The sequence below is a fragment of the Ruditapes philippinarum genome, unplaced genomic scaffold (assembly GCF_026571515.1).
Source record: "Ruditapes philippinarum isolate M1 unplaced genomic scaffold, ASM2657151v2 ctg4529_1_1_1_1, whole genome shotgun sequence".
Taxonomy (NCBI): Eukaryota; Metazoa; Mollusca; class Bivalvia; order Venerida; family Veneridae; genus Ruditapes; species Ruditapes philippinarum.
Window position 1 is genome coordinate 16,022 of NW_026858058.1, and position 144,179 is coordinate 160,200.

At 32.6% G+C, this 144,179-nt stretch overlaps 3 protein-coding genes across 3 annotated transcripts; 1 reads left to right on the forward strand and 2 right to left on the reverse strand.

Moving 5' to 3' along the window:
* Positions 1-13,749: 13,749 nt before the first annotated feature.
* Positions 13,750-38,283, reverse strand: LOC132751949 (uncharacterized). The gene is made up of 5 exons (XM_060742170.1): positions 38,050-38,283; positions 16,356-16,951; positions 15,274-15,432; positions 14,568-14,955; positions 13,750-14,286 (listed from the first exon to the last, which is right to left on the reverse strand). Exons 2-5 carry the CDS (start codon positions 16,923-16,925, stop codon positions 14,213-14,215), a joined length of 1,191 nt encoding a protein of 396 aa, XP_060598153.1. The 5' UTR covers positions 16,926-16,951; positions 38,050-38,283; the 3' UTR covers positions 13,750-14,212.
* A 3,989-nt stretch (positions 38,284-42,272) lies between these two features.
* LOC132751948 (potassium channel subfamily T member 1-like) lies at positions 42,273-88,811 on the forward strand. The gene is made up of 17 exons (XM_060742169.1): positions 42,273-42,286; positions 44,562-44,800; positions 46,886-47,129; positions 50,649-50,754; positions 51,187-51,359; positions 52,271-52,342; positions 52,667-52,801; positions 53,463-53,574; positions 55,023-55,208; positions 55,873-56,013; positions 67,732-67,791; positions 71,850-71,879; positions 80,714-80,846; positions 84,159-84,243; positions 85,615-85,699; positions 86,239-86,337; positions 88,415-88,811. Exons 1-17 carry the CDS (start codon positions 42,273-42,275, stop codon positions 88,631-88,633), a joined length of 2,133 nt encoding a protein of 710 aa, XP_060598152.1. The 3' UTR covers positions 88,634-88,811.
* A 24,490-nt stretch (positions 88,812-113,301) lies between these two features.
* Positions 113,302-120,772, reverse strand: LOC132751950 (uncharacterized). The gene is made up of 3 exons (XM_060742171.1): positions 118,058-120,772; positions 116,434-116,583; positions 113,302-114,332 (listed from the first exon to the last, which is right to left on the reverse strand). The coding sequence occupies exon 1, from the start codon at positions 120,646-120,648 to the stop codon at positions 118,345-118,347; it is 2,304 nt and encodes a 767-aa protein (XP_060598154.1). The 5' UTR covers positions 120,649-120,772; the 3' UTR covers positions 113,302-114,332; positions 116,434-116,583; positions 118,058-118,344.
* Positions 120,773-144,179: the final 23,407 nt, after the last annotated feature.

The window sequence follows — 144,179 nt, forward strand, 5'->3', positions numbered from 1 at the left end:
CATAGTCGCCTTCTTTTTTTCATAGTGTTTCATAAAACCGCGTAGTGACGTAATCAAGGGCCAAATAAAGCTTGACACTAAATATGTAAGTGTTAATCCGTAGCTGTACTACAGAAATTAGAAACATTCTCCTGTCGCTATCGCTCCCGTCAAAGTTTCTAATTTCTGTAGAACAGCACTGATGAACACTAGCATATACATAGTAACACAATTGCCTGTACAAGTGTCACGTGACCTATTATGAGTTTGCCGCCCGGGACTAAGAACTAGTTAATAGCCCGCAGAACATGTGCACGTGCACAAACTGAAACAATGGCGTCATATTTTACGTCATCAAACAGTTAACTGTAAATGTGATGGTAGGTTATCAGCACGAGTCGCTTGATTTTGCAAACACATTTTTGTTACTTTTGAAATTTGAGGAAATAAAACGACAAATTCATTCCGAAAAAAGAAAAGAAAATAAAACTTCTAGATTCTACTGCTTTGAACACGCAAACAGTAAACATCTCTGTAGGCCTACAGAACAGAAGAAATCTATAAATGAATTAAACGAAAGAACTTCCAAGTATTTGTGTTTTTTATAGAAAAATGCTACTATTAGATCTACAAAGTGTATTAAAGACATTGATACACGTCTTTAAGTAGTTGTGCCAGAAGGTAATAATCGGCCCTGAAATGAATAATGCCCTCGGGTCCATTATCCATTTTGCGAGCCGATTTTCACCTTCCGGCCCTACTCTGCCGTGTATTAATCTCTTAATATAACTTAGTGATAGTTATAAACAAAAGTTTTGCCAAATATCATTACATAAGCATAGTGCATACGTTCGTAACGGATCGCCGTTTCTGGAGGCCGTTTTATCAACGTGTCGTGGTCTACGACATTTTATTGTCGGTGTCGTACGTCTGCGACAACGTCGTACGACCGTTTTATGAAACGTGTCGCTGACGTCATTTTTCTGCGACGTCGTAATCTTTTTCACGCGAGACACAGTCTAGTCAGTGCTCGTCTAGACGTCAAAGCTATCAGAAGTGACAGAAGAAAGCACAAACAACATGGAGAGGCAAATGATAAAAAAATCTTTACGTAGACTAATGGAGGCTGTTTTGAATTTTACATTATTATTATGATACAAATAAATACTTTATTGTTTCAAACAACCGACAATTTTAGTGAAAAACTATAGAGGCTATTCGTTGCCAAAAATCCAGCCTTTGAAACTTGACAATGCATACTTCGGTTCTACTAAACAGATTAGTAAAAATCTAATTGTCGATCCGAGAGTTATATACTGCACTGGTATTAAGCATTTTGATTATCTCGATTTGATAAAATGAAAGCTGTTAACATGCAACTTAGATAAATTGCAAACTGTATTTATAAATGTATAACTTCAAATTTGCGACATGTAGAAATGTAAACGATAGAACGTACACAATACGTTTAATGCTGTGCATCATGATGTTGAGAATGTAACTGCATTAACTTGACACACTCAGGTTTACAACACCACACTTTCCTTTTACATTATGACGCGATTAACATTTGTAAACGATTTTGCAACTTCCATATATGGAATTATCACGGAAATGGACGAAAATTAATAGGCGGAGCCAATTTCCCCGAAAGCAGAATATAAAGAGAGGTAACTCTTGCGGGTACAAAAATATTTCAAATTATATAGAAACTGTTACATCCCTCTTGACTTTGAACATCCTCTGATTTTGTTAAAACGTATTCTAGTACAGGATATTCAAGTTATGCAAAATTGGTTAAGATATAATGTAAAAATGTAACAACGTATATACTGATAATGAGCATAATAATATGCAAAAACTAAAGTTGGTGAAATAACATAAGGAAATGTTTCCCATATATACTGACACACACCACTATTTATTGATATCAATGGTAGGGTTTTGTGAGTCACGGCAATATTCTTAGGCATATTTTTTTTTACCTTCAGCAAATAGTACTAGAATGCGATACATGGAAGGCACTTTTGGCAACACGAATAAAGAGAACTGAACAATAAGCTTGTGCCTTCTTTCTTTAAAGGACTAGTTTGGGTTGTAGAAAAACTCATATTTTTGACCAAGTGTATAACCACGAAACAATGCAAAGTTTACTATCGATAATTCCGTTGTATAACCAAAACTTTTGAATTTGTCCCATTTTAATGTTTAAATAAATATTCAGTGTATCCTGGCAACTCTGTTTACCTCCATTGGGAGGTATTTTGAGTCATGGGATGTGATTTAGTCTTTTATTGTTAAATACATGTAAGCTGGCGTAGGTTAAGGTCTTTTTATGCATTGTGCCGAATCAATAGCACCTCTAAAATATGTGTATACATAACATAACATAACATAACGTAACATAACATAACATAACATAATATTTATTCAGCATTAAATGTTACAACATTTATAGCCATTTCAGTATATAATACAAACATATAAGGGCAAGTACATGGTTAACAGAGAATTATATACAAATGATTTATACAAATTAATGTTAAATTATTATTTTTTAACAGAGTGAACATACATGCTGTCATTAGCTGTTGTCTAAATTTGTTGTCTATATGATCAAAAACAGAGAACTACTTTTATGTACATGAAATACTACACAGAATATTTATTAAGTTTTGTAAGTGATGGCTTTCTAAGAGATAAAATAAACAAGGTATACATAAATTGATAATCAACATACATACATTTGGACTCATTTAAATTTTACTTATTGAAAAACAAAATGGGAAAAATGGGAAAATATATGGTAAAAATAAAAAGTTATGTACGAAAGGGTACATACAACTTTGGTTATAATTTTACTATTGTTAAAAGTTTTTTTTCTTGTCAAGTCATACGCCAGAATTAAGGTTACTAATATAATAGTACTACTAGGAAAGACAACAGCCAAACATTTGGTCTGTATTAGTAATAAGTCGTATCAAAATCTCTATCAGATGTTGACTTGAAAATTTGAAAGTTGTAAGGTAGCAGCTTAACTGTAAATGTTACTCATTCCTATGCAAATTGGAATACCATCAGTAAAATTTGTCGTTGAATATAGTCTTTTCAATACTTTTCACTTCCTTGAAAAATATTAACCTCAGACAATATGTAACCTGGTGATTTTTTTTTTTTTTTTAAGTTTCTTTTTCCAGGAAATGTGGTGTCTACAGCGTTTTAAAACTTATATATGCCTATATTCCTTTAAAATCCGCTGATGTTGACTGTAGGCAATCATGCAAGTGAATTATGTTTAGTAACTAAACACCTAAAAGGTATGGTAAACGGAAACTACGCCGCTTCTTGTCGCCGACGGTAAATACCGAAAATGATCGGATAAATACGTTTATTTACGATGATTTAGTGGGCGGAAAAATGGGCGGAGCTTATTTTATCTCCTATTGAAAAACGTGTAAAGCTGGATTATGCTGATCTGAATCATGATGATTCGACAATGTAAAGCTAAGAATGTAACTTCTGTTTTGAGTATTCGAACACTTGGTATTGCTACTATCAGTTAATGTTTTGTCGTTTAACAAATTGTATTTTGTTGAAATGCATGTTTACAATGTTAAATCGGCAAACGCAATCCAAGTATGCAACATTGGATTTTACATACAAAGAAATACAATTGTATTTTTTCCATTAACAAACTGTTCAACTCAGATCAACAAGGCTGGATTTTTGGCAACGAATAGCCTCCATAAAAAACAGCTACTTTTTCAACACTATATCCACCCCATCCATGCAGAGCAAACACGGGTTTTAGAACGTTTAAATAATGATTTTGTATGCCAGATGCTAATCATCAGAAGATAGAAGTGGTAAATGTGAAATTATTTAAAACAATTGAACAAAGTAGTACAAATCACTTAATAATTATCACCGAATTCATTTCCAAAAATTAACAGATTTAAACGATAGTTAAGGTTAATGATCGTTTAGTAACTATAATTGAAATAATAATAATAAAAACTAAGTATGGTTTTCGAGAAGACTCGAGTACATTTGAGTACATTTATGCTCATTTTGATAGTATTTACGAGGAATACAGGACACACAAGATGATAACAAGCGATTTCTAACTAGGTATATGTTCTTTCTCGTTGTCTGAAGGAAATATATAATATTATAATAAATCTTATAGAGTTACTGTTAATGTATCGAAAAAATTTGTAAGGAACAATACATATCTACTTGCAGCAATGTGCACACGACATCTAATAATCATACAAGCCACAAAGGGGCAATTGTTTACGGTGGCATAGAGGTGACTTTTGTAGTATTTATTTAATCTTTTTCTACTGTTGTATTGCCAGGTGGTTCTGTCATACTTGTCTAAAGTATTTATTTAAGAAATATGAGCTGTTTATGTATACATTTAATGTCGCTGATTCGCCTATGGATTCGATTCCCGTTAGAGGCTCGAACAATGGATTTTGAAGATACATTACGATATGACAATGATTAATGAATAAATTTGACGGCTTTTTTAAACTCAGTCACTTTCTTTTTATCAAAATTGACAGATACATGCTGCGCAAAATACATGGAACGCGAAACGTCAGCATTGCATATCTTCCTTTTTTAATTGTCAAACTCTGGGAAAGACATTTTTCAAGACTTGCTTAGTTTACAAATGCAATCAAGAACAGACGTGAAACATAGAATAATTGACTTTATTATATACCTATACATTTTCTCCTTAAAATACACGCAAATATTGAAGCGCAAATACGCTTCAGCGGATAGAATTTTCCGTATTATGTTAGTGACAAATACGATACCATATATGGAAGTGCCGGACTATTTTTGACGTTGGTTCCGATCTTAGCTTTGTATAACGTTGAATTTGGAAACGGGAACCAAAATTATTAAAGGCGTGGCCAGTTTGCAAGAATTACGTATTCATCCGTCAGTCATGAATTTATTTCTTGACAAGTACATTTCATTTTCTGAATAAAACGAAATGGTATATAATAAAAGGAAAATTATGTTGTAGTAGCTTTCTGAAATTATGTATTTTTCTACTCGCAACGTTGGAAAATTGATATCTCGCTCGACCTTCGGTCTCGCAAGATATCAATTTTCCACCGCTGCTCGTAGCAAAATACAACGCCTCAGAAAGCTACTACAACATAATATTCCGTATGTATCAAATCAAACAAGATGAAATTAAACGCCAGATGACAACTACGGGAACCGGGTGCTGTTACATCTATGATAACTTCAAATGACGCAGACCACAAAGATCAATCAAGCCAAGACAACGTGTTCGAGTCGGAATGGATTTCAGATCAAACATTATATATATCCAAAGATAACTCTTCCGGACGGAACAAAACTAAAATTACAGATTACGTTGTGGTAGTCCAGCTTCATGTCACCATCGAACACTACGTCGGTAGATCAGTTCATCAAGGTCAACCACTAGTGGTCACGGATCCAAATATTCATTCATTGATACAACACAAAACTCGTAGCAGGTCCAAAATAGCTTATAACTTATCAGCTGTTTAATCAAATTAACACTATGTTGAAACCTAAGACATACAGGGATCAGTGAAATATCAATGTTTTAAAATATTGGTACTTTAAATGTTTGTGGCATTAAAGGAAGAGTGAAATATTCAGAATTTGTTGATCTTGTAAAGCAATTTGATGTTTTTTTGATGACGGTCACTAATTTATATCTGTAATTAAATGGTCGCATAAGCCTAGATCAATGTACTGTAAACACTCTACGTTAAAAATCATGTCGGTAATCGACTATTCTATTCGTCTACTGAACCATCCTTTTCAATTTCAAAACAGGCGACAATTAAATGACAACTGACACGTGTTCAAATGTATTGTTTTATTTTTCCTACCTCTTGTAGGTGGACGGTGCCCATGTTGACAATTAATAAACGACACGTCATATCAAAGTGTGATTTAACTACATTTGAAATAACCCCAAACGAATTAACCAATATCTGGTTTCTTTCGTTTTTAGATATACAACCTGCATGGCAAAGCTAGTTTCGCTGTCATTTTAATTAGCACTATGGTGCAATTTTCGTTTTGTTTATTATAGACTCACCACAATACATGCACATTATATACAACACATTACAAAGCAAACTTTAAACTATACTGTCAATTTGAACAACTTTACAAGAGACTGTATTATACATATATAATAAAATTTACAAGAAAAATACTATATTATACCTTAATATTAAAAAATGTCATCAATAATATGTACCCTACATAGTGAAGCTGAAGACCAACTGCAAATTAAAGTAGATACAATGGTGACATTTCGACATTACAATGGTTACGGCTCGACAGTACGACGGAGATAAACATCGTAACGCCGTGCTTCTCCATCGCATTGTGACCATCATACTGTCATATTTTCAACATCGTACTGTCGTACTTCGCCTAACGTACTGTTTAGTTTGGCGCTTTTTACGAAATACCGTAGTAAAAGTAATTTGGCTTGTCCAATAAGATCGCGTATTACAACCAAGGTATCAGACTGCAAAATGGCTACGACAAATCAAAAAATACTGTGAAACGGGAAAAGATCGGAATGATACTGATATAATTTGGACTTGAATTAGGTAAGCTGTGGAATTCTAGTTCTTTTTATTGATGTAAATGAATGGTGCAGCGATATTCCGCCGGGATACGCCTGAGTCGCCGAAACGAAGATTTCCCGCGTTCCACATTGTTTGGCAAATGATTATATAGTAGGCATTTCACCTTTCTATAAATATAATTTTAATAGTTTTTTTTCATAATTTTATCGGTGGTTTTATATTTAGTACCTTATAGTAAGCCTTAGAGTGTGAAATATTTTTTTCAGGGTTGTGGTAGTGGTCCAGGGGCAGAAAGGGGTGGGGTGTTCAAACACTCATACTGTCACCTGTGTTCAAAATCCGCCATGAGATACATTGAAATGACTATTTTTAAAATGTCTTCCTATTCTCTTAGCAATGCCCGGTTATTACATACAGATCAGCTTACGGATTGCATATCCAATGTGTTGGTTTACGCATATCTCATTGATATTAAACACATTTAAGTCTTAGGCTTTTTATGAAGTAGGAGGCGTTGATTATAATAATAAACAAAATTAAAAAAAAAAAAACAAGAACTTTTGAACATAAGACCTTCACTGTGAAATTATGAAAAAATACATACACTTTTTACTATACGTGACATTATATTTTAGTCTATTCTACCCTTTCCAGTGCCTTTTATCCAATTATCATCGAAAGATTTTCAAATTTTTATTTCACTTATCGGTATATTCTACAGCCGCTTTTGGCCTTAAGTCACACGTTTACACCTGTTCAGTAAAATCTAATCGTCCGTTTTGGTATTAGCCGCTTTTAGTCTATAGCCACACGTTACCACCATCGCTTCAAATTTTAAGCTAATATCCTCTTACATGCATTGGCTTAAATCTACAAACCCATATGTCATTTTTGTCATTTTAAGAAAATCGTATTTGAAATTTTGAACTGCAATAACTTTTGTATAACAAGTATAAATTGAGAAGCTCCGCGCAAACAAGAAATGCGCTCATTACAGATCCCTTACCAAATCATTCATACACACAGGTCTTTTCTATTTAGATTTAGTCAGGGCTGGGAATCAAAACTGCGTCGTATCCTTCAAAATGTAAACAAACGCCGCCATCTTGGAACGAAAAACGTATGTTTTTGATTATAACTTTTTTTGTTGAAAATGACTGCGTCGTATCATATTTTATTTTAAACTGCGTCGTATCATTTCGTAAAAATTATTATTTTCTTAGAAAATAAACATCTCTTCCGAATGAAATTTTAGTAAATGATGCAAAATTATATTTCGAAGTTAATAGTAAACTCTGAGATGAGTCTATAATTTATTTGAAGGAAAAAACGATGGATAAAGCAATATGAACTGCGTCGTATCCACACATCTTCACAAAAATTCAGCTCCGCTTCGAGTTGCAAGTTCGCTATAACTTTTGTTTTACAAAATAGTTGTGCAAGCAACATATACCGAACGAAGCGGAAAATAGTGTAGCGTGTTAATACATATATCTTGTTTTCAGTCATTTCCAACAAAAAGAGTTATAAACAAAAACATACGTTTTTCGTTCCAAAATGGCGGCGTTTGTTTAATTTTGTAGGATACGATCGACGCAGTTTTGATTCCCAGCCCTGTTAGTACTACTGTGCATTATTTCGGATGCTTTGAAAATCATCTAAAATGTGCATAATTATCGTATACACTGTCAATGAGAGAAGGGCCAGATATTAAATTTTAATAAATGTGCTTTTACAGATGCCTAGCTGGTAAGGAAAGTAATTCCAATACAAAAAGACTTACGTATTGTTATGTGACATGGCAATAGTACAACATTGTTCTGCTTGTGTCACTACTGTAGTCAGTAATATTAGATGATAAAAAATATCAAAGTATGTACATTTTCTTTGAATAAATTTCTGTTGCATTTATGTAAGAAATTCAAATGCTATTGTTTTAAGGGTTTTAAACATCAATGGAGTCCCTTTAAAGGAACGTAACCATAAGAAACTCTGACGCGAGAACAAATTTATATGGTGGCTGATTTGGAACACTTTCGTGTGTCGGGTCGTGGCTATCGACATCAAGATAAAATGACAAATTGCGCATTTTCGGACATTAGTGTTGTCGTCCTGTTGCTAACGATGCACGCCGGCATGCCCGTTGTTGTGCTGCATGTTGTCGTGATGTCACATTGTCCTCGGCTCAAATCGAAGGTTTGGCTATTTGTATACATATATAAGCCAAACGACAGGTCGACATCGCGACAACGCGCCGCACGACAACGCGCCGTTTGGCGTGCTTCGCTAGCGACAGGACGACAAGACGACAGTGCGACAGTGCGCCACTTTACTGTTTCGCCAATGAAGAGATGACATGACAAAAAAGCGATAACGATATAGATTGTGTTGTCGATATCGACAATTCAACGCACAAAGTGTACCAAATCAGCCACCATAAATTTATCCACCAACAATATAGCCCAACTATATTTTTCATGGGGTTTTAGAACGTAAATATACTGATCTTGATTTTGATTTTGAGTGATCTGTATGATACATATTGCACGGTATATCATAATGTATCACTCAGGCCTACGGTCTTCGGGATTATATTACTGATCATCTGAATCCATACCGCGTCATATTATAACACAGATCACTCAAAATCAAGATACATTTCGTAATTTAAGTTTATTTTCTCACCTTACTTCATACAAGATACTTATCATAAGAGTTTGAACAAGTTATTTACCAAAAAAACATAAAGGCCTTCGTACGTACGATACGAATTTTCCATAGAAACGTATGTTGTTTTTCGTGCACGCCCATTTTGCGTAGGACAAAAGGCAATGAATGTAATATATTATATCGGTATTTAACAACTTCATAAACAACTTTATGTTATGTAAAAGATAAGTCATTGGTTAAAAATGGATTATTCTGATAAGTTACCGTTAGAGGTGTACGGAGGTTTGCTAATGCATTTTTAAAGCACTGCACTCCTAAATCAGAGGTCGCGATTACGAAATTTATATTCTATTTTCATTTTCCACAATGATATTCAAACTTGCTTTCAGAGGTAAGACTCGTAAATGTCAAGTAATGATACTCCAAAAAAGTCACATGTTAACAAAAGTCACATTTGTTAGGACCACGTTGCCGATTACGTCCTCTATGCTGTCTGGAGAAGAGTTCGCCATATTATCGGCATCCATTTATTTTCTATATGAGATATAAATTTGACTATAAAAAGTTATCTTTTTAATCAGGACAGAGTGTTACATAAATGAGTTAACAAATCATAAAAATATTGACTTCAAACCTTTTTGAGGAGGATGTACAATAAATAACATAATATATTGATTTTTTGATAGTGTACGCAGTATCATAATGTGTATTTTCTAAAAAAAATGCGTTTTAAGAAATTTTCATAAACAGGGAAAAGAACAAAAGTTTAAAATATGTTTTTGAAATAGATTCTACAATAAACTAGCTTCCACTCGTCTGAAACTTTAAGTTTAATCGACAATTTTTCAATCAAGAATCAAAATCCCAAGCAACGCGAAATACTGACAAGAAAGGGAAAAGTTGTGTAAAGGCATTCGAAATACAAAAACTAAAGTAAAGTTTCAACGTAACTCAAATGAGAAAAAAATATAATTTTAACATTTTAACCATATTTCAAAAAAAGAAAATCATGCCTAGAGATATTGACGTCAGGGTTAACATGACATTAATCTTAATAAAAAGAATGAAATATCCAAAATTGGTTGGACAAACTAAAATAAACACTTACCGACAGTATATATCTTAAAGGTATTTGTTAATGATACAATTCAATGAAAAAGTCTAATTTTAAAGTTTAAAGTTATTTATGAACGAATAAGATACCTGAGTTATGAACCTAGTTGTTGATGATAAAGGAACATAATATAATTAAAGTTTGAAAAAAAATCCCTTTAGAAACAAAGTTGATGTAGTAAATTTTAACGATTTTAAAGTTATGATCAAAGGGAAGATATTTATGGAAATATGGATGTGAGCTAAATATTTGTAAGCACATATGATACTGCTAATGATAATAGCATTCCATATTCTTTGTATGTAGAATTAAGCCGACGACTGTGTACGTGATATGATACAGACCGACATAAATAGGGAGGAGTGAAACCGGTTATATTTCACAGATTAGAATTAAATACAAGTTAAGTGCAACGATCGCTAACACTCCTTTAAACGTGTTTTGTATGTAATTCTAATATATGAATTATAACCTATACATATAAACAAAGTTGCCTTTGATTTCAACTACTGTTAATCACTTTATATTCGCGTGATCTTTATTTCGCGGAAACCCCACCCCCCGGATTATTTCGCGTATTCATTAATTCACGATGGCAGGTTCAGAACTTATATTCGCGGTTCTTTGAATTTTATTTCCAAAAAATGGTGATAATAAGAGACAATTTTTATTTATTTATTTTAAATACAAAATGTACCTACATACATGTAATTGACTTATTATGAACAGTTTTCTAATCATTTGTCAAATTTGTTTGCAAATGCCGTATTTGATAAAACGTTAAATGTTTGTATTAAGGTGTTAAATACTTGTTTATAACACTTAATCTACCGTATAAAAATTGTCCGTTGATCACTGTTTTACCGTAAATATTTTTTCTTATATGCCCAAAATTTAGAGAACTACGTAGAAAATATCTAAAACGTTATTATTATACCTGGGCTAACTTACAAAAATTCAAAAACTTGTTAAGTGAAACTAACCGAAAAATTATTCCGAATCTATGTAAATTTATATATTATGCTAATGTAATGAGAAACTAACAAACATTCTTTAATGCTATAAGCTCTTGAGAAAACTTTTGTCAATAATTTTTGTATAAACATAAGTAAAACCTATACATTTTCATTGTATTTCATGTATTGTTTGCTATAAATATGTTACATGTTTTATGCAATAAATATATTGAATTGAAATATATCTAAACAATATGGGTTCACATTTGTCTGTAAAGTGCAAAATTAGTGGATATTTTCTCTTTTTGTGTTTTACATGCATGTATTCGTGAGGAAAAAGAAATGGGAAAAATCTTTAACCTTCATATCTTTATTATGATGTAAAATAAAACATTGCACATATCAATTATTTGCATTCAGTTACTGTATACATTATAAAACTTAATCACAATTCGAAAAAAATCGTCATCAGATTTATTTTTTTATAATGTATGTTATGTTATAAAATTTACGCGGCATCATGAATTCGCGACGAGGCCGATTCGCGAATAATAGCGGATTTACAGTCATCATCAGTGTCATGTGTTTGCGGTCCGAGAACAGAATCTTGTAATCATAATTAGCTCTTGATGACGAGCACCTGTTAAAACTGAAACAGTGTCGTCAAAATTTACTTCATCAAAACAGCCAGCTGTAAAGTGAAAGTAAGTTTTAAGCACTGAGTGCTTTACTTTTGGGTTATTGTAAAAACATAGTTTTATGTACAGTAACTTTTGAAATAACAACATAATTATATTTTCCGAAAAAAATTATTCTAGTTGACTTTCAATATTAAGCCAACAACATTGTATATGCTACTGTACAGAACAGATTCAGGTATTTAAAGGAGAGTATATAAAACTATCAAAGCAATTGAAAATAGTGCTACTACATTTATTTGATCTATCGAGAGTATTAAAGATATTTATACATTGACAAGTGATAATTGGCCTTGAAATAAATTAGGCCCGGATACCGGACGTCAAGCGTTCAAAATTTTGATACAATCTATTTCCATGTATTGGGGTCACCTGTAACTTTCTGTCCATACTGCATTTGTCAATAAATTGTGTAAATTTGTTTTTAGCATATGTAATATTTAAGACACAAAACAGGCATAAAGCTACGAGTCATAAGAATATGCTTAAGAAATAAGAGGTGTTAATCGCATCATAACTATAAACCAGTGTTAAAGGTCTGATACAATGTAAATACCGCTCAGACCGATAGTGACATAATAAGGGAGACCACTAACGTTTTTTGAAGCGGAGAATATTTCCGCAGCTCATTGACCTGTATTATTTCGCATCTTTCTGACGCTGATGTATAGTATTCATTGAACAAAAAACGAAATCATAAGAAAAGATGTTTCACTCATTTTTCATGAATTATTTTATTAATGTTTCAACAGTTAAACTTGATTGCATTGTGTCGATTAATCAATCTTCATCCTCCAAAATTGACTGTTTAGAATCACAGGCACGAGTATCGGACCTGGGAAGAAAAAATATGACCAGATTGATAAAAAAAAACCTGTGTTCATCTTAAAAGTGTCAAAAAAAAATAAAAAAATTTAAATAATGACCCCCTTTAAAAATATACTATAAGTTAAGAGAAGGCCGGGAACTCCAGATTCGAGCCTACGAGCAAAGGAATTATTTCCCGGACCGTTGTGAAAACATTTGGCCAACAAATTAAATAAAACTTTTATCACTATTTCACGTTTATATTAAGCTTCAAAATGAGACCAACCCCAAGTCTCTAGCCCATCCCGTTCATGAAATATCTATCAGGAAACGAGCGAATTCGTGCTAAAAATCCTTGGTAGACAGAATTGCGGCACAACAATTCGGTACGTAAACATAGACTAATACATGTATGTCAGCTGAGTACGAGTCAAAATCACTTGAATTTACTAAATTATATTACTAAATACATTAAGTTGTATTAGTCTATGTTTACGTACCGAATTGTTGTGCCGCAATTCTGTCTACCAAGGATTTTTAGCACGAATTCGCTCGTTTCCTGATAGATATGATAGATATTTCATGAAAGGGAAGGGCTAGAGACTTGGGGTTGGTCTCATTTTGAAGCTTAATATAAACGTGAAATAGTGATAAAAGTTTTATTTAATTCTCTGGCCAATTGTTTTCACAACGGCCCGGGAAATGAATCCCTTGCTCGTAGGCTCGAATCTGGAGTTTCCGGCCTTCTCTTAACTTATAGAATATTTTTAAAGGGGGTCATTATTTAATTTTTTTTTTGACACTTTTAAGATGAACACAGGTTTTTTTTATCAATCTGGTCATATTTTTCTTCCCAGGTCCGATACTCTTGCCTGTGTTTAGAATTACGTCAGTCAAACGCCTTCATGAATGAGATCCATAAATAGAAGGACGTCATTACGCTGCTTACAAGTTCTCTAAGATGTCACTAATATAAATTATATCATCTTTCATGGATATAATTTGTGATATTAGTGTATGTTAGATGTCAATTTTGCATGACGTAAAAATAAAACATTATAAGAACGATCAGTATCAACAGTATAATGCGTTATTTTAAAGCTTCTGTCAACCCTGTTATGGGAGGGAGAGCATGTGTAAAAAAAGAACAGCTGCATAAACATGTAGTCGCTAACCAATATTTTATTGGCAATACAAGACCGGTTTTTACTTCAATATTTGTATATAACAACAAAATAACGAGACATGTAAGAATATACAACATGCAAAATATTCATAGGCAAGGTAAAATGTCAATCTTAGGATATTAACAAGAAGGGAGAAAAAAAGCAATTTATTGAAACGTTTTAATAATAATTATTATATTTCATTACCTTCTTTTCGTTTCTGATATGTTTCCTCCGACATTTTAGCATCAGCATCAGTATCCCTGACTGAAAATAAAAGTGTCATAAGTATTGTATATTTATAGGAATATGAGAATTCTTGGAATATAAATAATACACACCACATGGCTATTGTAAATGCCCTCGAAAATAATAAATATCGGATGCTTTTTCATCATTTGTTTTTTCTACAGAAGTAACTGATTGAAATATGTCTATAGATAGAAGAAATCTGAAACAAAGTGTGATCAAACACTTGTTTGACATTCTTAAAATGGCATATAACATTGTGTACGCAAATTATGTTAATAATCTATAAGATATCTTACGTTTTTCCGCAGCTGTTTGTATTTCTTTTATTACATTTGCTCCCTCTTTCTTAATTTTTTTAACTCCCTCATTAGCAACAATTTTTATCTTTCTTTTCCCCTTTGTTTTTTGCTTCCTTATCTCTTGAATAGATTCTTGTACTTTAGCCTCAAAAGCATCAATTGACGATGTGAATGCATCATTTAACTTGGAAAGTGAACAATTTTCCTTATCGTCAATATCTTTTACTTTTAAATTTATTATCTCAATAAGCTCTAATTTTTGTTTCTCAGTCTTTTGTTTGTACTCATCCATCTCGTTTCTTATTTGTTCCTGGATAGCATTGCCAACATCTTCCAAAACTGCGCGAACAACATCTTTACCAATGATCAGCTCATCCTTTTGAAGCTGAAATTGTATAGGATTGCTGATTTCAGTAAGTCAATCTTGTTTTCTGTGTACATACAATATGCTGTTTTGACACAAAGTGTTTTGACATAATTTTAATGACGGGTTGAGGGCCAATGTCATTGAATATAAATTGCCAACATGCCCAAGACCTTTTAACAGTTTGAGCAATTCGGTGGAGACAATTTAACTAAAGAATTTATTAGATCGTCAATAAGGAAAACAATCAGTTCTTGTCCAAACTTTGCAGCATAAAGATAAGTTACATTATTAATACTGTGTTAAGAAAATAGAAGAAAAAAAAACAATTAACCGTACCTTTGCTAATTTCTGAATTGCGTTGTTTGGTGTTTTATTTAAAGCTATGAATCCAGGATCAGTCAATATATCATTTAGAATTGTAAAATACTGTTTAAGATCTGCATCCTCGACCTCTAGTTTTGGAGAATGTCTGACATCTTTACCAACGTTTCTACCCTAAAAAATGTTAAAATGACAATGTCAAATTGAAACAAAACTTATTAGCTAGTTTTTATGGTGGCCGATTTGTGCCATTCGTGTTTTTCCAAGCGAACCCATCATGCGAAATGTCAGAAATAAACAAGTTTAAATGGCGGTGGCGCGTAGTGCGGATATACTATTTAGTGGAAGTGCGATTTAATAAATAAAACGTCATCCCGAGAGAGCGCGGAGCTATATTCAATAAATAAAAACGGCGGGGTTACGTAGCACAAACACGCAAATTAGCGGAGGCGCTGGGCGAAGTTTAATAACTAATGGCCCCATCTTTTAAACATGTACAAATTCGACTTTTGACAAGGCGGGTCGCAGGGTAAAATCACACGTCAATAAAAGTAACTATCAATAAGTTTTGTTATTAAACTTCGCCCCTCGCCCCGCTAATAAGCATCTTCTTGCGCCCTGCCTTCGCCACTTGAACTTGTTAATTCTCGAATTTTCGCTTGCAGGATTCGCAGGGCGAAAAAATCCTATTTAGTGTGGGGGCGCATAATTTTATTTATTAAACTTAGCCCCGCCTCCTCCTTCATTTGCATGTTTTCGATCCACTTCCCCGCCATTTCAACTTGATAATTCTCAAATATATGGTTTGCAGGAACGCAGGCGAAATCACGTTATTAAATGGTGTTGCGAATTTCTTTTATTAAACTTCACCCCGTGCACCCGCTTATAAGCGTGTTTTTGCTCCGCGCAAAGCCTTTAACTTGTTAATTCTTGAATTTTCGATCGGCGGGACCGCGGGGAGAAGACGCGAATGGCACGAATCAGCCACCATAAGTTTACCTATGTATTCCTGTTTCTATACAAATACTCATCTAAATATAGGTGTCTATTAAAAATAACATATTAAAAAAGTTAAACAAACATGTTTAAATTTGTACCTTGTCAAATATGTTATTCTTTTTGGAGAGATCATCGTTAATTTTTGTCTCAAATCCTTTGAAGTTAACAATAACACTGATTATACCATTAAAATCGGTATCTACTGCTCTCATTACATCCTTGTAACCATCGGGGGGCATAAAACATTTCGCAATTTCCCACGGACTACTACACCACTTAGTTGCATCGGTGTTTTTAAAAGATGGACCATGAAAACGATGAGCTTTTTGAATCTCAGATCTCATATTATGGCAAATTTTGTTCGGGCAACCAGATTGGTGAAACTTTGTTGAAAAGTTCCTATGGTAACCGCATTTTCCTCGATTGACGTTACATATCCTATTTGTTGGACAAACAACAATATTTTCCGTCTTACAGTTTGAACAGGTGCTCCCCGCTGATAATCCGTTTGATATAGAAATATCCTGAAGACACTTTTGTTGGAACTGTACAATTTCATCACAAACAACAGGCTCTATTTCTTCTTTTGTGAAAAGAATAGCCAACGCAGCCTTAATCCAGTTCAGAAATTTGGGTTTTGACAAAGTGGGGTCCGGTACTGAAGCCATTTTATTTGTCTGCAAGCCACAAATATCTAAAATTGAAAAGAAACGTTGTGTAACATGACTGTTAAGATAATTGCGTGTATTCCAAATGAAAAAGAAAAAGAAAGAATTATGTTTACTGAAAATTGGTTATAATAAATGTACATTTGTATTTATACTTTAACACAAAATACCAAATCTCTGTAACTGTACTTAATGCCAAAACAAATAGAAAAGCAAACTATGGGTCGGCTATATGGACACTGATTTCGTTTTAAAAAACTGTTACAGGATACAAAAAAAATGACAAAAGAATAAATCAACACTTTTTTGAGCAAAAAAGACCTTTAAAAAGTCCTATTTTAATAAAATTGCATTACAAAAGTTACAAAAAATGAACGATGAATATGAACGTTTCCGTCTGAACAAAAAATAAAGCTAATATAAAATCGTTCATAAACGTCACTTCCAATTTCTGTAAACAAGACTTCGACTGGCGTGATTAATATAGCCCTTGATGACAATTGTTTCAAATTGATACTTTAAAATGTTTCAAGTTAATGCATCATGCACACTTCATGCAATGCTCTGAACAAAAACGAGGGACACAGTACTACGAAGGAAAGTTACAAAATAAAGGTATATGTTAGTTATCATTTTAGAAAATTAGTCTATTTTTTTATTTAAATTTGCATTTTGTTATGCTCATAAACACCAGAAAGGTAAAATGTAACTAAATCATATAAAGGAAGGTCAAAAATTCGATGAATAGTAAAAGTTATTGCAAGGACTTGAAGACAATGTCCAACTTAAGGTAGTACACCCCTATCTCCACTTTGAAGAGTATTCAAATAGGCTACAATTAAAGTTTTGCGTGCAAGTTGGCATCTCTAAAACTTCTGAAGAAAATTTTTTGAAAACTCAGATTATATTTATCTGTGGTTATCTAACATTGTTAGTATAGATCCAATAAGCGTGTGTTACCTTTCTACAAATCTATGCCTTTTTTACTATCAGGCACTGAAAATAGCTAAGTTCCCTGTCTTAAAGGTCTTGTTAAGAAAAGTTTGAAATTTCAATGACATTTCTTCTACTAAATAAAAAATGTAAAGCAAACATAGAAAATCGAAAGAAATTCGAAACCAATGTTTGGAGGATTGGAAGATAAAGTTATTCCAGTGATGAAGGAAGGTGTCTGCCCAAACGTTTATAAAGTATGATGTACATTGATTTCGACGATATATCTATTTATAGATTTCCAAACAAGTGAATACGTATATGTGCAAATGTCATATTTCTGTAGTAATACCCTGTAAATATTATGGTTATTCACTTCAAGTGATAATATAATATTAACAGCAGTGAAATATAGGTGCCTTTCGTTAAGTTGTTTAAAGGGAGACGCAGGCAAAATTTTCATTTCTTAGTTTTGTGTTTTTCAGTCAATATTCTGTAAATGCCCTCAAAATGAATATATTAGACAGTGAAAGGAACAAAACTTTTCACCATATAAAGAATAAAATGGTGGTTTCCTAACTTGACCCGCGTGGGTCAGGTAAGAGCGCTAGGATTTCACAATAGTTGTCACAGTGAACTCTGGAAACGTTAAAGAACATGTCAAATGAATGCCTTAGACTTGTTTCAATCATACAATATCCATAATATCTGTTTTTTAATTTGGGGTTTTTTCAATTAATTTATGATTTTTTTAAAACTTTTTGGCGATTCTTTGGGGGTGTGATTTTTTAATATAAAAGAATATTTACGCTTAATCCAAAATATTTAGAATTTAAACAAAAGTTAATGCAGAAACTTCAAGAAATGTCATTTTAGCGTGATTTAAGTACATAAGATCATTTTCATATTTTGTCATTATTTCGCCTGAATATCCCATTATTATCATTTATTATTATATTTGTTAAATTTCGGTTACAAATCGATTTCCACTGTTCAGGCATTTGCTGTTTATCATACTCTATTTAAAGATATCACACATCAGTGCAGATATCCTATTTCTGCTTTGCTTCGCTACAAATAGTTTTTTTTTCAAGTTGATTATTCAATTTGAGCCAATTAGACGATATAATCTTTAAATATAAAATATATATAGTTTAAAATAGTATGTAGCTGTAAACTAGTTTGCAATTTTTCTTTTCTTACATGAATGTCTAATCATAAAGACGTCGTGGTGATTTTATCTTTTAAATTGACGGTCATGAAGTATCTTTTTGTTCATTTTTACCCAACTTAGAGAGCCATTGTTATTCAATACATTATGGTCTGTTGACATGAATGATATCTATAGAAATCAATCTTTATTCAATGTGCATGCCTGAAAAACATATTATCATATTATATGACGGATCATGAGATTTAAAGCGTGAACAACAATTGGTAAAAGAATGTTCATAACATGTATTTAATAGGTTAAATGGATTTAATCTGTGTTTTTCGTATTTCCTTATCACATTACCTTATAATTTTAATATAAATTCTTTTAATCAAATTTGTCAAAGAACATTTGAACTTTATATTTGAAACTATTATAACACACATCGGGCATCATTGATTAAGAAATTGAACACAATTGATATACAATAAACGTTTTCAAATGCAAATATATATTTACAAGATAAGACCGCAAGTATGAGAGACTGGCTTCATTACGGCCAAGTTACTAGGTGATTGTTCATCTTATTGGTTAATACGCCATACAAGTACAACGCCATAATTGTACCAGCTTGCATATGTTGTTTCACTGAAATCAATAAATCAAGGGAAATATAATTTGATAATGCTGGCATGATATTGAATTACTTTCACGTTTATAGATTTATAAGTTATAAATATAAGTTTAAAAGATTACAGATATTACTTTCATCATGCCTATATATAATAATAACCTACGGAATAATTATCAATTGAATTTTAACAACTCTTTTATAATAGCAAATTTTTGGGTAGTTCAAGAACCATGTTAAAGTACAAACCAGACATAATATACAATATCAAATGTGATTAAAATAATTAACGTTGTATATCATTCATAAGATGATGACATAATGAAATCACCAGTCTGTCATTTTTTTATGATTGTTGATAATCACTTCATGTACACAATTATAATGGTAGCATTCATTGATTGATTGCCTTTTTTTCTTATTCGGTTCTAACAGTTCTTCAGCTGTATTTGTTTCGATAAAAAATTATGCAGTTGACTAATTCTATTTTGTAATGGTATTCAAGAATATTTAGATATGAAACACGTGATTCCATTTGTCATTATAATTAACGCATATTTATTTGCCAATAAAATATCATACATGTACTTTGGAATCATAAATTAAAGAATGATGATATTAGTTCTTGTTGCCTTTTTCTGGCCGTGTAGCACCGATGCTACTTTTGCTGCTATTTACTTTAAAATTGCATGATTATAACATTTTACTCAATTTAAACCTGTCACAGCTATGGAAATATGATTGACTTAGCTGGACACTCAGAAATTGTTCTTAAGAGAATATCCCAGATTTGTTGTTTATCGCCATTCCTGGACGGCGATGTATGCAATTAACAAGATTTGAGCGGTTCTTCCTGTACACCGCCTGCTTTTTGTCAATCAAGCGGATAATTTAATATCACATAATAACAAAATGGACATCAAAAAACTTCAATGAGGGATGCTTAAATGAACTTGCCCAACCGCCATGTTTTTTGGGTTACTTATTCTTACAACTGCAAAATACATTTATTAACTTACGAACTAAGTACAAGTATTAAGGCCTTTGTAGGATACACGTAGCAAATTGCAATATTTTTTGCTACATTTCTGATTAGAGAATGTAGTCTATATAATTCTTTCAAACACTTGAACTTGAAGAAAAAAAACTTAATAATCTTCCGGGCCAATTAAATACTATGAGGTTTTTATTGCATTATACCTATAATAGTGCAGGTCAGTTATATTCCGTTTCAGAAAAATAACTTCGCAAAGCAGTCGACGGAGTATAGAACGTAAATTTAATTTACTTTACAGAAATGTTCACAGACATCAATTTTAATAAGTAGCAGGTAACTGTTGTTAATTACGCAAGAAGCTAGTTATTTTTCCGATTGATAAACTCATTAAGTAGCGTATGTAGTCTAACTAATTGTACTAGGAGTTACGTTATTGTGATATTTTTCTTATGGGCAATATTGAGTATCTCCTACATTCTGACCTAGAACAAAAATATGTCAGAGTCTAACTGAGCGCGTCAAAATATCTTGATTAGAACGGAATGATAGAGTATATCAAGTTTTTTTGGTGGCTTTATATGTTGACAAATAAAATTAAGGTATTAGGCAAGAAATGAAATGTTATTTCTATATTCATGGCTGGACGCCGATTCCAATATATATAACCACAGTTTGTGTTATCTCTTTTATGATACATATTACTTTGATCAATGATTCAAAAAATATATATAATTATGGTCACTTATCCTATATCACTTTGTAATTAAGAAGCACGCCTATGGTGTCTTAAAAAGCGATTATGTACAAGAAAACAAATTAAACAAACTAGTGTGCCTTCACAATTGTGTAATTTAGTCATTTGGCCGAAAATGACATAGCAAAGACGAAAATTGTACGTTATTATCTTAAGTTTGATATTACTATCGTTGAATACAAGATATGATACTAGTTCCTATTTTTAAACATTCTTTTACAATTTTTTCCGCCAGCTGCTTGCTTGTTAAGGACAAGTACACTTACTTTTATCAAGAGTTTATTTCGATTTTGATGAAATGACATAACAGTCTCATATTTAAGTGTATAACATTACCGTCAAATATTGAGTATAGCCAGTGAAATTCATTATTTGCTGGAAGATCTAAACATTTTTATATGCCCGAAGGGCATATTATGTTATACCCCCTGGCGTCCGTCCGTCCGTCCGTCCGTCTGTTAGCAATTTGGTTTCCGGAGCATAACTTAAGTTCCATTTGACCCACAATGTTCAAACTTCATAGAATGATTTTCCATATTGGGTAGAAGATCCCTATTGATTTTGGGGTCAAAAGGTCAAAGGTCAAGGTCACTATTACCTTGATACTGAAAACAGTTTCTGTCCGTTAGCAATTTGTCCGTTAGCAATTTGGTTTCCGGAGCATAACTTAAGTTCCATTTGGCCCACAATGTTCAAACTTCATAGGATGATTGTCCATATTGGGTAGAAGACCCCTATTGATTTTGATGTCAAAAGGTCAAAGGTCAAGGTCACTATTACCTTAAAATTGAAAACAGTTTCCGCAGCATAACTTAAGTTCCAGTTGACCCACAATGTTCAAACTTCATAGGATGATTGTTCATATTGGGTAGAAGACCCCTATTGATTTTAGGGTCAAAAGGTCAAAGGTCAAGGTCACTATAACCTTGATACTGAAAACAGTTTCCGTCCGTTAGCAATTTGGTTTCCGGAGCATAACTTAAGTTCCATTTGGCCCACAATGTTCAAACTTCATAGGATGATTGTCCATATTGGGTAGAAGACCCCTATTGATTTTGGGGTCAAAGGTCAAGGTCACTATTACCTTGATACTGAAAACAGTTGCCGTCCGTTAGCAATTTGTCCGTTAGCAATTTGGTTTCCGGAGCATAACTTAAGTTCCATTTGGCCCACAATGTTCAAACTTCATAGGATGATTGTCCATATTGGGTAGAAGAACCCTATTGATTTTAGGGTCAAAAGGTCAAAGGTCAAGGTCACTATTACCTTAAAACTGAAAACAGTTTCCGGATGATAGCTTAAGTTCCATTTGACCCACAATGTTCAAACTTCATAGGATGATTGTCCATATTGGGTAGAAGACCCCTATTGATTTTGGGGTCAAAAGGTCAAAGGTCAAGGTCACTATTACCTTGATACTGAAAACAGTTGCTGTCCGTTAGCAATTTGTCCGTTAGCAATTTGGTTTCCGGAGCATAACTTAAGTTCCATTTGGCCCACAATGTTCAAACTTCATAGGATGATTGTCCATATTGGGTAGAAGACCCCTATTGATTTTAGGGTCAAAAGGTCAAAGGTCAAGGTCACTATTACCTTAAAACGGAAAACAGTTTCCGGATGATAGCTTAAGTTCCATTTGACCCACAATGTTCAAACTTCATAGGATGATTGTCCATATTGGGTAGAAGACCCCTATTGATTTTGGGGTCAAAAGGTCAAAGGTCAAGGTCACTATTACCTTGATACTGAAAACAGTTTCCGTCCGTTAGCAATTTGTCCGTTAGCAATTTGGTTTCCGGAGCATAACTTAAGTTCCATTTGGCCCACAATGTTCAAACTTCATAGCATGATTGTCCATATTGGGTAGAAGACCCCTATTGATTTTGGGGTCAAAAGGTCAAAGGTCAAGGTCACTATTACCTTGATACTGAAAACAGTTTCTGGAGCATAACTTAAGTTCCATTTGACCGACAATGTTCAAACTTCATAGGATGATTGTCCATATTGGGTAGAAGACCCCTATTGATTTTGGGGTCAAAAGGTCAAAGGTCAAGGTCACTATCACCTTAAAATTGAAAAACAGATTCCGGAGCATAACTTAAGTTCCATTTGGCCAACAATATTCAAACATCTTAGGATGATTTGTCCATATAAGGTAGAAGACCCCTATTGATTTTAGGGTCACAAGGTCAAAGGTTAAGGTCATTATTAATAACTTAAGTATTAATCAACCTACATCTGTAAAATTTTATAGGATGAACAGCTAATTCCCATGTCTTACAAATGCTTCATCCTTACTAAAAAAAACACACTTTCGGGCATATTATGCTCCGCCTAGCGGTGCTCTTGTTTGTCGATGTTAAGTGGTGAAAAATATTAAAGATAGCAAACACATTTTTACCTTGGATGTAATGACAATTATATACGTTTGTCTTTTTTAACTTGGATGTAATGAAAATTATATATTTTGTTGTCTTTAACTTGGATGTAATGAAAATTGTACCGTTATTGAAGGGAGAAAAACAGTATGACTAATGAAAAATTACAAATGCTGCAGGCTCAGTTTGATTGAGCCTGTTCATAAATATTACTGGTCAGTGCAAGCTTCCGCCCAGTAGTTCCCTTGCACCGGCTTAAGGTGGATTTTTTTTTCAGTTAAAAGAAACCATCTCAGATATGTTGATATACCATCCATTTTCACACACTCCGTGATGTTATGAAGACAAAGGCGTCTGAATATTAAACATATATCTTCTAACCAGCTTCTGGCAGTTCTTGGGAAAGTGGTGCATTTAGGAGGAAGCAACTATAGTAAGTCTATAGAATAAAACATGGATGTTTTGAAGTTTTTTTTTGTTGGTTTTTTTGTTGTTGTTGTTGTTTGTGTTTCTTTTTGTCATTTCATTGAAATATTTTGGAGCCGTGTCATTGAATTGTAATTATAACGTTGTGACTGGTAGCATTGGTAAACACTTATAATTATCTTTGTAGGTGATTTAGCTTTCCATACATCTTGAAAAACATATAAATATTAGCTGTTAAAATCGATGAGTTTTTGACTCTCAAATAATAGTTACTTGTTTTGACGTATATTTTATTATTTAATTATTTTGCACCTGTGGTAAAGTATCAACTAAACAGTTTTTTTTGTCGTGACTTGCAACTTTTGAAAAGTCTCTCCAAAATCATTAATATTAATAACACATTAATGTGGGATGTGTAATCTACCTTTAGAAAGACCGATTACCATTTACACTTTACGAAGCCCAAAATGAATCAGATGTTGTCCTTTTTCCTTTGTACAAACAACAGCTCTTTTATCCATTGAAATGATATCGCTATACAAATACGGTTTGACCTAACATGCTCTGTGAAACCAATGTATTAAATATGTTACATACATTTATTTAATTATTCTTTCATTAAAATTAATATTTAACAGTCTGCACCCGTTAAGACCTCCCTGATCATTATATTAAAGGGATAAAAACCTCTATGATTGTTTTCACGCGTTATGATTTCTGATATTGTTTTAGAATGTTTGCTTTCAAATTGGCTTTTTGTAAATGTGTTTTATACCAGGGTGCATCGATAAATTCGAAAACTAATTCAATAGCGGGGAAATTATTTAAGTAAAGTACCTAAAATGATTACTCCTACTCAAAGTAACGTCCCATGCACGACTTGCACTGGTCCCATCTCTCGACCAATGACTCGAACGCGTGTTGTAGCCCGTCATGTGTCATCTCAAGCAGCTGTCTGTCCACGGCAGACTTCAATTACCTCCCCGCTGACATGGAAATAATCGCTTTTGTAAAGGGAGGCGAGGAAGGATGCTTCCAGACAGAAGTCTGACGTTTGCTTTCCGGTTCAAAAAATGTAAATCAACGTTTCATCACATCTTATCATTCGATTTAGAAAAAAAATCCACTTCTTCACGATACATCCTGTCGTACTACTGACACATTTTCACACTTACCCCCATCTGCCCCGACGTCTACAAACGAGGCACTCATCTTGCTGAAACGCGGCGTATTCCCAACCTATCAGTCATAATGCCCTGAGCTGTACCATATGAAATAGCGAACTTATCTGCTACGTGTTCCACATTTACTCGTCTATCTAGAGGTATGTACTCCTGAATGACAGCCACTGTTTTTTCATCTGTTACAGTCACTGGTCTTTCAGCACCACTGTCGTTTTCAGTTGTCTTTCTGCCGTCTTTAAACCACTTTAAAATGACAACTTTTGACAGATCAGTCTCTCCATAAACTTTATGCAAATCTACAGGAATATTTGAAAAAGACTTTCCTAGTTTTGTGTTGCGCTGTTCGTTGACGATGTGTGACGCCATAAGTGATGACGTCAAAGGTGTGCACATAGTACGATTCAATTTGAAATAATCTGTTTTCAAAGCATTTGACGTTTCATTTTAAACAGACCAGTAGTTTTGACGCTATTAAATTAGTTTACGAATTTATTGATCCACCCTCTATCGTTTGCTACTTGTATTGATTAAAATATTTATACATAAAAACAGTAGGTTCATTACAAAATAAAGAAAGGACCCTAATCTCTATAGGTAAAGAAAATGTGTACTAAGTTTCGGTAACAAATTCAGCGGTATTCATGTCTTTAATATTCGTTTGTAAAATACAATATATTTACATTATTGCATTTCATCGCTATGTTTGAACTGAACCAAAGTTGTTTTACCCATGCATGACTTGATCTACTGTTTAACTTCGGCATCCGACCGAAGTATTCAAGATCCTCCATTAAATTGGTATGGGCATAATATTTTCACATCAACGCTTGCTTCATGTCATTGACATTGAACCGAAAATTCTGTGCTTCGATAAGTCTAAATTTTGAAAATCTGGAAACAAAGTGATCCCTCGGAACCAATAATCACAACAAAATTACATAAAAATTGCAGACTCGGTTTGATTGAGTCTGTACATGAGGGATAATGAATAAGTGCAACATCCCTCACGCCCCCTAGCACCGGCTTGAGCGGTACTCAACTCTCAACACTCAATAGTGCTGGCATCAAACCGAAATTGCCAAGAAAAAGGATTTGAATATTCTAATGACATATGTTTGAAAAGAAAACCAAACATAAAACAGACACCTGTTGTTCCATGAAAACGATGTTGACTGCTTTAAAAGGTGAAACTTCAGTACAAATTAAAATATCAAATCATTTAACTGATACAGAAACATTAATTATAGACGTTTTGAAATGTATAACTTACGGTGGAGTATCCTCTTTAATCCAATTATATTGTTTTGAATCAAGTCTTATCTAGATTCTGCCCCAGGTTCATCTTTTAATTGTGTTTAAATGAAATCACAGTCACTTTTGTACATAAGATCACATGAAACTTATCACAATATTCTTCTAAAGAATTTAGTTCAATATATTGCCTCCTTTGCTTGAACTTAAACAGCTTGAATTATAAGTTTCAACGCTTTTGTATTATCGCTACGGTGGATGCACTCGCTTGCCTGTTAGCCAATGAAAATTCAAAACTCATACCTTAAGGCAAAACAATATCAAATGGTTTATATATAGATATAACGTGGTGATAAGTTAAAAAAGAAGTTATTGAAAGATAGTTATCATGTTTCTGTTATATATAATTTTTCATTTGTTCAAATGTATCAATCATGTAGATCTTTTTATGTTTGAATTGCTTTGTTACAATCTTATACATGCATTTAAAGCACACATTATGCAGACATTATCGCTTTGTTAATAGTTCAGTTAAAGTGAACCAAAGAAATGTTTAAGCTAAATCGCATATCTATTTTTTCTATTTATAGATTTCTGCCAAATGAATGGATTTAAATAGAAAGATAACGAACTTGATTCTTAACTATGATAGCTTTACAATAAATATAACGACATATAGGTCCAACTCCCATTTGTTTGCTTAATGGTTAACATAATTTGCAGCTTTAGCGACATTATCAAAACAGTAAGTTACATATCAAAATATCGCAATATTACCGTCATTAAAATTATTGACTTGCGTTTGGTCTATTATTCCTATTTGCTGTAATTTATTTCATACATATAAGCTAATAATTTAATTAACACCTGTGTGTACAATAATTGAAATAGTCTAGAATAAACGTTTTCCCCTTGTTAAATAAGCATGAGTACTTAACTGTTTTCTATCGAAGACTGCTATGTTTTCTATTATGTAGCTCTCGACATAGTTTTAGAGCTTTATACAAGCTCTTATTCGTTAATTAAATGCATAGCTAAATAATTTAATAAAAAATTAATTAAATAATAAGTTGTTCATATTTCGATTTGAGTAAGTCTGTCTAGTCACATACGTTGTTTTGTCCAAGCTGAAATCCTTTCCCTAAATAAATGAATTAAGTTAAGAAAATAAAATCGAGATTCAAAAATTTGATGGGCAAAGACATTTTAATGTCAATGCCATATCTAAATTATTTTAGGTCTATTTAGTCACAAGTGTTTTTTTTTTGCCTCGTTTAAATCAAATTCGTACATAAATAACAAAATTAAGGCAACTCAACCAAAATTCTATTTTTGAAGCTAAAAGTAAGGTCAGGTCAGTTCAACCCTTTATTATGTCTTGTTCAAAAAGTTGTCTTGACCAAGTAAGAAAACAGTCCATGCAAGTGATAGCCAATTATAGCGTGAACAGAGAAAATTAAATAATTTGACCTTCAATGTCAAGGTCATACATTATTCAAGGACAATTTGAGTTTGATATACATGAAGGTCTGACCTAGAAATAATGTGTCTAAAATGAAATTAATCCATTTATAATTAACAAGTAAAAGCAAGTTACATAAACAACAAGAGGATTTCATTAATATAACATTGACACTCAAGGTCAATTTAAAGTCAATGTCACATATTATGATTCATTTTTTTCTGTTTGAAAGCAATTCTTGTCTTGTCCAAGTATAAAACGAATCCGTATAACAATAACTAAATTATTGCAATTTTACCAATTTGATATTCAATTATTTGACCTAGACATTCAAGGTCATTAAAGCTCAAAATCAAGGTCAGTTCAATCTTTCGAGATCTTGGCCAAAATGTAGTTTTATCAAAGTATAATTGATTATCAAGTTACACTCAATTAAAGTAATAATCACTTAAATTTCCATAATTTGACATTCAAGGTAAATAATAAAAAAATTCATATGTCATTTGAGTTTCATATAAAAGTCTCATCTTAAAAAGTCATTCATCAATGTTCACTTTGTTCTCCGTTCCTTTTCAATTGCAAGTGTCCATTTAATCAGAATTTTTAGTTTTCGATACTAACGCAAATAGCACGGACGGTACAAATATTTGTATAATAAGTTAGTTGAATGCTTGACAGTTTTACATGTAGACATGTTCAAGTGTTCGAAAACTGATATATATATATATATTATCTCTTTTTCTTTTTTTTTTAAAGCTTAACGTCAAATCGTCAGCTGTGCTATAATCAAATATGTCTTAGTTGTTCTCCATTATCACATTGTGATTACTTTGCCTTTATGGACAGTTCCCTATTAGAAGGAAAAACTCACTTTTAGATGTGTTACATAAGCGGTGTCAAAACAAGTTCATAAATAAGTTGATTACTTGGACGGATTCAAATAGATAGTAACACAGCAGAAACGATTTAAACTATTATATTTAGTCATCTTAAACATAAAACATTCTTTTAAATCAACTGGTTTTGTTCACCATAATTTGCTTTTTTGTAATGTTTAACATTAACTTACTAGTAATCTCTGATAATAGAATTAATCCATGACCTGTGTTTGGTTATGGTTATTGAGTCGTTTGACATGTATTTTATCTGTACTGACATCCGATATCATAGACTGATACATTACCTGTTCATCCATTGTTATATTTTCTTTCAGTATTCAAAAATCTGTATCGAATCCTTTTTGTAAAAGGACAAAAGAAGTTCGATATAGATATGACATCTGTATACTTGGCTTTAAGAATTATGTATTGTACTTAATATATCTAAAAATGTCATAATGCATGTCGTCTGTTATCATTATTATCATGTCCAAATTTATCCTAGACATGTCAAAGTAATACTCGTAGTTAGAAAATGAACGTTTACAAACGTAAGAACTACATTATCTATCGTAATGGTACAATAAACAAAATCTCGTTTTAATTTTTATCAAAATGTATGTTGTTTCATAAATTCACGTTGTCAAGATTTAGGCCTTTTTTTCGGTCAACAAAGTTTTAGTATGGGTACTCATGAATCCACGTCACCATTGTATTCAAAATCGAAACTATTGCTGCAAAAGTATTTGTGACATCGGGCTAGCATTATCATTATTCGCGAAGAAATAAATTTGCGAATACCAATGAAAATTTATTTTACGCCAGTAAAACCAGTTTTACATTATTTCATTGTAATAACCCCCATTTAATATCATAGTTTATAACATGATACGTAATTTCAAGTCATGTCTTAAGCATTTTACAGACATGTACAAATACAAGTTTGAAGGTGCTGATGCATTTGCTTCATATAAGTAAAAGGTGTCAATATAAAGACTATGCGATAGCGTTAAAGGTAAGTTGCAAAGATGTGCAGTCTGACTTTAGTCTTACTTGTGGGGAAAAGTAAATCCTTTCCGGTTGCAGCAGGAAAAGTGTTTTGTAAAAGAGTAAATATTAAGTATTCCTTACAATAACGTTAATATCATGTAATTACTTTTTTGAGGACCTCTCTGGCTAGTCAACAAACTCCCAACCAAGGCCCAGTACTGTGTACAACTATAGTCCATCGCTACCACTGATGTCATGTATGTCGGAACTCGCAAAAGAATTGTTAACTTGTTTAAAATAGATTGCAACCTATAGAGTTAATCTTTTGGAATCGGTGCATTTAATGCAAAGTACTAAAGTGCATACTTATTGTCGAAACTGTTTGTGGATTGGTATGTAAGAAATATGCATAAAGTAATCAAATTGCTTTTAACTTCGAGTTGGGTTCAATGAACTTTATGAAGCATAATTAAGGGCTCCAGGATACATAATATGATGAAGAAAAAGTGTTTGAAAACATATACAACATGTAATGAAAGATAATACAATGATTCCTATATAGTAAGCCCTTATACGAAAATTGTAATTGTTGGAGAATGCATTATTTGCATGCTGGAAAAATATCATCTTGCGACAAGGTATGGAATCAGCAAACCAACTTGTTTCAGCATATAAACTTAAAGAACTAAATTTACAAAATGGTTACATTCAAATGATTGACCTTAAAGGTAATTGTAATTAATGAGTCAACATATTTTTCCCTACAATAAATGCACGACAAGCTTTCTTTCATTTTCTCCTTGCGAATTTCATTAAAAACGAATGAGCGATACCGGTCAGTTTTAAGAAAATCTTATGATTTTACTATGACATTTAACGCATTTAATTTGTTAATAATTTTAAACTAAATTTTAATGAATTTTATCGCATATTGACGCTTGATAAAAATATTTATTTAAAGTAATAACTTAACATTTTATCCATGCTATTTAAAATAGTATTTTGTCAATTGTTTATTTATTAGGACAATCGTGTGTCGAATGAAATAATTAGAAACGCTCGACTCATACAAAATATATGTTTTCAGTGATCAGCATAGCAAATTGCAATACAATCAAGTTAAAAGTGAACAACCAACCAAATAACCTTATTATTGTATGAAAAGATATGTTCGCTTACATAACAATAAACTATTCAAATAGACCCCGTGTTACTTTTCATTTTTCCTGGATAAAAATATTAAAGACGTTAGACCGGTTTTAAATTATACCGAAAGTACCAATTTTTACTATCCTTTGCCTGTTACATAGGTAAGAAGAAACAACACAAAATATAATATGTGCAGCAAGTAGTTGTTACTATATCCTAAAAAAGCGGACACTTGTTTTAACTTTTTCTTATAAAAATCACCAGGCGTCGACGATGTTAAACATAATCTTAAATGTTTCCGTTCGTTCACATTTCAAAGAAACAAATAGCTGAAAAAACAAAACAAAATACTCGTTGTAAAAGGTCTCTTTGTTTTTTATGTTAATAAATTTGACACACAATGAATTGGCACTATGAAAATTAAAACAAAGGCTTTTCAAAACGATCACGCACTCGAATTCCTTCTCTTTATTAAGTATTTGCCAGGTAGCTAATAAATCATTTGTTAGCTTGTGGCAGATTTTAGAAGATAGTCATTGTAATCAATGGACCCTTAAACTCGTACGTTTTTTAAAGAAGCTCCAATCTATAATCAGCCCGTAATTATCTTATTATATATCAGTGGTTTTAAATATCTATAATGACTTTAAAATATCTTTAATCAGTACAGATAGAGCTGTGCCAACACCCTTCTTTTAACAATCATTGTAAACTATAGTCTTATCGTTTATTTTTCAAGTTTGGATAGCTCTCAAAATGGATTCCCAAAATAAGATATCATTTAATTGAATGCAATGTAATAACTTGAGGATTTGACGTCAATCGTATCTGAATACAAAAATGTTTCTACAAATTGATCTGATTAGAGAAGACACATGACACAACAGCTTTAGAAGGTACATAAGAAAACTGAAACAATTAATGATTTATTGTACGTCTGGCACCCCGTATTCTGATTTGACTTATTTGTTTTAAGATATTTTAAATTTGTTTTAAATTAAATAAATATATATAAATGAGATAAGAACGCACCTAAAATGTCAAATGAAAGTGACGGCGTGCCCGAGTGGTTAACGAGTCGGATTAGTAATCTAAGGATTGCTCACCGCTTGGGTTCAAACCCCAGGGGTAAGCCGTTGTTACCTTCAGCAAGAAACTTTACATTCATTGCTTAGTACTGGTTGGTTCCAGGAATGGATTCGAGATTGTTTCAATAAGCTTATAGCTTCCAACACAATCGAACTAAAATGAATTTGTATAAACTAAATACCTAAAATGTCAGAATAATGCAAGTGTAATGAATTCAAATTTTACGAATACTATTAAACAGTGTTACACCCCAGAATGTTTATAAAATTATAATTATTTCAACAGAAAACTGATTTTCAAACCTCCTTCTTGTAGGACAAAAATCAAAAGAGTTTATTGTAATAATACAAACATTGTTCTATAAATCAAAATAGCAAAGCGAAGTTTTAAAATCATTGAATTCTAAACATGAAATTAAAATAACTAGCATGTGTTTATTTGTGTGTGATTTTTTTATATAAGCATTAATCGTGCATGATAACAACGAGGTACCCAGTAAAGCAGTATGTTCTGACCACGCAAAATCAATCACAAGCTTAGAGGCAATTGCTTAAAATCAATGATATGTGAAAGAAGTATTACTGACAGTTTCAAATTGACGCAGTATACTGGGTGTTATTACTACTTTTTGCCAAACTATTTATAGCCACATATAGCCATAAAGAAATACATAAAGACGCATAATGCTATAATAATATATCTTAAGACACAACAGGTCATAAAATATATTACGGCTCGTAAACTGACTAAGAAATAAATAGATTACTAGAATATAGATTGTTCTTTTACATAATAAACAAACCTTATACATATTATTAATGATGTCATTCATGATACTTAATACCGGCTCGCCACGGCGAGCCGGTATTACGTTAGGATTTTCCTGAGAAACAACCTAAAACTCCGAATCCATCCAAAAATTCAATCGAAGCTTGGCTTCCAGCTTTCTACAAAATTTATCTATCAGGGCTAGGATCAAAAAATTTAGCCAATCAAATTTAATCTTACATAGCGTCAAAAAACCTTCAATTTTCACGCCATCTTTAAAAAGCAGCAAGTATTATTTTGAGCGCAAAGATATACTGATGATTAAAATGTCTGTTTTCATGAATTCTTTTCAATAAATCATATTTACACTGACTTTTGATTTAGCGATCTCACCTGTTCCTTTGTAGTTAGTTTTCGTTTGGTTAATTAACATAATTGTACATCTGGTTCTGTGCATTTTTTTTCTTTTTTCCGGTCATTTTATCTTTTCCGGTATTTAGTGTATATATTTACTGGCCGGGATCCGGGACGCCCGGACTGGCCGGGATCCGGGATCGTATAAGATATAGAGGAAAAACAAATACACTATTTTTGTGTTGATTATTGTCGTAATGAAAGGCCATTAAACATTAAGTTTTTTTTTATTGTATGTAATGAACGTTAAATTAATTAAACTTAGGAAATAAATATATTTAGAGCTATTTATTAACAAACTTAAAATACGGAAATCACAATACTTATAATTATATGCCGAATTAATTGGAAAAATCAAAGACTACGTTCTTAAATTGGTCAAATGCCGGGATCCCTTTATGTTTTAAAGCGATCCCAGCTTTTCTGAAAACTATATTCTTGAACTGGCCAATTCCTGGGATCTCTTTATATTTTGATACGATCCCGGCTTTTCTGAGAACTATATTCTCTAACTGGTCGATTCCCGGGATCCCTATATGTTTTAATAGGATCACGGCTTATCTGAAAAACATCTTAGACTGGTCAATTTCCGGGATCCCTATATTTTTAATAAGATCCCGGCTTTTCTGGCTGAATTGATTGACAACTTGTGTTTACTTTAGGACTTGTGTCTGTCACTCATTCCAATACTAAATAACATATTACAACTTAACTTCGTATAAAGAGACATCTAAAGTTATGAATTCTACCTATCTAACATTTATTTGGTCAAGGTCCACAGGCTATACAGTAAATGTGCATAGACATAGGGACTGACTTCATTTTATCTGTTTACATGCATCTTCATATATACTCATATTCCTCTTTGTTAAACTGAGAGAACTGGCTTCCATCACTTTTATTTTGATGTTCGCTCAAGTCTCTTCAGCTAACAGAACTGTCATTTTTACATTTAAACGCACCCTTGGAAAAAAATTACGAAGCGAGTCGCTACTAGCTTTTTTAAAAGCTAACCTTGTAACACACTTAAAATTGAAGCCTCTATATCAAATGGTTTGAAATTTATACGTGGAATATGGCGTTTTCCACGCTAAGCAATACTTCGAATAAATAAAACAATAACCTGACACAAGAGAATCAGATGACACTAAATTGATAATGATATTCATTTGAGTATAATAGAGTACAAACAGAAGCCATTGATAATTGCGAAGATGTTTCGAAAATTTATGTATTCATGAGACAACAAACACGTTGATTCTGCGCTTCAGATTTTATTTTTTCTTGTAAAACACGAACATTGTTCGAGTTAGATATGTCGCTGAGCATATGTAGTGATTACTTCCCCCTAAACCTTTCACATTTCCCTAAATAATCACAAAAATTATCACAAGCCGAATTAAGATACATTTGTATCAATTCTCACCAATTAGCAGCATGATTTCTATTCGTCTTCTCTTTTGTCTGATAATTGTCTAAATTATGATGGTCCTATTTATGTATGCATACTTCTGTTGTTCTCGTAAACTATTGAAATTTGGGAATCTATTTCTTAATCAAGGGACCAATTTTATGTGACCTACAGAATAACCGCTATTTTTTAAGTGTTTCAGACAACTTACATTTGTTATAGACTTAATTATTTGATGCATCTTTTGTTTTGTGTTTGTACTATCTCGAAAAATTTAAAAGTTGGATTCAGGGATCCTTGTGCATGTAAGTCAATTCATTACGTCAGCTTACGCCAGTAAAATAAAAATAGAACATATTTCAAAGGGAGATCCCTTTAAAGCAGAAATGTGAACTGGAGTATAGATTAATACGAGAGGTTATAGTAAGTTGAAGCAAGGGCAGTACAGCTGATTCATAGACATGCATGTCACTTTTAAGTTACATTGGAACTCGAAAGGTAATCCTATGACTTTCCAACTTAAGTTGCGGAGGACAACCACAGTTGGGCCTTATTATTTCAGTCCCATGCAGGAGCCTGAGTAGAACCATCAATCAACCACTAGATAGCTGTTCAATTTCTTAACAATTTCTAACGGGATTCGAACCAAAAGCTTTTGGGGGTGGGGGTGGCGGGGGCAAGTTGTCTAAAGTCAAGAACCTTAGCATCAATGCCCATTATCACCACTACCTAATGTATTTGAATCAAATATTCACAAACGATAATAAAATAACTTGTTATCTAGTGTTCGTAGCCCTTCAAATGGTATAAATGGCATGATTTACATTTATACCTGTGCATATTGTTAAAATACCGGAAGAAAGGAAGGAGATATCACGAACAGTCAGTATGCTTTACTGAATGGAGACATTTTGTTTTGTTAAATAAGCCAATTTTGCTAGTTTTATATCAAAAGGTACAAGTGTTTCGTAAAATTTTAAAGTCCAATTTAGACGTATCCATACTTTGCACACTGAGTTTTCATCTATTTGAAGTAGTCATATTTGTCTTTATTCATTCAAAGCTTAAGATTATTCTCTGTGCTTGTTTGAAATTTCTTTCTCTTCCTTTGTAAAAACTTGCACTATCCCGCACATTGGTAAACTGTTTTTTTTTTCTTTTCCTTTCATTGATAATATGATGCAAATAAGTACAGAAAAAAGAGTGTCGTGAAAATTATCTTAAAAACATATACAGCATAGAATATGCTAAAAAAATATACAAACACAGAATGTGCTAAAAGCAAGATTGAAATGTTTTCAATCAGCTGTTCATATATACATGTTGACTTCATAATTTCATATCCTTTTTACTTTTTCTAGTGAACAGTTTATGTTACGTAAGAACTCACTAAGTCTATAAACACAAGGTCTGAGTTTAAAATTGTGTCTAAAATAACGAAAACAATATCAGAACTTATCAGGTAACCTTAGTTTATAATGTTAAATAAGTGTCTTATATATTGTATGATTTTTGCTGTGTTCAAATGATGTGTCCAATTTGTAATTTTCATACACTTTTACAAATCAATCATGTATTTATAGAAATAATTTCCTACCAACTGCGTAGATTTTTATGTTAGAAATTGAGTGTGTGTACCGAAATACGACAAATTTCTAAATTTCTAAATTCAAATTTCTTAATGTTGGATTCTGCTTAAGCCGATGCTGTAAGTGGGGGGGGGTTGGGGGCGTGGACGGTAGCTTGCCCTTTTCAGTACCGTCAAGAACAGGTTCAATCAAACTAAGCCTGCAACATTTTCAATTTTAGAGTGTTGGGCTTTCTTTAAGGATTCTATTTTTCCCTATCTTATGTTCGTTTAGAAAAACACTGAATTCGGGTAAATGTGGAAGGAAAGATAAAAAAAAGACCAGTGAGATTTTGTATTATAAGTTTGCATTTTAGTGATAAACATGTTTGGATAAAAATATCGCATTGAGTTTGATAACTAAAAGAAAAAAGAATATCGTTGTATGGAAATATGAATTTTGCATGTTGACATATGTCATTTTACTGCGAGTATTATTACGATCAATATATTTGATGTGATGTAGGCATTAATTACAAAATATATGCTTTTACTTATAGCCAAATTGTAAGAAGATCCACACAATCATATTTTATATTTACAAAGTGAACGATATGTAGACCAATATCTTTTTTATAAATTGATAATTCTACACATGTGTTTTCTGTTGTCAGCGTAATTTGATAATAGAGATATTTTTTTAATTTCCAGTAACAAACTATTGTTTTTTAACAATGTTAATGATATAAAGATATATAGATAGATATCCATCGATGTGATAAGATAAATTTGTTCAGTGTTTGGAATTAAAGGTAGTGACACATGTCATAAAGAGCAAGATAAATTAATATTTATCAGTTTCAAAAGTTATCTCATTGTTGACAAAGCCAGCAACTTGTATGCAAGTATTCGAGTAAGTTATTAGTTATTAAAGATTATTGACACGTTATAATGTACTGGATAAACGGTTGTTATTACCTGTCAGATATATTAATAACGAATTTATAACTCTGCAAACTTTGTTTTTTAAGAGAAACAAGGGATATTTCTAGAAAGTTTGACAGCCGCCGTGCATAAATGTTACGATTATCCAATGAAAAGCGACGTTACATACGTGCAGTATTATAAGAGTGAAAGTAGTTCATGCATGTACCTGAGGTATTTTATCATGTTCAAAGTGAATTTGTTTCTAACGGAAGAGTCTTAATGCAATCATTATGAAAAATTATGTTAATAGTATATAGCATTAGACATAACAAAAAACAATAAATAATTATACATGACAATTGTTTGCCAGTGTAGGATATTTATTAGTCGATACTACATATACTTTTAAAGCAGTTAATAAAGTCTTGTAGAACAAAACATAATCATTCATCATATAAATGTTCATTCGAAGTCACAAAGCATTTAAAACGTGTTGTTTATCAGGCAATTTCTTTGATAAGAATACCCATGTCATAATTTTTCTTATTGTTTTATCAATATTACCATACTCATCAACAATATTCCCACTGTAGACCTATCCACTTTAAGGTTTAAGCTTCGGAAATTTAATTGTTGAGAACATTTCTTTACATAAAAAATGTCTCAGTGCAATATTGATATGTAATAAAGCATTGTTATAGATTTTTATAGTTTAAACTTTTTTCACGATAAGAAAAATAAATTAAGAAATAAAAAAATTACCGTATAAGGTTCTTCTTTAATCCATTGTCAGTGTTTTAGAAACGAATACTTCTGAATCATGTTAAAATAGTTCCATTTCAAATGTACAAATCACATAAAATCATCAACATTTACACAGAGGACTCAGTCTTATCTACGACAACCTTAGTTCAATTTATTCCTATATAGATGCTGAATATTATATATTTTAAAACATAAATGCTGTCTCTATCATATTTGCTTCACGGTTTAAAAAGCCGCTTGCTTGTCAACCAATGAAAATTTATAAACTACTATAAAAACAAAAAGAAAAATATAATGTGTGCACTCCATTTATCGAGGATAGCCGTCGTCTTTTTTTAGATTGAAGTGATAAATCTGTTAAAGTAGATTTTGATATAAATCAGACACGTTACTGTTAAAGCTAGCTTCTCTGCCTTTTGTCCTCCTTAATTTAAAGATCTTTATTACTCACTTAGGCCCCAACATATTTTTTTTTTATTTTTTCAAATGTTTATTTCTTACTTTAAGTCGTCAATAACTGATTGATTAATATCTTTTTTTCCTTTTTTTTTGTTTTTGGTAAAGTTAAAATGATATTCAAGGTCATTGCAAATTTTTTTTATCTAGAATTTAATGACAAAATACCATTTTCTTTTTGTTTTACTTTATGTGTGACAATTTGTTTGTTTTTTGATACAATATAATCATATAACATGTTCTTGATAAATTATCAAAATAGTATTGATTATCATACTTGTTAAGAGGGTGCATTTTTTTAATGCATTTGAGGTTTAAAAGAGATGCAACTATACCATTTTAATACATGTATCTTTCAGTGCCATAAAAGTGAGTATCTTATATTTGCCGAATGATTAATTACTAACAATGCATACTCTCATTCGTGTGCATGAACTGTAAGATTCGTAATCAATGTTTTTGCTTTTCAAACAAATAATTCATCGTTTTTTCAGAGTAATGCGAGTTAAAATTCTGTTTACATGTACTATTGGATTTAAAGCGATAATAATATTTTATTTTCTGTTGGAAAAAAAAACCGGAACAATTCGGTGTGTGTTGAAACTTAATATTTCAGCAAAATTTATTATATCTTGGATAAGTGCATCATATCACTGTTAAGTCTTCTTTTAAACAGCGTACTTAGAACTATTTATAACGTGTCAGTAACGTTTGGTTTTTAAATAGAGATCGCACCGGTATATTAGAGGTATCCATAGATTTCCATATTGCTTATGTTTTTTTATCATCGGCAAATTTCAATTTCCACCGTAGTTGTTTTGATTTGACAATTTTGAAAATGATTAATATAAAATTAGCATATTTGATCTTAAAGTTAAAAAAAAAACTAAATTCATATATGAGATGATATAAAAATCTCAACATTCGTCCCCATGCGTTGATGGGTTATAATATCACATATGAATAATATATTAACTTTAAATTCAAAATTTGCACATATCAAAGAACGTTCTCAGTAAAAAAAACACATGAAACTGATATATATAATTTTTATATTTTAAACTGAAAATATTTTGCGTGTATTTGCCTTGTGTATAACAAATTGAAGCTTTATAAATCATACACATCTAAATTGGTTCTGCTCAGCGTTCTGTATAGACTTGTATAGAACAACACATTAAAATCGAGTTTTGAACTGCAATGAGAAGGTATTTAATGTTCGATGTGTTGTTTATTCTAGCAGACCACTTACAAATTTATTATAGAACATGCAACTTTTGTGAAAACAGGCACAGGAAATTAAGAGTAATTGCTGACTTTCGAGTTGTAAAAGTGTGATATATTGTAATTTCTATCGATACTTAAATGGCCACTAATGCATTCTGGTAAACTCTTTAACATATTTGTATCACACCCGTCTTGGTCTTCTTTGAAATAGTTTCTTATGTCATTACTAAAGCTATACAAAAATTGTAATAATTATATAATGTCCTTCATATACAGTATTTGAAATCAATTATTATGCTCCTTTAATTGGCCAATTCCTTAATATTTGATTTCTTAACAAAACGAGAATTTTTTGATGTGTTAATATCGTCAACATTCTAAGACAACTGATCATAAAATTATAAATTTGAATGAAAATGTATTGTACGATAGCTTCCAAGTTTATATTATCTTTGCTTTATTATCATTATTATTTCTAATTTCATGCACTTAATACATGAAACAATGCATTGATTTTAATATGATCTCAGATGTTAAAATTTTGCCAACCAAGTAGAGTAATAAACTTTATTCAATGGCTGAAAGTAAAGTTAGACATTGAAAGAAAAGTTAAATACCGCTTAAAGGGACGTAATGCAACTATGATTAAATTTTTCTTTGAAGAGTTATCTATTCATGTAACTGTTAATTTGTCAATGAACGATATGATGTTTGTCTCTTAAATATTATCGCTCAATAGCAAACAATGTAAATAAATGTAATAAACATAAGTACAGTAGTTACTGTTACAAAATTAAAAATCAATGATATATCTTTATCGATGTTCAATTATGATAAAATACTTTGAAAAAAAAATGGCTAATTTTATAGATATACCTTAATAAAGAAATAAATGCGTGACTACCGATAATTAAGAATATCAAGTTACTGTTCCGCTTTATCAAATTGTAAAATATCTGCTTTACAAAATTTTGACAGTAGAATCAGTCGTGGGAAGACACAGTATAGGTTAATACGAAATTATTTTAATGTTCGATATATCCATTCGACACATGTCATCTTGATCAGATAATCTAAATTGTACCTTTTGTATTTTATCGCTTTAACCGAATCGTTAAACTTGATTCTGTTTCTTTTAATTATGATTAAATGGTTTTGTTGTAAATCTTTATCACATAATCTTCTCGCTTGTCATATGTTCTTTGTATTTTGTAAAGTTGTAATAATGATGTAAACAAAGCCACATTATCAACACATTATTGGAGTATTGTCTTCATCTCAAAATAATATTGATTTAGTTTTGTTCATTCTTATTATATTTTAAGATCGTCTGTAAACGGTCGTGAGTTCTATTTTGCAACGTGAATATAAAAAGCCGATGGGATGTATGTTATGTCCCTTAATGGGAAATGACAGCAATTATTTTTGAAATATCATAATTTAATCATTATATTTTATGAATGTTTGTTGTATTCATATGTTAATACTTAAGACACATGTTTGAATTCAGTAAAATTACGGCAGCAGAAGTATCTTAATATATTTTTATTTTAGCACGTATAATGCATTAATTTTACATTTTATTCCTTTCTATCGAAAAACAATTAATTTGTAAAAGAGATATCTGTACACGGATTTTGTTTTATGATATTTTTATAATTTCATGTAGTTACGATTATGATTATGTGTTATGTATATATTGTTATTTACATGTTTTGACATTTATCTATCTATCTATCTATCTATCTATCTATCTATCTATCTATCTATCTATCTATCTATCTATCTATCTATCTATCTATCTATCTATCTATCTATCTATCTATCTATCTATCTATCTATCTATCTATCTATCTATCTATCTATCTATCTATCTATCTATCTATCTATCTATCTATCTATCTATCTATCTATCTATCTATCTATCTATCTATCTATCTATCTATCTATCTATCTATCTATCTATCTATCTATCTATCTATCGATTCATCCATCCATCCATCCATCCATCCATCCATCCATCCATCCATCCATCCATCCATCCATCCATCCATCCATCCATCCATCCATCCATCCATCCATCCATCCATCCATCCATCCATCTATCCATCCATCCATCCATCCATCCATCCATCCATCCATCCATCCATCCATCCATCCATCCATCCATCCATCCATCCATCCATCCATCCATCCATCCATCCATCCATCCATCCATCCATCCATCCATCCATCTATCTATCTATCTATCTATCTATCTATCTATCTATCTATCTATCTATCTATCTATCTATCTAATTTACCCATAAAAATTGTGTATGACACCTTAATCCTAGTTAGCTGATGACGTATATATTTTATAATTTTAATTGTCTTTAAGAAAAAGCTTTACAATAATTTTATTTCATTTCATAAAGTCTATCAGATAACTAATCATGATTTTTGCAATTATTAGCTCTGTAGTACAGAAGCATTTGCAAAATGATGTTTATGAATTAAAATATCTGGTTTAGCTATAAAAAATAATTGTTAATACTATGGTAGCACGCAGGTGGGTTCTGTATGTTTTATTATATTTATCTCATGTAAACGAGATACTTTCTCGTTTGTACGAGTTAATAAGTCGTGTACACCAATTAATATGTCATAAGCACGAGTTACTATATCTTAAGCACAAGCTAGTATGTGTAGTGAAACAATTATTAAGTTATGTGCACCAAGTAATAAAGTCGTAGACACGAGATAATTAAGTCTGGCAACGAGTTACTAGTTCGTGAGCACCAGTTACTATGTCGTGTTCACGAGATAATTTAGTCATGCGCACAAGCAAGTTACTTAGTTGTGCTTTAAAGACAATTAAGTCGTGTCCTTCAAAGCACGAGTAACAACGTCATGATCACGAGTTACTCTGTCATATAAGATATGTATATTAATTCAAGTAAATACCTTTAATTGTTTTGAAGACTAGCAGACTGCTCGAAATCATTAGGTTTATCTACTCCCCGTGAGAAATATTCCTACCAAGGAACATAAACAATGGCTTTTTTATTCTCGAATTATTGATATGACACTAATTTTACACTATGTGTCTCTGTGGCCTTGATCTTTAACCTTATCACAATTAATACGGATTTTCTTCTTGCCACTTATGGAGTAAGAAGAATGTCCCTATCAAGAAATCAAGAAACACAACGCATTGCTTGTTCCTTCTTAAGTTTTTGATCGGACAAGGATATTACAATAAGCATGGTTTTAACCTTGATTTTGACCAATTAATTCAAAATCATTAAGTGTCATCTACTGATCACGTCATAGTCAAAAGTTGGTGATATCAACTATCAAGTTTTCTATCTGACAAGGATTTTACAAGACGTGTTATCACATGATGCGCTCCCTTTTTAAGTTGGGCATAAAAAGGGCAATAACTTAGTTAAAACAAATATCTAATTTATGGGCTTTGGAAAATTACCTCCTAAAATGATTTTAAATACATGCATCAAGTTTCAAGTGAATACCTCCGATTATATATACATATAGATATTACATGTATAGCTTTACCCAGAAATTTTACGTGCAACCTCAGTCTTTTTGTCTTCAAAAAAATGAAAGTTTTCACTTTAATTCTAAACCATGTCTTAAACAACAAAGTTACTCGTGGTCACGACATAATAACTCGTGCGAACGACTAAGGTATCACATGTGCATTAAGTAACTTGTGCATACGGCAAAATAACTCCTGCGCACAACTTATTTATCTCGTACAGTCGACATAGTAACTCGAGCGTACGACCTAGTACTTGTTCTCACAACTTAATTATCTCGCGCGCACGACTGAATAACTCGTGCTCACAACAAAGTACTTCGTGCGCACGACATAGTAATTTGTGTGCATCGCATAGTATCTTATTTTCATGCGTTAAACTAAGACATACACACGTCGCATCTGTGTAAACATAGCTTTGTGTGTTTAGAAATGTTTTAAGTGTAGAAACGTTGAAATTCTCAAGGAATTTATAATCGTTTGCAAACAACATCTTTCCCGTTAGAAAATATCATCATCCTAAAATGTTTTCACCCTATCTCTATCTTGGTTAGAATCGATTACTGTTGAAAATTATCTATGCTCCATACCTCTAAACAAAACACAATGCTCATTTTTTAATTGGAGTTGCCGAAAATTTGAATCATAAGAGCTTAGTGTCGTTATAGTCGTAATCAACACGCATAATCAGTAAAGTTTTTTTTTAACATCCAGGACGACAACGTATCAATACTTTAGAAAATAGTTTCGTACTGATTAAAGGGACGCAATACAATTATTGTACTGAATATCGTTAAAAGAGTTGACATTTAATTTAAACAGTTAAACGTAATAGTATACTTAAAAAGATTGATTGCCATTTAAGTCTCTCTGGCATCATAACTTAAGGTTGAATTCAAATGCCTTATTGTTTTCAAGTTAATACATTTATGTCATAGTACTGGTAAATTTATAGTGATTCATATTAGGAACAGTGAGTTTGATAAATAGCTATATTATAAAGATCTAATGATAATCTAATAGTTAGAGAATAACATGCTAGTAGCTACTGTCTTCTGATATCAATTTTATCAGGCGATGCTGATATGGGCTAGAAAGGGGCGAGGCTCGCCGAGCCTGACACATGTTTTTCTATTATCAAACTTAAAACGTGCACTGTTTTCCAGTAGGTACCAGTATTGTAAGAGATTTTAAGTCTGACAAAATGAATGAACATCAACTAATAATACGCTGTATCAAATGATGTGTCTGAATGTAGTTTTTTTACACCATCTCTTCTATACAGATATGGTGTAAGTCTTGTTGGTGTACAGCAGAACAGTGGTGTATCTACAATACAGCTCAACCCTGGGCCACGTCACATCATAAAGGAGTCGGGCATTTGTTTCTATATGAACATTACCAAGGAAGAGAACTCTGCCTTAATTTTAGTTCATCCGAACCTGGAGGACTCGAAACCGGACAGGAAATTGATGCAGCGCGGGGAACATACGTCAAAAGTCGCCAGTGTGATAGCAAGTGTTGGTATGTTAACGTATTGATGTCTATAAAAAAATAGAAATTAATATTGATATACTACATTATATATAACATACATATGGGGCATTACATGAGTGGTCATTTATATCTAAAAGTTACTCATGTAATCATGCTACGTAAGAGACAGTTGTAAATATAATCAACTGGGGCAATCTTGAGGGTCTTCCTCTACAGAAAATTATCAAGGCTGCAATTTTAACGTGAACAATCTGTAAATCTGCTTCCTTTTACTAAACAATTTTTATCTCATATATATACGGCTTTAGCCACTGTGAAAATGGTATTGTAAGGTCATGTATATATTTTGATTTGACATCATAGCGTAAACATAGTGTAAAGACTCGCTTAATTTTAGCGCCACATTATAATCATGTCAATGAAAGAGTTATCCTTTTGACTGCAAACAGTTATTATTTTGAATATGTGTTAAAGAGAATATAATATTCCTGTAGTTTCATTACTACAAAAATTATTGAACTCCCCACAAGCTTGCATACTATAGATTTATTCAACTTATTCAATAAATTAAGGATTAAACCTAATAGACACTGTTTCAATATCCTCTATACATTTCAGTTTTCTGAGAACTGTGTGTATCTAAATATTTTTTTGCACCTCAACATTTCATTCTGCCACTTACAAAATGGCTGAATTGTTTCCCTTTATGAAATATCTGAATTGTTTCCCTTGATGAATTATCTGAATTGTCTCCCTTTATTGATTGTCTGAATAGTACTATTCCTTTAAGTTTATATAATACCTGAAATTTCTCTTATTATTTTATATCTGAATTGTCTCCCTTTATTCAATAACTGAATTGTTTCCGTTAATTTAATGTCTGAATTTATCTCTCTTTTTCCCATAATTAAAAATCTGAAATGACTCTGTTTACCTAATAACTTATTGTTCCCTTTAATTATTCCCAGCAAATGAGAATATATTGGAAATGTGAGTCCCTAAACCTGAGTGTGAACCTAAACTTGATTCAAAAAAATGTTTTTTACTGTGTTTAGATGATGTCCTTAATTTTCACCGAATCACCAGAAAAATACACTCCTTTCACCATCTTATGACTTTTCTGTGGCCCATAATTTGTTTAGAACCGTAACTTAATGTTTCACCTGGTTATTTTTTTATTAAATTTGTATTGTCTGTACTTTTGAATTTTGAGTTTGTAGATGGAAAAATAAAATTGGAGAATGTACACAGCACAATTTTCACTTTTAGCTCACTGTTGTTGTTCCGTAATTGAAGAATATTTCCGCCAGGAAAGCATTAGATTAGTAGTTCTAGGGTCATCCGTTTGATCCCTGCACAAGGGGAAATTTCCTTGTGACAACTGATTCAGGATATTGAGTTCAATAATAAGTAGTCACTATGTGGTGAAAGAAGTCAGTATGTGGTGAAAATATTCAGTATGTGGTATTAGTAGTCTGTATGTGGGATAAGTAGTGTTAGTCAGTATGTGGTAGTAGTAGTGGTAGTCAGTATGTGGTATTTGTAGTCAGTATGTGGTATTTGCAATCAGTATGTGGGATTAGTAGTCTGTATGTGAAATTAGTAGTGGTAGTCGGTATGTGGGATTTGTAGTGGTAGTCGGTATGTGGGATTAGTAGTGGTAGTCAGTATGTGGGATTTGTAGTGGTAGTCGGTATGTGGGATTTGTAGTGGTAGTCGGTATGTGGGATTTGTAGTGGTAGTCGATATGTGGGATTTGTAGTGGTAGTCGGTATGTGGGATTTGTAGTGATAGTCGGTATGTGGGATTAGTAGTGGTAGTCAGTATTTGGGATTTGTAGTGGTAGTCGGTATGTGGGATTTGTAGTGATACTCGGTATGTGGGATTAGTAGTGGTAGTCAGTATTTGGGATTAGTAGTGGTAGTCAGTATGTGGGATTTGTAGTGGTAGTCGGTATGTGGGATTAGCAATTGATATGTGGAAAATAATAATGTAAAGAGTATCAGTTCATGTAGATATCAACATCAAATTGAATGTGGTATATCTTTGAAGATGTCAACATGATAGTTATTTTTTAATTGGTTTATTAAATAAAAGAATGTTTATTTAAAGGGACGATGGCTTTAGAGTTACAACACACTCGTCTTATCAACGCTCCTCCAGAGATTAAAAGATCCGGTAGTCGGCGGACAAAGTTACAGATTCCTTCAGGGCTTACAGCTGCGAACCTACAGAAAAGGCCTAGTATTGCACCTGTACCTGCCTTCCTTGAGGCTTCGGATATAACAATACAAGTTGAGGAGGAGACCATGTCAGAGGACAGGTTTCCTTACGCTGATGAGGAGGATAATCCTGAGTAAGTGTCAAACAGTTTCTGATTGGCTAATACAGAGAACAGTATGTAAAACTGGTTGACAGGGACCACGGCAGATACGTAAATATAACCAACATATAGATATAAGCTTTACTATCAGTGAATGTTTATTCCATATCTCAATTTTTCAAAGCATGGTGAAGTTTGTTATAAGGTTAATTTTTATATTGTTTGTTTACAGGTCTGTGATCACTGCAGTTATAAAAATGCTAAGGAGTACCAATGGCCGAATCCTGCTATCATCGTGGCGGCCGACTATGCCAGTAACGGTCTCTACAACTTCATTGTTCCATTACGGTCACATGCAAGACCTAGCAATACATTAAATCTCATTGTCTTACTACTAGAAAAAAGGTATGCTTTTCATTATTTTAGGGAATTTTAAGACTTTAAAACACCAAATTCGATAGAAATTGTATTAAAGCAGCATGCCTCCAGATTTATGTTAATTTTCATGAAAATTTTGGAAATGTATTTAAAAGTAAAATATTGTGTGGTGGACCAATAAAAATATTTACATATTGCGCTTACAATCCAAGAAAATTACCAAAAAGTGGTCAAAATATGCAAAAACAGCCCTTACTGTGTTAGTAACGCAGTAGAAATATGGTGATAAGATACTGCAAAATCAGTCTTAAACCACCCATAACATGTAAAATATAACTAGGATCTTGAATATTTATACCTTTCATAAAAATTTAGTACATTTTTCTCAATATTGATTTTCTTGAAATATTTTGGTTCTTCTTGAGGCATGCAGCTTTAAGCACAAAATAGGATAAAAAATATGTTAGGCACAAACTTTGTATAAAATAATAATGTTGAACATACAATTAGGATAAATCATGAAAGAATAATGTTTAATAAAAATTGGGATAAAATAATGTTTCAAGTACATAATAAGAAGTAAGGATTGTTATTTAACCCTTTCCCCCATGAGCATATTGTGAAAAATGGCCGTTTTCACTGAAAAGCCTCCCGTTACAAGTTCAAACTGCTATGAAACTATGAAAAATGCTTCAATACTTATCAAACTTGGCACAAATGTTGACTGGACCATTGCCTTTGTAACGACATGCTGATTTGTAGTGGTAGTCGGTATGTGGGATTAGCAATTGATATGTGGAAAATAATAATGTTAGTTGTTCAGGAAAGTTAGAAAGGTGAATCAGCTATATGAATATGTCCAAATATTTTGCTTAATAGACGTTAAAAATCAATCTGTAATTTAAGATTGAAGACAAGTACTTGACAGTTTAAAATAATAGAAGATAATTTACATAGGAAAGTCGATCTGAATGTTTAAAACCAATCAGATTTTTTTAGATCTTGAGTCTATTAATAGTTCTATTTTACCACATTATTTATCTCCCCTGGAATAATTGGAATCCCTCTTTGTAGGCTTAGTACTTTGTATATGTCATTAGAGACGATAACTATTAAATTCAACAAAAGACGATTTATTGACAGTTGTTGGTTGTAAGATTATGAAATAAAACAACAATGAATTTTAGAAAATATTGTTTTAAAATCCCTTACAGTGCATTTATTTTTCTATACAAGAATTGATTAATTAATTTCATTTGAATTATATTCTAAAGAATCTTACATATCATTGTACAGTGAAAATTCTAAAAACCAGAACCTGCTCAGACTTTTTTTTCAAAAGATTCCAGTTTTCAGAAGTTTAAGAATTATTGATTGATCATTCTACATGGACCTTGTTTAAATCCTTTTATAGTTATAGTTCAGACCTCCTAACTTAGTCATTCTTTCATTTCTTTTTGGAATAAAGGTTAAACAAATTTTGTTTTGCCAAAAGAATGCTGAATTGAAGTGTAAGATTCTAATACTCTAAGAGTATCAGTTCATGTAGATATCAGCATCAAATTGAATGTGGTATATCTTTGAAGATGTCAACATGATAGTTATTTTTTAATTGGTTTATTAAATAAAATAATGTTTATTTAAAGGGACGATGGCTTTAGAGTTACAACACACCCGTCTAATCAACGCTCCTCCAGAGATTAAAAGATCCGGTAGTCGGCGGACAAAGTTAGAGATTCCTTCAGGGCTTACAGCCGCAAACTTGCAGAAGAGGCCAAGTATTGCTCCTGTACCTGCCTTTCTTGAGGCTTCAGATATAACAATACAAGTTGAGGAGGAGACCATGTCAGAGGACAGTTTTCCTTATGCTGATGAGGAGGATAATCCTGAGTAAGTGTTAAACAGTTTCTGATTGGCTAATATAGAGCACAGAATGTAAAACTGTTTCTGATCGGCAATAGTTCAAGATTGGCTAATACAGAGCACATAGTGTGAAACTGTTTCTGATCGACAATAGTTTAAGATTGGCTAATACAGTGCACATAGTGTGAAACTGTTTCTGATCGACAATAGTTTAAGATTGGCTAATATAGAGCACAGAATGTAAAACTGTTTCTGATCGGCAATAGTTTAAGATTGGCTAATACAGAGCACATAGTGTGAAACTGTTTCTGATCGACAATAGTTTAAGATTAGCCAATACAGAGCACATAGTGTGAAACTGTTTCTGATCGACAATAGTTTAAGATTGGCTAATACAGAGCACATAGTGTGAAACTGTTTCTGATCGACAATAGTTTAAGATTGGCTAATTATAGAGCACAGAATGTAAAACTGTTTCTGATCGACAATAGTTTAAGATTGGCTAATTCAGAGCACATAGTGTGAAACTGTTTCTGATCGACAATAGTTTAAGATTGGCTAATATAGAGCACAGAATGTAAAACTGTTTCTGATCGACAATAGTTTAAGATTGGCTAATACAGAGCACATAGTGTGAAACTGTTTCTGATCCGGCAACAGTTTATGATTAGCCAATACAGAGCACAGAATGTAAAACTATTTCTGATTGGCAACAGTTTATGATTGGCTAATACAGAGCACAGAATGTAAAACTCTTTCTGATTGGCAACATTTTATGATTGGCTAATACAGAGCACAGTATGTAAAACTCTTTTGATAGGCAGCAGTTTATGATTATGACTGATTAATGCAGAGCACAAATTGTAAAACAGTTTCTGATTTGCTAATATCCTTATTGTAAAACAGTTTTTGATTGATAGATTCATGGCAAATAATTGATACTCTGAGCTTAAAGTGTAAAGCTGTTTCTGATTGACAGATACAAACCAACACAGTAAAAGAGTTGTTGATTTGTAATCAGTATATGAAAGTTAGGATTAATTTGTGTTTTAAACTTTACCACACTGAATATCTTAATGTGCAGCGTTATGACAAAACCAACATGCTGTTCGCTTACAAACCCTATAACAAGTAGAGAAACTGATAGCGAACAACATGGATCCTGATCAGACTGCGCGGATGCGCAGGCTGGTCTGGATCCATGCTGGTCGCAAACCCATTATGTTTGTTTTGTCGTGACGCAGCTCAAATGTATATAAAGTGTTATTGTCTGATTCTATGATATAGACTGATTCTCTGATTTTGTTGCAGATTTGTGCGAGGATTTCCACCTGTAACACCTTACATTGGAACCAGTCCAACATTATGTCACCTAATGAGAGAAAAACGCCCACTTTGTTGTCTTCAACTTGTTCAGGTACGAAACTTAACCATTTCTTAACCCCAACCCCACCCCACCCCTTTTATCATTATATACAAAACGTGTGCTAATATTTATCATGTATCATATTTAAATGTTTTTGCTGATCCAGTCAACTTGATTTGGTATGATCAAGATAAACAAATACAAAAAAAATCTTGATTAGAGTACAGGCAAAAAACAATGTCAGGAATGTTTGTAAGTAACAAATGCTTGTATCCGAAATATCAATACATGTCATATTGATATATCCAGAGCAGTTTACATAAGATTTTAATGGAAGTTGGCAGTGACCAAGACAGATACCTAAATATAATCAACATATAAATACATGCAGTACTGTCTCAAGTGATGTTTATTCCATGTCTCAATTTTTCACAGCTTGTTGAAGTTTATTATGAGGTCAATTTGCATATCGTTTGTTTATAGGTCTGTGATCACTGCAGTTATAAAAATGCTAAGGAGTATCAATGGCCGAATCCGGCAATCATCGTAGCAGCTGACTATGCCAGTAACGGTCTCTACAACTTCATCGTTCCATTACGGTCACATGCAAGACCTAGCAATACATTAAATCCCATCGTCTTACTACTAGAAAAAAGGTATGCTTTTCATTATTTTAGGGAATTTTAACAGTTTAAAACACCAAATTCAATAGAAATTGTATTAAAGCAGCACGCCTCCAGATTTATGTTGATTTTCATGAAAATTTTGGAAATGTATTTACAAGTAAAATATAGTGTGGTGGACCAAAAAAATATTTACATATTGCAATTGGTACTTACAATCCAAGAAAATTACCAAAAAGTGGTCAAAATATGCAAGAACAGCCCTTATTGTGTTGGTAATGCAGTAGAAATATGGTGATAAGATACTGCAAAATCTGTCTTAAACCATCCATAACATGTAAAATATAACTAGGATCATGAATATTTATACCTTTCTTTAAAATTTAGTACATTGATTTTCTGGAAATATTTTGGTTCTTCTTGAGGCATGCAGCTTTAAGCACAAAATAGGATAAAAATATGTTAGGCACAAACTTTGTATAAAAGAATAATGTTGAACATACAATTAGGATAAAACATGAAAGAATAATGTTTAATGAAAATTGGGATAAAATAATGTTTCAAGTACATAATAAGAAGTAAGGATTGTTATTTAATAGCACAAATTGGGATAATGTAATTTTGTAAAGCACAATATTGGTTTAAAAAAATAATGTTAACACATATAATTATATTGGTTATGCGAACAAATATGTGTGAGTGATAACATTTATAATGTGAATCTCTTATTATTGAATTATCTCTAAAAAAAGATGAGATATAACTCATCAATCACAGATAATTTCTCAACATGGGCATAACAATGAATAACCTAAAATTGATACACTAGTAATTTTTGTCTTTAACCATGTCAAGAAAATATAAGGCTGTAAGAGATTTGAGACCTTATTTTGTGTGTATATGAAATAAAACATAACTTTACTACAACATTTATGTATTTCCAGACCAGACACTACATTCCTGGAAACAATATGTCATTTTCCTATGGTATATTGGATGCTTGGCTCAATTGATGTGTAAGTGTTACCTCATATTGAAATTTACCCAATTTCCATTTCTAACATGGACATTTTACCAATTTCAATTTCCAATATGGAAATTTACCCAATTTCAATTTCAAACATGGCAATTTACCCAATTTCAGTTTCCCACATAGAAATTTACCCAATTTCAATTTCCCACATTAAAATTTACCCAATTTACCCAATTTTAGTTTTCCTTATGGTAATTTACCCAATTTTACTGTCTCCATTTGGTAATTCATTCAAAATTGTTTATCATGAAGGGTAGATAATTCTACCATGCAATTTGGCAATTAATTAATTAATTTATGATTACAGAATAGATGATTTACTTCGGGCAGGTGTAAACCTGGCGGACAATGTAGTGATAGTAAACAAGGAGAGTTCTAATTCCCAGGAGGAGGAGACCTTAGCTGATTGTAACACCATCGTAGCTGTACAAAGTATATTTAGGTATGTACCGTATTTGTCCTTCAATTGTAACACCATCGTAGCTGTACAAAGTATATTTAGGTATGTACTGTATTTGTCCTTCAATTGTAACAGCATTGTAGCTGTTCAAAGTATATATAGGTTTGTACCGTATTTGTCCTTCAATTGTAACACCATCGTAGCTGTACAAAGTATATTTAGGTTTGTAACGTATTGTCCTTTAATTGTAACGCCATCGTAGCTGTACAAAGTATATTTAGGTTTGTAAAGTATTGTCCTTCGATTGTAACACCATTGTAACTGTGCAAAGTATATTTAGGTTTGTACAGTATTTGTCCTTCAATTGTAACACTTTCGTAGCTGTACAAAGAATATTTATGTTTGTACAGTATTGTCCTTTGATTTTAACACCATTGTAACTGTGCAAAGTATATTTAGGTTTGTACAGTATTGTCCTTTGATTGTAACACCATCATAGCTGTGCAAAGTATATTAGGGTATGTACCGTATTTGTCCTTCAATTGTAACACCATCGTAGCTGTTCAAAGTATATTTAGATTTTTTGTACTGTACTGTCTGTCTGACTGTCTCAGAACAGTAAAAAAAAAAAGAAAAACACACTGAGTTTGATTTCTGACTGTGTATTTCACATTTTGATATTGTTTCAATGTTCTTTTTCTAGATTATTTCCAAGTGCCAATATTATAACAGAGTTAACCCAGTCATCTAACATGAGGTTTATGCAGTTTCAAGCCAATGATTCCTACTCATATGAGTTGTCAAAACAAGAGAAGGTAACTCTTTTTACTTAGTTATCTTCCCCTACTCTTAACCCTTTCCCCCATGAGCATATTGTGAAAAATGGCCGTTTTCACTGAAAAGCCTCCTGTTACAAGTTCAAACTGCTATGAAACTATGAAAAATGCTTCAATACTAATCAAACTTGGCACAAATGTTGACTGGACCATTGCCTTTGTAACGACATGCTCAGTCCTAAATTTCCTGTTACCTTGGCAACATCTCAAAATTGCCAAAATTCACTATTTTGCCTCGATTTCTTCCATCAAAATTTATTTCAAAGTGCTGCAACTTCTCAAGGGATTGAGATAGAGTCAAAGGCTTTTCAGCGTTGGTTACACGTTACATTATGATCGACCTGGGGTCATTTTTAGCCTCTCACAAGTCCAAAATTTTCTTGGCGATGAGGGGGACTCTGCCCCCTTCAAATCCCCCTAACAGAAGGGGGCACATCCCCCTTCTGGCAACCCCCTGATGTATCTTTTGGATGGGGGGCGACCCAAAAAAGTGCTCATCTTTTTTAGCAACATTTCTCAAACGAAAAATGTGTTTGGGGGCCCAAATAGGACATTTTTTCACTCTTTGGGGCCTAAAAAAAGTGGGGGTGAGCGATAGTTGTTTCGCGTATATATATGAGGTAAAGGGTTAATGAAGAACAAGAGAAGGTAACTGTTTTTCTTAGCTATCTTCCCTTACTATTAATACATAACATAACAAAAAGGGTTACTCTCCTTTTATTGAAAGTAATCTTTTTTTGTTCTTAATTCAAAAGAAGGGAAGGTAACTCTTCCTTTTTAAAAGTTATCTTTTCTTGACCTTAGTACATGTACAGAACAAGATAAGGTACTAACTTGTCCTTTATATTAAGTTATCATGCTTAGTTCTTGTTACAGAAAGAAAGAATGTAACTTTTCTTTTATTTATAGTTATTTTGCCTAGTTCTTAGTACTGAACAAGAGAAGGTAACTTCTATAATTCAAAGTTGTCTTTCCTTGCTCAAAGTACAGAACAAGAGAGGGTAACTCATTGCTGATTTTATGTTCTCTTGCTGTAAGTAATGTGGTAACTCTTCTGTGACATAAGGTTATCTTTACATGATAACTTGCAGGATAAGACCCCTTTAACATTGCTTTGTTTGTACAGTAAATGACTGAAATTATCTTACTAAGTTAGAAGAGAGAGGAGAGAGAGATATGCTATACTGATGGATTGTATCTTAAGTTGTATATACCCTTCTTAAAAACGTGTAAAGACAAACTGAACCAAAGCAAAGGATAAGTTTTTCATTAGGATAAAGGTGATGAATTTAACGTCAGTGCACATTCATGAAGTTATAACTGCATCAAAATGAAGTGTGCAATACAGAAAAATGATGTGATTGTATTTCTTTAGTTGAAGATGAAGTTACTTTAATCAGAGAATTTATGCCTTTTCTTCTTTACAGAAAGAGAAAGAGCGAGGGTCACATATTTCATATATGTTCCGTCTGCCGTTTGCTGCGGGTAATGTATTCAGTGCCAGCATGTTGGATACTTTGTTATACCAGGCATTTGTGAAGGACTATCTCATTACCTTTGTACGTCTGTTACTCGGTATCGACCAAGCTGTCGGATCTGGACATTTATCATGTGTAAGTCTGTCTTTTTATGAATATAATGAATACTTAAGGCCATTATATTGATTTTATTGTTCCTCCAAATGTTTCAATGAAGCATAACATTGTTGATCATTCTTCCTTTTGTCGCACTTGTCTTACTTATTGTTCAGCAAAGCACATTCACTGATTGATATTTTAGATATTTGTTGTGTTGATACATTAAATAAATCTTTATCTATGGCTGATGTCTCAGGTAATAGGGTCAAGGTCACTGATGCTTAAATACATTTTTGTATATTTTGCCTTTGTAAGCTTTTACAAAAGTCATTTGCCCCTTACATTTGTGGGTTCAAATCCCTAAGCTATCAAGTTTAAGCTTACAGAACATCAGTGGTTCTACTCAGATGCCCTTTTGTGCCTGAAATAATACACCAAGGGGCAACAGAGGTCTTCCTTCACCAGTAAAGCAACATATGACCTGCTTTGTGTTGGTGTAAACCAAAACAACCAAAGAGACATTGGGGAGTAACAATGTTGTTTTTTTTTACCTACTTGTATATTGTATTTTGTTTTCCTAGTTAGACTTATTATCAAGGCCTTTGTAATTAATTTGTTTGGATATTTCATTGTTAAAAGTTACATGAATAAGGATTTATTACAAAGTAAGGGATCTGAAGGGGATTTTTACTTATTTCAGATGAAAATAACCAAGGATGATCTCTGGATTAGAACATATGGTAGACTCTACCAAAAATTGTGCTCCACAACATGTGAAATTCCCATCGGAATTTTCCGAACTCAAATCAAATCATGCCGTTCCCCACCTGCCAATACCTCTGTAAGTTTTTCCTTTATAAACTTGTTGTTAATCAGCTCGTTAGTAGACATAGGCTGGCATATGTATGTAAATTGTAAACATATTTAATGTCATATGGTACTGTTTACCGTTGAATAAATGCCTTGAGAATTCTCATTTCTATTGCTTAAATTGTAAATTGCAAACTATGCTATAATATTAAAGTGTCCTTGAATATGTTAAACATAGAAATTTTATTCTATTAAGTAAGTAAATAAGCCTGTTTAGTAAATAAGCCTATTAAGTAGTCTTCAAACACTGATTGTAAGGCAAAACTTATTTAGTCGACAAAAATATTTTATATAAATATGGACAAAAAAATGGGATTGAAAGAGGAAATATTTAGCCAAGATGTACAAAAATTATTTTTAACTAGTAATTATATCTTTAGAAAAAAACAAAGTCCGAAGTGGCTGTTATACAAAGGTAAACAGTAGATATGTCGATGTCATGATATCTGTGTAAAATATGCATACAAAATGTTAGAAGCTTTTTGATTGGCTGATGTTATGATATCTGTGTAAAATATGCAAACAGAAATGTTAGAAGCTTTTTGATTGGCTGTTGACATGATATAAATTTAAAATGGGCATACAAAAATGTTAGAAGCTTTTTGATTGGCTAGTGCTTGATTATGACATAAACTATGTAATGACTGTATTGGTTTATAATTTCAGTATATGTGTATATATTGTGTATTGCATTGAATAATGAAAAGTAGAATTGTTGACATAGAAATTTATTAAATCAAATGTAGTCCAAAATTAAGTCAATGATAAATAAAATATTATTGGCCTGTACAACATACTCATTATGTATTACATGTACACTAGTTACAATAATTCCTGGTACTTTTGAAGTTATCATATTTAGTCTTAAAGATCAAAGAATTAAGTCATTTGTCTTTATGAATGAAGTTGTGAATTCATAAGCAAAAAGTGGTAAATGAACATATAAGTTTTCGCAATTTCGTTTTGAAATATCCATAATTTGTAATATACAAGAAAAAGGATCAAACACTGGCTGTTGTCACAGACAGGAATATCTTTCTCTCGGGCAGAGCCTCGTTACCCCTTAAACCCTGGAGCTAGGTATTAGGGTCTGTACCTGTAGCCAGTGTAAGATTCTTATAATATCAAAATTCTGAAATTGAGAAGATATGTGAACTTATGTGTACATTGTCATCATGGGAGTGTAATAAATGCCATAATGGTGGGAGTATTCTATCATCATGGGAGTGTAATAAATGCCATAATGGTGGGAGTATTCTATCATCATGGGAGTGTAATAAATGCCATAATGGTGGGACTATACTATCATCATGGGAGTGTAATAAATGCCATCATCATGGTACTATACTGTCATCATGGGAGTGTAATAAATTCCATCATGGTCAGGGACTACACTGTCATCATGGGAGTGTAATAAATTCCATCATCATGGTCAGGGACTACACTGTCATCATGGGAGTGTAATAATTGCCACCATAGTGGGACTACACTGTCATCATGGGAGTGTAATAAATGCCATCATCATGGTACTATACTGTCATCATGGGAGTGTAATAATTCCATCATGGTCAGGGACTACACTGTCATCATGGGAGTGTAATAATTGCCACCATAGTGGGACTACACTGTCATCATGGGAGTGTAATAATTGCCACCATAGTGGGACTACACTGTCATCATAGGAGTGTAATAAATTCCATCATGGTCAGGGACTACACTGTCATCATGGGAGTGTAATAAATGCCATCATCATGGTACTATACTGTCATCATGGGAGTGTAATAAATTCCATCATGGTCAGGGACTACACTGTCATCATGGGAGTGTAATAAATGCCATCATAGTGGGACTATACTGTCATCATGGGAGTGTAATAAATGCCATAATTGTGGGACAATACAGTCACCATGGGAGTGTAGTAAATGCCACGATGGTATTCAACTATTCAAATATGCAATAGACAAGATAACAATTTATAGAGAATATATTTTTGATGAGTTGTATAATAGAATTGTCTATTTCATTCAGGCACTGGAGTATTTTATATCAAAAAATGGAAATAGAGTAATTTTTTTCTCGAACTTTCACTTGAAGATTATTTTACTTGTCACATGCATTAAATGTAAGGAGTTTTCCATTTTGCAGCACAATTTGAAGACTAATGATTTAAACTTTTATCAAATCTATTATGGTTTTTGAGGGGAAAAACATGATCTTTTTATTGTATCATATCTTATGCTATTGTTATCAAATAGTACCATCAAGAATGAAAAAGCACAAAAACAAACAAAAAACATACAAAAAAGATCAAATTTGTCAAAATCTTGATAAAAAAATTTTTTTTGTTAGGCACAATCTAAAAAAATTGTGTTAATGGCATTCATACAAACTAAGATTTTTTATTGCCTGATATTGATTAAAGATAATTATTCATGCCAAAAGCTGCAGAATGGAAAATGATATATGTTTGCTTGACATCACATGATCCTTATATCTATTTCAATACTTCAACATGTCATACTCACAAATAAAAGTAATTCTTACTCTAATCTTGTCAATAAAAACATCAGCATTATTAATTTTTTATTATAATTCTGCACAGTGAGCACCTTGCTTCTATGTAACTATCTTAATTAAATTTTTTTAGTCCCCTACCGGTTTACCGGAGGGGACTTTAGGTTTACCCTCCGTCCGTCTGTCCGTCTGTCCGTCCGTCCGTCTGTCTGTCAGTCCGTCAGTCCGTCCGTCCACAAAACTGGATCCCGCGATAACTTGAAAAGTACTGAAAATATTTTTATGAAACTTGATATATGGATAGATGGCAGTATGGAGATTATGCACGTCTTTTTCTTTTCTTCCTATGTTGAAAATTCTGGTTGCTATGGCAACAAATAGGCTGAAAATATGGCAAATTTTACACATAAACTGGATCCAGTGATAACGCAAAAAGTACTGGAAATATTTTTATGAAACTTGATATATGGATAGATGGCAGTATGGAGATTATGCACGTCTTTTTCTTTTCTTCCTATGTTGAAATTCTGGTTGCTATGGCAACAAATAGACTGAAAATATGGCAATTTTTATACATAAACTGGATCCAGTGTTAATCTAAAAGTAATAGAAATATTTTTATGAAACTTGTAATATGTGTAGATGGCAGTCTGGAGATTATACACGTCTTTTTCTTTTCTTCCTATGTTGAAAATTCTGGTTGCTATGGCAACACATAGACTGAAAATATGGCAAATTTTACACATAAACTGAATCAAGTGATAACTCAAAAAGTACTGGAAATATTTTTATGAAACTTGACATATGGGTAGATGGCAGTCTTGAGATTATGCATGTCTTATCTGTTCTTCCTATTTTGAAAAAATATTGGTTGCCTTGGCAACAAATATGCTTAAAACATGGCAAATATTACAATATTTGTGATTAGTCAAAAAGAGCTGAAACTTTTTATGAAATTGCATCTTTAATTCCAGAGTTATCTCCTCTTTAAGAATTTTGCTATTTAAAATGTTATATTTTGGTAACAGGGATGTTTCAAATATTAACTTTAGAGTGTCCTTCAGTTCATCTGTCTGTCTGTTTAAAAAAACTTTTTCCTGTGATCACTTTTAAAGAACATTTCCCACAAATTTACTTAAAATAGAGAAAAATTTACACATTAGTGAATGGCCAATGGCCCTTCAGAATGCTGATGGGGTTCTATCCGGTAGGGGACTTATGGATTGCTTGCAATACTATGATAATTGCTTGTTCACTATTCAAATAATGTTTGGTGCTCTAGACCTACTTTCCTGTGTGTCAAAATAATTATAAGTTATAACTAGTTTGACACCATGGCCAGTAGGTCTACAGCATATTTATTTTTACCGGGACATAAATCAAGTCTGGGACGCCTCCGGGACAGATACCTTATTTCCGGGACAATCCCGGATGTCCGGGACATTATGGCATGTATTTGATAACATTTGGGGATCAAGGTGTTGCACTGAACATCATCTCTAATAAACCTCTAAATATGTTCACTTGATACTTCACTTGTAACTTCAGGAATTAAAACATCAGGCACTGTCCAGGAACTTGAACTCTTGCATTTTTGATGACTGAATTATTCCCCTTTATAAATGTAAAAAGAAAATTACGCATTACCTAGGCTCATATTTAATTGTCATTTACTTAAGAATAATCAAGTATTCTGGTTGTCATGGTTGCTATCATCTAATCCATAATATGCTAGATTTCTTAAATGATTTTGCCCTGTTTAAATTTGGAATAGTCCATACAAATTATAAGGGATTTCAAGTATTGATGTACACAAATTTGAGCTACCACCAGTATTAAATTAAGCATGGTAGTACTGTAAAGAAGTGCAGGCTTTGGCCAGGCTTTATGCTTGTGGCAATGGTTTATCAATTTAGGTACCAGCTTGTTAAGGGTAAAAAAACACATCAAATTTCAATCATATTCATGTTAGAAATATCATCTGTTTTTTCATAAACAAACTAAACAGACTTTTGAATGCATTCTTATTTTATAACTTAAATTTTTATGATTATCTTAAATATTTTACATCGTTATCTATGTTTGATTCAGCTACATTTTTGTTTGCATTTTATTTTTGAGATTTGTTTTGTTATGTATTTTTTATTTGCCTTGTCATATTATTATCTCAAAATGACCAGTTAACCAGTAAAATCATGAATGATAAGGTAACCCCCAACAAAATCAAATATATGAAAAAGTAGAGATTTGCATTTAGCTAAATGCTTGCCACTTAAGTGCTGAATATTTAAGCCTTAAGTGCTGAATGCTTGTCATTTAGGTATTGAACATTCTAGACTTAAGGGGGCTGAATATTGGAGAATTAGAGTTTTTGCTTTGAGTATAATTATAAGTAGGGTGTTCTGTATATTCAAGACTTATATGCTGAATATTTGTGACTTATTCTAGAGTTAAATGCTGAATTATGAAGACTTAAATGCGGAATATTCTAGTCTTAAGTGCTTTTATATGACATAAAAGTGCTGAATATCTTAGGCCTTATAGCGTAGAATATTCAGGTTTTTTTCTTCAATATAATAAAAATTTGTTTTGATTTTTCCCAAGAGACACGACCAAATATATAATTGAGTTAAAGTAGGCATAAAAATCAGGAAAGCAATTTAAAAACCAGACAAGAATACCAAGCTTCGTAAAACAGTAAGGTGCAACCTTTGCTAAATGGCTCTGGTATAGCAGTACCTTTTTACAACACTCATACCTTCCCAAAGTTACAATTTCTACTTTTCTTTCAGTCACAACCAAATGTTTGTCTATCAAAGGGCGTTTTTTGTGGATCTTGGGTTGTATTGCACTTTAATAAAAGGACTTTCCAAGTTTGATAGATATATATGTTCTGGGGTCAGACAGACAAAAACAGGTCATGGAATAGAACATTTATTAAAATTTGAGAGAAATTACCTGTATAAAATTTTCTTTGAAGAATTTAAATACATATTTGTATATAAGCTTTTCTTTCAAAAAACATTACTTTAAAACTTAAGTGCCCATATTGATTCAATTTTAAAACTTAAGTGCCCATATTGATTCAATTTTAAAACTTAAGTGCCCATATTGATTCAATTTTAAAACTTAAGTGTCCATATTGATTCAATTTTAAAACTTAAGTGCCCATATTGATTCAATTTTAAAACTTAAGTGTCCATATTGATCCAATTTTAAAACTTAAGTGTCCATATTGATTCAATTTTAAAACTTAAGTGCCCATATTGATTCAATTTTAAAACTTAAGTGCCCATATTGATTCAATTTTAAAACTAAAGTGACCATATTGATTCAATTTTAAAACTAAAGTGACCATATTGATCCAATTTTAAAACTTAAGTGACCATATTGATCCAATTTTAAAACTTAAGTGCCCATATTGATTCAATTTTAAAACTTAAGTGCCCATATTGATTCAATTTTAAAACTTAAGTGCCCATATTGATTCAATTTTAAAACTTAAGTGTCTATATTGATTCAATTTTAAAACTTAAGTGCCCATATTGATTCAATTTAAAACTTAAGTGCCCATATTGATCCAATTTTAAAACTTAAGTGCTCATATTGATCCAATTTTAAAACTTAAGTGTCCATATTGATCCAATTTAAAACTTAAGTGTCCATATTGATCCAATTTTAAAACTTAAGTGCCCATATTGATCCAATTTTAAAACTTAAGTGACCATATTGATCCAATTTTAAAACTTAAGTGCCCATATTGATTCAATTTTAAAACTTAAGTGACCATATTGATTCAATTTTATAACTTAAGTGCCCATATTGATTCAATTTTAAAACTTTAGTGCCCATATTGATTCAACTTTAAAACTTAAGTGATCATATTGATTCAATTTTTTAACTTAAGTGACCATATTGATTCAATTTTATAACTTAAGTGCCCATATTGATTCAATTTTAAAACTTTAGTGCCCATATTGAATTTTGGCATGTATGTTATAATACTGGGGGGGGGGGGGGGTCAAGGTGTTGCACTGAACATCATCTCTAATAAACCTCTAAATATGTTCACTAGATACTAGGAACTAAATCATCTGGCACTGTCCAGGAACTTAAACTCTCGCATTTTTGATGACTGAATTATTCCCCTTTATAAATGAAAAAAGAAAAATTCCCCTTTATAACTGTAAAAAGAAAATTCTGCATTACCTAGGCTCTTATTTTATTGTCATTCACTTAAAAATTATCAAGTATTCTGGTTGTCAAGCAGCATTTGCTATCATCTAATTTACCTACTAAATTTCTTTAATGTATTTGCACTGTTTAAATTTGGAACAGTCCATACAAATTATAAGTGATTTTAAATATTGATATAGAAAATTTGAGCTGCCACCAGTAAAGAGCCTGGTAGATATGTGTAGTATGCTTGTGGCAATGGTGTATCAATTTAGGTACCAGCTTGTTAAGGGTAAAAAAAAACACATCAAATTTCAATCATATTCATGTTAGAAATATCATATTTTTTCATAAAGAAACTAAACATTTTTCATAAAGAAACTAAACAGACTTTTGAATGCATTCTTATTTTATAACTTTAATTTTTTATGATTATCTTAAATATTTACATCGTTATCTATGTTTGATTCAGCTACATTTTTGTTTGAATTTTATTTTTGAGATTTGTTTTGTTATGCATTGTTTATTTGCAATTTCATATTATTATCTCAAAATGACCAGTTAACCAGTAAAATCATGAATGATAAGGTAACCCCCAACAAAATCAAATATATGAAAAAGTAGAGATTTGCATTTAGCTAAATGCTTGCCACTTAAGTGCTGAATATTCAAGCCTTAAGTGCTGAATGCTTGTCATTTAGGTATTGAACATTTTAGACTTAAGTGCAGAAAATTTTAGACTTTAGGGGGCTGAATATTTGAGAATTCAAGTTTTTGCTTTTAGTTTAATAGTAACGTGTTCTGTATATTCAAGACTTACATGCTGAATATTTGTGACTTTTTCTAGAGTTAAATGCTGAATTATGAAGACTTAAATGTGGAATATTCTAGTCTTAAGTGCTTTAGTATGACATAAAAGTGCTGAATATCTTAAGGCCTTAAAGCATAGAATATTCAAGTTTTTTTCTTCAATATAATAAAAATTTGTTTTAATTTTTCCCAAGAGACACGACCAAATACATGTATATAATTGTGTTAAAGTGGGCATTAAAATCAGGAAAGCAATTTAAAAACCAGACAAGAATACCAAGCTTCGTAAAACAGTAAGGTGCAACCTTTGCTAAATGGCTCTGGTATAGCAGTACCTTTTTACAACACTCATACATTCCCAAAGTTACAATTTCTACTTTTTTTCAGTCACAACCAAATGTTTGTCTATCAAATGGCGTTTTTTGTGGATTTTGGATTGTATTAATGCACTTAAATAAAAAGACTTTCCAAGTTTTGATAGATATAAATGTTCTGGGGTCAGACAGACAAAAAACAGGTCATGGAATGGAACATTTATTAAAATTTGAGAGAAATTACCTCTATAACATTTTCTTTGAAGAATTTTAATACATATTTGTATATAAGCTTTTCTTTCAAAAAACATAACTTTAAAACTTAAGTGCCCATATTGATTCAATTTTAAAACTTAAGTGCCCATATTGATTCAATTTTAAAACTTAAGTGACCATATTGATTCAATTTTAAAACTTACGTGTCCATATTGATTCAATTTTAAAACTAAAGTGACCATATTGATCCAATTTTAAAACTTAAGTGACCATATTGATCAAATTTTAAAACTTAAGTGACCATATTGATCCAATTTTAAAACTTAAGTGCCCATATTGATCCAATTTTAAAACTTAAGTGCCCATATTGATCCAATTTTAAAACTTAAGTGCCCATATTGATTCAATTTTAAAACTAAAGTGACCATATTGATTCAATTTTAAAACTAAAGTGACCATATTGATCCAATTTTAAAACTTAAGTGACCATATTGATCCAATTTTAAAACTTAAGTGACCATATTGATCCAATTTTAAAACTTAAGTGCCCATATTGATCCAATTTTAAAACTTAAGTGCCCATATTGATTCAATTTTAAAACTTTAGTGACCATATTGATTCAATTTTAAAACTTAAGTGACCATATTGATCCAATTTTAAAACTTAAGTGACCATATTGATCCAATTTTAAAACTTAAGTGCTCATATTGATCCAATTTTAAAACTTAAGTGCCCATATTGATTCAACTTTAAAACTTAAGTGTCCATATTGATTCAATTTTAAATTTTAAGTGCCCATATTGATTCCAATTTTAAAACTTAAGTGACCATATTGATCCAATTTTAAAACTTAAGTGCCCATATTGATTCAATTTTAAAACTTAAGTGACCATATTGATTCAATTTAATAACTTAAGTGCCCATATTGATTCAATTTTAAAACTTTAGTGCCCATATTGATTCAACTTTAAAACTTAAGTGATCATATTGATTCAATTTTAAAACTTAAGTGACCATATTTGATTCAATTTTTATAACTTAAGTGCCCATATTGATTCAATTTTAAAACTTTAAGTGCCCATATTGATTCAACTTTAAAACTTAAGTGATCATATTGATTCAATTTTAAAACTTAAGTGCCCATATTGATTCAATTTTAAAACTTAAGTGTCCATATTGATTCAATTTTAAAACTTAAGTGCCCATATTGATTCAATTTTAAAACTTAAGTGCCCATATTGATTCAATTTTAAAACTTAAGTGCCCATATTGATTCAATTTTAAAACTTAAGTGCCCATATTGATTCAATTTTAAAACTTAAGTGCCCATATTGATTCAATTTTAAAACTTAAGTGCCCATATTGATTCAATTTTAAAACTTAAGTGTCCATATTGGTTCAACTTTAAAACTTTAGTGCCCATATTGATTCAATTTTAAACTTAAGTGTCCATATTGATTAAATTTTAAAACTTAAGTGACCATATTGATTCATCTTTAAAACTTAAGTGCCCATATTGTTTCAATTTTAAAACTTAAGTGCCCATATTGATTCAATTTTAAAACTTTAGTGCCCATATTGATTCAATTTTAAAACTTAACTGTCCATATTGATTCAATTTTAAAACTTAAGTGATCATATTGATTCAATTTTAAAACTTAAGTGCCCATATTGATTCAATTTTAAAACTTAAGTGTCCATATTGATTCAATTTTAAAACTTAAGTGATCATATTGATTCAATTTTAAAACTTAAGTGCCCATATTGATTCAATTTTAAAACTTAAGTGCCCATATTGATTCAATTTTAAAACTTAAGTGCCCATATTGATTCAATTTTAAAACTTAAGTGCCCATATTGATTCAATTTTAAAACTTAAGTGCCCATATTGGTTTAATTTTAAAACTTAAGTGACCATTGTGATTCATTTTAAAGGTGTAAACATTAGACTAAATGAAAAAAAATAACAAAAAAAATTAATAAAAATTTATTGAGTTAGCCATCAGATGTATTATGTAAATTTCTACAATTTAGTTCCACCATAATCGTATCACAGTCAGTGAAAAAGGTGATGAGTAAATTTAGCACTTAAAAGGATTAGTTTAAATGATCAAAGATTATAATTCATGAATATGTCTTCTGATAACAGGATATTATTCTCATATGAGTCTTATTTTTATGCCACCGCAGCATCTGCGATGCGGTGGCATATAGCGATTCACCTGTGTGTGTGTGTGTTAGTGTGTGTGTTTGTGTGTGTGTTATATAGATTATATAGTGAACTTAAAAAATCTTCTTGTGAAAAACCACTAGTCCAATTTCAACCAAACTTGGCAGGATTGTTCCTTGGGTGAAGGGCTTCCAAAGTTGTTCAAAGAATTTCATTCCATGCAGAAATCTGGTTGCCATGGCAACCAAAAGGAATTATAAGAATAAATTTAAAAAATCTTCTTGTAAAGACCCAAAAGGCCTAGAGCTTAGATATTTTGCATATGGCATTGTCTGGTAGACCTCTAACAAGATTGTTCAAATTATAGCCCTGGGGTCAAAAATGGCCCCGCCCCGGGGGTCATTGATTTTCACTATGTACATATAGTAAAAACTTAAAATACCTTCTTGTAAAAACCCAAAAGGCCTAGAGCTTAGATATTTTGCATAAGGCATCATCTGGTAGACCCTTACCAAGATTGTTCAAATTATAGCCCTTGGGTCAAAATCGGCCCCGCCCCGGGGTCATTGATTTTCACTATATGTACATATAGTAAAAACTTAAAACACCTTCTTGTAAAGACCCAAAAGGCCTAGAGCTTATATATTTTGCATAAGGCATTGTCTGATAGACCTCTACCCAGATTGTTCAAATTATAGCCCTGGGGTCAAAATCGGCCCCGCCCCCGGTGGCCATAGGTTTTCCTTATATGTATATAGTAAAAACTTAAAAAATCATCTTCTCTAAATTTACAAAGGCTAGAGTTAAGATATTTTGCATGAAACATTGTGTAGTGAACCTCTTGCAAGATTGTTCAAATTATAGCCCTGGGGTCAAAATTGGTTCCGCCCCGGGGGTCATTGATTTTCATTATGTACATATAGTGAAAAAATAAAAAATATTTTTGTCTGAAGGTACAAGGCATAGAGCTTTGGTGTTTGATATATAATATCATTAATAGGTCCTCTACCAAAGTTGTTCAAAATTTTCCCCTGGTGTCAAAATTGGCCCTGCCCGGGGGCAGTGATTCTCATTATGTACACATAGTAAAAACAGAAAATAAAACAAATGTTTTATGAATGGGAGAAAGCTATAGCTTATATATTTGACTTGAAATGTTATTTGGTGGACCTGTATCAAAATTGTTTTGAATTAAACCCTTGGGCCCAAGTGGACAGTGACCTACTTTCTTGTCCTTTGATGTTCAGCAATGACATTTTGACCATGTGCACAGTTTTAGTTGTAAAATTGAACTTTGATATCAGGTGACCTAGATTTTGATGATGTGACCTACTTTCTTGTCCTTTGATGTACAGCTATGAAATTTGAACCATGCGGTGGCATAGCATTTTTCTCAAATGCAATCTTGTTTTTACTTGTTTCTATATTTAGAATTTGTTGCTATATTTAGAATTTGATGCTATATTTTGAATTTGATGCTATATTTAGAATGCCTCATTCATGTCGAGAGACCAATCAGCACTTAATTTAGCATTTAGAAATTCTGTAGTAAGTATATATTTACTGTAACCCTTTATTTTCTTTGTGTTTATTTTTTCTTTCTTTTTAATGTACTATTTCTATCTTAACTCACTTCTCATCTAACTCACTTCTAATCCTAAAATGTTTGCTATACAATAACTCTTAACTGAGTTCATCTTTTTATAGTTTGTACAGTTTTGTATAAGAAAAAAGGAGCATTTGAGACAATAATGTATTCAAAAGGATATTAAAAAATATTTGTAAAATAGCTTATTGCTATTATTAAGCATAATAATTTTTGTGAGCAATGGCCTAAAGGTTTAGGTGAGCAATGTCATATTGGTTTAAGTTGGTTTAAGTGGGTTATGACCTATTGGTGTTACTGAGCAATGGCCTATTACTTTAAGTTAGCAATAGCCAAGTAATTTAAGTGAGAAACAGTCAAGTGATTTAAGTGAGCATTTGCCTTTTGGTTTAAAAGAGCAATGGCAATTTGGTGTAAGTAGGCAATGACCTATTTCTTTGAGTGAGCAATGGACAAGTAATGTATGTGAGCAATGGCCAAGTTATTTAAGTGAGCATTGGCCTATTGGTTTAAAGAGCAATGGGTAATTGTTGTTAGTAAGCAATGGCCTAATGGTTTAAGAGAAATATGACCTATTGGTGTTAGTAAGCAATGAAGTGTTACTTAAAATGAGCAATGGCAAAGTGATTTAAGTGTGGCATTGGCCTAGCAATGACTTATTGTTTTAGTGAGATATGGCCAAGTGGTTGAAGTAAAGCATAGAATTTTCATCTAAATGAAGAACAGCCTATTGGTTTCTGTTGGCAATGGCTTATAATGTAAGTAAACAATGGCCTGTTGTATAAGTGAACAATGGCCTATTTGTGCAAATGAGTGGATGCCTTTGATGTAAATGAACAATAGCCTTTTTGTAAGTGAGCTATGACCTATTGGTGTAAATGATCAGGTGCCTTTTTAGCTCACCTGTCACAAAGTGACAGGGTGAGCTTTTGTGATCGCTTTTCGTCCTACGTCCATCCGTCGTCCGTCCGTCGTCCGTCCGTCCGTCGTCCGTCCGTAAACTTTTGCTTTAAATGACATCTCCTCATAAACCACTGAGCCAATTTCATCCAAACTTCACAGGAATGTTCCTTTGGTGGTCACCTTTAAAAATTGTTCAAAGAATTTAATTCCATGCAGAACTCTGGTTGCCATGGCAACCGAAAGAAAAATCTTTAAATATCTTCTTTTTAAACAACCCTAAGAGCTAGAGCTTAGATATTTGCATGAAACATCTTCTAGTGAGTGTCTACCAAGTTTGTTCAAATAAAAGCCCTGGGTCAAAAATTGGCCCCGCCCCAGGGGGTCATTGATTCTCCCTATATGCATATAGTAAAATCTTAAAAAATCTTCCTTTAAAGAACTCAAAGAGCTAGAGCTAAGATATTTAGCATGAAACATGTTCTAATGGGTGTCTATTAAGTATGTTCAAATAAAAGCCCTGGGGTCAAAACTGGCCCCGCCCGGGGGGGAGGGGGTCATTGATTTTCCTTATATGTGTATAGCAAAAACTTAAAAATCTTCTTTGAAAAAAACCCAAATAGCTAGAGTTTAGATATTAAGCATGAAAGATCTTTAAGTAAATATCTACAAAGTTTGTTCAAATAAAAGCCCGGGGGTAAAAACTGGCCCTGCCCCAGGGGTGTCATTGTTTTTAACTATATGTGTATAGTAAAAACTTTAAAAATCTTCTTTTAAAAAACCCAATGAGCTAGAACTTAGATGTTAAGCATGAAACATCTTCTTATGGGTGTCTACCAAGTCTGTTTAAATAAGCAAATAAAAGCCCTTGGGTAAAAAATTGGCCCGGGGTGGGGGGGGGGCTATATACAGGTGAGCGACCTCAGGGCCATCATGGCCCTCTTGTTGGTAAAGTTAAAAATGTCTTAATGGTAAAAGTCAAAAAATGCTTTAACTGTTTAAGCCAGCAGTGACTTATTGGTATAATTAAGCAGTGGCCTGTTGGTGAAATCAAGCTGTGGTTTATTGGTGTAAGTGAGAAAAAGCCTGTTGGTGTAAGTAAGCCGTGGCCTGTTGGTGTGAGTGCCTATTGGTGTAAGTAAGCAGTGGTCTATTGGTGTAAGTGAGCAGCAGCCTATTGGTGTAAGTAAGTAAACTATGGTCTATTGGTGTAAGTGAGCAGCAGCAGCCTATTGGTGTAAGTAAGCATAAACTATGGTCTATTGGTGTAAGTGAGCAGCAGCAGCCTATTGGTGTAAGTGAGCAGTGGTCTATTGGTGTAAGTGAGCAGCAGCAGCCTATTGGTGTAAGTGAGCAGTGGTTAATTGGTGTAAGTGAGCAGTGGTCTATTGGTGTAAGTGAGCAGCAGCCTATTAGTGTAAGTGAGCAGTGGTTAATTGGTGTAAGTGAGCAGTGGTCTATTGGTGTACTTGAGCAGTGTTCTATTGGTGCAAGTGAGCAGCAGCCTATTGGTGTAAGTGAGCAGCAGCCTATTGGTGTAGTTGAGCAGTGGTTAATTGGTGTAAGTGAGCTGTGGTCTGTTGGTGTACTTGAGCAGTGATCTATTGGTGTAATTGAGCAGCAGCCTATCAGTGAAAGTGAGCAGTGGTTTATTGGTGTAAGTGAGTTATATTCTATCGGTGTAAGTGAGCAATGGCCTTTTGGAATAAGCAATGACCTATGAGTTTTAAGTGAGCATTGGTCTAATGAATTATTGAGTGTCTGCTGTTTTGGTCTAAGGGTCACATGTTTAAGTGCGTGTGGAGTCTCGACTAGTGTTCTGTATGTGACACTAGTACTGGTTAGTTTAAGGAATATTACAATGTTTAAATTAACCATTTTTAGATATTTTTCTTCTCATTGTATAATATTTGTACCATAATAACCCTCTTTCAAATAACCTTGCCTTATCCTAGCTAAACTTCTTGGTGTTATATACATTAATTGAGTGTTGCATGATCTTTTCTTCAGAAACATCCTGAATACAAAAGTATTGCTGTTGCTTTGCAAGATAAAAGCTTTTCTAGATCATTTAAAGCTATTTCATACTCTATTTGTTATAATGTAATGTAGATTTATTTAGAACTATTTGTAACATCTTACAGTCTTTCATTTTTCATAATTTTTCTCACTATGAATTTTTAACATGTTTGAAAAGTTTTGTACTCATTAGAAAAGGTAAATATCAAAGCCTGACTGCAAATCTATGTTAGATGAAAGAAATGTTAAACTCACTTAAAAAACTAAATTAACTGATATTTACTGTGGAGGGGGTGGTGCCAGCTTGGTGGGCTCATAATTCATGGCATTAGATGATTATACAATTATTATCTTCATTGGGCTCAGTGAATAATACCTGAATATATCACACCTTAAAAAAACAGTAAATTTGACATATAATCACAAAAAGACCTTTAATGGAAGATATACTATGCTGGTCTTTGTGTGAAATACTTTCATTGCAGACATTTGAAATCTAGGAGATTCTTTCAAATTATGTCTAATTCTTACAGATTATGTCTAATTTGAATAATAAATATAATGCACAAACTATGGTTGGGAAGCTGTATTCCCTATTACCTACTGGTAATTTGGTCCTTACTTAAAAAAACTGTCTGCAAGTTGGTTTTAATAACATTTTCTATTTATATTAACTGCCTTGTACTGTATTTTCTAATATAATCCTATACTTTGTTGTCTTCCAATGCTTTCAATAAATAAGACTTTTCAAATTTATCTTTCAAGATTTTTTTACCAATTTTTGTCCTAATTACAATTTTATGATTGAATTTCCTTAACTTTCATCTTATTTATGTTTCTCTAAGATTTGTAGTAATAGATGACACCTTCTTAATTATACTACTATAACTATTTATAATCTAATTTATCTAGTAGTAAAATCTTTTATACATCATATGTTCTGAAATCACAAAAATCATGCCTATCATTGTGTAATGTTTGTTGTTGTTGTTGTTGCTGACTGGTTATGTATTAAATTCTTGTGTCAATGTCTATTGAATGTCTTCTTAATGTCTATTGAATGTCTCTTAACTGTTTTCAGAGAGGTCGGACATATAGAAGCCAGAATGGGGTATATACTGAAATTCTTCTTCTTCTTAAACTACTAACCAAATTGTTTATATTATTTTTCTATTCTTAGAACTTATTGTTTGATTTTCTTTAACCTGTCATGATGAAGTGCATATTGAGCATGTTTTGGATATGGTCTTATTTTTAGGTTTCAACGCAATGCTGTCGATTTTTCCGTCTAACTTTAACACTCTTCCAGATTTGTGTAAAATTTTAAGGAAGTTTTGAAAAACACCGATACCACTTACAATTCACAAACATAACTTATATCAAAATAAAGTAAATTTATATTATTATACTCTATAAATGACTGTTTAGAATTATGGTGATTTAAACAGTCTATATTACTGTAATTTTTATAATACATTCAGTTTATCATCAGTCTTTATATAAGAAAAAAAATGTTCTTAATTTTTTAATCGAGCAAGCTGTCAAAAAGGTTGGTTGTATATTGGGGTACATGCTAGTGCCTGAGATGTTTCACAAGGGGAACATGCAAAGTCCCTCCATCAAAGCTGGAACATCCTCATGTGGCCTTCACAAGTTACTTGAAAGCTAACAAATTTAATTAATTTTAGGGTATATATTTTCCTTATCTGGAGGTGTGGCATTGTATTACTTGTGTATTGCGTTGAAATGTTTATTAATCTGTCTTTATTTTGATGGAAATTACTAAGCACAGGCATAAATGGTAGAAAAATACTTCATTTTCATTTCCTTGTTTTACGTTAGTGATATTAATTATTTTACTAACATTTGTTCCCACAATTTATGTAGGTAATAGGCATGTTTCTGTGGTAACAAATCTACAGTACAACCTTTACATACATGTAGCAATACTGTTTGGTATCAAATCTACAGTATAACCTTTTACATAGCAATACCCTTTGGTATCAAATCTACAGTATAACCTTTTACATAGTAATACCCTTTGGTAACAAATCTACAGTACAACATTTTACATAGCAATACCCTTTAGTAACAAATCTACAGTACAACATTTTACATAGCAATACCCTTTGGTAGTAGAACATTTTACATAGCAATACCTTTTAGTAACAAATCTACAGTACAATATTTTACATAGCAATACCTTTTAGAAACAAATCTACAGTATAACCATTTACATAGCAATACCCTTTGGTAACAAATCTACAGTAAAACATTTTACATAGCAATACCCTTTGGTAGTACAACATTTTACATAGCAATACCTTTTAGTAACAAATCTACAGTACAACATTTTACATAGCAATACCCTTTGGTAACAAATATACAGTATAACCTTTTACATAGCAATACCCTTTGGTAACAAATCTACAGTACAACATTTTATATAGTAATAAATACCCTTTAGTAACAAATCTACAGTACAACATTTTATATAGTAATACCCTTTAGTAACAAATCTACAGTACAACATTTTACATAGTAATATGGTTTGGTAACAAATCTACATTATAACCTTTTACATAGCAATACCTTTTAGTAACAAATATACAGTACAACATTTTACAGAGTAATACCTTTTGGTAACAGATCTAAAGTACAACATTTTACAGAGCAATACACTTTGGTAACAAATCTACAGCACAACATTTTACATAGCAATACCCTTTGGTAGTACAACATTTTACATAGCAATACCTTTTAGTAACAAATCTACAGTACAATATTTTGCATAGCAATACCTTATAGTAACAAATCTACAGTACAACATTTTATATAGCAATACCCTTTGGTAACAAATCTACAGTATAACTTTTTACATAGCAATTCCTTTTAGTAACAAATCTACAGTACAATATTTTACATAGTAATACCTTTTAGTAACAAATCTACAGTACACTATTTTATATAGTAATACCCTTTAGTAACAAATCTACAGTACAACATTTTATATAGTAATACCCTTTAGTAACAAATCTACAGTACAACATTTTACATAGCAATACCTTTTAGTAACAAATCCACAGTATAACCTTTTACATAGCAATTCCTTTTAGTAACAAATCTACAGTACAATATTTTACATAGTAATACCCTTTAGTAACAAATCTACAGTACAATATTTTACATAGTAATACCCTTTAGTAACAAATCTACAGTACAACATTTTACATAGTAATACCCTTTAGTAACAAATCTACAGTACAACATTTTACATAGCAATACCTTTTAGTAACAAATCTACAGTACAACATTTTACATAGCAATACCTTTTAGTAACAAATCTACAGTACAATATTTTACATAGTAATACCTTTTAATAACAAATCTACAGTACAATATTTTACATAGTAATACCCTTTAGTTACAAATCTACAGTACAACATTTTATATAGTAATACCCTTTAGTAACAAATCTACAGTACAACATTTTACATAGCAATTCCTTTTAGTAACAAATCTACAGTACAATATTTTACAGAGTAATACCTTTTGGTAACAAATCTACAGTACAATATTTTACATAGCAATACCCTTTGGTAACAAATATACAGTATAACCTTTTACATAGTAATACCCTTTAGTAACAAATCTACAGTACAACATTTTACATAGCAATACCTTTTAATAACAAATTTACAGTACAATATTTTACAGAGTAATACCTTTTAGTAACAAATCAACAGTACAATATTTTACAGAGTAATACCTTTTGGTAACAGATCTACAGTACATAATTTTACATAGCAATACCCTTTGGTAACAAATCTACAGTACAACATTTAACATAGCAATACCTTTTAGAAACAAATCTTCAGGTACAATATTTTACATAGCAATACCTTATAGTAACAAATCTACAGTACAACATTTTACATAGCAATATCTTGTAATAACAAATCTACAGTACAACATTCTACATAGCAATACCTTTGGTAACAAATCTACAGTACAACATTTTACATAGCAATACCTTTTAGAAACAAATCTACAGTACAATATTTTACATAGCAATACCTTTTAGAAACAAATCTACAGTACAACATTTTACATAGCAATACCTTTTAGTAACAAATCTACAGTACAATATTTTACATAGCAATACCTTTAGTAACAAATCTACAGTACAACATTTTACATAGCAATACCCTTTAGTAACAAATCTACAGTACAACATTTTACATAGCAATACCTTTTAGTAACAAATCTACAGTACAACATTTTACATAGCAATACCTTTTGGAAACAGATCTACAGTACAACATTTTACAGAGCAATACACTTTGGTAACAAATCTACAGTACAACATTTTACATAGCAAAACCTTTTAGAAACAAATCTACAGTACAATATTTTACATAGCAATACCTTATAGTAACAAATCTACAGTCAAACATTTTACATAGCAATATCTTGTAATAACATATCTACAGTACAACATTCTACAAAGCAATACCTTTGATAACAAATCTACAGTACAACATTTTACATAGCAATACCTTTTAGTAACAAATCTACAGTACAATATTTTACAGAGCAATACACTTTGGTAACAGATCTACAGTACAACATTCTACATAGCAATACCTTTCAGTAGCAAATCTACAGTACAACATTTTACATAGCAATACCTTTTAGTAACAAATACAATATTTTACAGAGTAACACCTTTTGGTAACAAATCTACAGTACAACATTCTACATAGCAATACCTTTGGTAACAAATCTACAGTACAATATATTACAGAGCAATACCATTTACGAGACATGATTTTTGTTGTTACAGAGAGCTGTAGGTCTGAAATGGTTTAATCTGTTATGATGGTTTAATCTGTTGTGAAGTCCTACAAACTGTTGTTTCAAACCAATTGCCCTTCACTGCTGTGAGTTGGAATCCAGACAGGGACTTTGGATTCCAACATGCGAGGAAGCTATCCAGCTTGCTTACAGAACATCGGTGGTTCTACTCAGGTGTCTATTTGTGCCTGTAATATTATGCATGGAAGTGCACCTGAGGTCTTCCTCCACCAGAATAGCTGGAACAGCTGGAATGTCACCATATGACCTATACTGTGTTGGTGTGACGTAAAACCCAATCAAACAAACACACACTGTTGTTGCAAATAGGTGCTTGTTTAATAGGGGTCCACTCTGTAGAGGTTGTACTGTTATTGCTAACTTTAGAACATTTTTTTAGTCATAACTAACGCATGTAGTGTATTTTCCCTGTAAGTATTAACTGTCTGTTATGGCTGAAGTAAGAATCATATAATGTTACGGGTGAATTAAGAATTATTAAACTTGAGTTAGATACAGAAAACTCAAGTTGATGAAAATCATAAATAATTTGTAAAGCATTAAATAATTTTGTTGTTGTTGTTGCAAAGATATCGCAATGATTTTAATCACCAAACATTGAGATATTAATTGAAACATAAGTAACATAATTTACATTAAAGGAACATAAGTGCTTGTGTTAACAATTAAAGGAACAGACCACTGATGCCCAAATGGTACTTATTAATGTCCAGAAATATTTTTCCAGTCCCATCATATCAAAAAATCTCTTTAACATATTATATTTATCCAAAGTTGATTTTTTTTACATCTCTGATATGGAGACATTATTCTTAGTCTGATAGTATAATTTTATGTAGTAATAAGATAGACAATGTCATTTGTCTGTTTTTGTTATGAAACATATCATTTTTCTGTCATCATTCTATATTGTTTCTTTCTTTCAATGCAAGGCCTTTGGGTTTTTTTTAAAAGTTTTTTTGTATTACTTTTTTTACCATTTTGAATAAGTATTTAATAATTATGCTATTAATTTTGTTTCTTATTACTGTAAATATTAACTTATATTTTGGTTTTGAGACATTGAATAATAATGGATATAACCTTTGGTACCAGATCCTATATGTAAATGTCCAGCCTCACCATTTTATATATGTTGTCATTGCTCCGGAGAACAAATCCTTCTCCAGATTTTCATGCTCTCAGTTTGGTTACCAGGTGCTTTATACTGTGTGGCAGCTTAAACATTTTCCTACTGTCTCTGAACATTGTTTTTTTCTTCTGATTTATAGGGGTCTCTGAACATTGTTTTTTTCTTCTGATTTATTAGGGGCCTTATATTAAAAAAAACCTGATTGTTTTGAAGACTGAACATTGCTGAAACCTGAATGCTGCAGGATTGGGGGTGGGGAGTGCATGCAAGATGTATCTTGAACTATCTCTTCTGAATATTCTTAATTTTAATCAATTGAATCTGCAATTTTCACTTATGTGCATTATGTTTGCTTAATTAAGCAGTATAAGCAATCTCTTCTTTTCCCAATTTGTTTATTTTGCTTTCCATAGGGTTATACTAAGTGTAATAATTTTAAATTGAAAACAAAATATATATGTGTTAAGTTTATTATGAAAGTCTGTTTCTAAACTTCTTTTCTAGACAGTAGTGTTTGCTGCATATAGTCATATTCATTGTTTAAACCTCATTTCTTTTAGTGGTAAAATACTTTACCCTCCATTTTAATGTTTCTGTATTCTATTTGTTTTATAGTGCTAATCTTATTATTATTACTTCAATATTAGTTTCTTTATTAAAGAATTTAAGTTGAAAGTGTACTTTTACTTTTAGAATAAGTATATTTACAATTTTACTCTATAAAGCATACATGCAGCAGTTTAAAGTAATTTAAATTGTTTCCCAGAAATGATAAATCATATCCCATTGGCTTTTTGATGAAATTTGAATTGCAGTGAAAATTTGAAGTATGGAGTATATTTAAATCATACAGTTTTTAACTCTTTAGAAATTTGAAATCATTATAAAATTGAATGTTCCATTTTGATATGAAAACATAATTAATCTTATTGTTACCAGTTTTTCTTATTTAAAAAAGGATAATAGCTTTGCGCTTATAAAATGCTTGTGTATTTTATTTGGGTTAATTGTTTTGTATGGTTATAAATTGCAATTAAACACTATAAAGATTATAGAAGGCAAGTTTTAGTTGTACAAGTGGAGGAAATGCTTCACGTGCCCCTTCCTGTATTTTGTTATGGCACAAGTTGACACCTAAGTAGAACCAACCACCTTTTGTATGCTAGCTGGATTGAGCTTTACATGAAAAAATCCAAATTACCTGACTGGATTTGAACCCAAAGTGGTGAGGGACTGTAATATGAATTCAGCAATTGACATCAGTGTTGGTTAGTCCAGAACCATTGTTGGTTACCCATGGTATATATTCTGTACATACTACATTATCTACAGTGGGTAATTTCACTGGCAAAGCTTTAAACTCCTTCACAATTAACGAGACATTTCATTGGTTACGTTGTTGCAACAGAGCAGAGAATTTGACGAATGAATCAGCGTTTCACATAATATTTAGTTGATTAAACATGACTGCATCCATAAACTTTTGAAACATGGATAGCATAAATATTCCACTCAGCTTGAATCCAGATCGTAGTTAATGATTAAACATTTATTTCCATGTACTTTGGGAAAAGGCGTAAAATTACACAAACAAACAAACATACCATGTACTTTCCTGTAAGACTTTGTGTTTATTATAGCCAATAACCAAGCATTGCACCATGGCATAGCCATTTTGGATACATTAAATGTTATCAGCCATTTTGGATACATTAAATGTTATCAGCCATTTTTGATACAGAAAATGTTATCAGCCATTTTGGATACATTAAATGTTATCAGCCATTTTGGATACAGAAAATTTTATCAGCCATTTTGGATACATTAAATGTTATCACCAATTTTGGATACATTAAATGTTATCAGCCATTTTGGATACATTAAATGTTATCAGCCATTTTGGATACATTAAATGTTATCAGCCATTTTGGATACATTAAATGTTATCAGCCATTTTGGATACATTAAATGTTATCAGCCATTTTGGATACATTAAATGTTATCAGCCATTTTGGATACATTAAATGTTATCAGCCATTTTGGATACATTAAATGTTATCAGCCATTTTGGATACATTAAATGTTATCAGCCATTTTGGATACATTAAATGTTATCAGCCATTTTGGATACATTAAATGTTATCTGTCATTTCATGGGTTATTGGATATCTTACTCAAATATTCATGAATACGAGGTATGTTCAGTGGAATATACCAACCCATGGTAGATCATGTAGTATTACGGTAATATATACCTTGGGTATATATACTATGGGTAACCAATGATGGTCAAGAACATAATGAATGTGCTTAGTGTTTAACATCGCATCTGCTTTTATTGCATTTTATGATTATGAGTTATTATTGAAGCATGATGGACTGAAAATTTGATTTGATTTTTTTTGCACAGGCATTGTCTGCTGTAAGTTTGATTTACCATCACCCTTTTATTTGTTACTCATTTCCTTTGTATTTTTTTCCTACTGTATCTCAGATGTATACTTTTTCCATATTCAAATTTTTTTATCAAACATACATGAATCAGTTTTCAAAAAGAAATTACTAGTAATTTGATGTGACTTTCTTCTGTAAGTGGAAGTTTTTAAGTTGTTTTTTTCTTCATTAATTGATTGAATCCACAAGTTCAAATATTATAAAGTACATGATTTCATTCCAACAAAATTATTTATATTTATGTTTACATAAACTTGTTTAGTTCATGATGTTCTAAGAAAGTCTTTTAACAAATCATTTGTGTTGTGTTTTTTTTTTACCTCATTACCCATCATCTTAACTGAAATATTCATATCTCTTTCTGTCTGTGTTGTTATTGTCATTAAAGTCAGCTGGATTGTGTGCTTCATGCACTGATTATTGAATTTGAGCATTTTTTACTTAGGTTCATGACTTTGCATGATAAATGGACTTATTTGGCTCTGATATGAAATGGGCATACTAAATTAAATTTGCTAGTTTTATTGTTGGTGAAAAAAGCTTGCATAGGTAAATTTTTTAAAAAGATCAGTATTCATGATTGTTAACTTTCTATAATAATATTGTTAACTTTCTATAATAATATCAGTGTCACTTTTTTGCTTTATGTCGTTAATAATGTTTTTACTTGAAATAAAACAAGACTTTTATACACTATTGCAGGAATTTATCCCATGTTGGAATTTGGTCAAATGAGATATTTTCCCCATGGGATCCCCCATTACCCCATTATCTAAAATATTTGAGAAACCTTCCAGTCAAAGGACTTTAGCTACAGTCATTGTTGGTGTGAAGCTTACTGTATAAATTTAAGTATTATGAAAACCAAATAATACAAAATTAGCCAACAGAAAAAAGATGATGTGCCTGTAAGCTTTACTCAAAAATGATTCTTATGGCCAGTGGGGGAAAAAAAGTCCCACAGGAGCAACTTATGAACTTTTATATGTGTGAAGATTAGACATGATTTTTTTCAATTAAATTGTTAATACCTAACAGAAGGTTACTCAGAGGTTGTTATTTAACATAACTGCACACTCACAAACAAATGTTTTATCCTGTTTGTATTGTCTTAAGCTATATACATGTACATTGTATATTTGAATTTTTATGTAATCAAAATTGAATAAGATTTGTGAATATTTAATCTTGAGCACTTGCTCTCAATATACTGTACAGGACAAATGAAATTGATTATAAAAACTTGACTTTGTCATTTTTGTTTCATTTAAATCTTGAAATCTTTTATGGATTCCTATTTTTAAGTTTTTTGCTTGTAAGAAATAGATCTTTGTTATTCTCTTAAATTTAAAGCTCATAATATAATGCATATGAATTCACAAGGAATATATTAGGAATTATCTTGATCTGGAATTTAAGCTATCAGTTTAAGTTTATATAAGTTCTATTATTCTATTTATCTTTTTTCTTTTTTCTTTTAGGTTTCATTGAATATGATGACTGGTTCAGAAAGACAAGAGGATCATTCTGGTCAAGTCAACCCAGAACTGCATGAGATTAGTCAGATGGTCAAGTGTAGAATGCAGAGTATAGGTCAGCCTCTTAGTGACTATGGTAAGTGTTTGAACCCCGGTTGACCAGTAGAATTTGTTGTTGAAATTCAGAATCCGTAGTGGTTAGATGGTATAACAGACTTTCTATAATGGACTTATTCACTTTAATATACTTGAAAGCTAAGTAAGTTGAAGTCAGGTTGACTTTAATAATAATAATATGTCATCAGGGTTGAGCTATTATGAAAATAACAAAAACAAATTGTATTTTCTATAAATTTTTAGAATAATTTTGATAAAAAAATTTTTTTTTATAAATTTTTAGAATGATTTTTATAAAAAATCATTTTATTTCATCTATAATTACATTTTTGTATTTCTAAGGCAGGGGACATAATTATTAGAATTTAAATGTTAGAATATTGTTTTTTACATTTCAAATATATTTTGAAGATTGATTTTCATATGGTTTTGTCAATGTTTACATGTATTTCTCTCATTTCCTGTTCAAAATTGTTTGAGTCTGAATATTGATATTATTTCTGCATGCATTATGATATTATTTTATATATTATTACCAATTGTAACTCATTATATTTTATGTATTATTTTCGCGTTACTCATTATATTGTATGCATTATTATGAGTGACTCATTATATTTTATGAATTATTTCCAAGTTACTCATCATATTTTATGTATTATTTCCAAATTAAAGTCATTATATTTTATGTATTATTTCCAAGTAACTGAAGATCATACTTTATGTATATATTTCCTAGTAACTCATTATATTTTATTAATCATTTGTAAAGTAATTCACAAGATAATAAATCTTTTCAGAAATCTCGGGTAAGGATTGATATTTATGCAATTTTGATTAAAACCTAATGAATTTTCTGCAACACCATATATTACTTAACATCCAGCTACATTCACCCAGTCATGCATGATGATAAAGCATTTAATTCTTCCAGTCATCTGTAAGTCAAGGAAATTAAGCTATTTCACCAAACTTCCTCCAATGTTTGCCATGATTTGTTCCTTTTGAGATCCTGTTACACAAATATTTCCTTAGTTTTGACCTTTTCTTTATCTTGTAGAAATCTTTTACCGCCACAGTTTCAGAGTTTTTGACATGAGCTCATCCTGTTAAATCCTTATCTTCCACAGTTTCTGCACTTTTTACATTGAAAAGTCTTTTTGAATTTCTCAGACTTTGACATATTTAGCTCAATAAGAAGAGCATGGGATTTGTTCAATTTTTGGGCACCCAACAATTGATCTTAGTCATTAATTCTTATCGCTTGTGATTCAGAAATCATGTGGGATTGATAGTCGGTCATTTACAGAGAAATTGGTAATTGCTGGTTAGTTATCAAGGATTTAAGCTGGGTGGGTGGACCAATGCATATGACCAAAATAAGTTAAAAGTCAGTGTTTAATTAATCAAACTAACAAACTTTTGACATAAACTTTCCTTTTCATATCCTATACCAAAACCACTTCTCAGATTTTGACATGAGCTCATCTTTTTCATATCCTTTACCAAAACCACTTCTCAGATTTTGACATGAGCTCATCTTTTTCATATCCTATACCAAAACCACTTCTCAGATTTTGACATGAGCTCATCTTTTTTATATCCTTTACCACAACCACTTCTCAGATTTTGACATGAGCTCATCTTTTTCATATCCTTTACCAAAACCACTTCTCAGATTTTGACATGAGCTCATCTTTTTCATATCCTTTACCAAAACCACTTCTCAGATTTTGACATGAGCTCATCTTTTTCATATCCTTTATCAAAACCACTTCTCAGATTTTGACATGAGCTCATCTTTTTCATTATAATATCCTTTACCAAAACCACTTCTCAGATTTTGACATGAGCTCATCTTTTTCATATCCTTTACCAAAACCACTTCTCAGATTTTGACATGAGCTCATCTTTTTCATTATAATATCCTTTACCAAAACCATTCCTCAGATTTTGACACACACTCACCTTTTTCATATCCTATACCAAAACCACTTCTCAGATTTTGACATGAGCTCATCTTTTTCATATCCTTTACCAAAACCACTTCTCAGATTTTGACATGAGCTCATCTTTTTCATATCCTTTACCAAAACCACTTCTCAGATTTTGACATGAGCTCATCTTTTTTATATCCTTCACCACAACCACTTCTCAGATTTTGACATGAGCTCATCTCTTTTTATATCCAATACCACAACAAGTTCTCAGATTTTGATATGATCTCATCTTTTTCATTATAATATCCTTTACCAAAACCATTCCTCAGATTTTGACACACACTCACCTTTTTCATATCCTATACCAAAACCACTTCTCAGATTTTGACATGAGCTCATCTTTTTCATATCCTTTACCAAAACCACTTCTCAGATTTTGACATGAGCTCATCTTTTTCATATCCTTTACCAAAACCACTTCTCAGATTTTGACATGAGCTCATCTTTTTCATATCCTTTACCACAACCACTTCTCAGATTTTGACATGAGCTCATCTTTTTCATATCCTTTACCAAAACCACTTCTCAGATTTTGACATGAGCTCATCTTTTTTATATCCAATACCACAACAAGTTCTCAGATTTTGATATGATCTCATCATGTGTTCCCAAACTATGACATGCATGTGTATACAGACATGACCTTTAACTTCTGTAAGATGCAGGGGAACGTCGACATCAAGGCAAAGGTCGTCTTTTAATCTTGAAATATTTAAAGCTTCTGTAGATGTTAATGTAACCATTTAAGTTAAGTAGGTAAAATTACTTCATCCATTTTCATTATAATAATATCATATACATGTACATGCTTAACTAAAATAATGTTTGATTTTACTGTAAATGCTAACTTAAATACTATTTGACAGCATAATTTGGCGGTAAACTTTGACAAAGCTAGGTGTCTATCTTGACCATTCAATAGCTGGCTTTTTTTTCTTTTTTTTGATTACTCAAAAAAAATAAAAATGAATCTGGGCATATATTATCCTGTCTTTGCAGTGCTCTTGTTAATATAACAATCATTTGATCTTTATGAAATATTAATAAGTCTGTAAATATGCAACTAAAGGTCATACGGTAATTCTACAATGAGTCATTATTCTTAGACTTTCTTCATAAGTTCTTCTATATGTAATTGATATACCAATGAAATTAATCTACAGCAGTTTTATCAATGAGAAAGGAGAGCCTGTACTTAAAAAATATATGCTTAATACTTAAGAAATATATGCGTAAGTTTTTGGAGCAGTCTTCGGAATGTGAGCATCATGTGACATGATGTGGTGCCTGAAGAAATATAATATTATGTTTTGTTCACATTCACATTTCAGATGACAAGAATGAAAAGAGAGATACTATTTCCTATGTAGTGATCAATCCTGGCTATGATTTACAGCTCAAACTCGGAGATGTTGTGTAAGTTATTTTAATCTCATATTTTGTTTTAAATATTCTTGCATATCAGACAGGATTATCTGCTGTTTACACTGGTGCTAGAAGAACCTGTCTTAATTACACACCCCATGTAAAACAAGTCGGATGTTTTAAACGATGTCATTCCCACGCACCTTTTATGAATGAATTGCGTTCTTTGGATGACATCATTGTGCTGTTATGAATGAAGTTATGAATTTATACGCTACTATAAGAAAAAAAGTGCTAAATAACAATATTAGTTTCGTAATTTCTTTTAATATTTTCATTTATTTGTAATATGCAAGAAAAAGAATCAAACACCGGCTGTTGTCACAGACAGGAATATCTAGCCTTGTTACAGCCGTAAACAGCTACCCTCGAGCTAGATTATTACCAGTCCGTACCATGCAGCCAGTGTAAGATTCTTATATACTTGTTATTATAATTATGATTTATATTAATTTATCTAGTTTTGTTTGTTTTTCTTTCTTCTAATATTTGATATGTAAAACAACTTTAATGTTCAAGGTTCCCATTATACACAGATATAAGTGATATCTTTTTGGAAATTGCAAATGGTGTAAATTATGTAAAGGGAGATAACTTATTGTTAATAATTTTAACCAAATTATGCATTTTAACCAAATTATGCATGGTATTTGTTGTCAGAGTTGCGTTTTGTTATCATTTCAAACATTGTTGCGTTGTGTTGAGCATGTATAATAGGATTCTTATAGGAATACCTTGATCTGGAATTTCTATGTAACTAATGGATTTTACTAGGATAGGATCTCAAGAGTGTTACTTGTTATAATAAAATCCATGAGTGGAAAAAGCGAGTAATGGATCATTATACTCCTATAACTCTTTTATAACATACATGCCAGGGAACTGTCCGTAGCCAAGTGGTTAAAGTTGTTGACTTCAAACCCCTCACCGCTATGGGTTCGAATCCTACATCAACTTTAGATTCTTTCATGTGAGGAAGGTATGCAGCTAGCTGCCAGAACGTCCATGTTCTACTCAGGTGCCTTTTAGTGCCTGAAACAATGCACAGAGGGGCACCTGAGGTCTTCCACAACCAGTAAAGCTTGAACGTACCAATATTACCAATACTGTGTGGGTGTGACATAAAACCCAATCAAAACAAACAAACAAAACATACATTTACCTATTTATATTCAACCTTTACATAATTGGCATAATGCCAGAAACTTGTTTCTGTGTCATATTTTTACATGTGATTCTTGCATTATATGTAGAAGAACATATTATTAAACCAAGCACAAATTATAGTTAAATTTTTTTTGTTACCCCTTAACATATATTATCATTGGACAACTGTACATATTATAATTGATTTACTTTCAGTTATTTGATACGACCGAGTTCTTTATCTCCAAAACCTTCACCATTGATAGATGAGAGGAAACAGATGCAGCATCATATGAATGGGGTAATGTATTGTCTTTCCCACAGTGAGATATATTCTATATCACACACTGTCACAAATGTCTAATTAATGTAATAATATATGATAATAATATAATAAAATATTAGATCTACTAATATTAAAGCAATATGTACAAAACGTATATGATTTTGTGTTTATTTCTTATTATTATTGAAAGGCTGATAGTGCAAATATGTTATGTTTTATTTATAATCTCATAACTTTAAAGTGAATTTTAGGGGTGCTGCAGAAAATATTTACATGATTGAATTTTAAAATATCATAAATTTAAAGCAATCCATTTTCTTTATATGTATTACACTAGTCTACAGTCATGTCCTTGCCTTTATAAGTATTGAAAGATTTATGTTGCTTTAATTAGTTAAATGTTGGGTTTCATAAGTGAAATATATTCTATATCACTGACTCGGTATATGTTTTATCATGAAAATAAATCCAAAGTTTTTTTGATGATGCAAAGAAAATAACAAATATTTCCTATAGATCAGCCTTTAAAATTTTATGTTCTGTTTGTTATTTAGAAAAGAGAGGAACCAACAGGGGCAGATAACTCTGAGATACAAACATCTGACTCGGTTGTTAAGACAAAAGGACGACTTGTTAAAGATGGAAACAATCGGGTAAGATTTGAACAATGATGAAAAATGATTTGTAAATACATTATATATTGTCAATTAAGTAATATTCATGCACATTTTGAAATGAACTGATGAAAGTTAATATAAGAACACATTTTTCTTGCAGACAGGGAATTCTACTGTTTACATAATGGGTATAAAAAACCCTAGTGTGCGACAAGTCATGTGATTTAAATTATATGATTCCACACACCTTTCCTGTATAAATTGCGTGCCTCGGATGAAAACATTAAGCTTTTATGAATTAAGTTGTAAATTCATATGCAATTATGAAATAAGTGCCAAATGAAAATAGTAGGTTTTGCATTTTCTTCCTGAAATAATGTAGTATGCAAGAAAAAGAATCAAACACTGGTTGTCCTTACAGACAGGAAAATCTAGCGCTTGGTTTATAGTGTTAAACAGAAATTCCACAGTCTTGTTACACTACAGTAAACAGCTACATACCCTCGTGCTAGATATTCCTGTCTGTATCAGCAGCTGGTATTGAATTCCTTCAATGCCCATACAAGTAAATATTCATACACAATCATCCATTGATCTGCCAATAATATGCTGTTTCCGTCTTTAGCTTTTAGGTATTGGAAGCCCTCAATATAACATTTAACTTTATTCAAAGCAGGGTGAATCTGTTATGCAAATTTAACTGTACAGGCATTCAGAACAGCTTTTGATTTTGTTTGATTCTTGGTAATGGTAGCTATTACATCAGAAGATTACATTATTTATTTTCAGATCCCAATAATATATATGGATGACATTCTTGGTAATGGCCACTATAACATCAGAAGATGTAATCACATTTTACATTATTTATTTTCAGATCCCAATAATATATATGGATGACATTCTTGGTAATGGCCACTATAGCATCAGAAGATGTAATCACATTTTGCATGATTTATTTTCAGATCCCAATAATATATATGGATGACATTCTTGGTAATGGCCACTATAACATCAGAAGATGTAATCACATTTTGCATTATTTATTTTTCAGATCCCAATAATATATATGGATGACATTCTTGGTAATGGCCACTATAACATCAGAAGATGTAATCACATTTTGCATTATTTATTTTTCAGATCCCAATAATATATATGGATGACATTCTTGGTAATGGCCACTATAGCATCAGAAGATGTAATCAAATTTGGCATGATTTATTTTCAGATCCCAATAATATATATGGATGACATTCTTGGTAATGGCCACTATAACATCAGAAGATGTAATCACATTTTGCATGATTTATTGTCAGATCCCAATAATATATATGGAAGACATTCTTGGTAATGGCCACTATAGCATCAGAAGATGTAATCACATTTTGCATTACTTATTTTTCAGATCCCAATAATATATATTGATGACATTCTTGGTAATGGCCACTATAGCATCAGAAGATGTAATCACATTTTGCATGATTTATTTTCAGATCCCAATAATATATATGGATGACATTCTTGGTAATGGCCACTATAGCATCAGAAGATGTAATCACATTTTGCATTATTTATTTTTCAGATCCCAATAATATATATGAATGACATTCTTGGTTCAGGCCACTATAGCATCAGAAGATGTAATCACATTTTGCATTTTTTATTTTCAGATCCCAATAATATATATGGATGACATTCTTGGTAATGGCCACTATAGCATCAGAAGATGTAATCACATTTTGCATTATTTATTTTCAGATCCCAATAATATATATGGATGACATTCTTGGTAATGGCCACTATAGCATCAGAAGATGTAATCACATTTTTCATTATTTATTTTCAGATCCCAATAATATATATGGATGACATTCTTGGTAATGGCCACTATAGCATCAGAAGATGTAATCAAATGTTGCATTATTTATTTTCAGATCCCAATAATATATATGGATGACATTCTTGGTAATGGCCACTATAACATCAGAAGATGTAATCACATTTTGCATTATTTATTTTCAGATCCCAATAATATATATGGATGACATTCTTGGTAATGGCCACTATAACATCAGAAGATGTAATCACATTTTGCATTATTTATTTTCAGATCCCAATAATATATATGGATGACAGTGACACTGATGAAGAGATGACAGAAAATGATAAAACCACAAGCGAAAATACCGAGAGAAACAAAAACATCCCGACCTTTGACCTCATGACAGATGAAGAGCTAGATCAAGAAACATGTAACCATAGCGACCATATCAGTACGCCGGAGACGCTTGAACCTCCGGTTATAGCTGTTAAAGGAACGGTGGTGTGACACATTGGTGTATTTCTGTCAACTGACTGTGTCCACACACACAAAACCAAAACTATAGTGTACTGGATGCTTATTTACGCGTTTTAATGGCAGTAAACTCTTACTACGTGTACATGTTCAACCTGTGTAAAGTTTAGAGTGTTTAAGCATTTTAAGTCTGGACTTAAATTATTTGGTGTTATTTACATGTATTTATTAATAATTACATTTATTTATTGTCATTTACATGTATTTATTATTCTTTACATGTATATATTAATAAATACATGTATTTATTATCATTTAACTGTTATTATTATTATTACATGTATTTATTAATAATTACATGTATTTATTGTCACTTGCATTTATTTTTTACATGTATTTATTTTTAATTACATGTATTAAATATTATTTACATGTATTTATTATTTTTTACATGTATTTATTATAAATTACATTTATTTATTATTACTTACATGTATTTATTGTTATTAACATGTGTTTATTATTTATACATGTACTTATTATTAATTACATATTAAACTTTATATTATTTTCATCTGATTTTTGGTATACCTATTACGTTATCAGGTAATACATGTTTTAAATTTTATCTTGTAAATCACAATTTCATTTTTTCACTAAAGGAACGTAACTGTGATATTTTCATCATTTATTGTGATTAATTTACCATGTTAAATCATCCATAAGTCTGATCACTTATAAGACGGAGGCCAACATTTGATTCCTCCTCACTATATTGTATAGGAAATGTGTTTTGTTTTATTCATATATTTTCATTGTTTGATCATTAATTATGTCACTTTTAACCATCAAAAGAAAAATCACTTGTATGATTTGTTTTTTGTTAGTTTTGTATTTTAATGTTATAAGATTTTGTTTTCCATCTTTCTTGATGAATTTCTCACTTGGTTTTTCAGTGGTTGTGACACTATGTTTAAAGTTGTTTTTGGTATATCTTTTTATAAAGTTAACATGTATATAATCTGCGTCACGACAAAACCAACATAATGCGTTTGCGACCAGCATGGATCCAGACCAGCCTGCGCATCCCTGCAATCTGATCAGGATCCTTGCTGTTCACTATCAGTTTCTCTACTTGTAATAGGGTTTGTAAGCAAACAGCATGGATCCTGATCAGACTGCCCAGATGCGTAGGCTGGTCTGGATCCATGCTGGTCGCAGACCCATTAAGTTGGTTTTGTCATGACGCGGTTCATACAAATAACACACATTAAGGGAGTAAGTTTGAAAAATACTGGGTGGCTCTAATCTAAAGAACACAAAAAGGTTGTTATTTATAATTATATAGGTAAATTTGGATGGTGATGAGAGGTTCATATCCCATGATGTGGTTAAAATGTCCCATTTACTCTTTTCATGCTCCCCGATAAATTTCGGGGGAGCATATAGTCGGCGCCTTGTCCGTCTGTCCGTCCGGTGTCTTGTCCGGAGCATAACTTGAAAACCCTGGGAGAAAATTTGTTTAAACTTCATACAGTGGTAGAGGGCATTGAGGGAGAGTGCAGTGTCAAAGAACCATAACTCTATTTTGCCCGGTTTTTGAATTATCTCCCCTTATAGAAAAATCTTGTCCGGGACATAACTCTACAACTATAAGAGATATCAATATGAAACTTTGTAGGTGAATAGATCTCGATGGGTAGATGTGCAGTGCATAAGAACAATAACTCTTTAAGTCCTTATTTTGGAGTTATTGCCCTTTGTTAATTTTAACACTTTTAACATTGTCCGGAACATAACTCTAAAACTATAAGAGATATCAAGATGAAACATTGTAGGCAGATATATCTCATTGAGTAGAAGTGCAGTGCAAAAGAACCATAACTCTGTTAAGCCTCATTTTTTAATCATCTCCCCTTTTAGAAAAATCTTGTTCAGGACATAGCTGTAAAACTATAAGAGATATCAACATGAAACTAAGTTGTAGGTAGATATATCTCAATGGGTAGATGTGCAGTGCACAAGAATCATAACTCTGCCTTTCCTAATTCTGGAGTTATTGCCCTTTGTTTATTTTTGCTTTTTGAAGTTGTCCGGGAAATAACTCGGAAACCAATAGAGATTTCAACAAGAAACTTTGTAGGTTGATAGATCACATTGATTAGAAGTGCAGTGCAAAGAACAGTAACTCTGCCTTGCCTAATTTTGGAATTATTGCACTTTGAACTTTTTTCAGGGACATAACTCTGAAACTCAAGAGGTGTTCTTTCCTGTGTCCAAAACCTTTTCGGGGAGGATCACCCGGCTCAAACCGGGTACTTGTTTTTGTTGTTGAGAGAATAATGGTAGCATGTGCTCACTCCACTTCCTGTAAGAATAAATAATTTAGGATGCCATTTTTGAAGATGCCCAGGTGTTTTACCCATTTAACCACTGTTCCATTGAGATTGAATTTTTTTTAAACTTTTTCTTTAACCAATAACAAGGATTTTGTTTATTTGGATGAATATTTTACATGCACACAATTGACGCTGATGTTATTGTTCAAGATATGTTTAAACTACTATATAAGGAGAAACAAAAATGTGATGTTTTAGTTCTTATTTACTAATGATGAAGATTATAACATGATTCACGGCTATAAAGTTTAATGAGTCACCTATTTAAATATATGACTATCATAATTGATAATTTAATGCATAATTCTTGTGATTTATCAATCTCAAAGGTTACTAAGAAGTTGTTTATGAATGCATGATGTTCATATTTTTAACAACCTTTCATGTGCTGAATATATCTCCTGGAGTTTTGAATGTTGAACCATCCTTTCGTAGTTTAAAGATTTCAATATCAAAACACAAAAATTGAGCTACCAACAGCCAGCCTACACAGATGTTCAGATCAGTTCAAACATGTGGCAAATATAATCAGTTTAAACACGTGGCAAATATAATCAGTTTAAACAATTGGCAAATATAATCAGTTCAAACACAAGGCAATTATAATCAGTTTAAACACGCGGCAAATATAATCAGTTTTAAAACATGCGGCAAATATAATCACTTTAACCACGCGGCAAATATAATCACTTTAACCACGCGGCAAATATAATCAGTTTAAACACGCGGCAAATATAATCAGTTTAAACACGCGTCAAATATAATCAGTTTAAACACGCGGCAAATATAATCAGTTTAAACACGCGGCAAATATAATCAGTTTAAATACGTGGCAAATATTATCAGTTCAAACATGTGGCAAATATAATCAGTTTAAACACGTGGCAAATATAATCAGTTTAAACAATTGGCAAATATAATCAGTTTAAACACGTGGCAAATATAATCAGTTTAAACACGTGGCAAATATAATCAGTTTAAACACGCGGCAAATATAATCAGTTTAAACACGCGGCAAATATAATCAGTTTAAACATGTGGCAAATATAATCAGTTTAAACATGTGGCAAATATAATCAGTTTAAACACGCGGCAAATATAATCAGTTTCGGTTTCAGCAGGTTAAGGGTTGGCTAGATATTTGCACCAATTTTACCCATTTTTAAGGGTTGGCTAGATATTTGCACCAATTTTACACATATTATTAAATGTAGCATTTTATCAAGCCATTCCTGCAATGTTCAGTTTGCTCAACTTTAATACAAATTTGTTTTGTACCACATTTTATTTTTTTGTAAGAAACAATTTTATATTTGGATCTAGATTATCATAGTTGTTTTGTACATACTACATACTTAGTACACTTTGCTCATTGATTGTTTGTTAAGCACTTGTAAAAATGATGTGCGAGATTGTTACTAGGTTAAAATTTTTTAATTACTTTTTGTATGCATTTTTATGGCTTTTTTTTACATGAAATCAGAGAAAACAGGAAAAAAGCTGTTTGTATATTTACAAAACTGTAGTGCTTGAAATAGTCTAAATATGTAACTGTGTATTTTGATTAAAAATTGTAAAAGAAAATGTAACAGTACAAGTCAGAGTTGAGTTCCACTTAAACAGATTGGACAACTATGTATGTTATGAAAGAAAATGAAACAGTATAAGTCAGAGTTGAGTTCCACTTAAACAGATTGGACAACTATGTATGTTATGAAAGAAAATGAAACAGTATAAGTCAGAGTTGAGTTACACTTAAACAAATTGGACAACTATGTATGTTATGAAAGAAAATGAAACGGTATAAGTCAGAGTTGAGTTCCATTTAACGGAACGGATAACTATGAATGCACTAGCGTTATATTCCGGGATATTGATACACCAGAAATTGTAATTATGCCATAGCATGTTTATTTATGGGTTGTGTGCAATATTATTCTTTAGAATCTCATACGTAATATTATACATGACATGTATTATATTGAATCTTTAATCTTAAAATATATGAGCTGCGCCATGATAAAACCAACATAGTGCGTTTGCCACCAGCATGGATCCAGACCAGTCGCAAACGCACTATGTTGGTTTTGTCATGGCGCGGTTCAATTATGTACAATCCAATTGTTTTAAGAACATTTAATTTCAAAGACTCTTGAATTTTTCAACAAATTCCTAATGATTCAGGAAAGCTAAATGACTAAGGGGAGTTTCCATAATTATGGCATGCATTTTTTGTTGTTTAATGAATACAGTTATTGATTGATGATTTGTTTACCAGTGATTTTTCTAGGGCTGTCATTGAATATCGCAATATCGATATATCATCAATATTCATCATCCGATACAATATCAATACACAATTTCAAATATCAATACAAGCTAAAATTTATTTATTTCTCTTTATGAATATACCTCTTTTATTTTGCCTAAAAAGAGGTCACTTTTTTCAGTTTTCTTGGCTAACTTGAACTTTAAACTCTGTTTTCAAATATGTCAGTGACAAAAATAACAGAAAAAAAACAACAAAAAAACTTTCTGTTAGTTTGTAGTATTTATAATGTCTTATACAGGCATGCATAACACCATGATCCCAATTTATAACACATATTTAAATGTTTTTCATTGTATCTACTGTCAAAGTTGATATATTGATATATCATCAATTTATTTGTCTCTCGATATATCGATACAAAATTTTACATTAATGACATATCTAGTTTTTTCTGCATCTTTTATTTAAGAAAATAAATTTTATTGGTTGTTTTTACACTGTAATATTGTAAATTGCGATATTTTTATGACATTTTCCATTTAGAGAGAAATATCCGTCAGCTGAAACTTGCATTGTGACATTGTGAAATATGACAATTGCATCCATGTAATGTAGTATCAGTATTGGGTAGAGTGAAATGATAAAATTTAGTTCTTAAAGAAATGATAGTAAAGAGTTGGGTGATATAGTTTGTTTGTGAAATATGACATTATTATGAAAAGAGAGGGATAGTAAAGTATATTTGTGAAATATAACATTATTGGGAAAAGAGAGGGATGGTAAATTATATTTGTGAAATATGACATTATTGGGAAAAGAGAGAGTAATAAAGTATAATTGTCAAATTGAGGAAAGAATTTCAAAGTGATGGTAGAGTTTGTTTGTCCGTAAACTTTTACTTTAAATGACATCTCCTCATAAACCACTAAGCCAATTTCATCAAAACTTCACAGGAATGTTCCTTTGGTGGTCACCTTTAAAAGTTGTTCAAAAAATTTAATTCCATGCAGAACTCTGGTTGCCATGGCAACCTAAAATAAAAACTTTAAATATCTTCTTTTAAAAGACCATAAGAGCTAGAGCTTAGATATTTGGCATGAAACATCTTCTAGTGAGTGTCTACAAAGTGTGTTCAAATAAAAGCCCTGGGGTCAGAATTGGCCCCGCCACGGGGGGTCATTGATTTTCCCTATATGCATATAGTAAAAACTTTTTTTTTTTTTTTAAAGAACCCAAAGAGCTAGAGCTAAGATATTTAGCATGAAACATGTTCTAATGGGTGTCTACCAAGTTTGTTCAAATAAAAGCCCTGGGATCAAAATTGGCCCCGCCCCAGGGGTCATTGATTTTCCCTATATGCATATAGTAAAAACTTAAAAAATCTTCTTTTAAAGAACTCAAAGAGCTATGGCTAAGATATTGAGCATCAAACATGTTCTAATAGGTGTCTACCAAGTTTGTTCAAATAAAAGCCCTGGGGTCAAAATTGGCCCCGCCCCAGGGGGTCATTGATTTTCCCTTTATGCATATAGTAAAAACTTAAAAAATCTTCTTTTAACCCTTTCCCCCATGAGCATATTGTGAAAATGGCCGTTTTCACTGAAAAGCCTCCTGTTACAAGTTCAAACTGCTATGAAACTATGACAAATGCTTCAATACTAATCAAACTTGGCACAAGTGTTGACTGGACCATTGCCTTTGTATTGACATGCTCAGTCTTAAATTTCCTGATACCATGGCAAGGAGGGGACATCTCAAAATTGCCAAAAATCACTATTTTGCCTCGATTTTTTTCATCAAAATTTATTTCAAAGTGCTGCAACTTCTCAATGGATTGAGATAGAGTCAAAGGCTTTTCAGCGTTGGTTAAAAGTTACATTATGATCGACCTGGGGTCATTTTTAGCCTCTCACAAGTCCAAATTTTTCTTGGCGATGAGGGGGACTCCGCCACCCTTCAAACCCCTCTAACAGAAGGGGGCACATCCCCCTTCTGGCAACCCCCTGATGTATCTTTTGGATGGGGACGCCGCCGAAAAAGTGCTCAATTTTTTTAGCAACATTTCTCAAACGAAAACTTATGTTTGGGGCCCAAATAGGACATTTTTTAACTATTTGAGGCCTTAAAAAAGGGGGGGAGGTCGAAAGTGCGTTGTTTCGCGTATATATTTGGTAAAGGGTTAAAGAACCAAAAAAGTTAGAGCTAAGATATTTAGCATGAAACATGTTCTAATAAGTGTCTACCATGTTTGTTCAAATAAAAGCCCTGGGGTCAAAATTGGCCCCGCCCCGGGGGGTCATTGACTTTCCCTATATGCATATAGTAAAAAGTTAAAAAATCTTTTTTTAAAGAACCCAAAAGCTAGAGCTAAGATATTTAGCATGAAACATGTTGTTCTAATGGGTGTCTAACAAGTTTGTTCAAATAAAAGCCCTGGGATCAAAATTGGCCCCGCCCCGGGGGGGTCATTGATTTTCCCTATATGCATATAGTAAAAACTTAAAAAATCTTCTTATAAAGAACTCAAAGAGCTATGGCTAAGATATTTAGCATCAAACATGTTCTCATAGGTGTCTACCAAGTTTGTTCAAATAAAAGCCCTGGGGTCGAAACTGGCCCGGCCCCAGGGGTGTCATTGTTTTTAACTATATGTGTATAGTAAAAACTTTAAAAAAATCTTCTTTTAAAAAGCCCAATGAGCTAGAGCTTAGATGTTTTGCATGAAACATCTTCTTATGGGTGTCTACCAAGTTTGTGCAAATAAAAGCCCTTGGGTTAAATTGGCCCTGCAACGTTGGCGTGGGGGGGGGGGGGGGGCTTTATACAGGTGAGCGACCTCAGGGCCATCATGGCCCTCTTGTTTTTTTTTACAACCATGATAAGTATATAAATAATGTTCTGAATATCTCATAAATTAAGTTAATTGAATTAACTTAATTTATGTGGACTTTTAACTTTATATATTGGGATATATATTAAGTAAACAACTCCTAGCATTAAATTACTATTTGTATACATGTTTAGTTTGTTAGGGTTGGTAAGGATGAAATACTGTATCTGTTTTGTGTAGTTGGAGGTACTTATCTGAAGTTTGACTGAGAGGCGAGAAGTTGCCATTGCATTTAGATGATTGAATTAACTTGTGACAGTATTAAAGAAACAGAGGGATGATAGAGTTATTTGTCAAATTTAACATTATTGGGAAAAGATCGAGATGTTTGAGTTCATTTTTAGATTTTGACATTCAAGGTATGTGCACTATGACTTTTAAAATCATAAAATGTGATATTAATTTTAAATGTTATGTGACATTTTTACCCTTGTAATGTGACATTCACCAGTGTTATGTGACATTCATGTTTTAACCTTCAGGTTGTGTTGATGGTCATTACTGTTTTTGTGTTTAAATGTATCAAAATTATTTTTATTTCAGTGTTTTCTTCTTTTAATTGAGAATAAATTTAACATTTATGTATATAAATGAATTATGCTTGTAATATTTTAAATGATTGTACACCACAACATTACAATGTTGATGATGCTGTTTTTGAGTAATAAAATATGAAAAGTTCAATGTCTATTTTATTGAAGTTAAAAATTGTATTGAAATTGCTTACAACATCTTTCTCCCCCTCTCTCCTTTCTTTTTCTCTCGTTTCAACCTCTACCCCCTCCTTAACTTTCTTTCATCTACCCCCTCCTTAATTCTCTCGTTCCAACCTCTACCCCCTCCTTAATTCTCTTGTTTCAACCTCTACCCCCTCCTTAATTCTCTCGTTTCAACCTCTACCCCCTCCTTAATTCTCTCGTTTCAACCTCTACCCCCTCCTTAATTTCTCTCGTTTCAACCTCTACCCCTCCTTAACTTTCTTTCATCTACCCCCTCCCTAATTCCCTCGTTTCAACCTCTACCCCCTCCTTAATTCCCTTGTTTCAACCTCTACCCCCTCCTTAATTCTCTCGTTCCAACCTCTACCCTCTCCTTAACTGTCTTTCTCTCATTTCAACCTCCATTTTAATTTTAAAGGGACTCCACTGAGGTTTAAAAGAATAAAAAGATAACCATTTGAATTTCTTACATAAATGAACTGGGGCACTTTAAACAGAAATATATGCAAAGATAGTTAAAAAATATACTTTGAAATAATTGAAAATGGTATTGTTATGCTTTTCTTAGCCCGATTTAAGTGAAAAGCTTTTAAACCTTTTTCATTTTGGGTCATTTTTTTACAATTTTGAATAATTATTCTGGAAAAACGAAGTGCGCAATGATCTGAAACTTTGCACAAAGATTAGTGGTCTAAACCTACATCAAATGGTACATTTATCTAGAAAAATATTTTCAGTCCCATCGTGTCAAAAAACCTCGGTGGAGTCCCTTTAATATTGTTTCAACCTCTATCCCCTCCTTAACTCTCTCTATCTCTCTTGAATCAACCTCTCCCCCCTCCTTAACTTTGTCTCGTTACAACCTCTTCCCCCTCCTTAACTTTCTCTCTCTTGTTTCAACCTGTCCCCCCTTGTTAATTTTCTCTCTCATTCTAACCTCTACCCCCTAAACTCTCTAATTTCAACCTCTTCCCCCTCCTCAACTTTCTCTCACTCGCTGTGATTTGAGTGCCAGGCTTAGTGATTGCTACTGAATTGGAAATATAAACATTGCAATGTTTGATTTACCATTTCCTAGAGGAAGGCACGTCCTTTCACAGTTATTTCAATAAATATTATTTCCTCAAACAGTTTGTGTGGTAAACAAAATAATTTTCCTAAGAATCATTCCTTTGAAGTCTATTCAAAATCCACCTTTAGGTTTAGGAGGAGATGTTAAAGAAATTATGGATAATGACGGATGACATACACAATGCCATTTCAAAAACAAGAATGTAATAAATTATAATCATTTATTCATAGGATGTGGTTATTTCTATATACTGAAGTCACTTCAATTTACTCACTTTAACTTCAGGGTAGCTATCTAATTTCCTTGTGGGAATAAGATCAATATCACATGCTTCTTGGTCAAAAGATCTCTTTTGGCAGTGTGTTTTGTGAAAGGGCATGGTAACTTCAGCTTTGTATCGCTCAAGATTATCATCACCAAGTAGTCTGTGAAAATTTGCTCGATAATTTTTAAAATCATCAATCAATCCAGTGCTTAACAACTTGCAATTCAAAACTAACCAGAGAAACATTATGCGTTCGACAAAAATGTTCTTTTTAAACAGGACCAGTGAAGGACATCCAAGAAGAACATCATACTCACAATCATACTTAAAGACCACTAACTTTCCTGTATTGATTCCTATACCAGGAATCAAATAATTTTGTAATTTTCCAAAGTTCTTCTTATGCTGTAAAAAAGAAAAAACAATTGTTTTTGCAACCATCTGTGCACATGAATTATCCGAAACTTTTTCATCTGACTTTACTTCATTTGAGGACACTGAAATATCGTCTTCAGTTGACTCTCTAATAAAGACAGGGAGTTCTTTCTCATCCTCACTTTTGATAAGAATGTCAACTTTTCCATGCCATCCATCCTGCACACCTAAAAATTAAGAATATAAATTAACTACAGTAGAACATCGGTGAGTCGAAGTTGGAGGGACTCAAATGATAGTTCTTACTGTTTACATGGACTTTCAAATACCGCTACGGCCATTAAAATAGTAACGATTGAAGCATTTTTTTTACACATTTAAATGCATACAAAGGCTGTTTGAACACTCGGCTGTGTAATTAATACCTGTCACTAAAGTTGATCAGAAATCGTCTTCGCGGCCAGAACAGGTGTGAAAAATGTCTCGAGATCGAAGGTGTTTGAATAATCGAAGGACTTTGAATGATTTGTGGTATATTGTACTAGATTTATTCTATACGGACCACGAAAAAACTTCGACACATCGAAACATTCGACACATAAAATCTCGATTCATAAATATGTTTTTATAAGGAATATATAAGGGAAAAAATCGGGACTTTCATTTTACTTCGACACATCGAGAAAATGGACTAATCGAAGTTCGACTCATAGAAGTTCTAACAAACTTAGTGACAGTTTCATGTATTACACTCTGATGTTAGGTGTATGTTTCTGTCCTAGAAGTTTTGCATAGGCTAACCTGACATACTAAATTTATCAACTTTTATGAAATTAACTCCCTTAGATACTAATAATTGATTATATTTTAAGTTTTAAGAGATGAGAGAAAAAATAAGGGAAACAAGAGCCATGTCAACATGTCCATCCCCCGCCGAATGTGTTTGCTCATTGGAAGAATGTATATGTAGTAGAGCAGAATAATTCCATTTTAAGAGGTCTTTTGGTAATGAAAACTGATGGCTATAGTGATTACAGATTTGAAACCTATGTGAATACTGATGGCTGAAAATAACAAAGGGCAATAACTTAAAAATAATGCAGGGGAGGTTATCATTCTTGTGTGCTGCATCCCTCCTCAGTAAAATCTATCCACCTATGAAGTTTCAAGTTGATACCTCAAATACTTTTTGAGAAAAAAATTGAATTGAAAAATTAAGTATGAAAAATAATAACAAAGGGCAATAACTCAAAAATTATGCAGGGTAGAGTTATCATTCTTGTGCACTGCACACCTCCTGAGTGAGATCTATGCACCTATGAAGTTTCATAATGATACCTCAAATACTTTTTTGAGATAAGCTCCGGACAAATAGTATGAAAAAGACCAAAGGGCAATAACTCAAAAATTGTACAGGGAAGAGTTATCATTCTTGTGCACAGCATTTCTCCTCAATAAAATCTATCCACCTATGACATTTCATGTTGACATCTCAAACACTTTTGAGTTATGCTCCACTCGGGTGAAAAATTAGGTATGAAAAATAACAAAGGGCAATAACTCAAAAATTATGAAAGGTAGAGATATCATTATTGTGCACTGCACACCTCCTAAGTGAGGTCTATGCACCTATGAAGTTTCATGTTGATATCTCAAAGGCTTTTTGAGTTATGATCTGGACAAAAATAAATTTTGAAAAATAACAAAGTGCAATAACTCAAAAATTAGGCAGGGTAGAGTTATAATTCTTGTGCACTGCACTCCTCCTCAATAAGGTCTATCCACCTATGAAGTTTCAAGTTGATACCTCAAATACTTTTTGAGATATGCTCTGGACAAACATGTCGGATGGAAGGACGGACGAATGAACGGACGGAAGGATAAAAAAACAGAAGGACGGAAGAAGACTATTTCTATATCCCCCGCCACCTTTCGGCGGGGTATAATTAATGTTTAAACAAAGAGGATATCCATTTATAACATTTGTCCAAAACTATATAAACTGTTTTATTTAAACTATAACTGCCACTGTCATGGCGTGAATACCCCCGCATACCACTTTGTCAGAATCAACAGTGGCCATGTAGAGCTCAAGGACAACGTCCCTGTCAAATCTGAGCCAGTGCATTCTAAGTTTTGTATTCTACGTTCAAATGTGAAAATGTCAAAATCAATACACTGTGGACAGGCATTCTTAAGCAATTGATGGGAAAATTTCTTTTAGTTGACCTTTGACCCAGTACCCTCAAAATCAAAAGGGGTAATCATGACTAACCTCCATGCCAAATATGAAGACTGTGGGTCAAAGGAATCTTAAATAATTGGGCGGACAAGCTTTTTATAGTCAAGGCCCCTGTGACCTTGACCTTTGACCCAGGGTCCCAAAAAATCAATAGGGGTCATCCCGGGTGTAGATTTTCCAGGGTAAGCCTGGAAGAGAGGCTGGTAAACCCTGGAAAACTATGGAAAAGCATGGAATTTCACGGAAATTCATGGAAAATTGGTATTTTTTCCAAGCTATGTTGATTTTTTTGTCCAGCCATTTCCAGCATTGCTGGAATAGGCTGGAAATTGGCTGGACATTTGTGGTAAAAGCCTGGAAAACCATGGACTTTACTTCCATGTAGCATGGAAAGTGGAACTTAGATTTTTTTGATGCTGGAAATGTGTTAAAGTATACTGGAAAAAACTTGTAAAAATTACAACAAGAAATCTTACTTTATATATTCAGCACAATATTGTGAATTTACGAAGAAAATATAAAATCATCATTTATTTTAATGCAAGTTACTGTAAATGATTTGAAATTTGACACTTTATACTTTTTATGAATTTGAAAAAGGGTATCTCAGGAAAAAGGTCTATGCTAAAGACATAAATGAATTGATTGTTCAAAATACATATTATTATTTAAATAAATCTACATGAAGTTATGTACAATAAAATAATATCCATTTAATTACAGGCATTAAGTTTAACTATAGATTAATTTAAGTCTGTGATTAAATCATTCAGACACTATAATAATCAAGATGGGATTGCATTGCTTGCCATTTTTAAATTGTAAGAATTCATGTTTTTGGATAACAATAAATAAATAAACAAACAAAACAAAACAGTGCATGAAAGAATATGGAACAGAATTAATGCATTTATTCTATCTTGCTTGATGACATTGGAACTTGCATTATGCTTAATTCCATCTTGCTTGATGACATTGGAACTTGCATTATGCTTGATTCCATCTTGCTTGATGACATTGGAACTTGCATTATGCTTAATTCCATCTTGCTACATGACATTAGAACTTGCATTATGATTGATTCCATCTTGCTTTATGATATTTAAACGTTGCATTATTCTGGATTCCACTTTTCATTATTTCATTCAAACATTTCGTAGTGACCAATGCTTTCATTGAGTGATAACTATTAAACTGGAACGAGCCATTTGGAATACTAAAATGTTAACGTCATATACCGTTATGTATAAGCTACCTTTCTTCATGCTCTATACAAACCATTTACGGTTTAGTTTTTCTTGTATTACTTTTATGTAGAAGTCATTTAAAATTGACTATTTTTTGTTCCCTGATGGATTTTGTTAAAATGTGACTTATTTGATTTACAGCTCGCATGGCGTGATTACTATTAGCTTTCGCTTATAACCATTATTCAGTGTTTATGCTCAATAAAGCTCGGTGTCTGAGGCTTTGTGGATTATGTTTGATCATCTTACATTATGATAAACAATTTAAACAATGTCTAGCGATTTGTGAACTGTTAAGGGGCGAGAACTCTGTTATCGATATCAACGGATTTTTCCATGATTCGCCTATCATCGGAATTTTCCGTACATGTATATATTACGGAATACCGTTTGGGCCATCGTGGTTATACGTTAAAATACAGAGGGCGACAATGCTATAAATACGTACCAAGCGCTTAATTCATAAATTGCAGTGGAAAGAATATAAATACAGGTAGTAAGGATTATGCAATATAATTTTATACATGTATATGTATACAGTCTAATAGAAAAAATATGCTCGTAAACAGTTATTCAATGGGGCAGTTATACGTACAGTGGCGGATTCAGGCCTTGGCTTAAGGGCTGCACCTACCCCCAAAGACACGTTGATGAGCTGTGATGGAATATATACGTGTAAGTTTCATGCAAAAGTGGTCATAGTGTATTCCCTTATCAAAACATATAATGCTGTCATCCAGTTGTTAAGCACCTGCCCAGGTATTGCGATTGCGAAGGTCTTTATCTAATGACTTGGGCATTAAAAGCAAAAGTTATTAATTGGCCTTTTAACTTAATGAATGTCTCAGAGTCACTAATAGTGGCGAATATGTATATAACACATTAAATATACATGTATAATAAGGAAAGAAGGAAGTTGTTTATTTTTGTGACATGTGCATAGTCAATTATAAATGTTGGGCATATGTGTGTCTGATTATAGATCAGACATCCCGCACACACCACCACATTCACATACATTTGTGCTAAAAGATATACTATGCACATCTTTCAGTAATGTATTTTTATCACAGAAATTTATTGAAGTCTATAAAATTCTTACTAAATATGTTTTATTTAAATAAAAACACATGATACACATAATGTATAGGAATCTGCTTTCCTTATTACGGGTCAAGTAAAGTTGTGCCTGTCTTTAAAAGAAACTTGCATATATATTTTTGTAATAACACTATACATGAATATTCATACTGCCCACTTACAGTGTAAAGGATTTAAAGCACAATTTTTGTGTGAAGCCAAATTATATTTCTTTTATTTTACAAAAAAAAAATCAAGTTTGTACTGTACTAAGTCGTGGCCACGAGTTACTAAGTGACATGTGTGTGTTTTTATTTATCTCGTGCGCACGAGATACTGTGTCGTGGCCACGAGTTACTAAGTCGTGGCAACGAGATAGTTAAGTCGTTGGAATGAGATACTATATCGTAGCCACGAAATACTATTTAACGGCCACAAGTTACTTAGTCGTTTAAGTCGTGGGAACTAGATAACTAAGTCGTGCAGACGAGATAATTAAATAAGAGTACACCATGATTTTTTAAACTTAGAAAATTTTTAAAAGATTTACGTGTAACATTAATCTTTGAAAATACTGAAGTGTTCACTTTAAACTTAATACATGTCTTTAGGATCATAAGGCCCATAAATCAGACATTAATTTTGACTAAGTTATATCCCTTTGTTGGGACAATTCTATGATAAAATTGGTCATTTTGTACGTACAAAGGCCTGTTAACATTGTTCATACCATAACTTGAGAGGGACTTAGTCCTGGTTTATTTTATTGGGAAGGGACATTGCCCATGGACAGTATATATCCTATAAGGATGTTTGAGGTCACAGGTCAGATAAACATGACACTTCATGTAAAATCCTTGTCTGATGAATGATTTAGAAAGAATAAGCCGTAGTTTATATAACCTAAAAAGATCAGTAGATGACACCTAATAATTTTTAGGCAATTTGGTCAGAAATCAGGGTCACAATGACGCTAAATCTTTGACCAATCAATAACTTGTATCAATGGCACTTTTACGGGCAGGTGAAGTAGGGGCATCCTTGTTAGGAAAATTCATATAAATAGTGCAATTTGATTGGTTATTTATCTCGTTCGCACGAATTAACTTTCTCGTGGCCACGAATAAACTTTCTCGTGGCCACGACATAGTAACTTGTTCCAACGACTTATTTATCTCGTGGCCACGACTTAGTAACTTGTGGCCACGACTTAGTTATCTCGTTCCCACGACTTAATTATCTCGTGGCCACGACTAAGTAACTCGTGGCCACAACATAGTATCTCGTTCCCATGACTTAACTATCTCGTGGCCACGACTTAGTAACCTGTGGCCACGACACAGTATCTCGTGCGCACGAGATAAATAAAAACACACACATGTCACCTTTGTGCCACCTTAAGTTTGATAAAATTCAATTAAATTTATCGCACACGCTCAAAAAGAAGTGTAAACAATTGTATAAGAGGTGATTTGCCACTTGTAGGATGAGTTATTAGAGACATATATAGCATTTTTTTCCACATGCTGGCGGAATCTTCAAAAACACGCACTTTTCGTCTGTCGCATCGTGTTCTCTTGTTTTTCAGTAAATTTTCATGTCAGTCCCCAACTAACACTGTTCTGTATACGCCCCTATATAAAGTGGACGTAACTTTGTTTACTCCACATGCCAAAATACGGGATCATCCGGAAAATAACGGGATGTACCGACAAAGCGACACCTGCTGTCATAATATGAACACAAATTATTGCAACTTGCATTATGCTTACTGCCAACTGCTTAGTGCGTACTGTCACATGCGACTATAATATCGCTATCGTTGTCATCTTTGTTGTCGATGCGCATTGATCATGTATTGCATTATATTTGTAATCAGTGAATATATTGAAGCATATGAATGCTAAGACACATCAAATTCGCCAATTATTGATCAAAATGAATAGTTTATTTTGACATAATGTCGACAATATAAGTGGCAGATTTATAGCAAATTAAAGATACAACTACCATGTTACATATAGTTATAAAGAATGTTATCTTAAATACCAAACATAATACGTTGTCCTTAAAAAAAAGATGCAATTAAATATATACCATAATAAAATATGTGAGTTTGATGGTTTAGTAGGTTGCAATTACATGAAAGTGCATTCAGTAATCATAAGGCATGATAGAATTCAGCAAAACGCAGGTTTTCATTGTCATAAAGAAGTATAGAAGCAAGCATAATGTAAGTTCCGATATCATAAAGCAAGATGGAATAAATGCATTAATTCTGTTCCATAATACCCACTGCGCTTTAAGGTATCCTTGAAGGTTTCCTATGCATTAAAGGACGCGTACTTTGCCGCAAGACATAGCAATGTTGAGCACATAGTACATTATGAATCCTTCAGCTGCCATAAAGTAGTTCTTGTTTCCGTTTCACAGTTTTTCGATGCAATGTTTCTGTCGGAAATGAAAAAAAAAATGTTATGACGGCGTTGTGCATCTACAAGAGATTGAAAGTTTAACTTTTGATTAATATAATTATACTTGGTTTCATTTATTCTGGAAAACTTAACATTTGTACGGAGAACATAGAGGATTAACTTCGCGGCCCTGTTTCAAAGCTCTGTATGAAAATGCGAAGAGTATCTGTTTGCTCACGTGGGCAATGAAAACTTTAAAGGTGCATGAAGATTGGCGGAAACGCATGAGTGTAAAAACTGGCCAAGCAATCTTGATGTGAAATCCTTGAAAACTTTACAGATGTGTTACAAACTGAAGACTTTAAAGGGATACACAGGCAAAATTATCATTTCTTCGTTTTGAAGTTTTCATTCATTATTCTGCAAATGTCCTCAAAATGAATATACTAGACAGTCACAAGAACAAAACTTTTCTCCTTATAAGGAATAAAATGGTTGGTTCCTTACTTAACCCATCTGGATTTCACAATACATTGTAGTTGTCACGGTAAACGTCAACTCAATGATAATCATACAATATCTATAATATCCGTTATTGTAACTTCTAGGGTTTGTTTTAGTCACATGACTTGTTTTAAAACAACTCGGTGGTTCTGTCGGCGTCTAAGTTTATTTTAACATATACGGATATATTTACGCTTCAAACCTAAAATATATAGAATAAAAACAAACATTCATGCTCGGACTTTAAAAAATGTCATTTTAGCGTGGTTTGAGTACAAATGATCTTTTTTATATTTTGTCATTAATTTGCCATAAAGTCCCTTAAATGTGTTGAACATGAAGAAAATGTGTGTAAAAAAAACGAGGACACAAGTTACAAATAAAGAAATTGTCAGCGATTCTGTTTCCAGGTAATATCGATATAGTATAAATTATATAAAAAAAAGCAGATAACTCTTGCAAACATACTGGCACATTCAATAGATACAACACAAGAACGATAAGTATGTCACAAATAGATGACGTGTTTTAACTCTTAAACTATTCATACTATTCCTTTCTCCTATTACAGTTTAAAGCTTCATATCTCCAGATGAGCAGAACCATTTTCAAGAAAATCAACCTAGTAAAAAATGTACTAAAATTTCCAGAAAAGAAAAACTATTCGCAATTTTAGAAATGATTTACATGTCATATGCAGCTTATGACTTATTTTACTATATTTATCACCATACATCTAATGTGTGTCAACGCATTTATTAGTAACATACTTTTTTGCATGCTGTTTAAGCTATATTTGTATTTGGTTTTAAACAAATCTTATGTGCGGTTTGCATTTTTGTTTGCGTGAAAGTAATTTACTTTTTAAAACATTTCAAAAATTTCCTCTAAAATTAACATGAATCTGGAGGCATGCTGTTTTGTATATTGTAAAATGTGAAATTAAATCCATACACGTAAAAATCTTGCACTGTTGCACGGAAAAATGCTCTGTTACATTGAGGGATCTAATTCTGAATCTTCATAAAAGTTTCTTAAATTTGAGGTAGGACAAATATATCAAATCAAAGCACAGAAGGCGCTGAATTTGTTTGGCTCTCAGAATGTAAGAAAGGTGCAGGTTTTGAGATTATATGTTTAGTGCCACCAATGCTTTCCAGCGTTTTAATTGTAGTAAACTGGCTATTAGACTAATTGCAACACTGATATTCAATCCAATGTTTATTTGACTTTAACAATTTAAAAAAATGAGTAACCTTTACATGGATTTGAACTCCAGACCTCTCGCTTCCTAAGCGAGCCCGAAAACCCTTCAGCCACGGTGAATTTATATGTGAACGGCCTGAAGAAAATCATATTATTCTAAATTAGGGCTTGTAACGATTTTAACTGTTGTTTAACACAGATGTAAATAATCCTGGAGCTTACTATAAGCATGTATATTTATAAAGAATCAAACGGCTGCAAGTTCTGTGGTATTTTCTGATCTTTGCAATCTAAATCGTACTGTATATCTGTATGCATTCTCCTGTATAAGTTTATTTTTATGTATTATAATTCCTTTTGTAAGGCACCAGAGTTTGATACATACGGAATTCTGCATAACTAGAGTTGCATCAAAAAATCATTTATGTTTTTTTTTACGACAGCCACACTTTATCTTTGTATATCATGGCTACTTCCTTAACAAAAACACTTTAAAAAAAGAATTTAACAAAAAAAAAAAGTTTCCTCGACTGGGATTCGAACTCGAGATCTCTCATTCACGAGGCGAGCGCGTAGTCCCACTGTAAAAGTTATACACAGTGTGTCTGAATAATATCAAGTCATTCTAAATTTAGAACTTCCATTGCAGTTCGGGTTTGTAATCCTTATTAATTTCGTGGTATTTTGTTCAGGGTAAACCTGTTGTTTATAATTGAAGTAAATATTTTAGCAAAAATATTTCGCCCAAACGGTCCGGCATGTTGAATCTATATATTCCACTACTCGGTTTGTGTAGTATTCGGTAATCAACATGGCTAAAAATAGTATTTTCATTGATAAAATCATATTCATCCGCGTAATTTGTGATTGTGCATTTATTGACAATTCTATAAGCCAACGCTATTGTTTAACTTTAAATGCGTTGTAATTTGTTGGATACTTGTAACAAAATAAAATATTTCTTTCTTTTAAATCGCTAGTTTTTAGCTGTTTTGAGAACTACTTGTTGTTAGGTTTGTAGTAAACTTCTGTGTCAGAGATTGAATGTCCGCTTTGTATTTACTTATTTTCGATCAGAAAATACAATAAAACAATATTAGAAATCTTCCACCATTCGGGGATTACTTTGCTTGAAAATTGATTGACTACTTTCGGCATTTGCAATTAACAACATTAGACTCTGAAAGTTCGCTACCATTATTTGTTTGGTCTGACGACCCAAACAAATAAAAACCAACACAATTGTAAATATCAACACTTGTTCAGCTTTATTAGCTCTAACAGTTGATAAATAACAAAGGAAATGATGTAAACGTACTAAATAGACTTTTACGTTAATAGTCGCCACATGGCGCGTGAAAGAAACGAAACAACAGGTTTGATATATCCGATGATTCTATGATGTACGGGTCATATGATACCTCTGGTTCAATGATGCCATGGGTTCTATGAAACAACAGGTTTGATATATCCGATGATTCTATGATGTACGGGTTATATGATACCTCTAGTTCAATGATTCCATGGGTTCTATGAAACAACAGGATTGATATATCCGATGGTTCTATGGTACCACGGGTTCTAAATCAACCAAGGGTTCCAAAATACCACTGATTGTAATTAATACCACAAGATATATAGTATCAATTATGGCTCTATGATACCTCGAATTCCATGATATAACGGGTGGTATGACACCACGGGTTCTTTGATACAAAAGTACATACTGTGGGTTCTTTTTAACCACTGTTTTAATGATACAACGCATTCCGTGAAAAACAGGCTCAGTGAGATACTACTAGACCATTTCAATGATACAAAGGGTTATATAATATATTACATTTTAAGAAACCATGTGTTCTATGATAAAATGGGTTTTATAATAACATTGGTTCTATGATATAATGAATTTTATGATACAACGGGCTCTTTGACACCAAGAGTTCTATTTTGTTTAAATGGGTATCATGACACTCAATGGGTTCTATTTTAAAATATTGTTTATGACCCAACGTATTCTATGATAAAACGGGCTAATGATATCGCGGGTTGATTGAAATATCGGGTTTTATGAAATAACGTACCTTATGATATCACGGGTTGTATGAAATATCGGGTTATATGAAAAAACGGACCGTATGATATCGCAAATTGATGAAATATCGGGTTATATGAAAAAACGGACCGTATGAAATCGCGGATTGTATGAAATATCGGGTTCTATGAAATAACGGACCTTATGATATTGCGGGTTGTATGAAATATCGGGTTCTATGAAATAACGGACCGTATGATATCGCGGGTTGTATGAAATATCGGGTTCTATGAAATAACGGACCGTATGATATCGCGGGTTGTATGAAATATCGGGTTCTATAAAATAACGGACAGTATGATATCAAGGGTTGTATGAAATATCGGGTTCTATGAAATAACGGACCGTATGATATCAAGGGTTGTATGAAATATCGAGTTCTATGAAATTACGGACGGTATGATATCAAGGGTTGTATGAAATATCGTGTTCAATGCGAAAATGTCAAAATAGCTCAATGCGAACAAGCGGTAACACAACAATGCCAAAATTCGACAATGCGAAAAGCGAAATTACGACAGATGAAATGCACATAGCCAACAGATTTCTCGTGTCATATTGTCGCCCTTCGTCTTTCATTTCTTCCTTTTTCGCCTCGAAAATCCGATAAAGCGAAAACTCGAAGAGACGACAAATCAACTTTTGTTGTCCATTCGTGTTTTCGCATTTTGGAGGCAAAGAAGTGAAACAAGAAATGGTATAAATCAGCCACCATAACTATCAGTATCCTTAACAGACGATTAGTCAGTGTTGTAGTTTTCTGGAATTTTTTATTCTGTAAAATTACCGAGAAATCGCTAGAATTACAGGGAAGATTGTCTCAATGGTGCTAACTATGAGGAATGTTTGCAAACTGATGACAGAGATATAGAATCCAGGTCATCTAGGGATCTGGTTATAAATATTTGTATTAAATTTTTCTCTGGTTGTTCTCCTGGGAACTCAGTTCAAGGAAACACCCGTGAAGTATCTCTATACTCACAATGGGTCAGATTATGTTACATTTTTAGACGCAGGTATTGCGACATGTTTTCTTTTGCTTAACCTATCTCTATAAGTACTTTCATAATTCAGCCATTTTGACTTGTTTATAATAATACTTTATTGTTTTGCGAGCTTGTTTGTATCTTAGTACTTTTATTAATTGTAAAACCTATATGTAAGTACTTTATGATTTCTTACATCTTGGTACTTTTATTAATGGACCAGCTTTTTTACGAAACCTATTTCTAAATACTTGCATAATTCAGCCAGTCTGTTTGAATGTATCAAAATACTTCATTGTGCGGCGAACTTGTTTGTGTGGTTCTGATATATATTTCGTAGTAAATAATGCCAACATATTGCAGACACATCATAATACTAATATTTCAAATACTTGAAATAAGATATTCAAATATTTTTATAGTATTTTCAATAGCCACTAAATACATAAAAGTAAAAATAAATGTAAGAATACCTTGAAAATATTATTTTATCAACTTCTGTTAATCTTTCAACGTTATCCAGGTAACTTTTATAATAAAATCATTATATCATGAACTTTCTTTAACAAATAGTTTTTATCATAACAAACTAGACACACCCTGTCCTAATGCCTTGTTTACCTTTTGGTCAAAAGGATATAATGAAGTTTTATGTTAATACATCGTATTGACATAAGCTAATACCGGTATTCTAGACAAAAACAAAATATTAAACTATATACAAATGGCGATGAAATAACTACTGCATAAACCTAAATAAAATATATATTCCCAAGACGTATCTTGTAGATACCTTCATCTGCGTACGTGTTGTGGCAAAAAGTAATATATAAAATACAATGTATTATAATTGGCAATGAATTAGATTTATGAAATATAGTGCATTGCAACTTTAACCAATGGCAGCGAACAAAAATTAAACATTACAAATTACAAGGTCTATCATCACAAAAATATGTACAAGTATAAAAGAAAATGGTTTAATACACTATATTTCTTAATTGAGGTTTTTATATCTATGTAGCTTTAAGGTCTTTACTTCTTCAATTTTGTAAATAAAGCACCAGTCAAGCTTCGGACGAAAGTAAATATGAAAAAGAACAAGGCAATTAAACATAATTATGCATATCAAAGTAGTGTGTCTGAAGTACTAATCATTTTTGCGTTCTATTCATCTGTGTAATTTATGCAACTTTTCCCGTTATGTTCCGCATCATCATTTTATTCACTAAGTGCAAAGGCCAGTAACTCCAACATTAGGCAATAGAGAGTTATGTATCTTCAACACAGCACTCTTTCTCAACAAGAAGATATGTTCATTTGTTAATTTTTATGATGTTAAATCCGATGTTTTTTACGTTATGCTTTGGACAAAAACTAAATAAAAAAGTACAATAAGCAATCAGTCTAAAATTTAAAAAAGTTACTGTTCTTGGGCACTGCACATTATCTTTATCAGATTTATATGATAGTCGAAAAAAAGTAAATTTACACGGCTAGCTAGTCGAACGGACAGACAGGATGATTCTAGTATACAGACACATTAAAACTTCACTGAGGCTATAATGACTAATAAAGGTGATTGTATTTTTGAAGAATATTGGGGTGTGTAAAACAAAAATATGTATCTTTGTAAATGATAAAAATTCGTATATTGAACTATATATAAAGAAATGGAAACTCAGAAAAATTAACAAAAAGGACATCGCTGAACTGAAACCCATCGTTATAAGAGCAAAATGAATAGATAACGAAACAATACCTTAAAACAAAATGTGTTAGCTTTAAGCCGTTACCTTTAAAGGACAATATCTTAAAAGATGTTCCCTTAAAGTCTATAAAAATGGAAATAGAAATAAATTCCGACTGCAATGCATGATTTGATCAAAATGCTACAAACACAATATCAAAACAAAATATCAAAAATGGAAGATCTAAATGCAAAGACTATCATAGGAAAAGCTTTTATAATTTGATCAAGTAGTTTCCGAGATGACGCCGTTTGAAATCATTTTAAGCCACGGACGGCTAAAAGCTCACCATGAGTACCCTCAAACTTAGGTGATCTAAAACACAGGACATACAAGTTGTCATTTATAAATGTAATCAAAATGTTTCAATCAAATTTAAACAAAATATATTATGATATAGATGACTAAATCTCTAATAAAATGTATTATTTGCTTAATTAAAAACAAAATACATCATGATTCAGATGTCTAAATCTCTAACAAATGTATTTTTTGCTTAATTAAATAAATAAACCTACATAGTAAAAATAATGGGTGCAATTAATTGAAACACTTTGTATATATATAAACTAAACAGTAGTAGATAATAGGTGCTTAAACTGTTTTACGTCTAACATATCTGTTGCGTATATTCTTAATTAGTGCTATTCTTAAATTAAAACAAAACAGGAAAACAATATATGAAAAAAGTCATTTGTGCACCTTTATATTATTAATTAAACCATTAAAACAACAACATACCAAATAGTGCATTAATTAAAACATATTAATAAACTGATAAAAAGATTAATCACATAGACAAAGGCACATGACTGTAATTTATCCTACTACTGTAACAGTAAATGTCTGTATTATCAGGCCGGATGCAAACATTAGGTCAAATGGTTATCCTATGATGACGTCATATAGTTAAGGGCAATGAAAAATACATGTTGACGGGGGAAAAGTAAAAATGAAACGTTTAAAATGATCTGATGACATGATTGAACATGGTTGTTGTCGGGATGGAGAGGGTTTATCCAGTTTGCTGCAAGAGTAAATCTTGGTTTACTAAAGCTCGCCTAGATAAACTTTCTCACTCACAGTTATACAATAACTTTATATATACATCTATACATCAACTTGAATCGACTTAAGGGCACATTTTGCCTCAGAAATCCATATTTCTTTAACTCTTTGGAAATGTAAAATATGTGTTTAATAATAATGTTTAAATAATGGATAATTGCATTTTAGATGTTTTAAAACTGAAAAAAAATGATACGGAACATGCGGTAATATGTCTTACTAGAAGAAAAATGTAAAAAGTAGTATTTTGACTTCCATACGAATAACTTATTTACTATTGTTTTACCAATTATCAACATATTAAAGATGCAAACAAAAATTCATGTTTACATAAAACAAATGAGTTCGTGTTTCGAAACTGTTATAAATGCCTGTAAAATAAACAGTTTTATTTAGAAATAAAAATAGTAACATTTCTGAAGTTTAATGAGCCTTTAAAAAAACCCATCAAAATGACTAGAACATGGATTTGCAAAAATAAATGAGCACATAATGCCACAGAAATAGAAATTATATAATTATATTTTGTTCATTCTTTAGACAGGTCAAACATTTGTTCAATAATAATTAGAAATGGATTTAGAGTAGAGCTCTAGTCTATGTTAGATGTGAAATGCATGAAATATTTTATCGACCTTTAGTATCTTAATGATCTTTACAATATTTTGTCAATATATTGTTTAACAATTGCGGCATAAATATATGATTGAAACTCTATCGCAGATTGGCTGTCATCTGGACGCCAACATCAGTCGGTAGTTGCTTATCCCTCTATACTTTATGTCCCTTATTTAATAAACCAATACATTTAATTCAATAAGATGTTGTTAAATCAAAAGAGGTTTACAAACGGTATGACAGTAATCCACAAAACATATTTTGAAGGAACTCAGGAATATATTTGACAGCAGCATTGGTGGTAATATCTTTTTACACGTAAATTACCATTTATGGTAAAACAATGCAACAGTTTGCTAGTCTGTTTCGGGTTAATCTATTAATCAGAAATATTATACGAAACTATTTTAGAGCAATTTTCTTTCGTGTATGTTTCTGTAATGCCAGGAACCAGGTGTCAAGTCTTTATATTTTATTCTCGTAGAAGCGTTGTCATCATTGTCACTGTAGTTTTACTGAAGCTTATATTCTGAAAAGAGAAGAAGAAATGATAAATGAGTTAGTCAAAACATTTTGTAACAGTATAGATAGCAGGATTTTATTCTAACACCAGTTTTATATTTTCAAAGTAACACCGACGTTTTATCTTCTGGTTTGCCTATGGTACAGTAGATAAACAGTCACTGGATATCTTGTGTTAAGATTTTGGCAGGAGCGGATTTCTAGAGCAAATAAACATACCTTCTGCGAACTGAAACAAATATTTAGGTACGTGCGGACATTCGAGTAGAACCACGGACCTTCCATAAGCTAACTGAAATTAAACTGATGTGCGAGTAGAACCACGGACTTTCCGTCAGCAAACTAAACTGTGAGCTGTAATCCGGATAAAACACGGACATACCGTTAGCATTATTTAATTGAATAACTGTATTAAAGCACGAGCTGATATCCAGATAGAACCACGGACTTTCTGTCAACAAGATGAAACACATGTAAATGATTTAGATTCGAGTAGACATCCACGTTATTTTAGGTAGAACAACCAATGTTTTGCAAATAATATGACAACGCTGAATTTTATCAACCGATTTTCAAAAATAAATAAATAAATTAATGAAAAAAATAAGTTCTGGCTTCCAAAAATCTTTAGTGTTTGCACAATATAATTGCAGTATTTCAAATGAATCGGAACACTTTTACTTTGGTAAATTGGCAAACTGTTAATCTGTTTAATAAATCAACTGCTTAGGAAAAGAATTTAAAACACTAAGTCGGTTAAAATCTATTAGTACGTATTTACAAAATTAAATAAGACGCACGGCTGCGCCGCACCTGACCAATTTAATTTTGTAAATATGCACTTATAAACTTTAACCTATACAAAAGCCGCTTTTTTATATTTCTGTTTTTCATCTGATGCAGCAGCAGACCCGTTACGAAACAAAATCAGATTAACATACGTTGATTTAACCTTTTCATTTGCAATTGCCCTTGTCCCAATTAATTCTTGTGCATTTTGCGCCAAAACTATTATTTAATATCTTCTTTTAACGTGAAAATTACCATTAAAATTGCCTATTTAACTGTGAATTACCACACTAAATACCGTATTCCGGTATATACCGGACAATGCGATTGAATGCCAAAATCTTGCCGTTTCATGCAAAAGATGAACTTTAAAACGTCTAATTCATCTTTTCATACATTTTTAAGTATGATAATGAATGAAAAATGTAAGAATCGGCGGAAAAAGATATTTGTCTATTTTGTGATCACAATTTCTGCAAGCGTCTAGAGGTACTGCTCCAGTCCTGTATTGAGTTAAACCCTTAGAGTCATTTACTATATTTAGAACATCTTTGTTGACATGAATCAATACTGATACTTAAAGAAAAAGTTTATATTTTTTCTTTTGTTTTAGTATACTTAAATACAATTATATTGAATACAAAAGTCAGTAAATAACATTTTTCATTATCTTTAAAAAAGTAAATTATAAACATGTTAGAAGCACATATTTAAAGCTAAAAAATTCAATCATATTCATTATAATAATTTATAGCTTGCGTAGCTGGACCTATTTCTATCATACTATAGATTTCCATTAAAGGTGCTTGCTACTTTAAACACAATCGCGCTGTTTACGTGAAATTTGTCGGCTTCCCACACTAGTTAGTTTACTATTAAAATTCAATGCAGGCATATAGGAAACGTTCAGCACGTCTTAAATACTGCGATTCAGGCGATTGTTGTTGTTTTTTTTTTTGCAAGAAATACGAACACTTTTAATCACTTTCTTTTACGTGCATTTGCCATAAACTATCTGTCTTAAACAACTAATAACTTTTACTATACTACATTTCAGATGTCCTTAACATACTTTGCTTGCGGGACCCGGATAAAAGTTGAAACGTTCATTCACGAAATAGTCACATTTTGCATACTTTCATGGAGATCATTTCCGATTTTACTCTTTAATCGTTATTTTGTATTTTATTGACCTGTCAATAAAAAAGGTAATTTAAAGTCTTACCTTGACACATGAAACTTCTGTTTCCAAAGAAGTTGTTCAAAACATATCCAATCATCCCAATAAAATTGATCTATCACCACATTTAAAGTCTTACCTTGACACATGAAACTTCTGTTTCCAAAGAAGTTGTTCAAAACATATCCAATCATCCCAATAAAATTGATCTATCACCACACAAGTCATAATGGTAAATGTCACAAGAGGTTCTGCATCATAAATAATTTGAAAATTTGATCCAATGCCGCTGAAATGATAAAAAACGCAAATTATATTATTAATGGGGGATTTATGCAAAACGTTCTTTTACTATTTTATATCTACATATAGTTAAAGTCCATGATTGTTCTTATATCACTCGGTTAATTATGATTATAAAGGCTCATAATGACAAGAACAGTTGATTTATAATGAAAAGCAGAAAAATACAAATCTTAAGCTGATAAGATTACAAAGTTTATTTCTGCATCTGAAATAGTGCACAAATTCAATGGTTGCTTTGGAAGTCACTGCTTTCTAAGTCAAAGTAAATGCTTGCTGTGGAAGTCATAGGTTGCTATGGAAAAACAATGGTTGCTATGAAAAGTCAAAAGGTACCTTGTTGTATACTATTGTTGCTATGCAAAGTGAATGTGTGTTGCTATGAAAATCACTGGTAACTTTACAAGGGATAACTATAGAAAATTACAGGTTGCAAAAGAAATTCACTGACTGGTATGGAAGTCACTAGTTTCTATTGCAAAAATATATGGAAAAACCTATGAGCCATTACCCAATCCCCCATGGAGCCCAGCCTTTTTTTACGCCACGGCAATGCTTTTATTAACTTGATAGGGGTACACTAGATAATGTTTTATACCAAAGTTGCATGCATTATCTCTTGTGTTTTTAAAGAAAAAGTGAATGTATGTTAAACGTTTCTTAATTTTTACTCCGGAAAGATTATTTGTTTATTGTTTTAGTAAGATGTTATTGTTATGTCATATATTTAAGGTACGTATTTGTAATTTTATGATAAAGTCTATTTGAGCCGCGTCACGACAAAACAAACATGACCAGCATGGATCCAGAGCACCCTGCGCATCTGCGCAGTCTTATCAGGATCCATGATGTTCGCTAACAAACTTAATAACAAGTAGAGAAACTGATAGCGAACGGCATGGATCCTGATAAGACTGCGCAGATGCGCAGGGTGCTCTGGATCCATGCTGGTCATGTTTGTTTTGTCGTGACGCGGCTCAAATAGACTTTATCATAAAATTACAAATACGTACCTTAAATATATGACATAACAATAACATCTTACTAAAACAGTAAACAAATAATCTTTCCGGAGTAAAAATTAAGAAACGTTTAACATACATTCACTTTAATCTACATTGATTTATAACTTTATGTACATGTATGCGCTGGTTCAAACTATGTTTAATATAGAGGTTGTGACATGCCATTTAATAAACACGTGCCATGTATAGTGTATCTGTTTAAAGTCTATGTTTGTAAAATGCTTCATTGTTATTACAAAAATAATCTTATTCCAGAATAAAAACAAATCATGTAAAATATTTAATTAATGTTGATTTATTTATATCAAATATTTTATTCGATTAAAAGTAAATATAAGAATCGTGTTCACTGTGAATAATCTATTTCAGTTCTTACATATGCATGTATAATAAAATAATAATTAAAGATTAAACATTCACTATAAAATCTCTTACCTGTGAAATATTTCCATATCCTTGTCCAACTTTTATATCCATTAATATCCGTAAAAACTTGTAAAAAACGTCCATGAATTACTTCTATCAGTTTTTTTTTTATCTATAATCAATTGTCAATTAATGTTTAAATTGGAAACGTATATTACATGCATGTCCTAATTGAAGACTATAATGTAGTTCGAAGAACCGCCATTTTGTTTCTAAATGTCCATATTTAAATTGTTTTGTTTATCTAAAATTATTGAAGTAACTTCTTCAATTTATTTCACAATGTTATTTCTTGTCTATTCTTTGCTTTTGAACTCAAATGGCTGCCACTTATCCTCACTTTCTTCTTGTATCACATGAAAAGTTTGTGATCTCCTAATATTTTCTCTAACACGGTCATATTCTGTTTCCGGTTTAATGGCTTTCATCTCTACTGTAACTGACTGCGGCAGATTTTCTAGCACGGAAATAAAGTTCTGTAAACTTCCTGCAGACATTTCTATATACCCCAACTCCACACGTTCAATATTCACCATGTCACGTGACAGTAATAATGAACTTTCATCTAGATTGATTTTCTGCAACTTAACATAAACTAATGACGGTGTTGATATATTTAATTGTAGCCTCGCAGGTAACTTCTCCAAGTGTAACTCTGATAGAGTTGAATGTTGAGACAAGTCCAAGTTCATCAATCTCTTACAACCTTGGCGGCCATGCTCTCTACAGTCTAAGTTCCTCAATATTAACACTTTCATAGCTTTTTGACCGGAGAAAAAATTGAAAAATGTTTCCAGTATTTTGTGAGATAACGTGAAGTAGCCAATATCTAAATATTGTAAGTTTTGACATCGCGCCAAGTTTTCACTGAGGTTTTGTTCATCATTTTTCCATTCACCACCCAACAAAGTAACGGACTGTAAATTGGGAAACAATATCTGACTTATCTGAGCCTCCTTCTTCATGCCTCCACGATAGAAAAGTTTCTGTATATGACTGAGATCTGTGAGAGAGAATAAATCTATAATTTCACGTAAACTGCTGGAAGTATAGAAGATGTCTATATAAAGTGATTTTATGTTGGTTTTATTTTGTTTTGACAAACGTTGTAACTGCCCAATGTGCACCCTGGTGTCCCGGTCAATGAAGAAATCTTGTAAACATAATTGAATATTTTCACTTTCAGGCATTTCTTGTAAACACGACATGAACATTTCCTGTATGCTATACAATGGACTATTGTACATGCTCTCGTCACCTATCCTAGTTCTATATTCGCGTGTTTTCTCGTCTTCATTTATCACAGACATCAATTCATGTGATATTGCACACATCCGGTCAGCATTCATTTTACTTATAAATTCACAAACCTTTGACATGTCCAGAATGTCTTGAACATTTCTACATTTTTCTACAACAATTTTCTTAGCGTCACTTTGAGAACTTATAAATATTGCGGCGAAGAATTCTTGCACTGTTTTGTGGGAAAACGATACTTTGATAATTTCTTTGATTAAAGTTTTACTTCTACTTTCTGACAGTATTCCTGAGAGAAGACTTAATTTCATGTGGTCTGCTTTGAGATATTTGTCAGCAACTGTTCTATCAAATAGTAGCGTGTTTTCTCTATTTTCGTTAAATAATGTTTGGTAAGCTAGTTCTGCTAATGATGTTATAAGGCTGTAAAACTTTTTACAAAATTCGTGACTTTTGAAGTATTCTGGAATTTCACTGGCAGACGATTCACGAGATGGTTGAACTTCCGGGTGTTTCTTTGACGTTCTCGATAATAGAAATTCAATGATATTGGTGTAAATTTCATGTTTTGAATTTCCTATAGGAATGTTGTTGCACCATAGGCAAACTATATACATGAGGAGGAGTGGAATCACTTGCATGTGCTCTAGGCGACGGTCACGTATCACTTTATTAAAGTCCTGTATTTTACTCTTCAATACTCTATCGTTATGGACACCGGTCATTTTCCTTATAGCATTTTCTTCTAGTTTCTGCGTGGAATCTGCACTTAATTGAATCAATTCTACTTTTTTGTTTATTTGACTTGTTTTGAGATTTGAAACTCCGAGCTTCCACGGTCGAGTTGTCGTTAGGATAACACAATTATCACGTACGTACCGATGTGGGATTTTTTCTGTGACTTCGTCACAACTATTTAAAGGGTGAGTCCATTCATCAAGACCGTCCAATATAATCAAGCATTTTTCTCTACGTAAAACTTCATGGATTGTTGCTGAAGGAGGAAGTTTCCTAGTAATTTGCTGTTCAATCATATCGTCAATGTTACAAACATAGGTACAGTCTCTTAATAAAACCAAAAATAAGAACTTAAAGTCAAATAATGTGTTTAACTCGTCATCATTAAAACTGGCGTATTTTTCATCGTGACAATGAGATTGACACCACGTGATTGCAAGATATTTAGAGAAAGCAGTTTTTCCAAAGCCTGCATCAGCTGATAGATAAATTTCTTGCTGATCTGCACTTCCGGTTGAAAACAGGTCTTTCAAAGACTTCATCGGAGTTCTTTCCTCTTCATGACAGGTTAGGGACTTCTGTTTTACAGCGACTAAATCTGGCATTACATAGAACCCAGCTAGAGGTGTCTCTATTTCTTCAAGAAGCGGTGAGAGAGGTATTGAACTACACCTTTTTCTGTAGAATTTAATCAGGTCGCCTTGAAATTCTGAAAAGAGAGCAGAAAAAAAGTTAATGAGTGACAATCTTTCTATGTAATATATAAAATGCTGAGGATGTTTAAAAACTTTAATTTTGCATGGTTTGGATCAGATAACGAAAACGGCGAATAAGAAGTAGATATGTATGTAACACTATATTGTAACACTATATTCAGATGCTATGTTTAACTTTAACAAATTCAATGCATAACTGTAGCTGAAATCTGTTTTAATAATTGCATAAATTCATATACATAACGATTTTTTCCATCGTTATATTAAATACATTGTATGCTTGAAAAAGAAAACAACATTTTACTTCTCCATTAATGTAATCAATACGTACGAAATATATTTGATAATATAAACGTATAACTTCAAAATGGCAATAAGTATCCATATTATGCACATAACAAAATTCACAAATTCCGTGGAAGAGAGGGGCAGGAAGGACGGGGAAGTTACAGTTTTGGGACTTTAAAGTAAATGTCTCAGCAGTCTGATCTATTTTTTCGGAATGTTGATAATTTAATAGTCAAACCTTATATACAGTTAAAATACTGACTAGTTTATAAAATGTTTGTGAAAAAAAGTTATAAAATGTTTGTGAAAAAAAAACACCTAAAAGAAAACTGATTAAAAATATTTTATATGCAGGTCAAATAAGATAGTATGTGTCTATCACGTATTTGGTAATTTTATTTTTGATACAAAACTATTATTTATTCTGGTCTGGACCCTAAGAGCTTCGGTGGTGGGAGTGGACAAGCTGAGTAAGAAAATATTTTCCTGTAAATAATTGCATGAACAGACACCAAGAACGATGTATGGCTCACATATGTTTTAACCGTTTTAAAATCATAAATTTTTACATTAAAAATATGTAAACAAATCGTTATCAAACGGAGGGGGAAATAAAAAGGGGGCAAATTATTACTTGAAACAGGAAGTAATTTCTCCTGATTTCTCCATCATTATAGTTTAGTCTAGCCGGAATTCCTTCCGCTATTATTTCAAAATAACCTCAGACTGTTTGATTTTATTAACCTGTTGCACACAATATATAGATATTCGATAGATTTTTGGCAACGCTCGTGAGGTGTTCGCTATAAAATAAGTTTAAAATTTATTTGTTTCTGTAAAATATTTAAACTGAGCGTGTTAACGCAATAGGGAGAACTACTAGTTTGTTTGTTCTACATTTTCGCAGACACTTTGCCCAATTTACAATTAAAGAATACCTAACAAAAAAAAAGAAAGAGAAAAAGTTATGAAATCCTCTGACCAACAAATCACTCGTATTTAAAAGGCAATCATTCACCCGGATTGATGGATAACATTTAATTCTTATTAAGCTAGTGTAACTTTTCAAGCCCAATAACTTATTAATTCTTATTAACTACTTCATAAATTAACGGAATTTAACCAAAAGTTGGCATCGAAAATTTCAAATTAGTGTGATGTATTCATTTTGACAACAGGTCAATAAAATCTAACTATAAAATTATATCTACCAATTTGTTTTAGATGTAAAACACATTTTGTACTCTTTGATTGAGTTGTTATTAAAATTGGTTATTGATAAAACACATCATCTATCATTCTTGACGAAACAACAGCTGTTTATTAATATATGTGACAAGAAGAACCCCATTACCGTAAACAAGTAAGATCTGTACGACAATGAACCCCCCGAGGCTGACAGTATGTCAGTAAGCTATAAATTTGGCATACGGAAATTCTAGCTTTTAAAAGTCCTCCGGTTAGCTCAAAAGGTAGAACGTTGAACAATGAACCGGGCGACCCGGATTCGATTCCCGGACGGCGCAGCCATTTTCGTTGTGATTGATCATGAAATGAATCTACGGTCATTCACACTGAACCTCTGCTCTGGCACGTACAGAAATTTCAATTCCTTGCGAAAGTGAATGCAACTAGTACTGGTAAACTGCTTGACAGCCTGCCAAGGAACGATGTGGTGGTTGAATAGTGCTCTTGTGAATTCATTTTGGCTTACTGTCGTGACCCGGAGTGAAAACTACCAATACAACCACCTCTAGCTTTTACAAAGTACAAAGTAACCCCCACCATTCTCGTACTCAAATCACTTTCTTCTACTCATGCAAAAATATTTATTTTCATACCACCCGTTGAAAATAAATCCAGTATTCATAGAAAAAAACTTAAATACCCTCAATAAAATAGCATAAACAAGCTAAATGAATTCAAATGCAGTATATTGAATAATTTACTAAAACAGAAAAAAATGAATTGTCGTCTGCTATCACTTCCGGTTGACAATTAAAGACTGTAAAGACATTTTTGAAAGAACTAAAAGTGAACAATTCAAATTTCAATAAACAAAAATCTTACCGTAGTTACCACTGGTATTAAATTATTTGAATGTAAAGCAGGACAAAGAAACAAAGGGAAAAAAAAATTTAAAATGTTTCCTTCACTGTGAATTTAAAGCAGGCTACTGAAACAAACATACAATCCATAAATAGAAATTGATTTTATCCTTTTTAGTACCAAAAAAAGGAAAAGGGTCCCCTAAATTTTTAAAGGGAATAGGGGGCCCCAGGAAACATGGTAATATAGTTTCATTTTGTGGAAAATGGAAAGGGTCCGTTTTTTTAACACACAAATGGGTTTTATTTGCGTTAGACCAATTTTATTTTACGGGAAAACCCCAAACACACAACCCCAAAACACACACAATGCGCGCAAAGAAAAACACGCCCCCACACAGCAAAAGTCTTATTTTGCTAAGTTTGGATTTTCACGTTTTGGGAAACCCAAAAAAAATTTGGAAAAAAGAGCCGTGGAGGGCCCGGGGGTTTGTGAGGAGGGGGTAGTGAAACCTTCACAAGCTGCAGGATTTTCATCACTTGTAGTCGGTTTCAGTGCATAAATTTACATCTGATGCATTGTTTTATATGCTGCATTCCATCAAAGGGTATATGCACAGCATAAGTTAATATGTACATTGGGCATTGAACAAATACTTTTGTTATATAACATATTTTATTATTATCATTATTTTTATTATATTATTATTATTATTATTATTATTATTATTATTATTATCATTATTATATTATTATTATTATTATTATTTTATTATTATTTTATTATTATTATTATTATTATTTAAAAATGACAAAATACTGGTCCGCAAACATCCAAAAAATAACAATGAGTGTGCATTTATGTGCCTCCATCTTTTCTCTTACTACCTTCTTTCCGGCTGTGTTTTAATTCAATGTCATAGCTTTACTGTTAAAGGAAGGCTTTCCCTAGGTACAAACGCATACCTGAATAGAACCACCCACAGACACGTCCCATTGAATGTTTCCACACATGAAAGAATCCAGTCATTTGCACAATTCGAACCCAAAGCTGTGAGGTTCAAGTGTATGAAAGTCAACGACCTTAAACCAGTTGACCACGTGCAACACGAAATAAAACACATTCACGTCTAAATTCATGCATAGAAATATTCCCGAAATATATATTTTTCCTTCATTCTTTCAACTTAAATAATGTATCAATCTTTCCTATATTTTTGTAATATTGGTCACTATGCGCCTCGTTTGTAAAATAAACAGTTATTTTATTCCGCGTCAACTATCTTATTTAAAAAGTTATTAATTCATCACTCATCCTCTATTGACTACGGTGGCACAAATGTGTTTTTATTAATCTCGAGCTCACTGAGATACTTTGTCGTGGCCACGAGTTACTAAGTCGTGGCCATGAGATAATTAAGTCGTGGGCACGAGATACTATATCGTGGCCACGAGTTACTTAGTCGTGGGAACGAGAAAACTAAGTCGTGCGCACGAGATTATTAACCAATCACAAAACACTAATATGTTTATTACATGTATGAATTTTTATAACTTAACAACTTACTTTAACATGCAACATACATGCAACATACTGAATATATTCACTTTGAACTTGTTTTCAGGATCATATTAGAAAGTCACCTTCCAAGGCCCATCAGACATTAATTTTGACTATAGCCCTTTGTTTGTTGGGACAATTTTGTGATCGAATTGGTCAGTTTGTACGTACTACGGCCTGTTAACCTTGTTTATACGATAACATGAGAAGGAATAAATCCTGGTTTATTTTGTTTGGAAGGGACATTGCCCATGGACAGTAGATAGCCTTTAAGGATTTTTGAGGTCAAGGTAACCATGAAACTTCATGTAAAATCCGTGTCTGATGAATAATTTAGAGGGGTATAACCAAGTTTTATATAACCCTGAAAGATCATTGCACCTGATCAGTAGATGACATCTTATGATTTCATGGTCATTGTGTCAAAAATCAGGGTCACAGTGACGCTAAATGTAAAATTGTTGACCAGTTAACAAGTTGTATAAATAGCACTTTTACAGACTGGTGAAGTAGGGGCATCCTTGTACTATAGCTTATGTCTAGTTAATTAGGGAAATTTATAGAAATGGTGTAATCTGATTGGTTATTTATCTCAACCCTGAAAGATCATTGCATCTGATGATTTCATGGTCACTGTGTCAAAAATCAGGGTTACAGTGACGCTAAATGTAAAATTGTAAACCAGTTAACAAGTTGTATAAATAGCACTTTTACAGACTGGTGAAGTAGGGGCATCCTTGTACTATAGCTTATGTCTAGTTAATTAGGGAAATTCATAGAAATGGTGTAATCTGATTGGTTATTTATCTCGTTGCCAAGACTTAGCTATCTCGTGGCCATGGCAAAGTAACTCGTGGCCACGACTTAGCTATCTCGTCGCTATGACAAAGTAACTCATGGCCACGACATAGTATCTCGTGGCCACGACTTAGCTATCTCGTGGCCACGATTTAGTAACTCGTGGCCACGGCATAGTATATCGATGTCAAGTGAAACTTATATTATCTCTCATTAAAATGTTGTTCAGCTAGCATATAGTTTGTTTGTTCCTGGCCTACGTACGCAAGACCTGTTTGCTAGGAATCCAGGCCTGTAAGGCAAACAATGTCCTTTACAAATTGACATTGTCTTGTCTGAAGTGACAAATAAGTGGTCATGTTTTTTTATGTATGAAAATCAAGATTCATATTAATTACTGTAAATTTATTAAATAATATATTATAGATTCTGATGGCAGTGATGATTTCTAGTTTACTACCAGGTAAGCATCCGACATTTCCAGCTAAACAATTTATATTTCGCTCTCAGATACAAGTTAAGGTAGGCTTTAAAGTAAATTTACATCACATACACAGAGCTCAAAAATATGTCAAACTGACAATAAAAATGCGTTAGGACTACATCATCACTAAATAGAAAAATATCGCTTTCTTGGTCGATTCTAACATTTTTTCATTCATTATGGTATGTGAATAGTTGAAATTGACGTTGTAGCAACGCTATATGTCGCAACGCCGCTATATGTCGCAACTAACGCTAAATGTCGCAACGCTGACGCTATATGTCGCAATCAACGCTATATGTCGCAATCGCCTACCGCTAAATGTCGCAACGTTGCCGCTATATGTCGCACAAAAATCGATCGCCGCTAAATGTCGCAACCCCTTGACGCTAAATGTCGCCTTTGGTAGGAAAGTAACAGATGGAACTGAAACAAAAAGTAAGAGTTAAAACATTTAAAGTTAATACCATTTACACATGAAAACATATCCTAGTAAGCAAAAACAAAAGTTGTATTTCGCGGTCTATAGCAAAAACCTTGTATGGCCATAAAAACGGTTTTTGTATTTTCTGATCGTAAGATCAGTAAATACATAGCTAACATCCACGGTCTAACACAAAATTTCCTCACAGTCCTAACAACGCAAAGTAGTTCTCTCTCAAAACTGCTTAAAACCAGCAATTTAAAAGAAAGAATATTTTTTAATGTAGGCATTTAACGAATTACAGTGCATTAAAAGTTTAAATTAGTCAATAAAAATATGAGGTTACAATCACAAATTTCGCGGATGAATATCTTTTTTACCCAATGAAAAATGTTCGGCTATTTCCGTAAAGCTTCAGATTATCATGAATATCATTTTAATCAATGAAAATGCTATTTTTAGCTATGCCGATTACCGAATACTCCAGAGCGTAGTACACAAATAAATCTGACTGTCGAGTAGTGGAATACATATATACGTGTCGGACTGTTTTGGCGAGAAGATTTTCGATAAATTATTTTCATCAGTGTTAAACAACACGTTTATCGTGAACAAAATACCTCGAAATTAATAAGGATTACAAACACGAAATGGAAATTCTCAATTTAGAATTACATAATGTATTCGTTTTTATTCAAGGTACATATGTATAACTTCGCCGTGGTGCAGAGGTAAGCGGTCTCGTTGAGGGTGTGAGAGGCCTATGGTTCAAATCCTAGTCGAGGCAATTCTATTTTTTTCATGCAAAATTCCATATGTATCAATCTCAAACTGTTATAGAAGAAAATCAAAACGCTGTCGCTGCGTAAGATGAATTATAGTGTATAAAAATAAACTTACACAGGAAAGTACATATAGATAGTCAGTATGATTTAGATTGCAAAGATCAGAAAATACCATAGAGCTGCAGCCCTTTGATTGATGAAGGGGATGAATTTGGTTCTCAACCACGGACCAGGTTTGAGATTAAACTTTCTCTTAGAGGATGTCTTTCTCACAAAATGCATCAACAAAAACATTTGGACATACATTTGTTATATTATTTGACATAACTGAGCAAACCGCTTGTTAATACTAAGGGGGAACTATATCTTAATATATATTTTATATTATACCTGTTTATAATCTGACAAGATAGGCTTTACTACATGTAAGTATTAAATAATACCCAATTGATCTGTTGATCGATAATCGTAACTATGCGGTATATTGATTTAGGTTTATGACAGAATTGTTGTACTTTCATAACTTTTTATATTTATCTCAATATTTCTTTGGGAACATTAATGAATCAATATACTATGGAATTGCCAAGTGTTGACTGCCTACTGCTTACTGTCAATTGCTTACTGTCAACTGCTTACGGCTTACTACTTATTATTCACTGTTTATAGCATTAAAATAAAAATGGACGATCTATTACAACTATATTGGTCAAAAAATTATTCAGTTGCCGAAATAGTTGCCGGTCAAACACAATATAGTGCAGTGGTATATAGGCCACTTCCAGCCTTGCTGTTGGGTAAACCCTTAAGCGATGTAGTTGAGGTGTCCGCCTACGGACCAAGAGGACTGTTGTTCAAAACTCGGTTGGACCCTTGGTATTTTTCTGCCTTCTAATTTACTTTAATGGTGTCAGAAGTGTTTGACGGACTCATGCGGTAAGCAGGGAGTGTCATTCAGGAGAGCTGGCTAGCTCTGAAAAGTAAAGAGGGGAGGAGTGTAGTGGTTGTAGGTATATAGGCCACTTCCATCAGCCTTGCTGTTAGATTAACCCTTTAACGACGTGGTTGAGGTGTCCGTCTACGGACCAAGAGGTTGGACCCTTGGTATTTTCCTGCCTCCTAATTTACTTTAATAGTTTACAGGTATTCTTAGAACAACATTTAAAGGAATTCACTGATAAATTAATAAACGCATGGACTATAACATGGAATTCCAACTATTGACTGCTTACTGTCTACTTCTGACTAACTACTGCCTACTGTCAACTGCCTACTGCTTACAGTCAACTGCTTACTGTCATTTGCCTACTGTCAACTGCTTACGGCTTACTGCTTATTGTTCACTGCTTATAGCATTAAATGTACCAAAACCTAAATAATTATGCGTGTCTGTGCAATAAATCGTTGATAACTCGGTTTGGAATCCTTTGGCTGATATATTGCAAATAAATACGCGCAACATACGGTAGGCAGTAAGCAATAGTGTAAGCAGCGTGCAGTAAGCAGTCAACAGTTGGCTGTCGTTTATGGAATTCCATAATATACTGTATTATAATCAAACATTTCCAATCGATCTTCGTAATGCACAATCACTATACATGAAAAGTTGGACGTAGCTTTGTTTTATCCAAAAATCTTTAAAAGGTCCTTTTGAATATAAATACATGTATATATTTAACTCATTTGAATATGCTAGATATGCTGACATACCAAAGACCCTTAAAGGCACACAGCGGTGTAGGAGCACATTTGTCTCGGAGCACATTTGTCTTACGTAAGACCGATGCGGTCGCATTTGTCCCACATGAGACAAATGCGACCTCAAATGTCTCCCCAAAAAAAACTAATTTGTGCGACAAATGTGCTTCGATCAAGTTTTTTAAGGGACAAGAAAGCTCATTTGTCTCATGTGTTTTTAAGGGACAAGAAAGCACATTTGTCTCATGTCATTTTTATTAATTATTTGTCACATATTTCCCCACGGCAGAAATACTTTTTTTTAGAATCGATGTTCGCCGTTTTACCTCATTTCAAGTGTAATCATCAATAGGTTTGCTTATGCTTTCTTTATGAAAACCTAAAGTGAACTATTAATTATAATATCTCTAATTCATGAAATTGATTGGCTTAACCTGAAAGCGTACACTGAAACATATTAAATCCCGTTCACGATGATACAATGGTGACAGCGCGGTGGCACGATGTTACGTTGATAACAACGCGATGGTGCGATGGTGAAAACGCAATGGTACGATTGTGAAACAACATTTGTACGATGGTGAAACAACGAAGGCTCGATGATGAAAACGTGATGGTACTATGGTGAAAGACGATGTTACGATGGTGAAAATATGATGATACGATATGATAAAACTGCGATGGCATGATGATGAAAACGCGATATTATTTTCTCTATCGTGTCATCGCATCATCGTGATTTCATCATCGTGCCATCGTGTTTTAATCCTCGTACCATCTCAATTTCAACTTTGTACCATTGTGCATAGCTGTTCAGGGAGACAAAAATGTTACTTATGTCCAAACGGAACACCGTAATCGGTTGATATTGAATGATACAATATCGTAACTGGTTTCGCATCTCGTCGAAATCTCGCGTCTCGCTTCGCATCTCGTTCATCGACGCGAGACAAGAAATTGACTGGGTCATATACCGCTAAGTCGTATAACCTTTATAGTCTACATAAAATCACTTAAAGGCCCATTATGACTGAGAAATGCTTTTATTTGTTTTCCTCAAAAGCTTTCTTATTTTTGGTATACTTTAATAGCTCCAAAAAGCTACTCATTGGCTAATTACCTGAAGCATTTTTCATCTGCTGCTTTTTTTGCAGTTTGTACAGTTGAAGTGGTTTAGAATTTTGTATTGAATTCATATCCTTGTTTACATTTTGCTACTTTTATGACGCATTATTTCACATCTATCGCGAATTCTTTGGGTAACAAGCATCTAAATTCCTCAGGAATCATTATTTGAATATCAATAAATTCATACTTGCCCTCTCTAAAGAAGTGAAAATTTATTCATTTCTGAAATCTCGTGGTACGGGATACTTCGACATTGCCAGATCTCGTGTTACAATATCGTGCCTCGCTTCGTGTCTCATCGGAAAGTCGCGTCTCACCCGATTCTGAGTGGCCCGATATTCCATTATTTTGGCATAAGCTTGATTATTTTAGGAACTCATGCATGTTGTAAGTGCTTTTTCAATGGCGGATCTGAAAGCCGCCATTCTTGGAAAATGGCGATATTCTTATACATATATTTCTGATGAAAACAAAAAAAGTGTGTAATGGTCTTCTTATTTTCTCCCATAGATCATTTAAGGGCCTCCGTGGCCGAGTGATTCCAAAAACTCACTAGCCCCTAACCGCTGTAGGTTCGACACATACACGGGGCGTCAAACTATTCATGCGAGGATCCCGGTCAGGGTCCAAATGCGGATTACAAATCCGCGTGCGCATGTAATAGCTATTGCGTGCGCACGTAATAGTATCGCGTGGCCACATAAAAGCTATCGTGTGCGCACATAATAAAAAAGGAAATTCTATGTCCCCTTTATGCCACCGTAGATACTACCTTGTTTTTGCTAAGAATATTTCTAGTGCCATAAATCATTTATAAAACTTTAAATATTGAAAATAAACGTATCAAAATTAATAACGATAAGAATAGACTTGCTGCATAAGTGTTTAGGTTCTGGATGCTGTACTTGTGGAAATTTTCATTGTGACATGCAGAACAGGGATATTCTTAATTTAATATATGAGCCCTATGCAGTGGCAGGAAGTTTTTGACTGACCGGAAGTGACCTAAAAACGGTATTATAAATACAGAAAACATAGAACAATGGCTGGTAGCCGGTATACAGATGAACATTATGATTACCTTTTAAGAATTTTATGGAAGAATGTGAGACAAATGTGCTTCGAGTGTCCTTTCTATTGTGTGTCGAACACATCTGTCTCATTTCCAATTTGTCGCAAATATGAATGTTTACGAACAAATTGGTCACACTTCGTGAGACAAATGTGCTCCGAGACAAATGTGCTCCTACACAGCGGTATCCATCAATTTAACCAAGAAAATTATAAAATAAGATTCTTTTACTTTAATGTGTTAGAACCGTTCTACGGTAGTCTACAATGGAATCCCTGTTTAAGGGATAAATTATTATCGAAAGTTGTTGAAATATTCGCAAAATAAATGATAAAGTTATGGAGCGGACAAGAACTTGACCTTCAAGTGTGACCTTGACCTTAACGCGGTAGGGACCTTGATGCTGCATGGGACACAATATCTAATGCCGGTGAACATTTGTGTGAAGTTTGATCAAATTAGCATAATAAATGAAAAAGTTATGGAGACGAATTTAACCTTTGACCTTCAAGTGTCCCGCTACCAACTATTTTGATGTTTGTTGTCCGTTCCACTGTAAGACACATCACGCAGTAACAATATGAATTTACGCGGCTTATATTTAATTTCATTTTGTTACCGATATAACCTCTGTTAATGCGATATATGTATTTGTGAAAGGTAGTTTTGTTACAAATATAAATGGAAACCAATCGGTCAATGTGCCTGATCTCATTTGACTTTTCCACCAAGTGCGACATTTAGCGTCAAGGGGTTGCGACATTTAGCGGCAATCGATTTTTGTGCGACAAATAGCGGCAACGTCGCGACATTTAGCGGTAGGCGATTGCGACATATAGCGTTGATTGCGACATATAGCGTTGATTGCGACATATAGCGTCAGCGTTGCGACATTTAGCGTTAGTTGCGACATATAGCGGCGTTGCGACATATAGCGTTGCTACAGACGTTTTAAAATGCATTTCGGTAGGCGATAAGCTTGATTATCAAGCGTTTTGTCCGGTCTATACCGGAATATGGTATTTAGTGTGGTGGTCCAACACTTCTTAGCCTCTCTCCATGATTAATAAGGTTTAAGGGTTTTTAAAATCATCAAGCATGTTTCTTGGTGCAGGTAAGAACACCAAAGTGCGTTTATATTTTATTAAGCTAGTCACAACTCATTCATACAGAGCTAATACATAGAGCAGAGTACGTATATTTACAAAGCATGCGCAGTAAACATTATAACTAAAGCATTATGGGAAGGTCTGTACTTAGTATGTAAATCAAATACTGTTACAATTAAAGCATCACGAGTTATTTTGCTCAGTATTGCTGTTACTTCAATTTATATAGACAAAGATTGGCAATGTCAGTTCTCAACCAAAAACGTAAGGAATAAACCCCTTGGACAAATACAGCTTGGGAGAAAAAAGAAGAAGAAAGAAAAGAGTTTATATTACATGTTAGTTATATGGAAGTTATACAAAATACAAATGATTTTGATAGTGTAAGGAAATCAGATCTTCAATTTAAAGGGTATGCGGCGAAACAAGTAGGTAAAGTTCATGTCAATTTCAGATTGTATAGTTGATTTAGATGGAAAACCCAGTGCATTATATACATGTATGCATACACCAGTCCTAATGTTTCTGAAGGATTTCAATAATAAGAAATTTTGGCCATAAGGTCTAAAGATAATAAGTTTTTGACACAATATAAAACAGTACAGCAAATGTCACTTCTACGAAATAGCGCAAAATGTGGCTTTCAAAATACCAAACGACCGAGTTAAAGCAAATTATGCAACTTGTTGAGAAATGATTACGTTCTTTAAATAACTTATAGTTGTACAGTTCTTTATAATTTCTTGATAATTATATAAATAAGTGAATCAGAAGGTTTGCCAGATATCACTACACTCCATACGTTCGTTACGGACCGCCGTTGATGAACACTTTAATTTGTTGTTTTTTACTTATTGATAGTCATGTCTGTATGACTGTAATAATCCGAAATAGAATTAAATTGTAACTCAATTGCCGTTTCAACACTATTTACAGCGTCATCTGCGAAAACGAATACATACAGTATCATGAATTTCATTTGTCATGTAAATGACTCGTTGATTTGTTTGTTCGCACAAAGCGATCGAATATTCTTTAAATATATTTATTAAATTCCATCCTTCTAGAAGAATCCCCTTGTCTTGTGTCAATGTTACATTAAACAGGTATACCTCTGAGTAAAACGACTTAGTGATGTAAGAAATATTGTTGAACAGCCTTCTTATGTTGTTGTATTCTTAATCATGTCAAAAAACAGCATTTTTATTCATACACGTCAAGATATGGTTCCTTGTTATCTCTGTTAGTACATAATAATCATCTCCTTAACAAAAACATCATTTTTGAAGTTACATCAAAAATAAAACAAAAGGAAAACAAATAATAAACAAATAGGAAGTGTCAAACAAAACATCATTTGCGCACTTTCATACAATATAATACTTAAAGTGTTATATTTGTTTTAAGGGCAAACAATTCCATGTAAATATGAAATATAACCAGAGCAGTTACTTCCCTTGATCAACATCATGTCATTTAATCACATGCTTGAATAATTTATATTTAAATATAACATCAGCGTTATCCACGTGAAAATGAGATTTATAAGGTGAAATTAACAAAATAGATTATATTTTGGTATTTTGGATTAAGCTGAAATGAAAACATTGTTATATCAAATTATTACCCCTTTTTTCGTAATGTTAATTTCCAATAGGCCTTTGGAAGTTATTCTTACTGTTAATGCAAGTGAACCACGTGACTAAGAACTTAATTTGTCCTGTTACATAGGTAACAGTATTTTTAACAGTATAAAATCTGGTCACGTGGTCTATTTTCTAAATAAAATGAAAAAAATGGCCGCCATTTTTTTCTCGATTCATTCTTATTTTCGACAACAGGGCATCGCCGAAGTAACTTTTAGAAATCTACTCTCATAAAATTTAGTTCTTTGCACCCTAGAGTTCTTTTCGCGTAAATAATATCTTTTTGTTGAATAGTCAAAAATGTCAAGAAATTATAACTTATGCATAGTGCCTATATAATTGAGAATATTGTTCAAGTACCTCAGTAAAGAAAATAAATCTAAGCTAGGGTTCTCACGGGTAAACTTTCAAATGAACACCAACCGCTTACATGAAGCACCAGCACTGTCGGCAAAAACAAAGTTGTTGGAAGTGGCCTAAACCACTACGTTGTTGATAAATGTGTTTACATAAATACTTTTACGGATGATATTCGGCCATTTTTATTATGACAAGATATCGGATTGTTCTATCAGAAATAAATTCACCTTTAATGAAGAACGTAATTTTCATGAGCTGATATGCAGGTAATATATAAGGTAACTATGAAAAATAGTTTGTTATAATCTAATTTTCACTGTATTTTGTCCTACATACTTTAATGTCACGTCAATTAAAGACCGTGATTGACACGATAGTACGGTGTACCATTAAGGCCAGCGCGTTATCTCTAAGAACCAAAAGCGCGAAACATGACAGTACTATGGTTACAGTACGACAGTATGGTGGCGAAGCACGACAGCACGATGGGGTATGTCGTACTGTCGTATTGTCACCACCAAACAGTTGTACTGTCACTGTCACCATCGTACTGCCATGCTGTCCCCATCGTACTGTCACCATCGTACTGTTGTACTGTCACCATCGTACTATCGTGCTGTCACGACCATACATTAGTGTTGTCACCATCGTACTACCGTACTGTCACCATCGTACTGTCACCATCGCACTGTTGTACTGTCGCCATCGTACAGTCGTACAGTCACCACCATACAGTCGTACTGTCACCATCTTACTGTCGTACATGTACCATCGTACTGTTGTATTGTCACCATCGTACTGTCAACCACGTTAAAAAATCACATCAAAAAGCATTTCAGGGTTATGTACAATCTATTTACAACCGAACATGCATTTTCCTTTGACACTAAAAAATTGTATGATTTACATACATTGAGTTGCAAATGCTGCAAGATATTTGCAACAAGCAGAGGGAATACACTCAAAGACATTAAATTGGGAAATGCAGATAACAATAACATTAAATCAACACAATATACAATTGTCACACAACAGTATGCATACACTGGCGAATATTCCCTTCCATATGAATGACAATGCCCTATACCTATAATCACAATATGTATACAGCGCGTCCGCAATCTTTTGATGAATTAATCAAAAAGCAGGCCTCGGAATGATTAAATTTATTAGTAATTGATTGAATTACACATTACTTAGATTTTATTTTTAGATCTTATTTATATGATAACTCAAACTTGCCTTCTGTAATCAATCTAAATACAAGTAACTTAGAGAGTCGCTCTTAATACTTGAATAATCATGTTGAGTGAAAAAGTACTCAATTATTCACGACAAACGTTAAATAACGATTTTTATCTTATCTTCCCAGCACAAAAAATAATGTTTTACAAAACACCTTTTCTTGGTACCAATATTACATCTGAACAGCAGCAGCAGCTAATATATGTCATATATATGTAATACAATTCAATACACAGATTTATCACCGCCTTGTTGAACTACTGATGACGAAATATTATTCTAATATGTTAATAATGAAATAAATACCTGACTGTACTTTATCATCAGAGAAAAAACCATAGACAAGCTAATCCTTACGAATTAAAATATTAAATTGACTACCGCCTACTTTCATTATGTATATTTTCATATTTGTTTTGATGATATGAAGATCATAATTTGACAAGATTTAATTAGCACCTATATTTCATGGGTAAAATTTAAAAAGAATATATAGTTACATAGTGACAGCTAAAGAACAGCAGCAAATGGGATTTAACTTAACTTTAGATAAACAAAAAAGGGCAGGAACTGAAACTAAAAAAGGGCGATTCTAAGCTAAATCACAAAAATAGCTAAACTCGGTGCATTGCCATTTATATCTGTAGAATGCCGCGAAATGTCGCACTGACGAAAATGTAACAGAGACTGCTAACTGTCGCAATAAACTGCTTATAAAATATCGCCAATTCGCACTTCAACGTTATCCACAAATATAATAAACGTCAAATCATGGCAGCTGGAGTCTGTATAGTCACTGATTAATCCTCAGATATCAAATAAACAATGTCAATTTTCGGTAAACTAGCGGTGTTCCATAAGGGTCAGTGTGTTTTATCCGAGATAGGAAAGTACAATGCAAAGCGCGACATTATGATGATGACAATACGACAGTATGGTGATGACAGTCACAATCGTACTGCTACCCTCGTCCGGTCACCAATGCACTGTCACATTTGTACTGTCACCATCGTACTGTCGTGATATCATCATCAAACTGTCGCGACCCACGATCGTACTGTCGTTTTGTCACCATCGTACTCTCGTTTAGACACCATCGTACTGTCCCGCCCCATCATCGCACTGTCGTTCTGCCACCATCGTTTTGTCCTTCTGACAACATCGTTATGTCGTTCGACAGCATTATACTGTTGTTCTGACACCATCGTTTTGTCCCGCTTCACAATCTTTTTGCAACACTACAAGTTTTTTCTTTTCTGATAGGGCATTGTTAAAGTAAGACCTTATGGCATGATGAATTTTACATCCATGTTAATATTCTATTGTGTGCATACTTAACAAGAAGTCGACAATACAATGGTGACAGTACGACAGTGTGATATTGACAATACGACAGTTCGATGGTGACAGTTCTACAGTACGATGATGACAATACGACAGTATGATGGCGAATAACGACACTAAGATCACTATCGTAACATCAAGCTTCGCCATTGTACTGCCATACTGTCACTTTCGTACTGTCGTACTGTCACCATTGTACATTTATTACTCACACTTTACGTTCAAAGAGAAACGCCCTGACCGTCACATGAACAATTTATTTCAAACGATGATTCTCACAGCAGTGCTTAGTTATTAAATTCTAACACGACCAACATTTTTTCCTGTTGAAGAGGACCGAATGTGCTTGTTATTATGCAATAAAATCACTGTTTTTATATTTAGACACGTGACGTGAACATTCAAAATATTACGTAACCATTAAAAAAGCGACGGGCTGAAAATAAGTAAGTCATAGTTCAGATTTTAAAAGTATGAAATGTATTGAATTGTAGCGTAGCGAGCACAGCAATAAGTTCTAGATGTTATAAAAGCATGGGCACCGCCTTATAACTGGAAACAATATTGGCCAACTCTTTGACCACTTTCGTGCTAGAAATAAGTTCAAAAGTATGCAGTGTCGGTACAGCGTTGTGTAATTAAACGGAGTCTAAAATATAATACATTGTTATGATAATACACGCTTAAAATATGATTTTCCAAAAGCGGCTTATTTTACGTTCATATATATATGATAAAACAGTGACTTTTGCTGAACGATGCTGGACAAATATACAATTTATTTGGAATTCTAAGTACCGTACAACTCAGCTGTATCACCGCAACTTTGCGTCCACATACGCCACTTTGCGGTCGTCCGGACAAAATTTTTGACCCCAAAGTGATTAAACAGGGTACATCAGTCAAACGACCGCCACTTTTAGGGTCCATCAAAAATTCTTTCCCAAAGGGGTCCCAATAAAAAAATGAATTTCTCGGTATGTTTGAATGATATATGTTATCCAAGCCCAATGGTAAACAAAGTCAAGTGGTTAAAAAAGAGAAAATAAGGAATTCCTAAAGAAAGTCAAACACGCACAATTGAAAAAGATTGCAGGCTCGGTTTGATTGAGACCCATCGTCAATGGGACGGGTACTGGAAAAATGCAACGTTACCTCCACGCCCCCTAGACACCGCTTAAGTAGAATTGCAAAACAAATTTAACAGAACTCGTACAATTGCATTTAGAAATATCTGCGGCATGTAAGTTACATAATGACGTACTCATGGAACCTTAATGATAACAACGTAAGTGCCATTCCATGAAAAAGCACCGGCATATGCATTCCCCAAGTAAAACATATGCGTGTGCCCTAAACGAAGAAAACAAGGCCAGCGGATAAATAAAATGGAATTTTGAAAGGGGATCAGAGGTTATAAAGCCTGCATATCACAGATAAGACGTAAAAAGACAAATTTAAAATGCAGGCCACTATCCTAAGGGTTATTCAACAGTATTCAAGTGAGGATTACTGGAACCACCTAGCAAGAAAATAGCCGAAAAGAAAGAATTAAAATACCACAAGCAGAACAATAATGTCGTGCTGAACGATCTTTAAGGATCGGAAGCATAACAATAAAACATCATATTGAATAGACGCAAAACATGTGCCCTGAATTATAGTAGAATCAATATGGAATTTAGATGATCTTGATCAGTTAGTGAAGAACTTTCATCAAGAAAAGAATTTGTATCAATTAATAAGCTCAAAATAGTTTTTCTCACATTTTCCATTTATTTTAAATGAATGTACACCTTTCATTCACCTCATTTTTTAGGTAATTGCATCATTTCCCCGTTTTTCATATTTACACATTTACAACATTTATATTCTTAGCAAAGACAAAGACAAAGACATAAATAATGGGAAATCTAAATTACACATTTCAGTAAAAAAAATGTGGCTGATAAAAAACTTGGTTTTTAGAAAGTTTATATGAAGACCCTGTTTGTTATAATTGCATTTGACCTCCGTGGGTTCATGGTTACCATTACTTAAAATAGACAAGAGGGCCATGATGGCCCTGAGGTCGCTTACCTGTATAAAGGCACCCGGAGCGGCGCCAGTTTAAACCACAGGGCTTTTATTTGAACAAACTTGGAAAACATCCATTAGAAGATGTTTCACGATGTTAAGTTTTTACTACACACATATAACGAAAAACAACGATCTACCCTCCCCCTTTCTCCCCTCCCCCGGCAGGGCCAATTTTAACCCAAGGGCTTTTATATGAACAAACTTGGTAGACACCCATAAGAATATGTTTCATGCTAAACATCTAAGCTCTAGCTCATTGTGTTTTTTTAAAAGAAGATTTTTTAAGTTTTTACTATACACATATAGTTAAAACCAATGACACCCTTGGGGCGGGGCCAGTTTGACCCCAGGGCTTTTATTTGAACAAACTTTGTAGACACTTACTAGAAGATGTTTCATGCTTAATATCTAAACTCCAGCTATTTGGTTTTTTTTTCAAAGAAGATTTTATTAAGTTTTTGCTATACACATATAAGGAAAATCAATAAGACCCGGAGCGGGGCCAATTTTGACTCCAAGGCTTTTATTTGATAAAACTTTGTAGACACTCACTAGAAGATGTTTCATGCTTAATATCTAAACTCCAGCTATTTGGGTTTTTTCAAAGAAGATTTTTTTAAGTTTTTGCTATATACATATAAGGAAAATCAATGACCCCGGGGCGGGGGCAAGTTTTGTCCCAAAGGCTTGTTTATAGACTCACCGTTTTGACAGTCGTACTGTCACCAATTTTTATCAACGATGATACATTTATTAAACTCACGACCAACACCTTTTACGCTTTCAATTAACAACAGTTATAATAACACGCACTGACCAGTCACGTTAACCATGAACATAGTATTATTTGAAAAACGAATCTGATTCTCACATGTGGCAGACTAAACTGGCTTAGACCCACTCGCTCGTAATAAAAGAGAAATAAATTCAAAGTAAACACGCAAAAACTCCGAAAACATTGCAGGCTCGTTTTGATTGAGCCTGTCATGGACGGTAATGGGAAAGTGCAATTTACCGTCCACGCGCCACCATAGCAACCGGCTTAAGCAGAATTCAACCCACTTAAACGTGAAATAGTTAAAATTTTTTTGAATTTAGAAAACATCCCTAGAAAATGTTCGAAAAGTTTTAAAAACTAAAAAATACAACAAGCACAACAATAATGTTCGTGCTGGAACGATCTTCAAGGGGTCGAAAATATAACATCATTTGATTAAATTGTACGGGGAGACTTTTTTACAGCCGCCCACACGGCACAAATAACACGGATGTTTGATCATAAAATAGATAAATACGAATCCCTAAAGAAAGCCCAACACGGCAAAATTGAAAATGTTGCAGGCTCAGTTTGATTGAGCCTGTTCATGGACGGTAATAAGTCACATATGCCAGTGTCGGTACAGCGTTTTGGTTTTGTAATTAATACGAGTCTAGTATAAATACATGTTTATGATAATACCACGTTTAAAATATGATTTTTCCAAAGCGGCTTATTTTACGTTTTCTTGATATATATATGATAAGAACATGACTTTTGCTGAGATTGACAAATATACAATTTATTTGGAATTTAAGTACGGTTACAATTCAGCTTTGTAACACCGCACTTTGGGGTCAAACGCACTTTAGGGTCCGACAAATTTTGACCCCAAAGTGCATTAAACAGGTACATTCAGTCAAACGACCGCACTTTAGGGTCATAAAAATTCAGTCAATAAAAATGAATTTTCGTTATGTTTTGAATGATATATTGTTATCAAAGCCAATGGTAAACAAAAGTCAAGGTGTTAAAAAAGAGAAAATAAGAATTCCTAAAGAAAGTCAAACACGGCACAATTGAAAAGATTGCAGGCTCGGTTTGATTGAGCCTGTTCATGGACGGTACTGGAAAATGCAAGTTCCGTCCACGCCCCCTAGCCAACCGGGGCCTTTAAACAGGGAAAAAAATTTTTTTTCAAACATTTAACAATGGAAACTTCGTACAATTTTGCATTTAGAAATATCTGCGGGGATGTGTTTCAATAATGACGGTTATCTAACCTTTAATTTACAACGTTAAGTTGCCATTCCATTGAAAAAAGCGGGCATATATCCCCAAGTAAAAACATGGTGTGCCCCTAAACGAGAAAACAATGGGCGGGGGGCTAAATAAAAGGAATTTTGAAAGGGAATCAGAGGGTTATTAAAGCCTGCATTATCCACAGGATAAGACGTAAAAAGACAAATTTATAATTGCAGGCCACTATTCCTAAGGGTATTCAACAGTATTCAAGTGCGGATTACTGGAACCACCTATTCAAAGGAAAAATAGCCGAAAAGAAAAAGAATTTTAAATTACCACAAGCAGAACATAATGTCGTGCTGAACGATCTTTAAGGATCGGAAGCATAAACAATTTAAAACATTCAATTGAATAGACGCAAAACATGTGCCCTGAATTTTATAGTAGAATCAATATGGAATTTTTAGAGATTTTGATCAGTTAGTGAAGAATTTCATTCAAGCCCAAAGGGAATTTTGTATCAATTAATTAAAAGCTCAAAAATAGTTTTTTCTCACATTTTCCATTTTATTTTTTAAATGAATGTCACCTTTTCATTCACCTCATTTTTTATGGAATTTGCATTCATTTCCCCGTTTTTTCATATTTACACATTTAAAACATTTTTAAATTCTTAGCAAAACAAAAGACAAAGACATAAATAATGGGAAATCTAAAATTAACATTTCGGAAAAAAATGTGCCTGAATAAAAACTTGGTTTTTTAGAAAGTTTATATGAAGGACCCTGTTTGTTATAAATTGCATTTGGACCTCCGTGGGGTTCATGATTTTACCATTTACTAAAAATAGACAAAGCGGGCCCATGATGGCCCTTGAGGTCGCTTACCTGTAAAAGGCAAACCCGGAGCGGGGCCAGTTTAAACCACAGGGCTTTTATTTTCAAACTTGGAAAACAATCCTTAAGAAGATGTTTCACGATGTTTTAAGTTTTTACTTACCACAATAATAACGAAAAACAAACGATCTACCCCCTCCCCCTTTTCTCCCCTCTTTCCCGGCAGGGCCAATTTTAACCCCCAAGGGGCTTTTATATGAACAAACTTTGGTCAGGGACACCCAAAAGAATTATGTTTTCATGCCTAAACATCTAAGCTCTAGCTCATTGTGTCTTTTTAAAAAGAAAGATTTTTTTTTAATGGTTTTTTACTTTTTACACCAATATAGTTTAAAACCAATGACACCCTTGGGGCGGGGCCAGTTTGACCCCAGGGCTTTTATTTGAACAAACTTTGTAGACACTTACTAGAAGATGTTTCATGCTTAATATCTAAACTCAAGCTTTTTGGTTTTTTTTCAAAGAAGATTTTTTTTAAGTTTTTGCTATACACATATGGAAAATCAATAAGACCCGGGGCGGGGCCAATTTTGACTCCCAAGGCTTTTATTTGATAAAACTTTGTAGACACTCACTAGAAGATGTTTCATGCTTAATATCTAAACTCCAGCTATTTGGGTTTTTTCAAAGAAGATTTTTTTAAGTTTTTGCTATATACATATAAGGAAAATCAATGACCCCGGGGCGGGGGCAATTTTGTCCCAAAGGCTTTTATTTGAACAAACTTGGTAAACACCTATTAGAACATGTTTCGTGCTAAATATCTTAGTTCTAGCTCTTTGAGTTCTTTAAAAGAATGTTTTTCAAGATTTTACTATATGCATATATGGAAAATCAATGACCCCCTGGGGCGGGGCCAATTTTGACCCCAGGGCTTTTATTTGAACAAATTTGGTAGACACTCATCAGAATATCTTTCATGCTAAATATCTTAGCTCTAGCTCTTTAGGTTCTTTCAAAGAAGATTTTGAAGTTTTTACTTTATGCATATAGGGTAAATCAAAGACCCCCTGGGGCGGGGCCAATTTTCACCCAAGGGCTTTTATTTGAACAAACTTGGTAGACACTTACTAGAAGATGTTTCATGCTTAATATCTAAACTCTAGCTATTTGGTTTTTTATCAAACAAGATTTTTTAAGTTTATGCTATACACATATAAGGAAAATCAATGACCCCCGGGGTGGGGCCAATTTTGACCCCAGGGCTTTTATTTGAACAAACTTGGTAGACACTCATTAGAAGATGTTTCATGCTAAATATCTTAGCTCTAGCTATTTGGGTTCTTTAAAAGAAGATTTCTTAAGTTTTTACTATATGCATATAGGGAAATTCAAAGACCCCCTGGGGCGGGGCCAATTTTGACCCCAGGGCTTTTATTTGAATAAACTTGGTAGACACCCATTAGAAGATGTTTCATGCCAAATATCTAAGCTCTAGCTCTTAGAGTTTTATAAAAGAAGATATTTAAAGTTTTTTTCTTTCGGTTGCCATGGCATCCAGAGTTCTGCACGGAATTAAATTCTTTGAACAATGTTTAAAGGTGACCACCAAAGGAACATTCCTGTGAAGTTTGGATGAAATTGGCTTAGTGGACGGACGCCGGACGAAAAGCGATCACAAAAGGTCATCCTGTCACTTTGTGACAGGTGAGCTAAAAAATGGTTTCCGGACAATAACTTTAGTTAAAAATAAGATATTGTTATCAAACTTGGCATATTGCAACCTTATATAAAGACCCTTGTTGGTATTGCATTTGGACCCCTAGAGGTAAAGCTCAAGGTCAACTTTCTAAAATTAGGAAAATAGTTATTCATGAATACAAGGAAGCCATTGGCTCCAAAGCGCTCACCTGAAGACAAATAGTTATTTGTGTAAGGGCCAGTTTTAACAATAGGGGCAAACTTTGAACAACTTTATGGTAGGGGACCTATAGATTATATTATTAACCAAATATCTAAGCTTTGAGTATTCTACCTTCACACAAGATCTTTTTCTTTAGTTTTTTACTGTATACAAAAAAGGAAAACCTATAATTCCAGGGCGGCAATGTCTATTCTAGGCGGGGGTGTGGGATTCACTTGTATTTTAGAGAATTCACCCTAGCTTTTCAGAGGCAGGGGAAAAAATTACATAGAGCAAGAAGGAAAAAGATCAACAAATGTAATAAATTCTCACTTTTCGATAACAATCCCCCTGTTTTTTTAATCATAGAGAAGACACTGTGGCGGGGGAATTTTTTACATATGAGCTCTATTTGTACAATCTTTGTAAAGGTCCTCTACAAAATAGTTCATGCCGAATATCTATTTTCTAGCCTCTTTCAATTCAAAGGAAAAGAATTTTACGTTTTTACTAAATATACATGAAAGGAAAATATAAGACCCCCGGGGCGGGCCTAATTTGACACTTAGGGCAAAATATGAATAACTTTTATAGAGGACCTATAGATAAT

Coding starts and splice junctions, on each gene's coding strand:
- LOC132751949 (XM_060742170.1), bottom strand. CDS start 16,925: ATGGCTTCAGTACCGGACCCCACTTTGTCAAAACCCAAATTTCTGAAC. Junction 14,956..15,273: donor CAATTCAGAAATTAGCAAAG/GTACGGTTAATT, acceptor ATACAATTTCAG/CTTCAAAAGGATGAGCTGAT. Junction 14,287..14,567: donor ACAAACAGCTGCGGAAAAAC/GTAAGATATCTT, acceptor TTTTATTTTCAG/TCAGGGATACTGATGCTGAT.
- LOC132751948 (XM_060742169.1), top strand. Junction 55,209..55,872: donor GATCTGGACATTTATCATGT/GTAAGTCTGTCT, acceptor TACTTATTTCAG/ATGAAAATAACCAAGGATGA. Junction 56,014..67,731: donor CCCCACCTGCCAATACCTCT/GTAAGTTTTTCC, acceptor TGCTATATTTAG/AATGCCTCATTCATGTCGAG.
- LOC132751950 (XM_060742171.1), bottom strand. CDS start 120,648: ATGCCAGATTTAGTCGCTGTAAAACAGAAGTCCCTAACCTGTCATGAA.